This window comes from Lotus japonicus, chromosome 1 (assembly GCF_012489685.1).
Source record: "Lotus japonicus ecotype B-129 chromosome 1, LjGifu_v1.2".
Taxonomy (NCBI): Eukaryota; Viridiplantae; Streptophyta; class Magnoliopsida; order Fabales; family Fabaceae; genus Lotus; species Lotus japonicus.
In genome coordinates, this window is record NC_080041.1 from 105,465,602 (window position 1) to 105,567,775 (window position 102,174).

At 35.7% G+C, this 102,174-nt stretch overlaps 13 protein-coding genes and 1 pseudogene across 20 annotated transcripts; 11 read left to right on the plus strand and 3 right to left on the minus strand.

The window, feature by feature from the left end:
• Window positions 1-2,219: 2,219 nt before the first annotated feature.
• LOC130728754 (argininosuccinate synthase, chloroplastic-like) lies at window positions 2,220-6,704 on the minus strand. Its single transcript, XM_057580319.1, has 10 exons — window positions 6,351-6,704; window positions 6,073-6,125; window positions 5,931-5,973; window positions 5,481-5,613; window positions 5,173-5,221; window positions 4,826-5,008; window positions 4,293-4,367; window positions 4,028-4,213; window positions 3,438-3,526; window positions 2,220-3,009 (listed from the first exon to the last, which is right to left on the minus strand). The coding sequence occupies exons 1-10, from the start codon at window positions 6,415-6,417 to the stop codon at window positions 2,457-2,459; spliced, it is 1,431 nt and encodes a 476-aa protein (XP_057436302.1). The 5' UTR covers window positions 6,418-6,704; the 3' UTR covers window positions 2,220-2,456.
• Window positions 6,705-7,717: 1,013 nt separating this feature from the next.
• Window positions 7,718-10,216, plus strand: LOC130728753 (heat shock cognate 70 kDa protein-like; annotated as a pseudogene).
• A 1,344-nt stretch (window positions 10,217-11,560) lies between these two features.
• On the plus strand, window positions 11,561-14,067 carry LOC130728752 (heat shock cognate 70 kDa protein-like). Its single transcript, XM_057580318.1, has 3 exons — window positions 11,561-11,667; window positions 11,999-12,231; window positions 12,327-14,067. Exons 1-3 carry the CDS (start codon window positions 11,594-11,596, stop codon window positions 13,982-13,984), a joined length of 1,965 nt encoding a protein of 654 aa, XP_057436301.1. The 5' UTR covers window positions 11,561-11,593; the 3' UTR covers window positions 13,985-14,067.
• Window positions 14,068-21,130: 7,063 nt separating this feature from the next.
• On the plus strand, window positions 21,131-23,889 carry LOC130728758 (heat shock cognate 70 kDa protein-like). Its single transcript, XM_057580322.1, has 2 exons — window positions 21,131-21,638; window positions 21,733-23,889. Exons 1-2 carry the CDS (start codon window positions 21,419-21,421, stop codon window positions 23,388-23,390), a joined length of 1,878 nt encoding a protein of 625 aa, XP_057436305.1. The 5' UTR covers window positions 21,131-21,418; the 3' UTR covers window positions 23,391-23,889.
• LOC130728755 (protein MEI2-like 4) lies at window positions 21,480-46,071 on the minus strand. Of its 6 annotated transcripts, XR_009015771.1 has the most exons (17): window positions 45,845-46,071; window positions 44,988-45,101; window positions 44,797-44,842; window positions 44,065-44,205; window positions 43,480-43,900; window positions 43,086-43,183; window positions 42,621-43,007; window positions 41,903-42,518; window positions 40,868-40,952; window positions 40,403-40,471; window positions 40,111-40,290; window positions 39,351-39,613; window positions 38,108-38,163; window positions 31,862-31,900; window positions 31,623-31,750; window positions 24,002-24,180; window positions 21,480-21,620 (listed from the first exon to the last, which is right to left on the minus strand). XR_009015771.1 is itself a non-coding variant. In XM_057580320.1 (12 exons), the coding sequence occupies exons 2-12, from the start codon at window positions 45,063-45,065 to the stop codon at window positions 39,515-39,517; spliced, it is 2,220 nt and encodes a 739-aa protein (XP_057436303.1). In that variant the 5' UTR covers window positions 45,066-45,101; window positions 45,845-46,071; the 3' UTR covers window positions 38,803-39,514. The 6 variants fall into 6 exon arrangements, 1 of the variants encoding a protein (XP_057436303.1); XR_009015772.1 differs by lacking the exons at window positions 21,480-21,620; window positions 24,002-24,180 and adding an exon at window positions 24,930-25,069; XR_009015769.1 differs by lacking the exons at window positions 21,480-21,620; window positions 24,002-24,180 and having other exon boundaries at window positions 31,215-31,750.
• On the plus strand, window positions 24,179-27,117 carry LOC130728760 (heat shock cognate 70 kDa protein-like). The gene is made up of 2 exons (XM_057580324.1): window positions 24,179-25,087; window positions 25,177-27,117. The coding sequence occupies exons 1-2, from the start codon at window positions 24,868-24,870 to the stop codon at window positions 26,832-26,834; spliced, it is 1,878 nt and encodes a 625-aa protein (XP_057436307.1). The 5' UTR covers window positions 24,179-24,867; the 3' UTR covers window positions 26,835-27,117.
• Window positions 28,533-31,064, plus strand: LOC130728756 (heat shock cognate 70 kDa protein-like). The gene is made up of 2 exons (XM_057580321.1): window positions 28,533-29,123; window positions 29,218-31,064. Exons 1-2 carry the CDS (start codon window positions 28,904-28,906, stop codon window positions 30,873-30,875), a joined length of 1,878 nt encoding a protein of 625 aa, XP_057436304.1. The 5' UTR covers window positions 28,533-28,903; the 3' UTR covers window positions 30,876-31,064.
• Window positions 33,375-35,728, plus strand: LOC130728759 (heat shock cognate 70 kDa protein-like). The gene is made up of 2 exons (XM_057580323.1): window positions 33,375-33,698; window positions 33,795-35,728. The coding sequence occupies exon 2, from the start codon at window positions 33,848-33,850 to the stop codon at window positions 35,450-35,452; it is 1,605 nt and encodes a 534-aa protein (XP_057436306.1). The 5' UTR covers window positions 33,375-33,698; window positions 33,795-33,847; the 3' UTR covers window positions 35,453-35,728.
• Window positions 46,072-48,625: 2,554 nt separating the features above from the next.
• LOC130728761 (trihelix transcription factor ASR3) lies at window positions 48,626-53,287 on the plus strand. Its single transcript, XM_057580326.1, has 3 exons — window positions 48,626-49,463; window positions 50,949-51,002; window positions 52,679-53,287. The coding sequence occupies exons 1-3, from the start codon at window positions 48,812-48,814 to the stop codon at window positions 52,963-52,965; spliced, it is 993 nt and encodes a 330-aa protein (XP_057436309.1). The 5' UTR covers window positions 48,626-48,811; the 3' UTR covers window positions 52,966-53,287.
• Window positions 53,288-66,215: 12,928 nt separating this feature from the next.
• On the plus strand, window positions 66,216-75,598 carry LOC130728762 (ADP-ribosylation factor GTPase-activating protein AGD3). Its single transcript, XM_057580327.1, has 19 exons — window positions 66,216-66,544; window positions 67,622-67,698; window positions 68,891-68,991; window positions 69,192-69,262; window positions 69,496-69,558; window positions 70,289-70,333; window positions 70,562-70,627; window positions 70,714-70,761; window positions 70,853-70,948; window positions 71,027-71,068; window positions 71,218-71,433; window positions 71,535-71,666; window positions 71,775-72,011; window positions 72,106-72,192; window positions 72,273-72,608; window positions 73,358-73,503; window positions 73,601-73,694; window positions 74,363-74,847; window positions 74,975-75,598. The coding sequence occupies exons 1-19, from the start codon at window positions 66,500-66,502 to the stop codon at window positions 75,078-75,080; spliced, it is 2,493 nt and encodes an 830-aa protein (XP_057436310.1). The 5' UTR covers window positions 66,216-66,499; the 3' UTR covers window positions 75,081-75,598.
• A 3,276-nt stretch (window positions 75,599-78,874) lies between these two features.
• LOC130728764 (inactive leucine-rich repeat receptor-like protein kinase CORYNE) lies at window positions 78,875-82,635 on the plus strand. Of its 2 annotated transcripts, none has more exons than XM_057580329.1 (2): window positions 78,875-80,656; window positions 82,031-82,635. In XM_057580329.1, exons 1-2 carry the CDS (start codon window positions 79,716-79,718, stop codon window positions 82,341-82,343), a joined length of 1,254 nt encoding a protein of 417 aa, XP_057436312.1. In that variant the 5' UTR covers window positions 78,875-79,715; the 3' UTR covers window positions 82,344-82,635. The 2 variants fall into 2 exon arrangements, with proteins under 2 accessions (XP_057436312.1, XP_057436313.1); XM_057580330.1 differs by having other exon boundaries at window positions 82,034-82,635.
• Window positions 82,636-84,938: 2,303 nt separating this feature from the next.
• Window positions 84,939-88,589, minus strand: LOC130728763 (serine carboxypeptidase-like 45). The gene is made up of 10 exons (XM_057580328.1): window positions 88,267-88,589; window positions 87,936-88,037; window positions 87,719-87,814; window positions 87,255-87,347; window positions 87,098-87,177; window positions 86,614-86,895; window positions 86,257-86,381; window positions 85,910-86,002; window positions 85,323-85,440; window positions 84,939-85,238 (listed from the first exon to the last, which is right to left on the minus strand). Exons 1-10 carry the CDS (start codon window positions 88,520-88,522, stop codon window positions 85,089-85,091), a joined length of 1,395 nt encoding a protein of 464 aa, XP_057436311.1. The 5' UTR covers window positions 88,523-88,589; the 3' UTR covers window positions 84,939-85,088.
• A 3,507-nt stretch (window positions 88,590-92,096) lies between these two features.
• On the plus strand, window positions 92,097-93,034 carry LOC130717167 (ribosomal protein S3, mitochondrial-like). Its single transcript, XM_057567305.1, is given in 3 exon segments — window positions 92,097-92,131; window positions 92,243-92,295; window positions 92,298-93,034. Coding segments are annotated over 3 exon segments (825 nt in total).
• A 1,337-nt stretch (window positions 93,035-94,371) lies between these two features.
• Window positions 94,372-98,560, plus strand: LOC130728765 (leucine--tRNA ligase, cytoplasmic-like). 2 transcript variants are annotated; one of them, XM_057580331.1, is made up of 3 exons: window positions 94,372-94,531; window positions 94,601-96,162; window positions 96,501-98,560. In XM_057580331.1, exons 1-3 carry the CDS (start codon window positions 94,506-94,508, stop codon window positions 98,240-98,242), a joined length of 3,330 nt encoding a protein of 1,109 aa, XP_057436314.1. In that variant the 5' UTR covers window positions 94,372-94,505; the 3' UTR covers window positions 98,243-98,560. The 2 variants fall into 2 exon arrangements, with proteins under 2 accessions (XP_057436314.1, XP_057436315.1); XM_057580332.1 differs by having other exon boundaries at window positions 94,406-94,531; window positions 94,578-96,162.
• Window positions 98,561-102,174: the final 3,614 nt, after the last annotated feature.

Sequence of the window (102,174 nt, forward strand, 5' to 3'; positions counted from 1 at the left end):
ACAAAGGCAAAGCTCCAGAGGAAGCTGAGCCAGAGGAAGACTCTCTCGAGGAAGTCGGTCCCTCTGATTCACAGCCTTAGAGGAAGAGCAAAATTGTTGCCTCTCACCCTAAGGAGTTGATTCTGGGAAACAAAGATGAACCAGTCAGAACCAGATCAGCCGGTTGTGCAAGCTACTTGCAGTCAGGAATCTCTAGTTATTATGATTTCCATAACAAACAAGTGTATTTCTCCAGAGTCCTGTAACCGACCATCCATTGAGGACGTCCTTTGGAACTTGCAGTATGCTTCCCAAGTCCAGGCAACAGCTGATGGGGATCAGAAATAGTCACACTGACTTCTGAGTTATGCTTCAAGCTATTTCAAAAGATAACTATTTCAAGGTTGCATCGTCTTGAAATTTCTAAGGTTGTATTTGTATTTCTATGAGCGCACTTGACCAATTTGAATGTAAATACAAACACACCGTAAAAGGGTAGAAAAGTACTCGCAAGCTAGCTGGCTACATACCCCAATTGGGTCAACTTTATCTAGCAAGCATTTTGATTTATATAGTGTACATTTATATTTATTGTTAATATATTATATTTGAATCACTGGTTTTGAGTTGGATTCTCTCCATCCATTTTATGAGTCGTTGATCTTATATGTAATTAGATGTTAGACTCGCGCGTTGTGAAGAAAGTGACACTTTTTTACAACCATCTATTAATCCTCCACTTAGTGTGATACTTACAAAAAGGACTTTTAAAAAGGAATAGACCGTTTGCTTCAATCTTCTTGAAATACTTGGGTGGAACAACACCATCAAAACCTTCCGTCAAGATCACCTTGTTGTCAGAAATGTAAAGCCTCATACCTTCTGAAATAGGATAAAAATAATAGAATTAAGAAGCACTAATGACAAAAATGTTCAAAATCTCAAGATGAAATTGTTCACATTGAGAGCATGTTTGGAAGAGTATCATACCCTCTAATGGTTTTCTAACATCCAGAAAGATCAGAACATTGACATCTCGCTGCATACTTATAGGGAGAAAACAAAAATAAGAAATTAGGTACACATAGGAAGCGAAACTCTGCCACAAATTATTATATCTAAGTTCAGCATTTCTACTATCATTTCCTTAGGTATATATATACACATAGGACAAGGATAGAAGGCAATAAAATTGAAAATTTGTCATTTGGATTCACAATTTGGTACAAAGCTAGATTATCAATAACAATAAAAATAAGCATCATGTCTTTTGTTATTCCTTCTGTATTTTGAACCTAACAACCACCTTAAGATTTAATAAGAGTTTTCTTTTCTCCCTTTTTGGTCTCCCCTCTTCGTCTAACAATTTTAGCCTTATCTTTGATAGATGGTGGTTTTGTAATATATATTGTGGCACTTCTACAATTGATCTTAGAGGTGTGTTGAGGTCAAACGAAATGATTATTACGTATGCTTGGAGAGTGGAAAGTGGAAACAACTCAAGAAACATGAGCAAAACTATCATACCCATGAAAGTTGATCGCCAATGATAGAGGGTTGGAGCTATTTCCAACCTCAGCCAAGTTTGGAGGAGGAACTATGGGCCACCCGAAGGTTGTGAAAAGGAAGAGATGTCAATGGCGCTGCCAATCAGCGGCTGTTGCGGGTGAGGCGATGATCTCCATGGGAGTAGAGGAAAGGCGGCGACCTTTTTCCCCTTCTTTACTTCCTAAAGGTGAGGCCCACCCAGATCGAGCTCGGAAGTCTTTCCCTGGCGTGGCCTTCGTGATTTATGCTGAAGAAGAATCTTGGTCACCAAGCTACACAAGACTGGGAGGTCTTTCCCTAGCGAGGCCTACTTGACCCCTGTTAGGCAAGTGATATGGGAATGGTGGGTCTAGGCTTGCAGCTTGACCACTCTAGGAGGATAACTTGGCCGTAGGCCATTAGTTAGGATAATCATGTAGGCCATAGGGCATTTGGGTCGTTTCTATGTAAGGCCCCATACCCCAGGTGAATTAGCTCTAGGGTTAGCCCCATTTCCATTATAAAGCAAGGGATCTCTTGTAGATAAGGCATGTTTACATATATTGAAATACGGCGGCTTCACTTTAGAAACTATGACTTCCGATTAGGGTTTTGGCTATGGCTAGGTCTGCGTCATTGTTTAACAAAAGTTGTGATCTTTGCTATGAAGAAATGAGAAGTTTTTAAAATCAAAACTGAAAACTGTACAAATATACTTCAAACATAAATATTGAGTCTGAACTTATTGAGTTGAAATGTTTGAATTTTGTGCTCACATAAGTTACACAATAAATGAAAACAGTTTTGTTCAGATTTCTGAATTGCATCCCAACAATATTCCACTTATCTTCACATTTATTCACTGAAAAAGCAAAGGTTCCCACCAACATAAATCAAAGTGCATGGAAAGCATAGTCTAAAATAAAGCACATAATGAAACCAAGCACCATCTAGAGGCCTTGTTGCATCATTGCTCTAATCCTCATTGGAAGACCATAAAGCTTGATAAAGCCAACAGCATCAGCATGATTGTATAAATCCCCAGTATCAAATGAAGAAATGTCTTCTCTGTAAAGACTGTAAGGGCTCTTCCTACCAGTCACAGCAGCAGAACCTTTGTACAGCTTCAAAGTCACTGAGCCTGTTGTGGTTTCGGTGATCTTCTGCATGAAGGCGTCCAAGGACTCGCGGAGCGGATCGAACCACCTCCCAGCATACACTAACTCTGCATATTTGAGGGCCAATGTGTCTTTCAGCTGAAGTGTTTCTCTGTCAAGTGTTAAGCACTCCAAGTCCCTCACTGCATCGAAGAGGATGGTGCCACCAGGGGTTTCATAAACTCCACGGCTCTTCATGCCTACAATTCTGTCTTCAACAAGGTCGACTCGGCCGATTCCGTGCCTTCCAGCGATCTCATTCAGCTTGGCAACCAAGTTTCCTGGTGAAAGCTTCTTCCCGTTCACCGATACAGGAACACCATTCTCTATCCCGATTTCCACGTATCTGCAACACGTTCAAAATAGCTAAAGTGTGTGAGCAATTTGGAAAACTATGTGCATGTTTGTAAATTCTTCTACAATTGATTTTATTAGAAAATTCGATCATGGGGAAAAGCTTATGTAAGTAGCTTTTGGGCATCAAAATTGATTCTGAGTAAACATAAGATCATCCAAACATGCTATACACCTAATGATGTAAATTTTGAACATGTAGGTTGGTCCATTTTATGGAACCCAAAGAAGCACGGACCTAGCGAGTGACAACTAATTATTCTGATAGAATAGTTACTACATGGCTAGAATATGTCCTGAAACAGCCTATTTTAAACTTAACATAACAGTAAAATAACTTTATCTGTTTCATTATTATTTAATGTATCTTAAAATTTTTATTATTTGTATATAGGCACTATGCCAGTGGAAAATGCTTACTCTGGTTCATTGGGAGCATCCTCTGGGTCTACAGTTATCATGTACATATCCTTTTTAGGTTCATTTGCTGGGTCTTCTAAAACACCGCCCTTCAGTAGCACAAATTGGAAATATAAGAGAAACAGTTAATATGTCATATATCCAATCAATAGTTTTGGAGCTATAGTACATAAGTAAACATAAATCAAACTGAAGATTTTCACTTTTAGCAACTTATCATATTACAGCATCAGAATGAGGTTTCACATTACAGTTTGATACTTCATGTGTCTAGATTCGGTACTCAATTACAAGTTTTTCCAGCTTTTAGAAGAAATAACTAAATGAACACTGAAAAGGCATACATGAATCATTAATAAGAGTAATATCCAATCCTGGAATGAAGATGCCTATGAGAACATTTGCAATAATAAGAAAAAAATTGTTCTTCTCTATTGATACCCCTATGACTTGAGATGATCCAATTAAAAACTTTGAGCAGATCATGAAAATTTCCCCAAAAGTTTACAAAGTGCTCTTAGAAAGCCATGAGACAAATCATAAAAATATAGTTAACTTCAACTAGAATGAGCATAACAAGAAAAACTTACCTCATGGGTTATGTGCCAAAGGTTCCTGTCCCTGCTGTATATGGATTTCTTGGTTACAGGAACAGGTACATTATGCTTCTTAGCATACTCTATAGCATCTTCTCTCCCTGTAATATCCCACTCCCTCCATGGAGCCACAACATTTAACTTGGGATTCAGAGCAAAGAAAGAGAGCTCAAACCGAACCTGAATAACCATGAGTAAATATATCAGAAAAAAATAATTGACATGATGAAATGTTATCAGTTGATAATGAAGTACATGCCTGATCATTTCCTTTCCCTGTACAACCATGGGAAACAGCATCAGCTCCAACTTCTTTGGCAATATCCACCATGGACTATCAATTCAGTAGGTATCAATATATGTTCAAAAAAAAAAAATATATATATATATATATATATATGCCTGATCATTATGATTCTTCTAAAATATAAGAAGTGTATTTGGGTAAACAGTTTAATTAAGTGCTTATGGCAATAAGAGCTTATCACATCAGCGCTTATTGATAAGCTAATTTGAAAACTTATTGAAATAAGTGCAAAATAGCTTATATGTAGGTATAAGTGTTTATTCATAAGCTAACTTGAGAAGCTTATGAAAATAAGCTCAAAACAGCTTATGGTCAAATCATAAGGATTTTTATACCCGACACTGGCGTAAGTGTTTATGCTATAAGATGAGCTATAACAAGCTCTTCAAAACGCAACCAAAAAAATAGGAAGATTTCTAAGGGGTAACAAAGCTGCTACTAACTTAGATGGAAGACAAGAACATCAAACTTAAGCACAAGTGTACCTTTGCAATCACAGGGCGGGCTATTGCCGTTCCAAGCAAGTATTTCCTCTCATAAAGTGCACCAGCACGCAGGCAAGGGAATACATAGTCTCTAACAAATTCCTCCTTCAAATCCTTCACAACTAAGTGGGAGGCTCCACTAGCTTTGGCCTTCTCTTCTAAACCTTCCAATTCTTGTGCACCCTATGGAATTAAGTATTTGTTACCATACATGCAGCATATAAAAATGGTGTAAAGCAAGTTTCCCCAGTCAAAATTTTACAATCTTTAAACATCTATTCCAATAACACAATTTACCAAACAATAATCTTGATTACAGAAAGTGAAGTTTACAAGATATAACATACTTGGCCAAGATCAGCAGTGAAGCAAACAACATCACAACCGTAGTTCTCTCTGCAAGGCCAAAATCATCAAATAAGCGATATGACAAGGAAGCGATTCTAGTAGGGACAAGCCAGCATGTAATAAACCTTTTTTTTTTTGGCAAAATGTAATAAACCTTGTAATAAGTAGAAATCACAATGTCGTGAAAGATAATTGCATGTAAATTCTCAATAACAAAACAGTACAAAGGTTTATCTACAGATTGTTATACAAAAGGAAAAAAGTCCAACTACGTGAACTGAGAAAAGGACCAGAACAAGTTATATACCTCAGCCAGGGGACAACCACTGATGTGTCTAAGCCACCACTGTAAGCCAGCACAACCTTATTCAATTTCCCGCGTAAGCTGGTAACATTCTTGGTTTCAGGAATTTGTATATCTTGCAGAACTGCTTTTATAACTGCATGTCAAGAAAACTTTATCACCATTACAATTTTACAAACATCAAACTTAAATTTTAAACTCAAACACCATTGTTTCAAGCTCATATTTTTCAATGAAGATGAACAATTGAACTAGAAAAGCTGCTTTATGTTGAGGTCATACATCATCAACCAAGTGGTTTATCGCATTAATTTTTCTTTTCACAAAATCATTTCTGACACCCAAGAGCTACGCACAAAACAAATGTTTCTCCCCCAAAATTGATCTTGGCTTCGAAATCAATTATAGAAGGATTTACAAACATGCACTAGTTATAGTCAAAGAGTATCTCACCTTGAGTTTTCCTGGCACCAACAACACTTGTTCTTGGCCCCAACTACATCACAGAATTCCAAAAGGATCATCAGAATTCAGAACACCATCAAAACTCAAATAATATAAATTTTAATTAAGGAGTTACTGTATATAAGACCACCTCATTGGATGACAAAGAATTCGTTTTGCAGAACTGGTGCTGAAATCGTTGCTCTGCACACAAAAAAAGCACAAAAAATAGTTAACAGAGATCAAACAGAACATGCATGACCAGAAAGCTTCATTCCCAGTTCTCAAAATGTCAACTTTTTTATTAAAAAAAAATGACATGGGGTTTTCCAAAATCCACTCTACTCTATGAATGATCATCAACTACATTTCAAGATGAATTTTTTTAGCTTCTATCTACTGCGGAATAGAAGGAAACGGTGAGTGCACCTCTTGCATGTCGAGCAGGAGCAAGAGCTGGGCATGAATATGTGAGAGCTGCATTCAGAGGAGCCATGGATGTTACAGGTTCAGAGAACAGATAGAAGCTACCTCACTCACTCACTCACTCACTCACTCACTCACTCCCCCTTTTAACGTTGTTTTGTGGGACACTATAACTCTTGTTTTTGTCAGATTGCAATTATGGCTGTCATCGGATGGAGTTTACTAAATGGCTTTAAATAAGCTAGTAAATAAAAAAATTCCTTTAAACATATTTTCTATCATTTTCCTTAAACTAACAGATTTGAGTACCTGTAGAGTCAGCCGAATCATATTCTCATGTGACAGCTTATCAAAAATATATATATATATATATATATATATATATATTCTCATGTGACACATATAAAGCTTAACTGAAGTTTTGTTTTTCATCATTCTATAAAGGTTCTAAATATCGGAACGATATCGTCCGATATGTTGCGGTAACGGCGAGGAACGTTACCGATACGGAACGATTTCTCGGTGCTATACAGAATCACGTGTAACGGCCGCAACAGAGGCGTTACAGAGCCTTGTAACACCGTTACTGCCGTGACTTGTTCTTTTCAGAATCAATTTTAGAGAGAATCAGAGGAGAATCAAAGGAGAATTGGAGAATCTTGTACCAAATTTCAGCTTTGCTTTTTCTTAGATTCAACTCAGAAACCTCTATCTTCCCTTCTTCCTCTTGCTCTCTGACTCTGAGACTTTGACCGTGAGAAGTGAGAACTGAGATAAGTAGCCTCCGACCGACCGGCGCAGCCGCGCTGCCACCCAAAACCATCGTACACTGTCCGCGACGCTCTCGTCTTCACTCTTCTCTTCTGTCTCTTCTTCACCCAATCTCTTCAGATCTGTTGTTGTCTTCTCTCTGGCTTTTGGGTTTTTGACTTGTTGATCGTGTTTTGGAATGGGAGGAGAGTGGAAAGATTTTGATTTTTTTCTCTTAAAAAAAGTAGGGTCAGTTTTGTTATTTATTTTATCATATTTTGAATTTCTGATTTCCCTAAAATTATGGCCATCATTTAGTTTTTCCCTTCCCTTGAATTGATTCTGAATTAATTTGTTTAATTGTTTAAAAGGGTGTTGGTTTGGGCTCATAACAGATTCGTTGAATGGGTTATATGGATTTTAAAAAAAATAAACTGAAATGGGTTATATTATATGTAGTTTTTTTTTTATTTGATTATCTAGCTTTTTATTTGATTATCTAGCTTTATATCTAGTTTAATAGACATATGATTCTTTTGAATGATTCTTATTGTTTGATTTATGTTAATGTATGAATTTTATTAAATATATTAGTAGCTACTAATGTATTCATATCAATCATTTTCTAATTATTTTCTTTACTTTTTGACATCTTATGAAGATTTAAAATATATGTCATGAGTTTTTGTATAATGTAGATGTTACTATTATGATCAATAATATATGTTATATAATAATATTTCTTTTTTCACATGATTTATGCATTTTAAACATAATTTGTGAAAATCAGAGAGTCATTCACACCGCAATAGGCGCAACACATACCGCAGCAACGATAATATCCGTTATCGCGAAATCCGCAACGCGACCGCGACCGCGACCGATATTTCTATTCTTCCCAAGCCACATTCCAGTTCTTTAGACCACTTTGTTTTGTTAGATTGAAAGAATGGGCAAAACTGATGAGGGATGTGCTATAGGAATCGACCTTGGCACCACTTATTCTTGTGTTGCAGTTTGGCAGGAGGAACATAGCAGAGTAGAGATCATTCACAATGACCAAGGAAACAGAACTACTCCCTCCTTTGTTGCTTTCACAGATGAACAAAGATTGACTGGTGAAGCTGCAAAGAATCAGGCTGCTACAAACCCTGAGAACACTGTCTTTGGTAAAATTTTATACTTTTATTACCTCCCTACTCTAAATGATATATATTGAGAATTATTACTATATTTGCAGATGCTAAGAGGTTAATTGGTAGGAAGTATAGTGATCCCATTATTAAGAATGATATCATGTTATGGCCATTCAAGGTTGTTGCGGGTGTTAATGACAAACCCATGATTGTTGTTAAGTACAAGGGTCAGGAAAAACATCTTTGTGCCGAAAGTTTCATCCATGGTCCTGACAAAGATGCGGGAGATAGCAGAGGCATATCTGGGGTCACCTGTTAAGAGTGCAGTCATAACTGTGCCTGCTTATTTCAATGACTCTCAGCGCAAAGCCACTATAGATGCTGGGGCCATTGCTGGTCTTGATGTTAAGCGGATAATCAGTGAACCCACAGCTGCAGCTATTGCCTATGGCCTTGACAAGAAAACTAATTGTCAAGAAGAGCAAAATATATTCATCTTTGACCTTGGTGGTGGTACTTTTGATGTGTCTCTTCTTACAATTAATGGTAAGGTATTTGAAGTGAAGGCCACTGCTGGAAATACTCACCTAGGAGGAGAGGACATTGATAACAGAATGGTGAACTACTTTGTAGAGGAGTTTAAAAGGAAGAGCAATTTGGATATTAGTGGAAATGCAAAATCACTAAGGAGGCTGAGAAGTGCTTGTGAGAGGGCTAAAAGGGTACTGTCATCAATGGTTGTTACCACCATTGAGGTAGATTCTTTGTTTCAAGGCATTGATTTCTGTTCAACAATCACTCGTGCAAAATTTGAGGAAATCAACATTGAAATTTTTGAAGAGTGCATGAAGAATGTGGATAGTTGTCTTGTTGATGCTAAGATGGACAAGAGCTGTGTAGCCTGTGTGCATGATGTTGTTCTTGTTGGTGGATCTTCTAGGATTCCAAAAGTGCAGCAGCTATTGCAAGAGTTTTTCAATGGAAAGGATTTGTGCAGGAGCATCAACCGTGATGAAGCAGTTGCTTATGGTGCAGCTGTCCAGGCTGCATTGTTGAGTGAAGGCATTAAGAATGTTCCAAACTTGGTGCTGTTAGATGTTACACCACTATCTCTCGGTAAGCATGTACAAGGTGATATCATGAGTGTGGTGATTCCTAGGAATACTACTATTCCGGTAAAGAAGACAAAAGATTTTGTTACAATTCATGATAATCAAACCGAAGTCTTGATTCAGGTTTACGAGGGTGAGAGAGCTAGAGCTAGTGATAACAATGTTGGGTTCTTTTTGTCTATCTTGCTTTCCTCCTGCTCCTCGTGGCCACCCATTGATGTATCGTTTGCCGTATATGAAAATGGTATTCTAACTGTTTCAGCTAAGGAAAGAACCACTGGCAAGATGAATGAGATCACCATAACCAATGACAAAGAAAGACTGTCAACAGAAGAAGTGAAGAGACTTATTCAAGAAGCTGAGAGTTTTGAGGCGGAGGATAAGAAATTCCTTATGAAGGCAAATGCAATGAATGCTTTGGATGACTACATTTATAAGATGAGGAAAGCTTTGAAGAATGATAGTATTAATCCAAAGCTTTGCTCAGAAGATAAGGAGAAAATCAATTCTGCAATTACAAAGGCCACCGATATGCTTGATGGTGGTAACAATCAGCCAGATGAAATACAGGTGCTTGAGGATTATGTAAAGGAGCTTGAGAGCATCTTTCAAGACATCATAAGGAAGACTGGCTAGTTATTTTCATTCTAGAGTTTATTTTGTACTGACTTGTCATTTTGTTTGTGATGAAGAGAACCTGTATGATCAATCATGTTTAAATTGTTACTGTGTGGTTGACTTGGTGCATGTTTGGGAACGCGTTGTATAATCTGGTTAAAAGTGAAAATCAATTTTGAGAAACAACGTGTGACTCAACATGCTGCCTAAATTGTTCCCCTGTCCCTGACTCATACGTACTCTACCTTCTGCTAAAAGCCTAAAATAGTGCTTGTTCTTCATGGTATGTGTGTTGTATGTCATCTCTTCCATTGTCATTTCTCTTTTTGTTTTTTGTTTTAGAAATAGCAAGTTGTCATTCAAAGCAACTAGTTGCATGACAGAATGTCTGGAATGTGGGACTTGTACCAAGTGTTGGACCTGAAATTCTTAGCTTGTGTGTGGAGCTTTGTTTGGAAAAATGTCACATCCATATAGGAGGCTATTTATTGGACTTGTCAAAACAAAACAAAACTTACAAAGGAAAACTGGTACAGACTCAGAGCTCCCCTCAAACCACTATAGAAGACTCTATTGTTACACACTTCAAAAACTCCTTTACAGTAATCTATTGACATACAACATGAGAAATTTATGAACATTTTACAAATTGATTTCTCATACATTAAATTTTAAATTATCATTAATTGTTTTAAGATGTTATACCAAGGCTCTTAATCTTCTGATGTTGGCTGTGTGCTCCAACGAGGTTCAGGAAGCAGAAGCATTCCTATCACTGCCACTGATGAAATCTTATCAGTCAACAACAACCTTTTAGTTCTCAGTTTTCTACTTTTCTATCAATCTGTGTTCTTTTCATCTCCCTCATCCTTGCAAAGGAAGTATCAGGTGGAGTGGATTTTACTAAATGGTTTTAAATTAAGCTAAATAAAGAAATTCCTTTGCTATATCATTTTCATTAAACTAACAGATTTGAGTACTTAGAAAAGGTTTGAAAATTTCTATAAAATAGAAATAATAAATATTGTCAACACCAATAATACAAAGTATTATGAGCATCTGAGTTTGGCTGGCAGAGCATTGAGATAGAAAAAGGGATAACGAATTGTAACTTAATTCAATACTATCAGTCATCAAGTCCAATGAACACAACAATTAACTAACTAAATTTCTAAATATCAGTATATTTCAATTTTAAATCTAATCTTTTATAATTCAAACGACAATGTTTCGTGGACATAAGGTACTTATTGACCACCAATCGACACACGCATAAACCGGCACAATCTAAACTATGTAAAAAAAGTTTTTCGGGGTCAGACCCCACGTTTTAAAACCCCCGCAAAACGCTTATGGTTTTTTAGGTATGTCCGAAGTATGTTGCATAACACTGGGGTTTACGTACCAGTAGTCTAATTCAAATATGTAACTAACTATTTACACAGAGTCTTTGATCCTAGAAGGTAGGACTCCTGATTATATGCACACACCAGAAACTGTTATTCATTGACACTAGGCTTAACTGCTTAAGAGTATACTACTTTTTGCTAACTTTACAAATGAAATAAAACAAACAAATAAAATTAAAAGATTGTGACAGAAAAATAATAAATAATCTATTAACGTTTCTATGTCACAAAAGCTCCTTTGCAAGTTGCAACCTTTGTTTTCTCCTGAAACAGTAGATGGAAATCACGGAAGAAGGTGATCTTTTAATTTTTCTATTTTCTATGTTTTGTATGACCATGAATCAAAAACACAAAGAATTATAAAATTTGTTGCAGATTGAAGTTTGTATATTAGGAGAGCTTGTTGTTCTTAGTGCCTCTCAGTTTATTACGAACACTAGGAGAGAAGTGGGATTTGTTGGGTACTCACTACTAAGTCAGAGATAATAAAATGTTATCTAAATATAACAACATTCTGGCCTGGTTCTAATGTCTGTGACACATAAAACTGAACTTAGATTTGTTTTTCACCATTCTATTCTTGCCAAGGCTTAACTTAGTTCTTTTCACAAAACTTCTTTTGTCAGATTGAAAGAAAGAATGGGCAAAAATGGTAAGGGATGTGCCATAGGAATTGACCTTGGCACCACCTACTCGTGTGTTGCAGTTTGGCTGGAGCAACATGGCAGAGTAGAGATCATTCACAATGACCAAGGAAACAAAATTACTCCCTCCTTTGTTGCTTTCACAGATGATCAAAGATTGATTGGTGATGCTGCTAAGAATCAGGCTGCAACAAACCCTGAGAACACTGTCTTTGGTAAATTCTCTTCTCTTTTTTAGTTACAATCCTCCTATAAATGTTTATACTCAAGCATGACAAAAGATAGTTGAGAATTATTAATATTTATGCAGATGCTAAGAGGTTAATTGGAAGGAAGTATAGTGAGCCCATTATCAAAAATGATATGATGTTATGGCCATTCAAGGTTATTGCGGGTGACAATGACAAACCCATGATTGTAGTCAAGTATCATGGTAAGGAGAAGCATCTTTTTGTTGAGGAAATATCATCCATGGTTCTCACAAAGATGCGAGAGATTGCAGAGGCATATCTGGAGTCACCTGTTAAGAATGCAGTAATCACTGTGCCGGCCTATTTCAATGACTCTCAGCGTAAAGCCACTATAGATGCTGGTGTTATTGCTGGCCTCAATGTTATGAGGATAATCAATGAACCCACAGCTGCAGCTATTGCATATGGACTTGACAAGAGAACTAATTGTAAGAAAAAGCGAAATATTTTCATCTTTGACCTTGGAGGTGGTACTTTTGATGTGTCTCTCCTTACAATTAAAGGGAAGGAATTCAAAGTCCAAGCCACAGCAGGAAATACTCACTTAGGAGGAGAGGACTTTGATAGCAGAATGGTGGAATACTTTGTAGAAGAGTTTAGAAGGAAGAGCAAATTGGATATCAGTGAAAATCCTAAAGCCCTAAGAAGGTTGAGAAGTGCTTGCGAGAGGGCGAAAAGGACACTCTCATGGACTACATGTACCACAGTTGAGGTAGATTGTTTGTTTCAGGGCATTGATTTTTGTTCATCAATAACTCGTTCAAGGTTTGAGGAACTTAACATGGACCTCTTTGAAGAGTGTATGGAGACAGTGGATAGGTGCCTCAATGATGCTAAGATTGACAAGTGCAAAGTGCATGATGTTGTCCTTGTTGGTGGATCTTCTAGGATTCCGAAAGTGAAGGAGTTATTGGATGATTTTTTCAAGGGGAAGAGTCTGTGCAAGAGTATCAATCCTGACGAGGCCGTTGCTTACGGTGCAGCTGTCCAGGCTGCTTTGTTGAGCAAAGGTATTAAGAATGTTCCTGACTTGGTGCTCTATGATGTTACACCGCTGTCTCTTGGTATTTGTATAAAAGGAGATATCATGAGTGTGGTGATTCCAAGGAATACTACTATTCCTGTAAAGAAGACATACTGTTACACGACAAGTGCAGATAACCAATCCAGTGTTCTGATTGAGGTTTATGAGGGCGAGAGAGCTAGAGCAAGTGATAACAATTTGCTCGGTTCCTTTGATCTTTTTGGCCTCCCTCCTGCTCCTCGTGGCCATCCTTTTGATGTATGCTTTGCTATAGATGAAAATGGTATTCTATGTGTTTCCGCTAAGGAAAAAACCACTGGCAGTAAGAATGAAATCACCATAACCAATGATAAAGGTAGGCTATCGGCCCATGAAATTAAAAAGTTTATTCAAGAAGCTGAGAGTTTCCGGGCTGAAGACAAGAAATTCCTTAGAAAGGCCAATGCAATGAATTCTTTGAATGATTACATCTACAAGATGAAGAAAGCTTTGAAGAATGATTATATTAATTCAAAGCTTAGCTCAGAAGAAAAGGAGAAGATCAGTTCCGCAATCACAAAGGCTACAAGTTTGCTAGATGGTGGTAATAATAAGCCAGGTGAAATAGAGGTGCTTGAGGATTATGCAAAGGAGCTTAAGATCATGTTTGAACCCATTGTAGGCAAAATTGACTTGTTCTTTTCATTTTACTAGAGTTTTCCTTGTACTGCCTAGTCATTGTCTTTTTTTTTCCTTCTCCGGAAAGAAATTTTGTCTTTGATGGCGCCAAAAAGTCAAAAACCTTTATTTCTAATTTTATTAGGAAATAGTTTAAGTTTATTTAAATTTGCAGTGGACATGTTTAAATTGTTACTTTTGTTGACTGAATTCATTTTTGGGAATGCGTTTCTATAATCGTGTTTGAAGTGAAAATCAATTATGAAAGAATCTCTTGTGAGTAGCTTCTTTGTGGTGCTAGAATTGATTCTAAGATTGGGAGGGGGGGTCGAGTTGAATCAAACTTACTATTAGAGCATCTCCAATGTTAGTTCTTATTTCTTAGTTCTTAGCACTATTCATGTGGACCCGTATTGCCGCGTGTGTTTAAGCAACTCTCAAACAATTTTACTTCAACCATGAGTTCTTAGTTCTTAGTTCTTACCACTATTCATTTGGTCTTATCAACCACATTATTTATACTTTTTATTTTCATAAAGTGATAAAACAAAACTCATAAAGCTATAAAGTAATTTGAATGAGAGAGAAATAATTAATATTTTAAGCTAAGAACTCAAAAAGCAAAACTCCTTATATAAGAACTGAGTTCTTATTTTTAAGAACTAGGGAGTCTATGTCAGCACCTTCAATGATAAAGTTCTTAGTTCTTAACTCCAAAATAAGAATTAAGAACCTTGCATTGGATATGCTCTTAGACACTCAACATTCCTGAATTGATCCCCTAACTCATACTCTTGCTATAATGTGGCTTGTTCTCCAGGGTATGTGTGTTGTATTGTTGTATGCTTAGGGCATCTCTTCCATTGTAATTTTCTCTTTTTATTTATTTATTTGGAAGTAGAAAGTTCTTATTCAAATCAACCAGTTACATAGCAGGACGACTAGAAAGCTGGGCTTGCCTTGAACCAAGTTGTGGATATAAGTTTCCAATTATAGGCAAGAGTGGCTAGTTCTTTTCATTTAGAGTTTATTTTGTACCTGCCCTTTTGTTTGTGATAAGGATAACCTTTATGATCAGTCATATTATTAGGAAATAGTATAGTTTAAGTTTATATAAGGCTTAATAGCATTTTTGGTCCCTCACTTATCATGATTTGACAGGTCTGGTCCCTCAAGGAACTTATTAGCCTACAGTGTCCCTCACGTTTACTAACTGTTGTAGTTTTGGTTTTTCGTCAACTTTCATCCAACATTTAACGGTTTTTAATTAAAAAATCAATTAAAAATACGGATTGAAGAATAATTTTGTGTTTTCTGATTAACAATTTTATCGTTTCTGATTATTTTGAACTGATATTTTAATTAAAAAAAACTGGTTTTAGAATATAAATTATTTTAGCCTAATATTGACTCCACTTAATAATAACTAATTATAAATAATCATAAATCCATAACCAATTCCACTAGTTCATCTATTCGTCCAAACATTTCATCAATCATTATCAATTCGAGGCAACACCAAGTCACAAACATCACACTAAGCGTACTAAGCGTATGGTGAAAGAATAGAACATAACGTAACAGCATGAAATAAGCTTAAATACTTTTTTGGTCCTTGAAATTGTAAAGGGAATCAAATTTGATCCCTGTAAAATTTTCGCATCAAATTGGGTCCCTGAAATTGTTTTTTTAATCTAATTAAGTCATTTTGCTCAATTTTGACTAGTCAACGGTCCAGTGGAAAGCCTAGTCAGCTAAGGATGGCCACATGCACTTTTTTCACATCAATTTTAGTCCCTTAAAAAATATTTTAATCAATTTTAGTCCTTGTTCTTCCACCTTCCTCTTCCACCTTCTTCCTCTTCCTCCATAACTCAAATCCTTAAACCTAGAAATTCAAAACCCTAAAAAAAACTATATGTTTATCACATTCACCTTGTTCTTCCTTTTGAATTTATGTGATTTGAGTTATGGAGGAAGATGAAGAAGGTGAAAGTGGAAGAACATGAAGGTGGAAGAACAGAAACTAAAATTGATTAAAATACTTTTTAAGGGACTAAAATTGATGTGAAAAAAATCCACGTAGCCGTCCTTAGCTGACTAGGCTTGCCACTGGACTGTTGACCGGTCAAAATTGAGCAAAAGGAGTTAATTAGATTAAAAAAACAATTTTAGGGACCCAATTTGATGCGAAAATTTTACAAGGACCAGATTTGATTCCCTTTACAATTTCAAGGACCAAAAGGTTATTTAAGCCCATGAAATAAGATAATAATTATAATTACATATATAATTCTGATAAGTTAATTAAGACTATGGTTGTTTCAAATAAAAAAAAAGGTGATTTTATCAAAATCTGAAATAAACATAAAAGAAAATGTGATTATCTGTTTTAAAATAAGCTAAAACGAACGAACTATAAAGTAGTTTTTCCAAATAATAAGCTTTCAGCTTTTTTTAAATAATGATTTTTTGAAAAGCTGAAACAAACATAAAATTATTTTTAATTGAAAAATGTGATTTTTCTAAATATAAGCTGAAATAAACGCACTATAAAGTAGCTCTTCAAATAATCTGCTTTCAGCTTTTTGTAAGATAATGATTTTTTTAAAAGATAAAAAAACATAAAAATGAAATGAAAAAAAAATTCTAAAAAAGCTGAAACAAACGCACTCTAAAGTAGCTTTTTCAAATAATCTACTTTTAGCTTTTTTTTAAATAATAATTCTTTGAAAAGCTAAAACAAGCATAAAAATTATTTTTAATTGAAAAAGTGATTTTTTTAAATATAAGCTGAAACGAACTTACTCTAAAGTAGCTCTTTCAAATAATCTGCTTTCAACTTTTTGAAAAACAATAATTTTTTCAAAATCTGAAACAAACATAAAAATGAAAAAAGTGATTTTTTCTAAAAAATACTGATTGTTTCATGAGCTTTTTGTCATGTTTCGTTCCATTTTAAAAACACGACAAACATAGAACAAAACTCATCTGTCATGTTCCGTTCCCTTACCACCTGTCTACCAAACGCTACCTAAAAACATTTAAAAGTTTGAACCAAATTAAGATGGAATGTAGTCAGTTTTTTTTTTTGGTAGAAACTGTGAGATTGCCCGCCACACTACAGGTTGACCATTTGGGATGGAAGTAGACTAGACCACCGACTGGGGCCTTTGGCCTAGCCTGCATTAGGCTCAAGCCATACCAAATTAATAAATAGACAAGGCCAGGGTTTTTCTAAAAGCCAATTTAGTTAAAAGGATCAGACTTAAGCCACTTAAAAAACCTTATAAGCCTAACAGGCCGACCTACTAAAATAAATATAAAATTGTCTTGTTATTTCTATTATTTTTACATTAAATTTTTATAATAATAACTTAAATTATATTTTTATTGACATATATATATATATATATATATATATGTGTGTGTGTGTGTGTGTTTAAACATGTTAGACTATATAAGAATTTAACAATATTAGCATTTTCAGAAATGGACTGATGATCTATTTACTTTGACTTAGACATATAATGATTTTAATATTTTTTAGTTTGTTAGTCTATAAGTAGTTTGTTGATATATTTATAAATAAATTTGTCAGTCTACTCAAATGTCTTACTACAAAACAGACTTGTAAATATGCTATTTAGGCCAGGCCAGACTTTTAATAGGCTCATGCTCAGGACTACAAGAAATTCTATAACAGATAATAAGTCAAGCTTGGACCTTGAATTTTTTAAATTTTGTTCTCCTTATGACTATCCTACTCACTTGAGAGAGTTTTGTTCTCAAGACTCTTTTTTCTAATATATTTTCATTTTCTAAAAAAAAAGTAGGTTAGACCTATTTAAGCAAAGTCTAGCCTAGACCAGCCTATTTCCACCCTTATTGACCGTCGAGCATGCAGGCTGTTGTGGGTTGCAAATTCATATTTGGTGTCTCAGTCCGCCTCTTTTTTGCGGGTTTATGAGTTTGGTCTGCAGGTTGAGCCCGTTTTGAACCCCTTGAAAACAAATAGATGTAAGTAGTCTATTTTAGGTTTCAAAAAAAATAGTCTATTTTAATGAAAAGTGGAGATGGTACCCAAGTTAACATTTGCTCTTATAATTGGGTGCCGGGATGAGGGCCTTTGATTTATAGCCAGGATTTGTTTGATGAGCTAAGCCTCTCAAAGGTGTCTATGTTCATTGACCATGATGGTCATTGTTGGAGGAGAGATTTGATTGAACTTGTATTCAATCCAAGCACAACAGCGAGCATTCTCTCTATTCCCTTGAGTATGCATAGAGGCAGTAACGTGTTCCACTGGCCGGGTACTAGCGATGGTCAATACACATCCAAGGAGGGCTACAGTTTTTTGAGGAAGTTGCTGGCCCGAGATGAAGCTTCTTCATCCACCACAATTACTCTAGCTCCAAAGTTTTAGAAAAAATTCTAGGCTTCCCGTGCTTTACCTCGCTGCAAGGAGACTTGTTGGAGAGCTATATCGGGTTATTTTCCGTTGAAGGAGCGGTTATTCAGACGCTGCGTTGATGTGGATCCTAGCTGCAGCTTTTGTGCAACAGAGTTGGAAGATGAGGACCATTTGTTTATGCATTGTCCAGCAGCGAAGCAGGTCTGGTTCGCGTCCCAGCTAGCTGTTCGGGTGGACCTTTTCTCGTCCTTCAAGGAGTTCTGGCTAGCAGCGGTGGAGCTTGATGATGATGATGCGATAAACACGATTCAGTCCACGGTTTATGCACTATGGGAGGCACGAAACAACATCTGTTTCAAGCAGCATGAGTTCGTGGTGGCAGGGGTTCTTTGACGTGTGAGCAGCTCGATGAAAGAGGCTATTGTGTGTGACCGTGATTGAGGGCCTATGGCAGCCTTGCCCGCGAGGTGGCAGAAACCAGCACCAGGTACCATTAAATGCAACTTTGATGCTTCTTTTCATGATCGGGGTCCTTCTGGTTTGGGGATGGTGGCTCGGAACAGTGATGGGGAGGTAATGGCGGCGGCTTGCTCTTTTCCTATCACTACCCTATCCCCCCTCTTGGTTGAGGCGATGAGCATGAGATGGACTATGCAATTGGCAATTGATTTATGATTCCGCCGGGTTTGCTACGAAACGGACTGTCTACAACTCTTTAACCATTGGCGAGCAAGTCAGGAAGGGCGTTCATATCTGAGTTCGATTATCCATGATTGTCGTTTATTACTTTCTGCTTTTGATTCTGTTAGTGTTTCTTTTGTTAGACGCACGGGCAACACCGTTGCGGATTTTCTGGCTAGGAACGCTGAAACCTATGCTAATTTAGTATGGGTGGAGGAGGTTCCTGTAGCCGCTTTTCATTTGGTTTTTTCTGATGTAATGACTCAATTGCCGGTTGGCGCTTAATAGTATTTCAGTTTAATTTCAAAAAAAAAAAGAATAATTAACTATCCTTCAAGTAGATGTAAGTAACGGACATTGAGGGCAAGGACTAAGGGACTAAAACCACCATGTTATTTTTCCTTCAAGGGCTTTTGCCAAAAAAAAATTATAGAGGCTTAAATGAAACACCCTCCATATTACTGGGACCTCAAACATATTTAAGCCTTATTAGGGATAAAATAGCGAAATAATATTAATTCAATAGTACCAGGTGATAAAAAAATTTTATATATTTCTGTTGATGTTTCTGTCACAAATGCTTCTTTACAGCATTTTTTTTCGAAAGAAAGAAGGTAGTTTTTTTTAATGAGGAGGGCCTCATTTACTCCAGGAGTAACTTAAAAAACTTACTCCAAATCTTAGCGATTGATTTTATTAAAAATCAAAGGTTGGGATTAATACTTATGATACATCACGTGAGACTCTCCCTGTTTCTTCTTCTTTCTTTTCGTGAAATAGTAGCAGCAAATATCAAACCCTAATAGGCCGTAAACACCTCACAATTCCTACTTTTTCACCCTCACCCAACCTAACAAACACAGATTGCATCCGATGCCTCACCAAGTCACATATCTCACGACCCACAAGCCATTGAATTCTTGATATAGTATTGCAACACACTTAATTATATTTGGCCAGCTAGAGTGAAACTTGAATCGTGACAATTGGTTATTGTGGTCCAATGCAATTGCTATGTTAAAACTTAGCAATTATTAAGTCATGGTGCAGAAAAATTTCAATACAGCTACATAGCAATGGCGGTGGCAAACAACTTTTTTCTATTTCAATTCCTTCATTCAATTTAGTGAGAGATCTTATTAATCATATATTGTATTACATAGTGGCGTCGTTATCTTATTGCTGCTCCTTGAGGTGTGGTTGCTGGTCACTTGCTGCTGCCTGCCCGGCCAGCAGCCATGGAGGCAAAGAAAGAAGAATAGATGGAGGAGGGGAAAGAGTACTATGTGATGGAGGAAGAAATGGGGGAAGGTATCAGGTGATGTATTATGAGCCGGGAAGCACGGACACTTCAAAACAGAGTCGTGTCCGCGTGTCCGACACGCGGACGACACGGACACATGACCGACACGCCTCCGACACGTGTCGGACACATCTGAGACGTGTCTGAATTAAAAATTATTATTTCTCGGCTCGGACACGGCTGCGACACGGCTTGTAGAATGAGCCGACACACCTTTATGGCTGGACACATATATTGGACACTTATGTTATTTTTTTATTATTTTTTAACTAAAAAAAGATAAATTTTATCTTTGTTATACAAATATTTTTTTTTTTTTGCTAATGTCTTCCAAACTTTATAATGTTTCCAGTTTTTGTTGATTTTGTTATCCTCTGTTCTCGGGTTTTCTGTTATTTTGAGGATGCTGTTGCATCAGATAGTGTAGGACCTTGTGTAGTTATTTCCCTAGTTTTTAGCTTCTTTTGTTTTGCCCCTTTTTCTTTCTTCTTTGTATGGATTGAAACACTCCTAGTGTTTCTATTAATTAAATTTGCTTACCCAAAAAAATCATGTTGCTTTAGTTTTTAATATATATATATATATATATATATAAGCCGTGTCCCCGTATCCGTGTTTTTGGAGTTTAGCCGTGTTGGCGTTCCCGCCCGTGTCCGTGTCCGTGTCCGAGTCCGTGCTTCATAGATTATGAGTGTTAATACTAGCCTTTAAATTCCAATGGCTATGACTTGGAGTAAGTTTTTTAAGTTACTCCTGGAGAGTAAATTGAGCCATTCTCTTTTATAATTTAGAAAAATGTAAAATATAGTTCTGTTGTTATCACTTCTCAGATCCAGTAAACAAAAATCGGAATCATGCCTCTCAGTTGTCACAAACACATGAGGGAAAAGTGGAATTTATTGGGATCTCACTCATGACAAAGTCAAATTAAAGATGACAAAATGATAGCCAAGTTCGAAGATAAAAACAGTTTTTTTTAAATAGATAGATTAAAAACAAACAAGATTCTGCCCTGGTTTTTCTATTCTTGCCAAACCTCAACAACGTTTCTTGTGTTAGATTGAAAGAAAGCATGGCCAAAAATGGTGAGGGATGTGCCATAGGAATTGACCTAGGCACCACTTACTCGTGTGTTGCAGTTTGGTTGGAGCAACATGGCAGAGTAGAGATCATTCACAATGACCAAGGAAACAAAATTACTCCCTCCTTTGTTGCTTTCACAGATGATCAAAGATTGATTGGTGATGCTGCTAAGAATCAGGCTGCAACAAACCCTGAAAACACTGTCTTTGGTAAATTCTCTTCTCATTTTAGTTACAATCCTCCTATAAATGTTTATACTCAAGCATGACAAAAGATAGTTGAGAATTATTAATATTTATGCAGATGCTAAGAGGTTAATTGGTAGGAAGTATAGTGATCCCATTATCAAAAATGATATGATGTTATGGCCATTCAAGGTTATTGCGGGTGACAATGACAAACCCATGATTGTTGTTAAGTATCATGGTAAGGAGAAGCATCTTTTTGTTGAGGAAATATCATCCATGGTTCTCACAAAGATGCGAGAGATTGCAGAGGCATATCTGGAGTCACCGGTTAAGAATGCAGTAATCACTGTGCCGGCCTATTTCAATGACTCTCAGCGTAAAGCGACTATAGATGCGGGTGTTATTGCTGGCCTCAATGTTATGCGGATAATCAATGAACCCACAGCTGCAGCTATTGCATATGGACTTGACAAGAGAACTAATTGTAAGAAAAAGCGAAATATTTTCATCTTTGACCTTGGAGGTGGTACTTTTGATGTGTCTCTCCTTACAATTAAAGGGAAGGAATTCAAAGTCAAAGCCACTGCAGGAAATACTCACTTAGGAGGAGAGGACTTTGATAACAGAATGGTGGAATACTTTGTAGAAGAGTTTAGAAGGAAGAGCAAATTGGATATCAGTGGAAATCCTAAAGCCCTAAGAAGGTTGAGAAGTGCTTGCGAGAGGGCGAAAAGGACACTCTCATGGACTACATGTACCACAGTTGAGGTAGATTGTTTGTTTCAGGGCATTGATTTTTGTTCATCAATCACTCGTTCAAGGTTTGAGGAACTTAACATGGACCTCTTTGAAGAGTGTATGGAGACAGTGGATAGGTGCCTCAATGATGCTAAGATTGACAAGTGCAAAGTGCATGATATTGTCCTTGTTGGTGGATCTTCTAGGATTCCGAAAGTGAAGGAGTTATTGGATGATTTTTTCAAGGGGAAGAGTCTGTGCAAGAGTATCAATCCTGACGAGGCCGTTGCTTACGGTGCAGCTGTCCAGGCTGCTTTGTTGAGCAAAGGCATTAAGAATGTTCCTGACTTGGTGCTCTATGATGTTACACCGCTGTCTCTTGGTATTTGGGCAACAAGAGGTATCATGAGTGTGGTGATTCCAAGGAATACTACTATTCCTGTAAAGAAGACAAAATGTTACTTGACAAATCTAGATAACCAATTCAGTGTCCGGATTCGGGTTTATGAGGGCGAGAGAGCTAGAGCAAGTGATAACAATTTGCTCGGTTCCTTTGATCTTTCTGGCCTCCCTCCTGCTCCTCGTGGCCATCCTTTTCATGTATGCTTTGCTATAGATGAAAATGGCATTCTATGTGTTTCCGCTAAGGAAAAAACCACTGGCAGTAAGAATGAAATCACCATAACCAATGGCAGAGGGAGGCTATCGGCCCATGAAATTAAAAAGTTTATTCAAGAAGCTGAGAGTTTCCAGGCTGAAGACAAGAAATTCCTTAGAAAGGCCAATGCAATGAATTCTTTGGATGATTACATCTACAAGATGAGGAAAGCTTTGAAGAATGATTATATTAATTCAAAGCTTAGCTCAGATGAAAAGGAGAAGATCAGTTCTGCAATCACAAAGGCTACAAGTTTGCTTGATGGTGGTAACAATAAGCCAGGTGAAATAGAGGTGCTTGAGGATTATGCAAAGGAGATTAAGAGCATGTTTGAACCCATTGTAGGCAAAATTGACTTGTTCTTTTCATTTTACTAGACTTTTGCTTGCACTGCCTTGTCATTGTCTTTTTATTTTCTTCTTCGGAAAGACATTTTGTCTTTGATAGCAAAAACCTTTATTCTAATATTTGTAGGAAATAGTTTAAGCTTATTTAAATTTTCTGTGGACATGTTTAAATTGTTACTGTTGTTGACTGAATTCATCTTCGGGAATGCGTGTTTATAATCGCGTTAAAAGTGAATCTCATGTGAGTAGCTTCTTTGGGTGCTAGAATTTATTCGGGGGGGAAGTTGAATAAAACTTACTATTAGTCACTCAACATACTTCCTAAATTAATCCCTTAACTCACACTCTTGCTATAATGTGGCTTGTTCTCCAGGGTATGTGTGTTGTATTGTTGTATGCTTAGGTCATCCCTTCCATTGTCATTTTCTCTTTCTTTTTTATTTGGAAAGATATCTTGATTTTAGTAAAAGTAACTTCTTAATATCTCATTTATCTATCTTATTAATTTTGACACATTAATTTCTCTAACACTATTAAGAATTATTTCAAGCCTTTCAAAATTCATACTATTTACTACAACAGGTAAACAACATCACATTGGCTAAAAGCAAGCAATTGACTAATTTATTAGAGGCACTTACAGGCACTGAATCCAGGTTCAGTCAAAACAATATTAGAGGCACCTCTTGCAGCACCAGCAACAACAATTCCAATACCAGCATTCTTCAAAGCAGGAGCACCGTTGGCACCATCTCCAGTCATTTCACAAATGTGCTTCCTCTCTTGCAAGTTGCAACCTCTTTACAATTTCACATTTGTGCTATGTATGTGTAATTTGTAAATAAGAGATAACAAGGACAGTATTAGAAAGTATAAATCACAATCTCATGCCCCTCAAATCCATTTATCAAAGCTAGGTTTATCTTAGGCAGGAACACTATGAAATTATCAGAAATGCAAGACAATCTCATGCACATTGAACTCATGAACTTAATATATTATTAAAATTAGCATTTTTACATTTATAAATTAGTATATTTCAAGTTATAAAAAGATATAGTTAAATCATTTTAATTTGGGATGATGGTAAAATGTGAATAAAAATTTGTCATCTTATCTTGTCTAACACAGTCTCCTCTTTCCTATCAGTATAAATTTTAGGGGAGAAAGAATCATGCCTCTAAGTAGTTACAATACAAACGCATATGAGGGAAATGTGGGACTAGGGTCTAGGGTTCTCACTGACTAAGTAAAATTAAACATGGAGAAAATGGTTACAAAGAAATAAGATAAAAACAGATTTTCAAATAAATAAATAGATAAACTAAAAATATAATATTCAGGTGTTCTCACGTGACCCATAAAACTGAGCTTAATATTCAGGCCTGGTTTAATGTCAGTGACACATAAAACAGAACTTAAGTTTTGTTTTTCACCATTCTATTAATCTTGCCAAACCTTAATTTAGTTCTTTTCACAAAGCTTCTTTGTTAGATTGAAAGAAAGAATGGGCAAGTATGGTGAGGGATGTGCCATAGGAATTGACCTTGGCACCACGTACTCATGTGTTGCAGTTTGGCTGGAGCAACATGGCAGAGTAGACATCATTCACAATGAACAAGGCAACAAAGTAACTCCCTCCATTGTTGCTTTCACAGATGATCAAAGGTTGATTGGTGCTGCTGCCAAGAATCAGGCTGCTACGAACCCTGAGAACACTGTCTTTGGTAAAATTCTCTATTTATTACTATCCTCTTCTAAATGTTTACACTCAAGCAGGAAAAATGATAGTTGAGTAATATTATTATTTATGCAGATGCTAAGAGGTTAATTGGTAGGAAGTATAGTGATCCCATTATCAAAAATGATATGATGTTATGGCCATTCAAGGTTATTGCGGGTGTTGATGACAAATCCATGATTGTTGTTAAGTATCACGGTAAGGAGAAGCATCTTTTTGCTGAGGAAATATCATCCATGGTTCTCACGAAGATGCAAGAAATTGCTGAGGCATATTTGGAGTCACCTGTTAAGAATGCAGTTATAACTGTACCTGCTTACTTTAACGACTCTCAGCGCAAGGCCACAATAGATGCTGGTGCCATTGCTGGCCTCAATGTTATGCGTATAATCAATGAGCCCACAGCTGCCGCTATTGCATATGGCCTTGACAAGAGAGCTAATTGTAAGAAACAGAGAAATATATTCATCTTTGACCTTGGTGGTGGTACTTTTGATGTGTCTCTCCTTACAATTAAAGGAAATGAATTCAAAGTTAAAGCCACTGCTGGAAACACACACCTAGGAGGAGAGGACTTTAATAACAGAATGGTGGAATACTTTGTAGAAGAGTTCAGAAGGAAGAGCGAATTGGATATTAGTGGAAATCCTAAAGCCCTGAGGAGGTTGAGAAGTGTTTGCGAGAGAGCCAAAAGGACACTCTCATGGACTACATGTACCACAATTGAGGTGGATTCTTTATTTCAGGGCATTGATTTCTGTTCCTCAATCACTCGTGCAAAGTTTGAGGAACTTAACATGAACATGTTTAGAGAATGTATAGAGACAGTGGATAGGTGCCTCAGTGATGCCAAGATGGACAAGAGTAGTGTACATGATGTTGTCCTTGTTGGTGGATCTTCTAGGATTCCAAAACTGCAGGAGTTATTGCAGGACTTTTTCAAGGGGAGGGATCTGTGCAAGAGCATCAACCCTGATGAGGCTGTTGCATATGGTGCTGCTGTCCAGGCTGCTTTACTGAGTGAAGGCATTAAGAATGTTCCAAACTTTGTGCTGTTTGATGTTACACCATTGTCTCTTGGTATATCAGTAAAAGGAGATATTATGAATGTGGTGATTCCTAGGAATACTACCATTCCTGTAAAGAAGACGATGGGTTACCATACACGTGTAGATAACCAATCCAGAACCTGGCGGAGTCAGGTTTCTGAGGGCTACAGAGCTAAAACCCGGATTCAGGTTTATGAGGGTGAGAGAGCAAGAGCAAGTGATAACAATTTGTTGGGTTCTTTTCATCTTTCTGGCTTAGCTCCTGCTACTCGCGGCCATATATTGGATGTAACGTTCGCTATAGATGAAAATGGTAGACTAACTGTTTCTGCTAAAGAAAGAACAACAGACAATGAGAATGAGATCACCATAACCAATGACAGAGAAAGGTTGAGGACTGAAGAAATTAAAAGACTGATTGAAGAAGCTGAGAGTTTTCAGGCCGAAGATAAAAAATTCCTTAAGAAGGCCAATGCAATGAATGCTTTGGATAACTACATTTACAAGATGAGGAACGCTTTGAAGAGTTGCTCAGAAGAAAATGAGAAGATTAGTTCTGCAATTACAAAGGCCACAAATTTGCTTGATGGTGGTAATAATCAGCTACATGAAACAGAGGTGCTTGAGGATTATCTAAAGGAGCTTGAGAGCATGTTTCAACATATTATAGGTAAGATTTGTTAGTTCTTTTCATTTTAGAGTTTTATTTTTTCTTTTCATTTTAAACTTGCCATTTTGTTTGGGATAAGCCGGTGGTACCGTGGTTAACTTAGTCCATGTTTGGAACAAGTTGTGTAGTTACGTTTTAAGGCCAAAATCAATTTGAGACAATGTCCTGTTGCTGCTATTTGCTTCTATGCAGTACTAGAGTTTATTCAAACAGAGGGAAATCAAACATGCTGTTAGAATTTGTGCTTGTTAGTTGTTATGTGTGTTGTATTCTTTAGTCACTTCTTGCTTTATTATTTTTTTCTCTATGTTTTTGGAAATAGAAAGTTATTATTCAGAGCAACCAGATACATACCAGGATGGCTGGATGGAAAGCTAGCTGAACTTGGACCAAGTTGTTGTGGTCATGAAAATCTAGCTTGTGTGTGGAGCTGTGCTCCACAGAAGTCTATTTATTGGACGAGTCAAATATGTTAAGAAGAATTAACAATAGAGTATACTAAGAATCAAATCAAGCACTCCAAAGAGAAAACGGAAGCGATGATTTTTAATTCATCTCTCAAGAACTTATATACATATATACAACTATTATAACTCTTAGTAAGGAGTAAAATTAAATCAAATTCTTATATTAATGACCCTTGTCTCTTGCCACAGTTTAAGGGTTGTGCTTCCTTAATAGTTGCTTGCTGTCAGTTGTTCTCCCAAATCATATATGTTGCAGGCTTTCTTTTCCACATATCAAGATTTTCCTCAAGCTGGCGAGTAGAGCTGAATAAACGCCTAGCTTGCTACCAAAGGTGAGAAATGAATCCTAGGCGTTTAGTGAAGACATCTGTAAGTTGGTTTAATGTAGGGATGTAAAAAGTAACAAGAGCTCCCGTGACTACTTCCTCATGAACAAAGTGGTAGTCTAGCTCAATATGTTTGGTGCGAGCATGAAACATAGATTGACCGTCATATGAAGTGCACTAATGCAAAAAATCTATAACAACTACAAAGGTAAGCCGAAGAAGCAGGTTAGTCGTAGCACAAGAATTAGCCCGCAGCGAACAACCAAGTGTGTGGAGTTATACATGAGCAACTGTTTTGCGAACCACAGATTCCACTGGCAGCTCACTACCAGACGCCTCCCCCACAATTTAGGCAGGCACAGTTAGCCATTGTGGCCAATAAGCCGCCTAACGCTCAAGGGTTTAGACAGCAGGTGAATCAACCATTGTCGACAAAGTTTAAAAATCAAACGACTATTTTAGTCTCACAAAATAATTAATTTTTTTAATTTTAACTGGTATAAATAGCAGAATAATATTAATTCAGTAGTGACACGAGTGATAAGGAAAGATTCATCTACTTTTATATGAAAAAATAAAATCAACTTTTTTAGCTTTTTATAAGTTAGTCTATTTTAAAATTAAAATTATATGGATTTCAAAAAAATAATTATATGACTAGCTAAATAAAATTAACTGAGAAACAGCAACTAAAAAGTGATAAATTAATATGTATTAAAATTAGTAATTTTACATTCATAAATTAGAATATTTCAAATTATAAAAATATAAATAGTTAATTAAATAATTTAAATTTGGAGTGAGGCTGAAACCTGTATGAAAATTTGTTTCCATATATTTTTCACCCTACAAACAACAGAATATGAATTTCAAAAAAAAAAACAGAATATGATATAATTACGCATGTTTTTTCTTCCACCAACCAAATGGACTCTAAAGTCTAAAGTAAATTTGAGGGAGTAATAAATACATCAGTTGAGCAAAGAGAACATGTTGGTCTCACTTCTCAGATCCAGTGAACAAAAATCGGAATCATGCCTCTCAGTTGTTACAAACACATGAGGGAAAAGTGGGATTTGTTGGGATCTCACTGATGACTAAGTCAAATTAAAGATGATAAAATGATAGCCAAGTTTTAAGATAAAAATAGTTTTTTTAAATAGATAGATTAAAAACAAACAAGATTCTGCCCTGGTTCTCATTAAAATAAACTGAACTTAAGTTTTGTTTTTCACCATTCTATTCTTGCCAAACCTCAACAACGTTTCTTGTGTTAGATTGAAAGAAAGCATGGCCAAAAATGGTGAGGGATGTGCCATAGGAATTGACCTAGGCACCACTTACTCGTGTGTTGCTGTTTGGAAGGAGACCGAAGACAGAATAGAGATTATTCAGAATGAACAAGGCAACAAAATTACTCCCTCCTTTGTTGCTTTCACTGATGATCAAAGGTTGATTGGTGATGCAGCTAAGAATCAGGCTGCTACAAACCCTGAGAACACTGTCTTTGGTGAAATTTTCAACTTTTATTACTACCCTCATTTAAATGTTTACATTAAGCAGGTCAAATGATAAATAGTTGATAATTGTTATTATTTGTGCAGATGCTAAGAGGTTGATAGGTAGGAAGCATAGTGATCCCATTATAAAAAATGATATGATGTTATGGCCATTCAAGGTTATTGCGGGTGTTGATGACAAGCCCATGATTGTCGTCAAGTATCATGGTAAGGAGAAGCATCTTTTTGTTGAGGAAATATCATCCATGGTTCTCACAAAGATGCGAGAGATTGCAGAGGCATATCTGGAGTCACCTGTTAAGAATGCAGTTATCACCGTGCCGGCTTATTTTAATGACTCTCAGCGCAAAGCCACCATAGATGCTGGCACCATTGCAGGTCTAAATGTTATGCGGATAATCAATGAACCCACAGCTGCAGCTATTGCATATGGCCTGGAAAAGAGAACTAATTGTGAGGAAGAGCGAAGTATATTCATCTTTGACCTTGGTGGTGGTACTTTTGATGTGTCTCTCCTTACAATTAAAGGTAAGGACTTCAAAGTTCAAGCTACTGCTGGAAATACTCACCTAGGAGGAGAGGACTTTGATAACAGAATGGTGGAATACTTTGTAGAGGAGTTCAAAAGGAAGAGCAAATTGGATATTGCTGGAAATTCTAAAGCCCTGAGGAGGTTGAGAAGTGCTTGCGAGAGGGCAAAAAGGACACTCTCATGGACTACATGTACCACAGTGGAGGTAGATTCTTTATTTCAAGGCATTGATTTCTGTTTCTCAATCACTCGTGCAAGGTTTGAGGAACTTAACATGAACATGTTTAGAGAATGTATAGAAACAGTGGATAAGTGCCTCAACGATGCTAAGATGGACAAGAGTAGTGTACATGATGTTGTCCTTGTTGGTGGATCTTCTAGAATTCCAAAAGTGCAGGAGTTATTGCAGGATTTTTTCAAGGGGAAGGATCTGTGCAAGAGCATCAACCCTGATGAGGCTGTTGCTTATGGTGCTGCTGTTCAGGCTGCTTTGCTGAGTGGAGGCATAAAGAACGTTCCAAACTTGGTGTTGTCGGATGTTACACCGCTGTCTCTTGGTATATTAGTCCAAGTAGATATCATGAGTGTAGTGATTCCTAGGAATACTACTACTCCTGTAAAGAAGACAGAGGGTTACACAACAGATAGAGATAACCTATCCCGTGTCTTGATTGAGGTTTATGAGGGTGAGAGAGCAAGAGCCAGTGATAACAGTTTGCTGGGTTCCTTTGTTCTTTCGGGCATTCCTCCTACTCCTCGTGGCCATCCTCTTGATGTATGCTTTGCTATTGATGAAAATGGCATTTTATCTGTTTCCGCTAAGGAAAAAACCAATGGCAGTAAGAATGAGATCACCATAACCAATGACAAAGGGAGGCTCTCGACTGAAGAAATTAAAAGATTGATACAAGAAGCTCAGAGATTCCAGGCTGAAGACAAGAAATTCCTTAGGAAGGCCAATGCAATGAATTCTTTGGATGATTACATTTACAAGATGAAGAAATCTTTGAAGAATGATTATATTAATTCAAAGCTTAGCTCAGAAGAAAAGGAGAAGATCAGTTCCGCAATCACAAAGGCCACAAATTTGCTTGATGCTGGTAATAATAAGCCAGTTGAAATAGAGGTGCTTGAGGATTATGTGAAGGAGCTTGAGAGCATGTTCAAACCCATTGTAGGCAAGATTGACTTGCTCTTTGCATTTTATTAGAGTTTTGCTTGTACTGACTAGTCATTTTGTCTTTGATAGCAAAAACGTTTACTCTAATATTATTAGGAAATAGTTTAAGTTTATTTAAATTTTCAGTGGTTTGTTTAAATTGTTACCATTTTTTACTTAATGCGTCTTCAGGAATGCGTTTTCTAATCCCGTTTAAATTGAAAATCAATTATGAGAGAATCTGATGTGGGTAGTTTCTGTGTTGCTAGAAGTCAATTAAAGGGAAAAGTTGAGTCAGACTTACTAAGTCACTCAACATGTTTTCTCAATTGATCTCCTAACTCTTACTCTTACTATAAATGTCACTTGTTCTCCAGGGTATTTGTGTTATATTGTTGTATGCTTAGGTTATCTCTGACATTGTCATTTCCTCTTTTTTGTTTTTTAATTGGAAATAGAAAGTTGTTATTCAAAGCAACCACTTACATAGCAGGAGGGCTCTAAAGCTTGGCTTGAACCAAGTTGTGGACATGAAAATCTAGTTCGGGTGTGGAGTAAAAAATACAGATATTTTAAGTTAAGAGTATGACTGGTAAAACATAATTAACGCCCACTTGAAATTTTGAAAGTGATAGATAAATAGGAATAAAAAAATCTCTCAAAACTGTGACAGATGAATAGGAACAGATGTAGTATAATGTATACTATTTACCTACAATAGGTCAACAGCATCATCATATTGGCTAAAAGCAAGCAATAGCTAAAAACTCAGTTGACTAATTTATTAGAGCCACTTACAGGCACTGAATCCAGGTTCAGTCAAAACAATATTAGAGGCACCATTTGCTGCATTAGCAACAACAATTCCAATAGCACAAATGTGCTTCCTCTCTTGAAACCTCTTCACAATTTCATATTTGTGCTGTCTGTAGGTGTAAATAAAGAGATAACAAGAACAGTATTAGAAAGTATACATCGCAATCTCATGCCAATCAAATCCATTTATCAAAGCTAAGCAGGAAACGCAATGAAATTACCAGAAATGCTAGACAACTTCATGCACATTTCGCGAAGCTCTGCATTGAAAATCAAAACGCACAGTGAACAAATTGTGGTGCTCTGCATTGTAGGGAAGAAGAAACCAATACAACAGCCACTCTCTGTCCCTTTGTAGTAGTGAAAATTTTATGGGTTAAATATGTTTTTAGCCCGTGACATATACATCCTAATTTAAAATGGTCCTTGTAAAAAAACTTATATCTTTTCATCCCTAAAAATTCTTTTTTGAAAATGTTGTTCTAATGTCATAATGCTCTATTATCTATATTAATAGGATAGTAGTAGTAAGTGATAAGGAAAAAAAAATTCTATTTTTATATAAGTGAAACCAACATTTTTAGTCTATCATAAAATAAGTATATGACTATAGATACCTAATTCTAACTGAGCAGACTCAACTAACAAGTGATAAATCATTTCAAGAAAAAAAAAACAAGTGATAAATAATTACCTTAATATATTTTTTGACTTAGTATTTTTAAATTTACAAATTGGATTAAAATTTTGTGCACTGCCGGTGCAAATTCACACCCAATTGATTTTTACCAAATAAAAAAATATATATTTATTTTAATTAAAATAAAAAATAAAGTAAGTATATTTTTTAATAATTTTAGGAGTAAATATATTCAAAAATATGACATATATGCATACATTAGTATTTTAAATTTTCATTTTTTATATTTTAAATTTTCATTTTTTGCTTAGGAGGCCTTTGCGGGTGAATTTACAGCATACTCTCAGGGAGGGTAATGCTCCAACGGACTTTATGGCGAAGGTTGGCACGGACTTGTCTTCGGTGCAGGTCATTTACTACCAAGCTCCCCCTGCTGGGTTGGATTCTTTGTTGTCGGCTGATAGGTTGGGTGTTCATCACTTAAGGTCTTAGTTTTGTTTTCTTTTAGCGTCATCTACCCAAAAAAAAAAAAAATGTGTGTTTAAGCAATTTAATTTTCAAACTAATATGTTTTAATATAAATATGTCATTCATGTTAGCCGTATATCCGATGCACCGCACGAGTTTCAGACTAGTTAAAATTAAAAAGGAATATAATTATTCTTCCTACATGGCATCACAATTAAACCGTTATATATTAGTATAATTCATATTACAAAAAGATATATAGTTAATTTGGAGTGAGAGTGAAATGTGAATAAAAAGTTATCTTATCTTGTCTAACAGAATCTAGGATAAGTTTTAGGGTTTAGGGTTTTAGGGTTTAGGATAAGTAAGTTCAAAAAAAAATCTAGGATAAGTTTTAGGGAAGAAAGGAAGCTTTTGTTATCATATCCATTACGAGCAGCAAACAATAGATTATGATATAATTATCTTATTAGTTGCAGACTTGGAGTAGGTACATATTAGAAGAAGCACAACCTCTTGTTCTCAGTGTCAGTAAACATAAAGATAAAATGGCAACAAAAAGATATAAGATAAAAACAGTTTTTTAAATAAGTAAATAGATAAATTAAAAAAATAACAATCTCATGTGACCCATAAAACTGAACTTAAGTTTAGCTTTTCACCATTCTATTCTTGCCAAACCTCAACTCAGTTCTTTTCACAACGTTTCTTTTGCTAGATTGAAGGAAAGAATGGGCAAAAGGATGAGGGATGTGCCATAGGAATCGACCTCGGCACCACGTACTCGTGCGTTGCAGTTTGGAAGGAGCAACATGGCAGAGTAGAGATCATTCACAATGAACAAGGCAACACAATTACTCCCTCCTTTGTCGCTTTCACTGATGATCAAAGGTTGATTGGTCATGCTGCTAAGAATCAGGCTGCTACAAACCCTGAGAACACTGTCTTTGGTAAAATATTTTCTACTTTCATGACTATCCTCCTTTAGATGTTTACGTTAAGCAGGACAAATGATACATAGTTGATAATTGTTATTATTTATGCAGATGCTAAGAGGTTGATTGGTAGGAAGCATAGTGATCCCATTATCAAAAATGATATGATGTTATGGCCATTCAAGGTTATTGCCGGTGTTGATGACAAACCCATGATCCTTGTTAAGTATAAGGGTAAGGAGAAGCACCTTTTTGCAGAGGAAATATCATCCATGGTACTCACAAAGATGTGTGAGATTGCTGAGGCATATCTGCAGTCACCTGTCAAGAATGCAGTTATTACTGAGCCGGCTTATTTCGATGACTCTCAGCGCAAAGCCACTATAGATGCAGGTGTGATTGCTGGTCTCAATGTTAAGCGGATAATCAATGAACCCACAGCTGCAGCTATTGCATATGGCTTGGACAAGACAACTAATTGTGATGAAGAGCGAAACATATTCATCTTTGATCTTGGAGGTGGTACTTTTGATGTGTCTCTCCTTTCAATTAAAGGTAAGGACTTCAAAGTTAAATCCACTGCAGGAAATACTCACTTAGGAGGAGAGGATTTCGATAATAGAATGGTGAACTACTTTGTAGAGGAGTTCAAAAGGAAGAGCAAATTGGATATTAGTGGAAATCCTAAAGCCCTGAGGAGGTTGAGAAGTGCTTGCGAGAGGGCCAAAAGGACACTCTCATCGACTACATGTACCACAGTTGAGGTAGATTGTTTGTATCAGGGCATTGATTTCTGTTCCTCTATCACTCGTGCAAGGTTTGAGGAACTTAACATGGACATGTTTAGAGAATGTATAGAAACAGTGGATAGGTGCCTCAATGATGCTAAGATGGACAAGAGTAGTGTAGATGATGTTGTCCTTGTTGGTGGCTCGTCTAGGATTCCCAAAGTGCAGGAGTTATTGCAGGAATTTTTCAAGGGGAAGGATCTCTGCAAGAGCATCAACCCTGATGAGGCTGTTGCTTATGGTGCTGCTGTCCAGGCTGCTTTGCTGAGTGGAAGCATTAAGAATGTCCCAAACCTGGTGCTTTCTGATGTTACACCGCTGTCTCTTGGTACATCACTAAAAGGAGATATCATGAGTGTGGTGATTCCAAGGAATACTACCATTCCTGTCAAGAAGACAAAGGGTTACATGACAGTGAAAGATAACCAAACCAGTGTCTTGATTGCGGTTTATGAGGGTGAGAGAGCAATAGCCAGTGATAACAATTTGTTGGGTTCCTTTGTTCTTTCCGGCATTCCTCGTGCTCCTCGCGGAAATTGTCATGATATATGCTTTGCTATCGATGAAAATGGGGTTCTAACTGTTTCTGCTAAGAATATAACCACTGGTAGTAAGAACGGGATCACCATAACCAATGACAAAGGGAGGCTATCAACCCAACAAATTAAAAGATTGATTCAAGAAGCTGAGAGATTCCAGGCTGAAGATAAGAAATTCCTTAGAAAGGCCAATGCAATGAATTCTTTGGATGAATACATTTACAAGATGAGGAAAGCTTTGAAGAATGATTATATTAACTCAAAGCTTAGCTCAAAAGAAAAGGAGAAGATCAGTTCTGCAATTACAAAGGCCACAAATTTGCTTGATGGTGGAAATAGTCAAAAAGATAAAATAGAGGTCCTTGAGGATTATGTAAAGAAGCTACAGCGCATGTTTAAACGCATTATAGGCAAGATTGACTTGTTCTTTTCCTTTTATTAGAGTTTTGCTTGTACGGACTAGTCATTTTATCTTTGATAACAAAAACCTTTATTATAAGATTATTAGGAAATAGTTTAAGTTCATTTATATTTGAAGTTGATATCTTTAAATATGTTTAAATTGTTACGTTGTTGACTTAATGCATCTTTGGAAATGTGTTTTATAATCACGTTTATAGCGAAAATCAATTGAGAGAATCTCATCTGATTAGCTTCTGTGTGGTGCTGGAGCTTAGACTTTGATTCAAAGAGGGGGAAAAGTTGAATCAAACTTACTATTAGACACTCAACATGCTTCCTCCTGAATTGATCCTCTTACTCATATGGCTTGTTCTCAGGAGTATGTGTGTTTTATGTTAGGTCATCTCTTCCATTGTCATTCTGTTTTTGTTGTTTTCTCTTTTGGAAACAGAAAGTTGTTATTCTTGTTTTTTGGTCAATAGAAAGTTTTGATTCAAAGCAACCAGTTACATAGGAAAGCTAGTTTTGAATCAAGTTGTGCACATTAAATTCTAGCTTGTGTGTGGAGCTGTGTTTGGAAAAATGTTTACATGAGGCTGTTTTATTAGTTGGTAGGGTCAAATATATTTTGAAGAATCAATAATGGAGTACATTAATAATCAAAGCAAGCACTCCCAAACCAGAAATGATGATTCAGATCAAAACTAATTTAGAAAGTAAGCAAGCATCCTCAAATTGAAATGAAGAATAACAGAGCACTAGTGTTACATCCTGTGATGCGTATGATCTAATACATTAAAATAATATGTTCTATTCTAAAGTATTCATTTACTCTGATGAAAATACAACACTTAAGTATAAATATATTTACTAATTACTTATTATTATTATTATTTTCAATAGTTTTAGCGTATTTTGTTGTTTTCTTCAGCAATCAATGAAACCACTTTTCATTCAGAGTACTTTATCAATCTATATCCTCTGTTTCTAAATATGGTATCATGAGCTTATTTTGAGCTCATCCATGGCTTCCCCTACCTCTCCTACTCCAACTTCACCAGAAAAATCTTCTCCATCACCAATGAGAACCACTGCACCGGTGAATTCTTCAGCCTTTTCTCATTCAATCTCTATCAAACTTGATGAGAAAAACTTCCTAAAATGGAGGCAACAAGTTGAAGGAATTCTTCACAGCCACCACTTTGCTGTTAATCTTTCTGGCAAATAGACCTCTATACCCGCTAAAGCAATAGTAGCCGAGCAATTGATAGTTCCTTAGGCTGATCTTGCCATTACTCTATGCCTTTCTCTAAGAAAAGAAGGTAGGCGTGGCCTATTCCTATCATTCCTCTGCGTTATCTCACTGAACCTAGTCAGAACAGTGATAATGTCAATCCGAGCTACACTGATTAGGAGGAACGCAATTCACTACTATATGCATGGCTCCTTTCCACCAGTGCTGAATCTTTCTTACCTAGAGTGCTTTCATGTCGTCACTCATGGCAAGTTTGGGACAAGATTCATGAATTCTTCCAATATCATCTCGTCAAGTACGACCTGGACTGGAATCTCTTGCCAAAGGTGACCGTTCTATATCTGAACTTTTTGTGTTCAAGAAATTTCAGATTCCCTAGCTTCTATTGGTGATCTAATACCACGACACGATTTATTTGAGATTCTACTTGAATCTCTTCCTATCGAGTTCAATACAGTTATCGCTGCTATAAATCATGGACCTGACCATACATCTATGAGCGAACATAAAGCTCGGTTTCTTGCTTATCAGTTTTCAGTTTCAAGTTTTAGCTACGTTTTGCCAAAGAAACTCTTTATGTGATGCATGTATAAATTTGTTGAAACAAACTCTATACTAAAACTCATGTTGCACTGTCTAAATTGAAGTGGTTGTCATCTTTGGAAAGAGTAGGTTTAAGATTGTAGTTATACACTAAAGAAAACTCATTAACGACCAAAAACCATTGGTACAGTCAGGTTTCCGGCGGAGTACCGGCGGCTCGGAATCCGTCAGCAACTGTTACTGACAGGTTTCACTCAAAAGTTACCGACGGCTTCGTTACCTTACCAACATCTTTTGCCGTCAGAAATTCACCAACTGTTTAGACCATTGGTAATGTTAGCTTGAACGAGAATAACTCCTTTTATTTGGGATGAAATTATCTTGGTGGAAAGAACTTCAACTTTTAATCTATTATACCATTTCTGACAATGTTGTGATCCATCTTCATCTAAGTTTTATCTATCTATGTTCTCAAAGCACCACCAAACAATTATCGTTCATCAATAAGATATTAATTAAATGATGAAAATTACTTAACAGCTAACAAATTAAATTTTGAAAGAGCTTCAAACTTGACATTTGTATCACCTTACAGTCCTTTGTCGACGTTTGAAGGTCTCTAGACTACTAGGTTTTGTGTGAAAGCAATACCTCCCTCATCTTGTTTCTATGCAATTTGGGATGTATCAGGATATTCAACATTATATATACTCACATATTTTTAACCTAATTTATAATTATACATTTCACATATCTACACCAGTCTTAACTTTCTTAATTCCATACAATTGTAATGACACATGCTCACATATACTAATTTCAAACATTTCTGATTATACATGCTCAGTATTCTTAATTATACTATAAAAATTTACAAAACAAAAATTGATTACTAACCTCGATGACGTGAAAAACATTATAAATATGACCTCGTAGGAACCACGCCAGTTAAACTACAAAATAAATGTTAGAATAAAAACGAAATGAAAAAAACTCAAACAAGAGAAATATATGAGAAGAAATGTGAAAGAGAAGGTGTGATGATAAAGACATTGCGGGTATTTATAGCTTACCAAAGGCTTGTCTCGGTAATCTATAAATATTTCAAAATACCGACAATCAAGGCTGTCGATTATATGAACGGAGTCATTAATGTGGTCGTTGACAGGTTTACAGATGGCTTATTCTGTCGGAATGTGGACGGTGTTGAACAGTGTGGTACTTCAGTCATGTTACAGGTGACCATAGCAGTCGGTAATTTTTCCCGCTCAGTGTTCCCGCCAAAAGGTGCAAGTTACCGATGATTGTGGCCATCAGTAAAGAAATTTTTCTTTTTTAAAACTTTTCTACCGACGCCAAAGCCGTTGGTAAAGCCGAACAATACCGACGGCCAACGCCGGTAATCCAACGTTTTCTTGTAGTGTTATAATTTGACTCCTCCAAAAGTGAATGAAGCACTTTCGAGCATTATTGTTTTTTTAATTATCATGAACCAACGATCCAAAAAGCTTATCTGTTTTATCTACTGGGTGAATACCAGAGACACATGAATAGTTTATTTTTATATTTCTCACAAGGATTATACTCCACACTTTACTCTCTAAAATTCCTTACTCACTTTAGATAACAAATTCTGAAAATTCAAATACGGCTTATTACTAGTAATAAAGAAGGCAATAATGTCAATATAAGAAAAAGAGGAGTGAAAGAGTATGCATGCACATCAAATATTAAAATTATGAACAATCAAAATATGTATAGAAGAAAGCTTGTGCCCAATTCATAACTAGTTCATCAAAATTTCCACATAGGAGTTTGGGATGACAGATGAACCCCAAATCTGACAAAGCAAAATCTACAACTTACATAAAGAAAATGAAGAAAACACAGAACAGAGAGGGGGAAGAGGGGAAACAAAGGAAAACTGGTACAGACTCAGTATTCCCCTCAAACCAGTATAAAAGACTCTCCAATGTTCACACTTCAGAAACTCCTTTACATGTAATCTTTTGACATTCACATTTAATAGTTGTAAGTTGTGACCGCTCCTCATGATGCTCATATTTCCGACATGTCTGGGATTTAATTACAAAAGCCCGAAAAAACTGAAAACTTCTTGGCTTAAGGTAAGTATAGGTACCTGCATACTCCTCATATGAGCAGCTTCATTAATGTGACCAAGTTACTTGGATTCATAAAGTTTAGTGCCCACTAAAGTTGATGAGATGGCAGAAGAAACAAAATGTGACTTCCTTAGTCTGCTTCCTTTGAAATACTGTCTCCACCAGATGGGGGCTGGCAGTTTCAAAAACTAGAAGAGCTCCCTTGTAAGTTATCCTCATGAGTGTTGTTTCTCGCTCTTCCAAATTTGTTGCGAACATTAACTCCCATTGGGAAAGGAACCTGTGTCACTAGCAAAGTTAGTAGCTGTAGCTTACTCTCTAAGTATTAGAATTTGGGTTAGGCTTAGCTTTACCCCAAAAGTTAGTTTAGGGGTGAAGATTGCTCTACCATTTATCAGGAATATTTTGCTCATATCTCTAGTGAACGTGAGACCTTAACACACCCCTTACACCCAGGGCTAGACATATGGAGCGCGGAATTTGCAGGAATAAACATTTGCTGGAGGCCCATACATGGGTGGTCTCCAATAAACTAATTTAGGATAGACTCTGATATTATATTAGAATTTGGGTTAGGCATTACTCTACCCCAAAAGCTAGCTTAGGGGTGAGTATATTTTGGTCATATCTCTGTTCAATGTGGGACCTTAACACTTAGAGAAAAAGAAGAGAGAACTGCAAATTTTAAATGGCTTGCTTAGATTATATGTTATGCTTGAAGCAGGGAAGGGATGCATGTAATGTAGCAGATAAACGGATTTTAAAGGAAATTTGTACCTGATCACCAGCATTAGGGCCATCAGCATTGAACAGGATGGGCCTGCAGCGCTTATCCTCATTCATCAAGCTTGAATTTTGGAAGTGAGCAATAAGTGCTGCTCTCCCTTGTATGCGAGCATATGCTAGTGATGCCACTTTCTCGCTGTTAAATTTCTCCCATTTCTTTCCATTGAACACCTGCCAGAATTGCACAATAAGGTTTAATCTATGAGTAAAGGGCTTGAGTATGTGTGGCCAGACATGTTGAGAGTGGGTGATTATAATTTTAACCACATTTTTTGTAGCTAACCTGATAGAATGGTATAATCAAGCTGGGATTAGTCATGTTGATGAATGCATATCCAACATTGCATTTGTTCTGCAATTAATGCTGATTCCGTATGAATAATGATGAAAAAAAAGGAATACTGAAATAAATTATATATTACGAGTCCATTTGTCCTTACGGAAAAGAACTTGATAGTGGATTTGTTCCATAAAAGACAGTTTCATGTCTCCTGAAAAACATTTTCACAAAAAATTGATGCATTTCCTGAACTTCCTTCTTGTTTGATTTGCTTAGGAAAATGACTTTCCATGTGGAAAGTGTAATTCATTCTCTCTTCCTTAAATAGGATGCAAAAAAACCAAGAAAGTATTTTCCTTTGACTATAACACAAAACAGAGAAAGTACAGCAAATATTTTCTAGAAAATATTCTTTCCAAAACAAATGGACCCTGAATTCCAATCGATTAAAAAGAAAAAAGCACTTGCTTTGAAATCAATTGGTAGATACACAAAATCATAAGTTCCTTTATGGCATTCATCGATTGCAGCCAGCAGCATCTTGGAAGTATACCTGCAAGTGTGCAAGTCATAGTCCATGAAAAATTGAAGTTTAAAAAAATGATATAAATGAAAAGTCTAAAACTGGGGACAAGTTCCTCATTTGCAGCAAAACCAATTTAAGACACACAACAAAGTCTCCTATAGGCTAAGAATTATGGTTTATATGGCCATGGACTGTTAGTGTTTAGAGCATGGTTTCGAAACGAGCTTAAAACAAATGAAAGGAATTAAATGCCTAAACCCCAAATCACCCACTCCATTTCTGACAAATAAAATGAATTGGCAACTGGCAAAACTCAAGCCATATGAATGTTTGTTTGGGTGACGTTGCACATGAAAAAACGTTCAATTATACAAAACAAAGCAAATTTTTTGTCATGTGGCATCAGCAAATAATCTACTATTGTGAATAAACAGTAAGGAAGAGGGGATTGTCTACTTCCAAATCAAAAAGAGAAAATCAAATGGGTTGACATAAATAGATTTAATCAATAGATTTAATCAACATTATACAAAGTAAAACCAAAAGAAATCCTTGATGACATAGCGAAATTCATATTCCTAAAAATGATTCTTTCAAAAGAAACTTTTACAAAAAAGCTAATCTCATAAAAGAAGACATTTAAAACAATGCCAAATGCAAGCTAAGATTAAATTTGCTTAAGCTTCTAGCTCATACAAGAGTTCTGGTTGTTCGGGAGACATTTACCTATTTCATCAATGAATGAGGATACCTAGATTTGTGTTTCAAGCCCAAGCATCAATTTAATAAAAAAAACTGTGTCAATCCTTAAGCTATCATCAATCAAAAGGTTGGATGATGACTTAAAATTTCTAGTAAATTGAAAGCACAAGCCAAAAGCATACCAAATGAATATACAAATGTTTGCGTTAGAGAATGCGAAAAATTAAACACAAAAATCAAAAGCTATTCAATGTCATACATAAGATGCAACTTACTTGTTAGGAATGTTCTTTATCATAAGTGTTGTGCGGGTATCCTCCCCCCTTCTTATGTGGTCAATGTCAAGATCATATTGTTTCATGTCAGCCAAGCTTGAAACACTGTTTCTACGGCTTCTCGCACGCTGTTTGTAAGTATCAAATGAATTATTCATGTGGTTTCTTCCAGGAAAAATCAGGTCCCCTTGGTCATGGAAATGGAGTCCATGATTCTTAGGGAGGATTTGAAGGTCAACAATGCTTCCCCCAAAATGGGGAAAGATGGGATGAGGAACAAAGTCAACACAATATGCTGCTGTATTACTGGAAAATCGCATATCCCCAAGAGATCCTGGATGGAAGGCAGAAGCTTCAGGAGATTCCACTGCATAGGCATGTCTTTTGTCCCAAAGAGAAGCTGATCGCAGATGCTGGTTATTTATGGGTAAAACAGTGTTCATCATATGTGATGGTGACCTAGGGAGTGCATGCAATCTTTGCACAGCAGGGGCCACACAAATCCCATCCAAATACGATGGTGAATTTGGCCACATCATTCCATGAGGCTGACAGTTGCTCCATTTGTAATGATGAGCAGGAAGAGGGCAGCTTCCATTACCAGAGGATCTTAAAACTGAAAAAAGTGGAGAACAATATGGTCAATGATTCATAGATTCACCAACCATATAGGATGAAGAAAAAAATATATACAAACCAATAGAAACTTTTGACCTACCACATTCATTGAGTTCCATGAAGCCTCCACTTGAGTTTCCTGGAGAGAACTGCATGTTATCTTTTCTTTCATGTGTATTGAGATTGATGTTTTCTACCCCACGAGGATTACGGTGAACACCATTAGCTAAACCACCATGACATTCTGGATGTGAATGAGGATGAAAAGCTGATGCAGCTTGAATACCAAAATTCAACTGGCCAGGAGAACCAGATTCAGTGATTTCACATTGGTTTCGAACTGATTTAAGTCTCACAAGGGATGGTGAGGTATTAGGAACGCTTGAAGAGACCTCATGTCTAAAAGCAGTATTTGTGGATGGTGTGCATATTGTAGGATCAACACCTAGAATTGTTCCACCATCCATGCTACCAGATCCATGCAAGCCTGGTCCAGTGTACAAACATCAGTGAGGGAAAATATATTTTTGCTGCAAAATTGATAATTGATGACCATATACTCTACCTGGGAAGTTAGTTGGCGATTTCGAAGGAGGGAAGTTCTGATTCAGAAAAAGGTTACAGTTTTTTTGTTCTAATTCTGAAGGGATCTGTTGAATCATACTGCAGCCAAATAAAAGAAAAGAAGAATTAGTACAGACAGCTAAAAGTTAAGTAACAAATTAAATGCCTGGTGACCCTATAATTGGCAGCTTGAAGCAATTAGCAGCAAGGAATTATACACTAATCCCATGATCGATTTCTTGAAACAAGTACATACAAAAATGCGGCAGAAACTAGTTTTCAGGCAAGATTTGAATGATATTGCAATGTGACAGGAGCAAAAAAAAAATAAGATAACATATGCAGAGGAAAAGCAGAGTTGGAAGCAAAGGTATCGCAATGTGACAGAAGAATACCGCGTTTTTGAGTTTCCAGATTGGCTTGTCTGGAAACTATTAATATTTCTCGCAAATAATGTTCTAGTCGGGTGTTCACCAGCAATTGAAGAATTGCACAGCCCTAGTTTACTGTTAAAAGCTCCACCAAAGATTTCAGAATTCTTTTGTCTAGAAGATGAGTTATCATCTTCTCCCAATTCCATCCCTCCAACACTACTGAAAAGGTCTACTTCATCCATGTCATCACCAGTGCTGCCTTGGGTGATGAGACCATGATCATCACACATTCCCGAAAGCAAATCATCATCATTGGGGAGTAGATTTCCAATAATTTGAGCCTCAAGTTCTTCAATAGAGTCAGAAAGCCTCTCATCCTCATAGTGGGATGTAACATTATCAACTGAATGTCCATATAAAGCATTATTTGCAGATAATCTCACTGCACCAATAGAAGTTAAAACGCATAGTATATTAGCTGTTTTCTTAACAAACCTCAGAATACCTCCCAACCCATCTTAGAGTTCAGTTTAGTACAATGAAACCCTATTCACTATTCCACTAAATGAGACAAACGCCACATTAACAGGAAAAGATAAAACTTACATTTCTTGGTAAACAACTCTGACAGGGAACTTGAGAAGAGGTTACGTTCATACTGAGTGGCAATTATATCAACCTCATGGCTATCTGAAGAATCGGATGCTTCTTGTACATTCAAGCTAGGTTTTATTCTCTGATCAGAATCTAAATGACATGGTAAAGTCAAAGAGTAATTAGATTTTCCATTTGTACCGACAAAGTAGTGCATCAATGCATGTCTATGAGTTGCTTTTTGTTCTTACAGTTGACATGACTTCTAAGTATTCTTCCGGTTGATGACATTCATAAGTTGTTAATTGACGAAAGGTATTGAGAAACAGATTAACCTAACAGCCTGTTAGATGCATGGATAGGAATGGTTTCAAGATACCTTTTCAAGCAAAAATCCTTTTTTAAAATTGAAGGAGGCAAAGTACAAGCCCACTCAAACATGAAAAGTCAAGCTCTTTTAGTGATGTGTTGATCAGATGAAAGTGTTAAAAGTATGCAACCAAGACAATATGGATTTTAAATGTCGCATCTTGCATGGAAATAGCATGAAAATGATTCCTAAATCCTTAATAATTTATATAACAAAGAAAAATGCCTAGCAACTCGCTCTTCTGACAACTAGGCTTATTGCATTAGAGGTAAAAAATAGGCATTCGGTACCAGATTATTGCGCGAAACCTCTTCAGTAGCACACTCATGACAAGAAGAATAAATAAGAGAATCAAATAGATTAATAATACTAACCATAGCATTTGGGCAGGTTATCTGATTTCCAGAATCCAGCCTGCCTCTGCCAAGAACAAAAAGAGAAAATAGGAATAAATAAGGTCTGGAAATGCTAGAATTGTTAGATCACTATAATTTTATTAAAGCTCAAAAAATAACACCATGTTCAATTCAAGATGGAATCTATTTAAGATGAAACAAGAAGGTACCTCGGTAGATGAAAAAATATCTCGGGAGGAATACAACGATGGAGACAAACCATTGAAGTCCATTGTCTCAGAAGGCATGATGAATCCCAGAAAAAAGCTAGAATCCTTTTATATCTGTTGAGCACAGCAAAGCAAGGCAGTGAATTTAATATTTTGCCTCTCCAGCAAGAAAACTAAACAAGGAACAACACACCATATAAATCTTCCACGTTCTTTCAACACAGATTAAAAGCATAGCTCTAAGAAAGGTCTTAAAAAGTCTTAATTGTGAGAGATCATGAAAAATTTAAGACACATCAAACTAAGATAAATATATATCCACTAACACGCGACAATGACACATTTTACATATAGTATTAATTAATTGCAAATCCAACAATATTCTGAAAGATCAAGAGGATCCTAAACAACTTGAACATATCAAATTCACCCCAACAAAAGTAAAAACTCAATTGAACATAATTAACACATTAGAAGCACAAAATCATGTGCCCGAGGGTTAGCTCAATGGTAAGAGCTAGGGGACATAAGGGTTGGGTGGGATGAAGGGCAAAGGGTCCGGTGTTCGAACCCTGAAGAATGACTAATTTACTAACATTAATAACAACTAATATTTGCCTATAAAAAAAACACAAAATCATAAACCAAAGCTCAAAGAAGTAAACAAACACAAAACTCATGAAAATCCAGAAACCCGTATGAATTGGAAAGCCAAAAGCAAAAATAAAGTGACCTTTGTAGAAATGGGGGATTGGAGCCAACACACAAGTGATGGGATGGCTAAGAATTCAGCTACATATATGAAACAGGAAGAGGAGGGAGAGGAAGATGTGAGAGAGAGAAAACGAATGAATTACCGCATAAGGCAAGGTGGGAATTTTCCAAAAGGAAGGAGGATCTTTGGAGGCATGTGTGGCGTGCAAGATCCTCCATCCAAAGCTTCTGATGATACCCTTTTGCCATTCCCTGCAATGCACGTCAACCCTTCAACTCAAGTTCTCTCCTTTCTCACCTTCACTTCTTCTCCGCCGTGAAACTTCAACTGGGTTTGTCGGGGTTTCGCCGGAACTGTGAGTTTTCCGGTGAGAAGGGACACGGTGAAGGGCGTCAATGCAATTTCAAATCTTTGTGAAACTCATTTGACCATTGTGAAATGACTTTTGTGCCCTTGTATTATATGTTGCTTCATGCTAATCTTTATGGATGAAATTGGAATTGAAATGGTGATGAATGTACGATTCACATATTGAAGCTCCCAACATAGTATATCACACTCATAAAATAACTTAATCAATGATAGTAATATTTGTTCTCCTGTGAGTTCATTAACCCTAAATCTTAGTGTGTACATTACTGTTCCGATAAGGATTTCCAAAGAGATTGGAAGCATAAAAGACTAAAAAAAATGTATAGAGTGTTATTTCGGTGTATAGAATATGAGTTTCATAGAGGGGCGGAGGTAATGAATTCAGAGTATAAATTAGCAAAAAGCATCCCGAAGTTACCCTATGTTAACACATTTGGTCCCTTTAGTATTTTTCATCCAAAATCTAACGGTTTGAGGGACCAAAGGTGCAATTAAGCCTAAAATTTATTGAGAGTTTAAGTGTTATTAAGAATTAATACTGCAAAGAGAATCAATTCTCTGGTTTTGATAAGAATAATTGTATAAGAAATCATAACTAAGTGAGATAAAAGAAGTTATTTCCTCATATGAATACTATTATGACATAGATTGAATGTAATCCAAATCCACCATTTACCTTACCTAATTATATACTTTCTCATGAAAATAATAAGATAGAAAACATCAACTATTCCTGAATTTAGTTCCAATATACATAAAGGGATTACTACTTTGAAAAAAATGGAAAAAGATCTCATGCATAATAGACACATTCAGTTATGATAATCTCCAAAGTCCAAACCATAATCTATATAAGTCCAAACCATAATCTATATTCGTATGCTCTAGTTCATAGTTTTTCTTTGTACAAATGGAAGATAGCTCTAGTTCGTAGTTAATCATTATTATAGATTCCAAACTAGGATAATTCCTCTAATCCTCTCTATCTTTTTTTTTTTTGTCAATAGTTCCTCTTCTTCTTCTTTTTTTTTTTGTCAATAATTCATCTCTTGTGTTGTGCAAAGCAGTGTGGGGGTTAGTTTTTTTTTTTGGTTAAAATAGTATTGGGGTTTGTGTGTGTATTGTTTTTGGGCTTTGTGTGTGAATGTGTATAGTGGGCTGGATTCAGCCCAGCATATTTTTGGAAAGTGTTTATTATCCCAAAAACACATTTACTATTATTCTGTTTGACTGGTCAATAATAATAATTAACTGATTTAATTTTTTTAAATAATAAATACAGATGAATCACACCTCACAGATTAGGGGTGTGATAATAAAATTCGTATATGCATTTACTCAAAGCGTGATGCTAGTGCCTACGGATGCACCTACCTTAATCAAGGTTTCGTCAAAGGTGAATACAAAATAAAGTGGCTTTAATGGAGGGGGGGGGGGGGGCATCCATAAGCACAAACATTAACCATTAAGTATGGATTAGAGGGAAATTATTCGATGAGATAAGAGAAGGTGGAGAAAGAAAATAAAGGTTTACTCAGTGGTAGGGTAGCATGCCCTTATCAACTAATGGTCCACCACACATTATTTTTGGACATAGAGTACTAATACTTTTGTATCAACAACATATACGTGAAAGAACTATTTAATGTTTGTTGGATACTAATTTAGTATAATGTTCATAAATTAATTTTCATTTCAATTTATAAAAACAAATTAATTCACTTTTAATATTAAAGTATCTATTTACGTAAGTATTAATAGACATCTTTGTAGCCCTATAAGCACGAGTAGAAGAGAAGGACATGTTGCTCCCATGACCTCAAGCTTTTCAATTTTGTTTTCTTACATGTGATATCTAACTGAAATAATTATTTTAGGTATATATATATATATTATATCATATTGTTTGATTTTTTATTTTTTTTGAAAATCATATTCTTTGATTTTGATCTCCCCTAATCTTCTTTAAAAAAAAGATTTCCCCTAATCTTACTCATAATCTCTAATTTCTGCCTCGTGCCTATGGTATTCAGTTTTATTCCTTTTGATTGATAGAAGATTTCAAAATCTTTAAAAAATCTCTCTCAAGAATCAAAGATTATATTTTTTCTAATAAAATAGAAAAGGGGCATGAGATGTGGTGAAAACAAAAAATTACAAAATACTGATCAAGTAGCATCAAGCAAGAGGTTATACTTGTAGGTGGTATTTTATACGTTACATAGAACCCCCAAATAGGAAAGGAAAGCTAACCCATTCATGTCTCCAACCCTCAGAAAATGACCTAAAACAAGAGATTAGAAAAAAAATAAAAATTGCAAGTGCTGTTTTGAGGAATTTGATGTCAAACCACACCACCAAGTTACCTTTTGCAAACAAAGAAAACACCCCATTAATTGAGAATTAAAGATAAGGATATGACCCCCAATTAATAGTAATTAATATTAATCCATATTTAAAATTAACAAAAACCCTTATTCATAGATTAAGGGTCAACAACCTATTCAGTAAAAAAAATTAAAACCCCATTTTCACCAGCAAAAGCCACATACATTAGAAAACCCTCTCTCTCTCTCTCTCACTCTCTCTCTTTGATTTTTGATATATCTTGATTCTTCTTAATTCCAAGTGCTAAACCCTTCTCTCTTATTTTTCTAAAACGCCGTAACGGGACATTCCAATTCCCAAAGGCACCGTCCCGTGCGAGTCACGTGCCATTCAAAAACCCTATTCTTTTATGTCTTCCGAGCAACCTTCCAAACCCAACATAACCACCGTCGACGGCGAAATTGACGGTGCCGTTAACGGTTCGCCGCCGTTCGCGGCGGCTTCCGATGAGAGGCCCACGGCGAGGCTTCCACGCTGGACAAGGCAGGAGATCCTGGTTCTCATACAGGGTAAAGCTGATGCTGAAAGCCGGTTCAAACCGGGCCGTGCTGCCGGTTCGGCTTTCGGTTCGAGCGAACCGAAGTGGGCGCTGGTCTCGTCGTACTGCAAGAAGCACGGCGTGAACCGGGAACCGGTTCAGTGCCGGAAGCGGTGGAGCAACCTCGCCGGCGACTATAAGAAGATCAAGGAGTGGGAGTCGTCGGTGAAGGATGAAACGGAGTCGTTTTGGCTGATGAGGAATGATTTGAGGAGGGAGAGGAAGTTGCCGGGGTATTTTGACCGGGAGGTGTATGATGTTCTCGACGCGCCGGCGTTGCCGGTTTCTGCTACGGTGGTTCCGGCGATTGAGATGGCGCCGGAGGTGGTGGCTCGTGAGGAGGAGGTTCACATTTATGATAGTAATCGGAGGGTGGCTGGTGAAGATGGGTTGTTTTCGGATTGTGAGAAGGATGAGGTTTTGGCTTCTGTTAAGAGTGTGGCTGCTCCTGTTCCTATCTCAGGTTCGTTTTTTCAATGGATTTTTGGATACCCTTTGTGATTTTATCAACTCCTATAAGCTATAATCATGTTGTTGTTGGTGTTTTGGTTTTGTGTAGTGTCTATTGGTATCTAGCAATGCTGTTTGTGTTGTCTTCTCTGTTATGAGGTTGAAAAGTTTCTAGGTTTGTTTATAGGTTTCATGGTTTTTAGGACATTTTTTTTGTGATTTGCATGAACTACTACTGTCATGTCATGTCATGTGATTTTGGTCCTCTTAAACTCTCTTGATTCTTCTAGTAATGATGTTGTTGTTACTTGTAAAGTTGGAAGATTTGGAGGCTAGGGTTAATGGGATTATAATGGGGGCGATTTCATTCTCCTTTGATTTTATTTTTCCCTTCTGATTTACAGAGAAACAATTCCTCTAGTTGTTTGTTCTTTCATGGATTTTGGGACACCCTTTGTGATTTTATGAACTCCTCAAATTATGCTTTTGTTTTTATTCACTTTTGGTTTTATCTCTCTTTATTTTTTGGCTTGTCTCGTGTATTTAGGTATAGAGCCATGCATTTAGTGGTGTCTCTTATGAAGTTTGAAAATTTGTTGGTTGGTGTTCATGGTTATGTGGACACTATCTTTGTGTGATTTTACAAAATACTGCTGCCTTTAGCATGGTTGTTAAACTCCAGTTTTAACACTTAAAAAATACGACTGAGTTTCAGATCCTATGTGCAAAACGGCATTTCATAACGTTATCTTTGCATTATTACTTTTATTCTTTACGAATCCCTCTCTCTTGTGTCCTTTTTCTTCTAATAACTCTTTGCCCGTTGCGCACAGGAGTGAGCTGCTGTAGCATTACTAGATTTTCTACATATCCTGTGATTTTTGAATTTTTAGGTTATGTAAATTCTTCTTCGTTTCAAATTATGAATTGATAATTAGAAGCGTAAAAAATAGTTGATTTTGCCTCTTGTATGAAGATCATAACTTCTTTGCTCGTTTGAAGTTTTTAGTTTCTTACCTTCTGAACTTGTTAATTTTTTGTTCTGAACTCAAATTTAGTCATTTTCTGTTTGATTTTAACTTCTTCATATAACTTTCTCATTGTGTAAATTTGCTATTTAAGTATGGTTTTAATTTCTTTATCGTATTTTTCATCATTATTATGGTTTTCTAAATATTTTTAGATGACGTTTTGCTATTTAAGTATGGTTTTAATTTCACTATTGTATTTTTCATCATTATTAAGGTTTTCTAAATATTTTTACATGACGTGAACTCGTAACATTAACTCTTACGAGTTTACGAGCACTCCACGGGTGTATGTAAACTGTCAACCTTGCTGTCTAGTGTTTTTGTCTTTGTCCATTAAATTCTTTTGATTCTACCAATGGTGTTTGTTGTTGTAAAGATGGAAGATTTGGAGGCATGAATTGCTTGGATTATTATGTGGCACTCTTTTAACTCTTTGGTTTTCTTTGAACTTTTTCTTATGATTCCAGAGAAGCAATATCTACCACTCCTCCGTGGCTGCCAAGTGGAAAGCAATGGCCAAGGTAATAGAGTTCTTGATGGATTTGATAATAAATTGAAATGCTTTGTTTAGTTTCCGTACGGAAGTGGTATGGTTAGCATTAGCGGTTAGCACTGGTATATGTTCAGGTGATACCTTATATTTGTTTGGTTATGGATTCTTGTTCTATTTTAGAGTTAGCTTTGGTATTTATTGGTAAAAGCTTAAGCCCATACTTATCTGACCATTGACCAAGATGATGAATAGCCCTTATATATGTTTCGTTATGGCTTCTTGTTCTATTTTATAGATAATATTGGTATTTATTGGTAAATGCTTACGCCTATGCTTATCTGACCATTGACCAAGATGATGTAATAGCCCTTAAGCTTAATGCTTATTTTAGTTGAAGTTCATTCAATGTCAATGTGAACAACATAAAAACAGGGTAGCTACTCTATGTTCTTTCTTTGTTTTTAAATTATGGGGAATTGTGCTTTCAGACCTCTTAACTCTCAAGTAAGCTAAAAATCCATTTGTGTCGAATTAAACCGCTTAGGCGAAACCAAGTGTTCCAAAATGGTCTGAAGGGAAAAAAAAGTCCTTAACAGAACATTATGGAAATGTTGTATTTGCCGGTCCTAAAACTTTTATTCTAGATATTTCCATTAGTCATTGTTAATTTTATTTGAGGCGTTAAATTTCGCCCCCTTACCTAATTTTTTGGTTCCGTCCCTGCACATAGGGGCGCAATTTAATCCAGCGATTTCCACGTCGTATTTATGTTTATATTTTCCTTACCTAATAGGTTTAACATTTTTGTGATTGACTTAGTGTGTGCTTGGATACCGGCTAATTGGAACGTGAATGGTTCATCCCAATCCATAGGAGGATTTCCGTTCACTTTTTTGTTTCAAAGTGTGTGCTAACATCTGTTTCCCCCTGGTGCTAACGAATATCTGAACATAGCCTTACTATGTTTACCGTTCCTGTCCTAGCTGCATTCTGATTAAAGGCCTGAGCAGGGTCAATTGCTTAATCATTTCTACTTTGGTTTTCTGCTATTAATTACATTTGAAATTTAAGGATAAGTGTGTCATAAACCATCTTTTTATATGGGATGTAGATTCAGGAACTGGTAGTGTAGTCATCCAATGCGTGATTGTTTACTTAAACGCTCCGATATAAATCATGTGTTTCTAAAATGAATTTGCTTGATGTTCCATAGAATACAGATTTGAATGAATGATTTTAAATGTTATATTTGCCTGAGAAATGCTGCTTAGAGCTTCGTGCTTAATGCTAATGCCTGCACTCTTCTGGGAAAGTCATTGTATTGCACTTACGCACTTAGTCTCATTGTGTCTATTTCTGTAATGGTTCACATTCTACACATCCACAAATACTATGAGGTACTATCTATGTCTCCAAAGAATATTATTCACTAATCATTAATGGCAAGCTGTTTTAGAGCCACACTCTTTGACTATGGCATAGCTTAAACTTTTGTGATTTAGCGAGGATGTGACTTCGTACATGTTTGAAACTCTTCTACAATTAACTCTGAAGCTAGAATTGATTGTGCGCAGAAGCTTATGTGAGCAGCTTCTTGGTTTTATAATTTATTTTGATGAACGAGAAACTGATGTTTTTCATGTAATTCCTATTATTGCATAGGGTCAAAGATTTTGGTCTAACTATCACACTGTAATTTTATAGGTACCCCCAATGAGAAACAACCAGCCTCAAACCCAGAAGTGGGTTCCACATCTCAAGGGGAACGGAAGAGGAAGCGGTTAGCGACCGATGCAGCAGAGGAGGAAACTTTGCAAACTCAATTAATTGATGTCTTGGAGAAAAATGGGAAGATGCTACGCGATCAGCTTGAGGCTCAGAACATGAATTTCCAGTTGGATCGCCAGCACCAGAAAGACACTGCAAGTAGCATAATTGCTGTGCTTGATAAGCTTGCAGATGCTCTAGGGAGAATTGCTGATAAGTTGTAGTGCAAAGAAGGATCAGAATAGTGTACATAACAGTTGGGCTCAACAATAGTGGTTGGTTCCCTTCATTTTTATCTCAGGATAGCTTCTAGGAAGACCCTTTATTTAGTGCTTGTTTGGAAACCTGTTTATAACTGATTCTGAAGTCAGAATTGATTATTGGGAGAAGCTTCTCTGAGTAGCTTCTGGGTTCCAGAATTGATTATGATGAAAGAGAAGCTGATCCAAACATGCTATTATTCTGTTTGCATACACAGATTTTTTTGTGGTTTATTACTGCCATAATAGGATTATTATTATATACTCAAATTTGGAGGTTAATGCATTTATTCTCTTCTTTCATTAAGGTACTAGTACTTTTACCCGTGCGATGCACGGGATCTTCTTTCTAGTTTATTGCGTCTTTAAAAAAATATGTATTGTATTTATTATGTTTGTTAAAGGAAAATTTAAGGATTTAAAAAATTAATTATATATATAAGAAAAGATTTTTTTTTGTTGATAAATGTGTTTGTTTATATTTTGTAAAAACGTAATCATTTTATTTATGTGGTTTTTACCCCTATTTTACAAAATGCTACATTATTTAATTTTCTCCTATAGAAAAATTTAAAAATTTTTGAAGTCATTTTTAACTTAAATTTTTATCAATTTGTATTATTGTTTATTATATTTATATTTTTTCAATTAATTTGTACTTATTTGAATTATGTCTTTTTTTCTTACAAAGAAAATGTAGTACCATGAAAATAATAGGCTTAATTGCACTTTTGCTCCCTGATCTTTCACCTTTGTGCGATTTACCTCCCTCATCTTTAAAATGAGCGAATTCCCTCCCTCTTCTATTAATATGTGCGATTTAGACCTTTCCGTTAGTTAGCCGTCCAATTACTAACGGCGGTTGCTATTTTCACCCTCCCTTTTACTAACCACACCCTCATATCAGAAATAAAAATAAAAATAAAATAAAAAAAATGGAGGTAAATCGCACAAAGGTGAAAGATCAGGGAGCAAAAGTGCAATTAAGCAAAAAAATAAAAAATAAATTAAATACAATTAATAGAAAATAAAAAAAAACTGAAAAAAATATTTTTATAAAAATCAAAGAAAAAATAATAAAATAAATGAAATAAGTTAAATACAAATAATAGAAAATGAAAAAACATTTTTATAAAATCAATAAAAAAACTGAAAAAAATATTTTTATAAAAATCAAAGAAAAAAATGTTTTTATAAAATCAAAGAAAATAAAATATTTTTTTAATTGAAGATAGAAATTTAAAAATAAAATAAAAGAATAATTATTTTTAATTTAGTGTAGGTGGTGCAAATAGAACCAAATTCTTCTTTTATTTTATTTTTAAATTTCTATCTTCAATTAAAAAAAATATGTTATTTTCTTTGATTTTATAAAAACATTTTTTTCTTTGATTTTTATAAAAAAAAATTCAGTTTTTTCTTTGATTTTATAAAAATATTTTTTCATTTTCTATTAATTGTATTTAACTTATTTCATTTATTTTATTATTTTTTCTTTGATTTTTATAAAAATATTTTTTCAGTTTTTTTTAATTTATAATTTTTTTTTATTTTCTATTAATTTTATTTAATTTATTTCATTTATTTTTTATTTTTTTATTTTTATTTCTGATAAGGGGGTGTGGTTAGTAAAAGGGGGGTGAAAATAGCAACCACCGTTAGCAATTGGACGGCTAACTAACGGAAGGACATAAATCACACATATTAATAGAAGAGGGAGGGAATTCGCTCATTTTAAAGATGAGGGAGGTAAATCGCACAAAGGTGAAAGATCAGGGAGCAAAAGTGCAATTAAGCCAAAATAATACAAATTTTAGCTATATGAAGTACCATGTAAATATATCCTTGTGGGTTTAAAAAAATATTAAAATGCTTTCATTTTTTTCTCTTTAAACATTGTATGATACAGAAATTGAATTCTACAGAAATTGTAAGACTTCAACAGTGACCAAAGCTTCTTTCAACCGTGCAACCAATCCACCTGATTCGGGAATAGAAAATTTTTCATTCCCCACAGACGGTGCCAAATGTTCTTGCCATGAACATTGAGAAATGGTATAGCCCCTAGAGTAGAGAGATTGCACTTAGAGTGATAAAGTTAGAGAAAAAATAACTGAATTTCTTGTGTGTATTGAGCAAATGAGCCAAAAGTTCTCTACAAACGGTAACCGCTCCCTATTTATAGGTTGAGAGCTGGGCCTGATAAATGTAACTGCCTCTGTTGGGCCAGTTGGGCCTCGCTGGAGGAGGCCCAATTCCCAGGCTAGACGACAGCCGCTTAGCGGGCAACCCCTGGACATAAGTCCAATATTCACAATTCAAAATTAATTATATGTTATTATCTAAATAAGAGTACCTTTTTGTTTAGTATTTAAATCTTGGTGGTGAATATGTGATCAATATTAGTTAGGAATTCAAAAAGACATGATTAATTATCTAAATAAGAGTACCTTGTGTTAAAAATTTTAAACTTGCAGGTACATATACCTATAACTGTTATTATCTAAATAAGAGTACCGTTTTGTTTAATATTAACAATGCTTCAGGTTTTTAGAAAGCTTATGAAATAAATTTGTTTCCTACTGCTGTCTTTTGAATAATACCTTTTGGGATAACTTTTCTTTCTAAATGTTGCTTTCTATGGCAATGCACGGCCTATATGTTAATGATTCTAAAAAGCATTACTTTTAGTGTTCTGTTTGTGAAGAAACTTGTGAATCAAACTAAATATAACCTTGTTTGATGAAGTGTTTCATATTCACATGGTTTTAATTTCCATTGAGTGTGCTAGCTCAGAATTTAAACTATTTGTTTATTTATTTTGTTCCCACATAATTAAAGAGGCAAATGGAAAGCAAACTGCATAATAACAATAAAAAGCATCAGGTTTATATCAGACCTTCAAAGGCTTGCACATGTCAAGTGCATATAACAGTCTTGTTTGACACATCTATGCTTCTAGTCATAATTAGACAACAAAACTATTACATAAATTTTAGTATGTAGCCTTAAAATTAGTCACTTTGAGCAATGTGCTCCATGCATAAAGTGCTACATAAAGAAGGAAGAAAAGCCAAATCACCTCAGCATGGTCTAGAGTCTCAAGACAAATTTGAGAAGCACCGCTATTGACCACTATAATGTTGCCAAATCCAAAGTCGAACTCTAAATTATGCTCTTGATCCTGAACATAATAGGAACATCAATACAGGTTTCAATTTCAGTAATTAATATGCACGTTGTTTCCAAGCTGCTTCAAAATCACAGTGAAGAGTATCTCAGCCTCTTCAAATTGTCCTTCAGAAAACTTCCTTATCCCAATATTTTATGTTCTCATGTTCCCGCAGCAGCCACTTTAAGTATTCCACTAATCACAGTGATTCAAGTAACATGTTGCAGGAGTAGGTTCCTTTACACAGCCTGATTTTGATTTGAAACTAATCTGAAACAGAGAAAAATAGAAAAAGTATGATGTGAAGCATTCTATGTAACAGTTGCCAAACAGAAGTGTGTAAGCGTGTTTGGTAATTGGTAAGATGAAATTTGAAAAATGAATTATGTGAAACAAATCCATGAACAAAATAAAGAATCATGCTAGCAAAGATTCATACAAATTAAGTCTTAATTTAACTTGAAGTTGCTCATTGTAGAAAAGTCTGAATGTCTGCATAATGCAAAAGCATATAGCTTTTGTAGATAACCATCCCAAAATTGAACTCATGTAGAGAACACCATCTAATTAAGATATCTATTTTTCAACCATTTCAATTACATGAAGAATTATATTACATGCTCTTTACCTTAACTTTCTTGTTGTGCTGCTACCAACTTAATAAAGCAGGTGGGGCAAAGCTCAGCGCAGGTGTAGATGTCACGTCCCCATTAAAATTGGAGCTAGAATCTGCGATGGTCGTGCAGAAGATGACTCAGATGATAACTGCAAAATGAAAACCAAATAAGAATTAACACTAAGCAATCACCGAAAAACGATTGCAAAGTAAAAATGTCTGAACCGCAAAATATGTCATAAATCCTTTTGTGATGAAATAAGAAACTAATGTAGAACAAAACATATATGGTTTTTTTACAGGAAAACCACATATATATCATTGATTAGGAATGAAAAGGGAAGATTGGTCCTCTAACAATATTGATCCTAAACCAACTGGACCTTCCTCAACCCATACATTATCAGGAAAAACAAAGGCATACTTTGCCATTAGATCAGCAACCATATTAGACTGGTGTTTTACATGAACAAAAGAGTATGGGCCTACATTAGAAATAATCATCTTACAGTCTTCCAGAATGGAATGCAGATATGATAAAGAAATACCCGGGGAATGCCATATTTTAGTAAGCATACTGCAATCTGTTTCAAAAGCCCACCTAAAACAGCTTGCTTCTGCCAAGGTGGGATTGAATTTTCTTAGAGGTTTGTAGCACGCAGCAAATAATAAACCCCCCTGGACATCCCTAATAATCAAACCAAAGCCAGTTCTATGAGTATCTGAACATGCCGCATCAAAGTTCGCTTTCACAAATCCATATGAAGGTCGGTGCCACCGAAGCTGCTGCATAGGGCTCGCGTGAATGCTCCTCTCCACCGAGGGTTGGTCTGCTGCAGAATTCATGGACGACGCTAATTGAAGTGTTTGAGGAATAGCAAGCAGATAGCTATTGAGACTATGAAGCAGAGAATCCAAAACCTTGCAACTGTCAAGTTAGAATTTATATTTGAGACTTGATCCTGGAACTGCGAAAATAAAAATAAACAAAACATATTCAATTAAAACCAAGAAACTACTATCATGTACTTTTTATAGTGTATGCTCATGAACTTTATAGTGTATGCTTCCATTTACTTTATAGTAAAATTTAGGCTTAAAAGCAGTTTCTACCCCTGAAGTTTGATGATATTGCGATTGATACCCCCATCAATTTTTTCTGCGAAGTGTACCCTGAATGTATCAGAAAGTTGCAAAAGTGCCCTTCCGTTTAAAACTTGACGGAAGTGTTGACGTGGCATTTGTTTTTTATTTTTTTATTAAATTTAAAAACTAAATTTAATTAAAAAATTCATGGACCAAAAAAAAATTCAGGGACCAAACCCAGTTCCACAACTACCACCCATCACTCTTCCACAACCCCACGAAACCCAGTTCCACGAAAGCCATCATCTTTTTCCTCAAATATTCCTTGTCTGATTCTCCATCAATCCCCAACCCAAAACCAGAAAACAACTTTAAAAACTCAGCAAACAACTAGATATTGCCACCCCCAACCCACCAAAACACACAACGCAACCCATTGTGCCACTCCCACATCATCAACATCTATCTCTGAAGAAACAGTAAATAGAAGAAGGAAAGGAGAGATCTATTTGGAAGAAGAAGGAAAAGGAACGCAGAAGAAGCAGAACGAAAAGGAACCCATTAAATTGGGGTTTGCTTTGTGTATCTTGTTCGTAACCCCGATTGGCTCACACATCTTCTTCCTCGTTTGATTTCACTCCCCAATTTCATTTGATTGCAGTTGTTTCTTGTTTGAATTTCACGTGAGAACGAATGACAAGGGAATTGAAATTAAAGAATTCCAATTTGGGGATAACACCATTTAGCGTAAGAACTGAGTTTAAGTTTCATCAAAAAATTATTTTAAAACTGAAACTTGACCTTTTTTATTTTTCTATTCTTGTTAATGGTGTTTTTACATTGAAGTATATATAGAGTATTGACCCAGTTTGGTGGTTCTGGCTTGACCAGCGAGGAGATGGAAGAAGGGTTGATGCTTGGTGATGGTGGTGATTATGGTGGTGGTGGTGGTGGTGGTGGTGGTGTTGGGTGAGAGGGGGATTTGGTGGTGGTGGCGTTGAAGAGAGGAGAGGAAGAGAGAAGAAGAGGAGGTGGTGGTGAATAGGGAGATGGTCCCTGAATTTTTTAAATTAAATTTAGTTTTTAAATTTTATAAAAAAAATGCCACATCAGCACTTCCGTCAAGTTTTAAACGGAAGGCTGACAGAAGGGCACTCTTGCAACTTTCTGATACAATTAGGGTATACTTCGCAGAAAAAATTAAGGAGGGGTATCAATCGCAATATCATCAAACTTCAGGGGTAGAAACTGCTTTTAAGCATTTAGTGTAACCTTTTGCATGTTGTTTTTTCAAAATCCTCTTCAAGTGTCATTCTTACTGGATCTATTAGCAGCCTCAGTCCTTAAGAAATTCCATCAAGATTTTTCATAAGAACAATCAAAGAGTTGAAGAGTTGAAGATTTTGTGCGGCCAAACCCTAGTGGAAACGAAAGCAGCGCCGCAAGAGTTGCAGAGACGATAACTGGAAGCAATTTACCCAGAAGTTTTTGTGAGAAATTAAAGAGATAATTACGTTTCAGAAGGGGAGTCGAGACCTATTGATACGTTTCAGAAAGCGTAACTGCAGAAAAGGGAGAAGTTGGAAAGAGATGTTTTGAATGTAATGGAAGAGAGAAAGTCAGGATGTCAACGGCCACGATTAATTTTCTATTCAATCAATAACACAATTACTGAAATAACCATTCAGAAAAATTCAATCATGTGGAATGTCAAATTGAATGACTGTTTTATCAAATATAAACTCTAACCCCTCTTTTTTTACCTCCTAATTTCCACTCACTCAAGCTGATCTCACCTAAAAGATAAGCTGATCAATACCTCAATTGATTTTCATTTGGAAGTATAATTTACTCTGAAATGAGTAATGCTATCTAATTAAATGTATCTTTTTATGGCTATTATACTGCGAAATAATTATTGTAGCTATACAACTGGACAAACACGTTCTTAATGCAGCAGCCATATATATGAGTAATAGATTTAATAGGTATGGAGGTGAACTTACAGCTTCCATTAGCTTTCAACACGATCTCTGGCTGATTCTGAAGCATATGGTAGTACTGCCCCATAAAGTAAGTCCCAATCTGAATCAACACATATTATAGAGAAAGCAGGTGGATTTGACGATTTCACAAAAGGAAGAGAGATAATAGAGTACAGGGAAGGATAAATTTCAAAATGTAAATCACTGCATACTTTTTTGAAACTATTACTACTAAAATGTGGAACAATTGAAGGTGAAGTACAAATCATCCCCAATCCAACCTACAATTTGGCCACTCATTATGCATCAAATTTCTACTGTCGTTCCTATTTTCATTAGCAGAGACCCACGACCTACATATACTTGCCAAACTATGACAGTCAAACTAACCCATTCTAAAGCAAGCAATCCTATTGTGTGAAAATTAAATCAAATTGCATGATCATAAATCTTGTGCGGTACTCTCCCTTCCCATTCATTCACCATTGGTTAATAAATAGGCATATCCAATAGAATATAATGCCTCCAATGTTTATTTTAAAACAGTCAATACTCAATTCAGATTCACAATTATATGTTGCTACATAGCCAGACAATGAAACAGCAAGCTAAAAGCTCCTTCTCAACCATGATCACAGCAACAACCAACAGAGGGAAAATGCAATTTCAGGCCACCATTTATTAGCGAAGGGAATTTCAAGTTTGAAGGGAATGAAAAACATCATTTCTTCGCTGATCACAGCTCAGTTTGGAACCCTAAGATCCATAACAACCAAAAGAAGTTTTCCAAAACAGGCTCAGCGCAATGAAAACTATAGAAAATCAAGTGCAAAGGAAAAACGGAGACTCCAAAAACCTGAAATTGAAAAAAGAAACCATATACTTCTCAATAGGTGAAATCAGGAATAACAATGTTAGTCTGCTGTCGGAAGAGCCGCAGTTCAAAAAATCAATTTTAGATTATTCATAATGTATTAGCTCTCTTCCTCTAACACTACTGAAAACCTTATTCGACACTTTCCAACTCTATACTGACTTAAACAGCTTCTCAAACAAATCAAAAACATGAAACATAAAAAATCAAATTAACAGAATAAAAACATATAGAGAAATGAAAGAGTTGAAGCGCCAGACCTGGACGATGATGACGGAAATGACATGCTCTGGTCCAGATTAATCTGAAACAATAACGATGGATAATCGAATATGAGTTAAAACGTTGAAAGATCAGGGATTCAGATGATAGAAAACAAAACATGCAATGGTAGTTGGTGAAAGCTAAAATTAGCAAAACGAAAACAATAAACATGGAAAGAGAAGTGAGAACCTTGGAAGGAAGGCTGTCCAGATCAAATCCTGATGATCGAAAGAGCGGCAGAAACCCTAAACCCCAGATCATTCCACCAATTTATGAAATAAGCAAAGAACCCCCTACAAAAACAACAATCAGAAAGTGATAACGTGCGACGCGATTGAAATCCCAGAAAGACGAAAGAAAAGAAAAGAACCAAAGCCCAGAAGATTGAAATCCGCCTTCAATCTCATCTGCTTCACCGTCGTTGTTCACTGCTTCTCCGTTGGCAGCTCGACGAACATGGGGAAGGGCTGAAGCGTGATTCAGCGAGAACTTTATTTTAGAGACTTTGAGAGTAACGGCAAGGAAGAATAAAAGCTAGAGACGAAGCGGCTCCAAAATAGAAACGCACGGTTAGGGATTTTAGAGAGTCGATGATTCTTTTTAAAGAAGGAGATTGCTGGAGGATTTGGATGGCCAAGATTTGATCAGTAAATAATAACTTAATGTGAATCAATGGCTGAGATTCAATCTAAGTGAAATAAAATGGACTTTTACCAAAATATCCATGGTCAAGCTTCATTGCCTTTAAATTTATTTGTTGATTGACAAATTTACCCCTAAGGCTGCTAAAACTCTTCCTTTATAGAGTTTATAGATAGATAGATTTATAGATAGATAGATAGATATATAGATAGATAGATAGATTATGAATCATTGAACCTTTCCCAGCCTATCAAAAAAAAAAATTGAACCTTTCCCAAGTCAATAATGGTTGTTGTACAGACGATATTACTATTTAAGATGCATTTTTATTACTAGTTGTCTTGCTACAAATTTGTGGAATCTTTTATTGAGTTTTGTGAAAACTGAAAAGAACCATGGTTCATTGAATCAGCCTGTTTTACTTTACTTGGTTTTAAGGTGTTTTGTCACCCCTCACAAGGTGTTATCTCAAGCAAATTCTCACTGAAGAGGTCTTTTATTAACTAGGTAAGAGGATAATTTAGGATAGAAAAAAGTTTTAGCACTAGAAAGTGATAAAGAACCGATTAACCTTGGGTTAAATTGTTTGGGCATTAGTTTTGGTATCACCTAAATTGATTTTCATGTCATCATTTTTTTCCGCACTTTATTAAAATACTCTTAAAACCAATCTTCATCTCTTACTTTCCTCATCCAATCTTTCACCAACCTCATCACCATAAGCGTCTTTTTATCCTCCACCATCCTCTTCAATCTCCACCATTGTCACCACCATCCATCCTCTTTATTTTCTTCATTAATCATAGGCTTAATTTCACTTTTGGTCCCCCAACTATTGCCTTCCTGCGAAAATCATCCCCAAACTTTAAAATTAGCAAAAAAAGGTCCTCCAACTATACATGTTGTTGCACTTTTGGTCTGCCGTTTGCCTTCCGTGAGAAAACTAACATGAGAAGCTGATGTGGCTCCCTCACACGTATCTCACGTGACTTTCTTCAGAGAGTTTGATGACTGGACAAGTCACATGCTTCTCACGTGACTCTAAAAGTGCAATTAAGCCTTAATCATAACATTCTCTCACCACCATCCTCTTCCCACATTAAACCTACCTCACCCACAATCATCTTCTTCATCACACCCACCTACATCACTCACAATCATCTTCTTCATCTTACCCATCATCTTCGGCTCTTCCAATCTTCACCATCGAGATTGGGCTTGCAATTACTCATGTTTTTTTAGTGTTTTCCAACTTTTTTTTGCGAGGTACATTGTTCTTTTTTCTGCACTCATAGTAGATGTGAAACACACATTTTTTTCCTGTCTGAATTTTTTTTCTCACTTATAAGTGAGAAAATCATAATAATTTCTCATTTAAAAGTGTGAAAGTCAATTTAAATCGCATGATTTCTCACTTGTAAATGTAAATTTTTATATGAAATCTCAATCTCCAAATTGTTTTGTTCTTTCTATATATATATATATATTTATTTAAATCTTTTGGGTGATATACTTGATGGGTACTCTTAACATATATATGATACATGACATAAAATTGTAACATGTCAGATCATATTTTGGTTTAGTATAAGAAGATCAATACGACCGATACCTTATTTAAAAGAGTTGACATAAGTTGAGAAAATTTGTGCTCTCGTTCTTGAATATAAATAATGGAAAAAATATAAAAGATTTGTCTTTTGTAGTACCTGTCACCTATTATGGCCCGTTTGGATAAACAGCTTAATTAAGCGCTTATGGTCATAAGCGCTTATGACATAAGCGCTTATTCATAAGCTATTTTTAAAAATTTATTGAAATAAATTAAAAATAAGCTGTGTATAAGCATAAGCTGTTTTTCATAAGCTATCCTGAGTAGCTTATGAAAATAAGCTGAAAATAGCTTATGGCAGACCATAAGCTGTTTGCATAAGCTCTCCCAAACACTGGCATAAGAGCTTATGCTGTCAGATAAGCTCAAATAAGCTCTTCCAAACTGGGCCTATGTACATTATAAATTATTTCCTTAATAATAAATAAGAGCTTATTTGATTTACAGTTAAAAAGTACAAAAATATAAAAGTAACATATTTTAATGCACTTTTTATTGAGGGAGCAAGTATTGTTGTATGAGTTATTTTCTTATTTTCATTCATACCAATTGTAAAATCGAGCTCTTAAATTTAATTAGATATCAGTTAAATATAATATGCAGAGACTCTTTTTTTTTTTTTATTCATTCAGAGACTTTTATCTTAATTCATAATTCAATCCATTTTTATTTTGAAGCACATATTAACATCAATTTATATAGATACCAACAGATATGCAGGTATAGTTATTGGACTAAGTTTATACTCCAGGTCTCTATCTTTGTTTTATTTTGTTTACACCTGTACTTTTCTATGTTATCTTTACGTTTTGGACAAAAATTCTTTAGAGGGGATACAACTTTGTTAACATTTTTTTATTTTTCATTTGAACACTAATATGAGTATTTTTTATTATAAGAAACACTAATTTTATTCGGTTAAACAAAGTTGGGAGACTTTCGCTCCGGCCACCTTCATGGGTTATAATATGTCTTTAGAATCACATGCTATTTATAGAAGTACTTATAGATCATCCATCAACACAGTTGTTACATCAGAAAGGTGAATTAAACACAACTTTATGTGGGGAAGTGATTCGTTTTTACCGACTGAATAAATATTCTAAAAAAACATTGATATAACTATACTTTTTTAGAAAATTTTCATAATTTTTTTTTTATAAATCGTTTGAAAGATATGATAGAAGATTTCAACAGTTGGCCTAATAATAGCATACTAAAAAAAGAGTAATAGGCATTAAGCAATAAAACACAATTTGATGAAAAAGGAATGAAAGGGAAAAGATTGGTATTGCTCATGAGCATGCGAGGCTGTATTGGGGCAAGAGAGTGGGGCCCCAAACACGGTCGGGGAAATGGAGGGAAACTGAGTTTTGGCCCACCAACACCTCACATCACAGCATTGCACAGCCCATCTCTTCTTCACACAAACAAACACAACTATTTACTACACTCTCACCTGTAGCGCGTGGGGTAACACAGCCCATCAAACAAGGACTAATCTTATTTTTTTAGAACATAAACAATGACTTAACACTGTCTGCTTGTTGGTTTGTTCCATACTCCACATATATTAGGAGCATGGTTCAAGGTGAAATGTTCTTGAATATTTGTTTTACAAGTAAGCATTTTAGTTGATGAGATGAGGGTAACCACTCCATTGTTGACGGTGGATTAGTGGTGATTGATTTTTTTGTTACGAGTACTCACATATACGATAAATAATTGATCATGAAACGAGTGGCATTTTCATGAATGAAGATTTAACTCTCAACCTTATAGTTAAAGGATAAAGTGAATAAGCATTATACCAATCTCATGATTCGCTTTTTAATAATTATTTAGACAAGTATTTGGATGAGTTTATAGAAATAGTTTGAAAAAATATAAGTTTTTTCAAACTTATTTTCACAAATGGCTTAAATTAGTTTTTTTTGTTGTTGAAAGAAGCTTAAATTAGCTTATGAAAAACACTTACGTACGTATACCTGCTCATAAACTATTTTAAATTTAGTTAAATAAGCTTATCAGATTTATTATTCTAAACATTAATGCTACAAGGGCTTAATCATGCTATTCACGCAAGTATTAAAAAACTAGTGTTAATTAAATAAGTCTCTTAAGATTTGAGATGCCATCACCATATTGGATTTTTCAGAGACTTTCACTATATTAGTGTATAAAAAATATAAAATTCTCACTTAATCCGTTCCTTCATGCCATCCTTTTATTCTTATATTTTTTTTAATGAATATTCTTATATATAAATGAATCTGGTAGTAGTTACATATAGTTTCAAAATAAATTTTTTACAAGATTATAATTCTAATATTATTAAATCATTATTGATTGATTTAGGGACAATTTTTTTAATGAATTACTGTGATAACACCATTATCATTAAATAACCAGAGAAGAATATCACTCATTCCAAAGAGAATAAATTGATCAAGTTGATGATTTGATAGAAAATGTAAACATATTACAACCTATTTGTGATGCTAATTATTACTAGCATATTAAAATATGAAAAATGTAAAGGGAAAGATAAAAAAAGAAAAAGAAGGGGGCAAGAAAGGGAAAGGTGCATGAAAAAGAAACTCAATGGGTGTAACTTTAATCCAAATGAGTATCTGTTACACACATGGGATTCCAGAAACAAAACATTACATTACATTTACTTCAAGAATTAGTACTACTAATCTCATCTCAGTTCTTAAGAGGGGTGACTTAGTTAACAACACAATCTTAGTGTGTTGGAATAATTTTCAGGTTCGATCCCCATTATACACATTGGGGAGTTATGAGAAGTTTTAAATGTGACTGAATCTTGAATCTGGTGGCATACAAAAGATAGTCGGATAACGAATGCTATATAAAAAAAATACTGTAATAACAGTAAATTTTTATTTCATTTTATTTTTGTTAAACTAAAAACAATTCCCAATAGAAAAACACTTTCACTCACTTTTCCTTCTTCACTCACACACACTACCAACAACAACAGCACACACATCAAGAAATCAAATCATACGGAGCCTCGAACTCCAACGTTGTCTCTCTGTTTCTTCTTCTCGTGCTCAGCTAGGGTTTTGAGTTCGAAGCTGAATCGGAGGCGGTGGTGCTGAAGTGAAGCTGATGCAGATGAATTTGAAGATCGAGCATTGTGTTGACGGTGCTGTGGTAAGGAGCTGAAGCTGCTTTTAGAGACTGAAATTGACATAGGAAGCTTTGGTTCTTTGTCAAAATGCAATTCGCCAAGCTCGATGACTCTCCTATGTTCCGCAAGCAGGTTCACTTCTTCTTTCATTCTCTTTTTCAAATGAAACTTCTGTTTTGAAAAAATTGAATAGTTAATTTTGATGTTGTGTGTAATGTGTTCAAAGCGAATTTATAGGTAGGTTGTGTGATTGATGTGTTGGTAAAAGTGTGTTTTGGTTCATGTTTGACCTTGATTGAGTGGTTTTAGTGTTTGTTCAAAAGCAAGCTGGAAAATGAAGGGTTGAGTTCATTTGATTCATGTTGTACTTGGAAAATGAAATGTGTGAATATTCTGAAATCTGAATGTTCAAACTCAGAAGCTTTGTCTTGTCCTTGAAGTTCCCTAGGATTCTTTTCTGATTCTGGGAAATCAAGAGAGAGAGAGAGAGAGAGAGAGAGAGAGAGAGAGAGAGAGGGAGGGAGGGAGAGGAAGAAAGTTGGTTTCTTTCATAGATTTCTCTCTTTTCTAGAAATGGGTTGTAGCCTGTGGTTTCCCTTCCATAGACTTGTCGTGTGTTACTGCTGTGGCTGGAGTCACTGTTTGATGGTTTTTTGGCTGAAGAGAGAATCAGGTGGTTGAGATTTAGGTAGAGATTTGGTGAGCAGAGAGAAAGAGAAAAAGCATGAAGGGTCGAGCAAGAGTTATATCAAGAGAGTCTATATGTTTTTCCCCTTGTTACTTCAAAACTATCTAGGGAAAGAAGATTTAACCCCAAAGTGAGGAGAATTGATACTCCCAGAACATCACCTTGTTACCTGAAAACCATACTTATCCTTATGTTAAACTTTTCTAAATTGTCTCCCTGTAAATTTGGATACTTAGTGGTTCTTTGCTTTGAGAATTGAGATTATTTGTTATCGGTGGTTCGAGACTTGGAGCTATATTGACAATTTTGCATAATTTGTGTGATAATTCGTCATTGTGCTGTTTCGCATTCATCAAAGATGCTAGTCATTTACTTCTTTCCCCCCTTCGATTTTACAATGAAGTCATTTTCAGTTATCGTATTGATGAGTTCTTTCTTGTCTGACTTGCTGGATACATGCTAACTGTTGAAGTTATATTCTAACACAAATGTTGTTTCTCTTTTAATTCTTTGTGGAACAGATACAATGCATGGAGGAAAGTGCTGAATCTTTGAGAGAGAGAAGTTTAAAATTTTACAAAGGATGTAGAAAATACACGTATGTAGTTATTTGATTCAAATTACTATCGGCCCCTACTGATAAATAGCCATGAACATTTGAGAACATGTTCAATTGCTCACACATTATCTCCTGTCCTTGTTTTTGTGGAAGCATATGTGCTTTTATTCTTTAAGTTATATGTCTATCTTCTTTTCAATTGTTGTTTGTTATTTCTGATTAGCTTATCGTATAGTCTTTGTTGTCTAGGCCACTTTATGCTGTATGTTTCCTTCATGCCCTTATTCTATAAGCTACACAATCAGCTTCAAGCATATTGTTTTTGAAATAGAAAATTAGTTTTATTATCAAGAGTGCAGAAGAGGTAAAAGAAGAGGGTGAGATGTCCTTCTTGACAGTTGCACTGCCACTGCATAAGTTGCAGCAAAATTAATCAAGATTATTTGTTTAATAAATCATCCTAAATAGAGCTCGATTAGATGATTCAGATGCAGAATACTTAGGTGCAGCATAATTAAACACCGCAATATATTTTTTTGCATATATGAGCTTCCTTTTTGTTCTCTTGAAAATCTGGGAGTTCTCAGATCTAGGGTTAGTGTAGCCCTTTCTAGACAAAAGATAGAACCTATCTTAGTGTCTTATTAAGTCTTGGGTCTCGCCACACTTCCTCCAGGAACCCTGGCATAGGGCGCGGCGCCCTATACCAGTCCAATGCCCACAAGATGCCGAATCCGAGGCACGGGGATGAAGTGCGTCTTTATTTGCCTTCGCCTGTCTTTTGTGTCCTTGGCATAGGGCATGGCACCCTACTCCAGTCCACTTTTCAACCAAAAACAAGCATAAACTGCGCAGCAATATCCCAACAGATCATTGGTGTTATTTTGTTAGCTATTCTTTTGAGCCTTTCTTTTTAAAGAATCCTCTGATTTTAATCATTGAGAAATATTATTCTTGAGCAAATATGGTACAGAATTTTAATGAAAAATCTAATAGGTTTTACGAGGGGAAAAAATTCTTATACTGCTTAATAGTTGTGTTAGATTACTATATCCTCCATGTGAGATGCCTCTTGATGATTCTGTAGAGCCATCCCAACATCCATCATCCAAAGGAAAAACTTTAGTGGGTTCACTTTCTGTTCTTATAGTTTCATTGTTAGAAGTTTCTCATAGCTCATCATGTTGAATATTATTTTTGAAGAATACTTTCACACGTCTATACTTTCCAGTGAAGGACTTGGGGAGGCATATGATGGAGATATTGCATTTGCAAGTTCCCTAGAAACTTTTGGTGGTGGGCATAATGATCCAATCAGTGTGGCCTTCGGAGGTATGCCATTTTTTTTCTAATCTTCATTCTTATAATGGTCGATGAGATGTTTGTTCTCAATTGCTTCTGGTAGTTGATAAACTGTCCATCATAAAAATTATGACTTCTAAATTCTAATACTTGACAATGTTATTATCTTTGACTCTAAAGTGTCAACAATAATGAAATAATTTCTGATTTTGTTTCTGTCTTCACTTCAGGCCCTGTTATGACCAAATTTACCATAGCCTTAAGAGAAATTGGGACATACAAGGAAGTCCTTCGGTCACAGGTAAAACATTGTGTTGCTGGTTCTTTTTAAGTATAGCAATCAATTGTTGGGTCTAGTCAACATAGGTCAAACTGTCAAAGCATAAAACTTGAAAGCTGACTCCCATTACGACCTTTAGCAGTTGGCTATTTGGAAGTATCATCCTGGTTTTTTGGTTTTTTTTGCCTTTGCCCATCAGTTCTTTGTGATAGTTTCTGCTATACTGTTAATATAGATTGCTTTCGTCATTTCAGGTTGAGCACATGTTAAATGACAGATTGCTTCAGTTTGTCAATATTGATTTGCAAGAGGTCAAGGTACTTTCTGTTAAAAGAAGAAAAAAATTGTCATGATATTTTCTTTTTACCCTGTCACTTAGATGTGCACCAAACGGAAGGGAGCTGATCAAACCTTTTTTTAATATGACTGCATTTCTCTAGAGTGGTAGGCTCTTTTAAGTGACTTCTCTCTTGGTTGACTTCTGTTTCTTTGTTTAGGTTTAAGGTTTAGGATACAAGCACAAATTATCTGAAACATATAGTGCGCATGTGAAAAGAGTAGTACTATAGTATATATTTTTATTAGATTCTATAAAAAAATCATGGACAGATGTCTCTCCTATATAGCTTGTCAAAGTTCTTATGTCCACATTAAAGTAGCTTATGATTTGTCTTCGTCTTGTTGAGAAGCAAATGAGAGCACAAGATAAGGCATTTGCACATCTCTATATTTTGATCTGACTTTTTATTTTTTAATGTTAGGTTTTTCATTATTTTCCTTTGTACATGCATGTGTAGCCCCTCCTTTGTTTCCATAATATATATGAGCTATATTTCTCTCTCATTTCTCCAAAGTAGGTTGCATATTCCTTGTTAAGATTTTGAGTGTGATTATTGGAATCTTTTTAAACTTTATAGCTTTAATATGGTTTTGGTTATGTGGACTTTGAACCTCACCTAATAATGAGGAGAATTGATGTTTAATTTAGAATATTAAGATTTCAGTATGCTCGTAGTTTCTGTTCTAAGGGGTCCTCTCTTAGTGTAGGAAGCACGGAAGCGCTTTGACAAAGCTAGCCTTATTTATGACCAGGTGCATTCCCAATCACTTACTTTTCTAATTTTCTGATGTATGGTGTATTCTTTCTGCTTTAGAAATTTGGATGCAAAGCATTCTGCCTACAATAATGTGAGGAAGGAGATCAATGGATTTAACAAATTAAATATTATTCTGAATTTCAGATGAACCAATTTAAACCAAAAGTACTAGAAACTACAAAATAAGTTTATCTAATGGTTAGCAATTTGCTAATTTTTGCAGACTCGTGAAAAGTTTCTATCACTGAGAAAAGGCACAAAAACTGATGTAGCTACTGCTCTTGAAGAGGTTGGCTTTTGCATGTCTTATATGTTGGGTCACCTTACTGTTTTATTCCATTCTTGAAAGCTTTAAATTATTGGGAAATATTTCAGGAGCTTCATAGTTCAAGATCTACATTTGAGCAAGCTCGGTTTAATCTGGTTTGTAAATTCATTTGATCAAAACTATAGAAATAGTTAGTGTTAGATGGCATTTGTTTTTCACAAATAAACATGAAGAGTCTCTGTCTAGGTTACTGCCTTGTCAAATGTTGAAGCAAAGAAGAGATTTGAATTTTTGGAAGCAGTGAGTGGGACCATGGATGCACATCTTCGTTACTTCAAACAGGTAGAAATATTGTCAAGTTATTCTTTCCCACATTTTTGTTACAACATGCTTATTATCTTCAATTATTTTCACTTGTAGGGTTATGAATTGTTGCACCAAATGGAGCCATATATTAACCAGGTCTGGAGTCAGCTTTATCTTTAAACCCCTCTTTTTATATATATGGAAGTTTGTCATTGATAAAAGTTTTATCAAGTGGTACATCAAGGGTGGTTAATTGGCAAACAGTTGAGCCGGAATGAATTTAAGCCAGGCTAGTTATTTTGCAGGTCTTGACTTATGCTCAGCAATCAAGAGAAAGGTCAAATTATGAACAAGCAGCTCTCAATGAAAGAATGCAGGATTACAAACGGCAGATTGATCGAGAGAGTAGATGGGCTTCAAATGGTTCTAATGGGTCTCCTAATGGAGATGGTATACAAGCTATTGGTAGAAGTTCACATAAAATGATAGAGGCAGTCATGCAATCTGCTGCAAAGGGAAAGGTTGAAAAGTTGCCTGGGGATTGTTGATTAAAGTTACTAGTTATTACTTTCTCCCAATGGTTTTGTTTTATAATTTTTTTTTTTCATTTTTGTCATTTTAGGTTCAAACTATTCGACAAGGTTATCTCTCAAAGCGTTCCTCAAACTTAAGGGGAGACTGGAAAAGGAGGTTTTTCGTTCTTGATAGCCGGGGAATGCTGTATTACTACCGTAAACAAGTCGGCAAATCATCTGTAAGAAGTCTAATGTGAAAAATAAGTTGGTTTATGAAGGAATCAACCTAGTGTGCTTCTTCATAACGAATTTCACCATATAGTAATGTGATTATTTATAATGTGTAGGGGTCTAGTACTCAGCACTCTGGTCAGAGGAATAGTTCTGAGCTTGGTTCTGGTATTTTAAGTCGATGGCTATCTTCTTCTCATCACCATCATCATCATGGTGGCGTACATGATGAGAAATCTGTTGCTCATCACACTGTGAACCTGCTTACATCAACAATCAAAGTTGATGCCGACCAATCAGATTTGCGTTTTTGCTTCAGGATCATTTCACCAACAAAGAACTATACTTTGCAGGTTATTTGATATGATCATTGTATCTTTTGTATTCATAAAGAGATGGTGATTAAGGCTTTATAGGTTCATTCCTTAATTATGCTTGTCAGTGCAGGCAGAAAGTGCACTGGACCAAATGGATTGGATTGAAAAGATCACAGGGGTTATTGCCTCGTTGTTGAGTTCTCAGATTCCTGAAAGGGTAACTTGCTAGAACTTTTCCTTTCCATGCAGTGACAGTTTCAGTTGATTTGATTAATGTTACCCCTTCCTTTTTACCAGATGTTACCTGCAAGTCCAATGGGAAGCGGTCATAATCGGTCTACCAGTGAGAGTAGTTCTTTTGAAAGTTCAGATTTCGACCACACAACTGTTGAAGAATATGCTGATAGAAGTTTTGCTTCTGCGCATATGGAGCGCCCCTCAAGAAGTATGCACCAGCAGCGGTCCTGTACTAAAAGTGAGAAGCCCATTGATGTGTTGCGAAAAGTTATTGGAAATGACAAATGTGCTGATTGTGGTGCTCCTGAACCTGATTGGGCATCTCTAAATCTTGGTGTTCTTGTTTGTATTGAGTGTTCTGGTGTTCATCGAAACCTAGGTGTTCACATATCAAAGGTAGATTGCCTTGATCCTTGTTCATGTTATATCTGCAAATCATTTGTTTTCTTTTAAACATTATTTGTAATGATGCTTGACAATGAACATAGACCAATAACATAAAAGGAAAAAAGAATTGATATAAATTGTTTAGCTCGAAACTATTGGTTATCCTTATGAAATATCTCTCACTAAAGAACAATTCGTTGCTTAGTTTTCTCTCTATTTTTTTCTTGTATCTTGTTCTGTTAGGAGGGTTTCAATTCTCCAGTTTTTCATTTCTCTTCTCTTCTGATAAATTGAACTTTGTAATAAACTACACTGCGCAATATTAAGTGCAACCAACTGCATAAGTGCCTTTTTCATACAGTGACTTATATGTTAAGATTGTGATGAAGATTACAGTTGAAGCTCTTAGAAGTTTGTGTGCTATTTGTAATATAGGAAATAATTATTTTGCTGTACTGCAGTGTTGGTGACACTGTATTTATTGTTGAGAAATATTTTCACATTCAAATTGGTTAATTATAGGAAATTTCTGATTGAAAATGTATGAATATTTTCATGAATAATCACGTTTTACTGTACATTAGTAATTTCAGAAAAAAATATCTAGTTCGGCACTGTGTAAACTACTGCCTGTGGGGCTGTGCCTGGTTGCGTTCCTTTCCCCTCACTTTATATTTAGGTTTCCACTGTTGCTTCTATTTGGTGATGAGGCTTCCATAGATTGATCATCTAGCTCGTTTCTCTAACTTCTGTTGCAGGTCAGATCTCTCACATTGGATGTGAAAGTGTGGGAACCTTCTGTAATAAGTTTGTTTCAGTCTCTTGGGAATACTTTTGCTAACTCTGTCTGGGAGGAACTATTGCAATCAAGAAGTGCCTTTCAGGTTGATCTTGTCTCTACAGGGTAAATAATCCCCAATATTATATCTTTGCATTAGACTTATTGTTATATTTATTATTTGACCTAGTGTTGCTAATATTCACTTCTACTGATTATGAAGCTTTAGCAAGTCTGATAAACAAATGATGCTTTTCATCACCAAACCTAGTCAATCTGATTCTCTCTCTGTCAAGGAAAAGTTCATCCATGCAAAGGTATGTGCTATAATATGCTTGTACTCAAATCTTACTAGTATAAAAAACCTGTGAAAGTTACTTAGGTATTTGTTAATGGGCCAGCTAATGATGAGACCCAAATAGACTGAAGTGTCTGGTAGTACAGTTAGATGTTGGTTACGACCTTGTTAGTATGGTTAGTTTGGAAGTTGTTTGAAGCTGTTAGAAGTTTTGATTTTGAACTAATTTAAAGTACTGTTGCCAAGAACAGAGTAATAGCATTTTATGCTAACGTCGTATGGGTTGCTCCGATTTGTCTGCTGGTTGACATTTGGAACTAAATTCTGTAACTGGATAGTGTTGTTGGAGGACGTATTTGTGTGAATACTTCATTTTTCATAAATACTTTATTAAACAAGATTAGCAGGGGTTGGCATGTTCTTTTTATCACCTTTTAAGATTCCCTGAAGTGGTATGAGTGGGGTGGTGACCACGTGAATGAGTCTATGGATAATGATTACTTTGTATGCTCCATAGCATATCTGTTCGCGTGTTGGACCATAAGCTCAAACACCAGGAGATGTATTTATAATGTTATTATGTTAACTGTACTTATATGTTTACTTGTTTTTAATACTATGGAGCCTTTTGTGCTACCTTCTAAGTGCTGCAATTCAGACTCCCTGGTTCATTTCTTTTAATGGCAGTATGCTGAGAAGATTTTTGTTCGCAAGCCCAAGGACAATCAATACCGTCTCCTGGTGGCGCAGCAGATCTGGGAGGCTGTTCGTGCTAACGACAAAAAAGCTGTATACCGCTACATTGTTCACTCTGACATTGATGTTAATGCTGTTTATGAGCAAACTGGCTCCAACTCTTTAACCCTTGCCAAAGTAATGCTATTACAAGAGCAGACAAGCCTTGATCGCAGCTCTAGTTTAGCGGGAAACGCATTGGACTGGTCCTCTAATAACCATTTGAGTTCGGTGGGTGCGAAAGAAGGGCAGGCCATGGATAATCTAGATGGGTGCACACTACTTCACCTTGCTTGTGAAACCGGAGACATTGGCATGTTGGAGCTCCTCCTACAATATGGTGCAAATGTTAATGCAACTGATTCGAGAGGTCAAACACCACTACATCGCTGTATTCTCAAAGGAAAATCTATACTTGCTAGATTACTGTTATCAAGGTGAGCCTAATGTACTTCTTCTTATGGTTTATCTGATTCTTCCAACAATTTATTTGGTTCTTTGTTTTTTATCATTTGGTTTTTAGCCATGGCTCACTGAATACTACTGAAATCTGTAAAAATGCAGGGGGGCCGATCCTCGAGCTGTGGATGACCAGGGAAGAACCCCTATTGAGCTTGCTGCAGAATCAAATGCTGATGACCATGCTCCATTGGCTGATTCTAATGGATGACAAAATAGAAAGACGCTGGAGCTCCAAGTATATTTACATATACAAGATATGGAAAGATTGGATTATGTAAATTTGTATTTCACAAATCGAAAAGCTGGTTTTTTCCTTTTTCTGTTGAAGGAAATGCTACTAGAGTGAAGGATTAAAGGAGAGTGGTAGGTTGTAATGTCTGCCCCTTTGGTCGTGTGCAAAACAGTGACAAGATTTGTAATGTAAAATGACCACATTGGTCTGAATCAAGAGCAATGTTATATACTGGTAGTAGCTCCCAGCCATCAAGCCAAACCAGCCAGCAATTTGTAAAATTCTGCTTGTGTATTTTTTTTTTTCATTTGCTTCCTTTGTGGTGAAGCTTTAAATGCATCAGGATAGGGATTTCTGTATGTCGTGTACATTGGTTTCTTTTTGTGAAAGTGTAGTGGCTGTAATTCGCTTTTGCATTAGGATAGGGGTTTCTGTATGTTGTGTACATTATCAACACTCTTGTTTATTTTATTTTATTTTGTCTGATTCTCCAATGCCCTCCTGTTTTTTATAAAAAGATATTCCAACTGTAAAAAAGGTAAAAAAAAGGCTTAAATAAGTTTTTGGTCCCTAACTTTTACCAAATGCTTGATTTTCGTCCCTCGCCAGAGCAAAGGTGGGTTTTAGTCCCTAACCTTTACCACAAGATTTGGTTTTGGTCCCTCCGGAGCTCTGGGTCAACGCCGGAGCTCCGATGGCCCATGTGGCATGGCCACGTGGGATTAATAAGCTGACATGGAATATTTTTTTATTTTTAATTAAAAAACCTTATTTATTTAAAAAAAGAAATTATTTAAAATTCTAAAAAGAAATTATACTAAAAAAAAAACTTAAGTTATTTACTAATTTTTTTTTTTACCTCAAATCCTTCTTCATCATCTTCAACCATCATCTTCACCATGTGTTTAAAAAAAAATCTTTTTTATGTTGGAAAAGCTTGCAAATTTAGTAGAACTATTCAACCCAGAAATCAGCAAATCAGCAAACCCAGAAATCCCTTCACCAAAAAAACCCAGAACACACCGTTGCTCAAGTACCAGTAGAAGCATCCTCACAATTAGCATGAAAGGCTCCGTTACTACAGAGGGAGGGAGGGATTCGGTTCCTGGGTTTGTTGCTGGCTTGGGTTTTCCAGATCTGGTTCCGAAGCAGTGCATGACAGAGGTTTCTAGATCTGGGTTTGAGCTCCTCAGATTTGGAATAATGTTTTGGTTGATTGTAAATTGTAATTTTGGTTGATTCTGGAATGATGAAGATGATTATGAATAATTTCTTTGCTTTCTCTCTCCACTGTTCTTTTCCTTCCAACAAAATTAGGGTTTCCTTTTCAATTCAATGTGAGAGAAGAAGAAGAAGAAAAAATCATTCATCACATTAACATTCATAGAAAAATTGGGAAAAAACTGTGTGAGAAACCATGGTTCTCCTATGCGTATCCCTAAAGGTAATAATCCTTGAAGATCTATCTATCTATCTCTCAATGGATTTGATGGTTTTGATTCAGTGCTTTCCCCCTGATTTTGGAGGGTTTGTTGGAATAATAGTAGGGTTTAATTTAATTCAATTTGATTCGGCGCTTCCCCCTGATGTTGTGTGGATTAACATAGATGAAGAATGATTTTTTTTTTAATTTTAATTAAATGAAGGATTTAATTATGGTTTTTTTTATAGATTAAGAATAGTTTCATTATTAATTATTTTATTAATTTCATTTTTTTATAATTTAAATGAAAAATACATTTAAATTCCACGTCAGCTCATTAAACTGACGTGGCCATGCCACATGGGGTCACCGGAGCTTCGGCGTTGACCTAGAGCTCCGGAGGGACCAAAACCAAATCTTGTGGCAAAGGTTAGGGACTAAAACCCACCTTTGCTCCGGCGAGGGATGAAAACCAAGCATTTAGTAAAGGTTAGGGACCAAAAACTTATTTAAGCCTAAAAAAAATTATCAAGAAACTTTGAAACCCCTACAAATAAGTAAAAGTTAGAACATGTTATTTGTGATGTTAAAATATTTAAATGTGGGTGGGGCACAAACAAAATTGGTCAAGTGAATGAAAAAGTGAAGTAGCCTATTTCACCAGCAATTTGAATGGTACAAGACTACAAGTATTAGCCAGAAGTGACCCATTGAAAATTTGTATCTGATGGTTAAGGAGGACCACAGTTGCAAAATTACAACAATTATGCAAAACAATTAGTCAATTATGTAGTTAGAGAAAGGAAACCACAAAGTCAAGATATTCTTTAAGCTTATAATGGGAAATTTCAGTGTATTACATATAACAAAACAAAATCATGAGGGCTAATCTATTGGTTTACAGTGGACAACACTTTGTGTAAAGTCAGCTATCAACTAAAACTCGAAATTCAAAAAAAAAAAAAAAAAACTAAAACTAACATTTGTCAAGGGAAACCTCAAGACAATTATTGGTATTAGTAAACACAACTTGAATTGGGGTTTGACACGATTGCATTATAGAGGAAAGGTGCGTTTTAATCTTTCTTTTTTTGTACATCGAAAATATGGTATTTACTATTTAGTTTTTAAATGGTAATTTTGCTTGAGGTTACTCAATTATAGGAAAAAAAGCAATTTAATGTTTGATAAACACATTAATGTTAATTTTGTTTTAGTAACCAAATTAATAGCTCATATATTTTTATGAAAGTGAATAAGTATTTATTCATGCAACAAGACCTAAGACTTGTAAAATTTACATGAAGTAGTCTTAGACTTGTGAAACAAAATAAGTTTGGGTTCAAATTCTAATTAGTACACAATATTATCGTATAGTTAAAAAATGATAATGACTATTATCTTAAAAATAATAATACGTAGACCTACAAACAATATAAATATTTAATAAACACTTTATTTTTTTTTAGTATTTCTCTCTTTTATCATATATGACATCAATTACTTCTCACTCTTATCTTCCTTTTTTATTCTTATTATGAATGTCATATAGTTTTTTACACTATACATATATTATATGTATACAAATCATTTTCATAACTTAAATTTCAAAATATATAAATAAATAAGAACAATTTTTCTTTTCCGATCAAAGATATGATGATACAAAGTTCATATTCAATTCCACTACCCTATTCCTATGATATGACACCTACACCATATTAGACTATAATGTATAAGAATCTAAACATATAGCTAAATATTCCTCTATTACTAGCAACTTGAAAGATGAAATTTGATTAAAGTCATTCCTAATCTTAGCAGCTACCACCCACCGTTCACTTTAAAATAAAGAAGATAAAAAAGAAAAGATGAAAAGAAAGAAAGAAAAGGAAAAGCAAGCAAAATATTTAATAATTAAAAGCAATTATTAAAAAAACTTTACTATTTTGGATAACATTAACTAATTTCTTCATTTGTTAAGGGTACTTACGCTAAACAGTAAACAATTGACTATAAAATACGCTTCATTTTTTGTAGGCGAAAATTGAACTCTCAACATCATAATTAATGAAAGAAGGGATCTAATCACTATGTTAGTATTTATTTAAAAATAAAACTTTACTAATTACACACAACACAAGGCTGTAATCACAGCACAAATTTCCATGCAGCTTGATTGAACGGCTGAGATTGAGTTTCATCGGATCTGACGGTGGACATTCTCAGTCACGGATTACGATGTTTAGCTTTTAGGACCAAACATGGAGCCCACGTAGTACAGTGTACTGAGTGCTGCTGGCTACTCACAAAGGCGGGAACCCAGTTTTGTCGCAGAGGTATGGCCCTTTCTTGTCATCTGTATCAGATAGATAGAGAGAGAAAGAGAGAGAATCACTGAGTCATTCACTACACATGCTGTGTTGTGTTTCTTTGTGTGACCCTGTTATCTGTTTGTGAACAACATTGGGTTGGTTGTGTTTGCGTTTCGGTTGAGATAATCTCGAAAGCACTTTTAACTCAACGGAGCCTAAGAATTATTTTCACGTTCGCACATTAGAATTTGTATTTTTCATTGAAACTACTTTGGAATGCGTGTGACCTGAAAACCAAACACACACATTGCAGTTTTTGAGGAAGGGTTTGTTTTGTGTTTCTTGTAGTTTGTAGTTGTTGCTGTTGTTGTTGGGGTTGGTGTTTCTTCAGCATGTTCATACCCCCCTTCATTTTCTGTTCAACTTTTTGACTTTCTGTTTTGTTTCCCAGAAAAAAGATAGGAACTTTGTTTCTGGGTTTGGTTCCTTTTTCCTGGTTTTGCTAGTTTTGATAGTAGCACCAGGGAATAGTTTGTCATTTGTTTTTCTTTTGCAGGTTAAAATTCTTGTTCTGATTCTTGTAAAGGTGGGAAGTTTATGGGTGTGGGGAGAGACAGAAAGATGGGGTTAATGATTCCATGACAACAAGTTGCTTTTTATGAAGGCTTCTTTGTGAAGATTTTGGTTTGAAAATGAAAAGGGTGTGGAAGATGCTTATGCTTATGCTTGCACTCTTTTTCAACCCATTTTAGCATCAAGTGTGAAAAGTTTGGTCTTGGGGGCTTGTATGAGTTTGTTTCCAAGTGTTGTGTTGTTGTGATGATTCATCTTGCAAAAGGGGTTTTCAGCATCTTGTGAAATTCATTCCTTCTCATGCTGGAGCCTCTGAGATTGTTTTTTGGTTGTGAATTTGCTTGTTGTGCTTTGATGTTTAGGAAAAGACACAACCCTTTTTCTCTTGCAAGGGAGTTCTTGGTATTTCAACCTCTTCTTCTTGTTCTGGTATTGTTCACCTTGCAACATAACACTGTGCATTGCCATGGAAGATTTAGCAAACACATCTCTTCAGAACCATCGCCACCACCATCAGAATACAAGGATAACTCTAGGAAGATCATTTTCAGCATAGTTTTAGGAGCAGTCACTGGACTAGTTTGTTCTGTTCTCTTTGCATTTGTGGTTCGTTATGTGGTTCAGTATCTGAACAGAACACCAATCCTCAAAGGCCCTGTCATATTCTCCCCAAAAATTGCCCCCAAAACACTCCAATCAGCTTTGGCAAAAGAAAACCACTTGCTAGGTTCAAGTCCAAATGGGAAATACTACAAAACTGTGCTTGACAATGGGCTGACAATTGCAGTCAAAAAGCTAACACAGGAACAAAATTCTCCAGAGGCAAAGAAAAAATCAGTGAAGAGGCAGATACAAGCAGAGCTAGAGATTCTTGCAAGGTTAAGACATAGGAACTTGATGAGTCTGAGGGCTTATGTTCGTGAACCTGATGGATTTTCATTGATGTATGATTATGTGTCCACTGGGAGTCTTTGTGATGTGATGAGTAGAGTGAGGGAGAATGAGTTGGTGCTTGGTTGGGAAGTTAGGCTGAGGGTTGCTGTTGGTGTGGTGAAGGGTCTTCAGTATCTTCACTTCACTTGTGTGCCTCAGATTCTGCACTACAACTTGAAGCCAACTAATGTGATGTTGGATGCAGAGTTTGAACCCAGATTGGGAGATTATGGATTGGCTAAGCTTCTACCAAACTTGGATAGAGGGACATCTGTCTACAGCCCTCCTGAATGTTTCCATAATTGCAGGTAAGACAAAATGGATTTGATGAATCAAACTCGTTTATACTTTTATAGTATGTTAGGATCAACTTCTTTTTCCTCCGAATCAATTTTGTTAGTCAGAAGCTACTCAGATAAGTTTCTTTCTAGAATCGATTATGCCTTTAGAATTGATTTTGGAATGATTGCCAAACTTGCACTCATTGGTGCTATGAATTTGCTCTCTTTCTTTTTCTTACACCAAAAGTGTAAATCAGTGGTTGATAATGGGCATTTGTTCGGTTTGTTACCTCATTCAAAAGTTCAATACTTCATTGGAGGGCTTTTCTCTTTGGAATACCTAATCAAAGATTGTTGTTGTGAAATGTAATCAGTATTTTGAATTTTCATGGTGCCATTTACAATTTACAATTGGTATATTATTTAATGAGAGCTTTGCAAAACCAACAATTTTTTATTTGGAAATATCACTTCATGTAGTCAAGGTTTTTAACTTTAGGCTCTTGGTAGGTCCTCACATGCTGTAAAGTGTAAACTACTAATAGCCTGTTTAGATCAGCTTCTATTTCCTCATAATCAATTATGGCATCAGTAATTACTCATAGAAGCTTCTCCACAAAATTGATTGTCTTAAATTATAGTGCTTGTTTGGAAATCATTCTACAATTGATTCTAGAGTCTGAATCAATTCTAAGGATAAACTTTTGTGTGTTCTACTATTCGAGAAGCTAAGGGAAGTAGCTTCTCTCCTTCATGAATTTGGCTTCAGCTTGGTTTCTTAATGAATTTCCAAATGTACTGTTTGTGAGTAACTTTTGGATTTCAAAATTCAAAATTGATTTTGAGGAAAAAATAATCCTAACATGCAAATAGGAAGGATTTCCAAACATGCACTAAGATTGGTAAGTCAGAACATAACATAAAAAATAGCACTCATTGTTTATTCTCTCACAAACGATGAGTGCTATTAGGAATGCCATTAATTTTGTTAATTTTCAAAAAAATAAAATATGTTTTTCTTATTTTACTCTTTTGAACTTTATTCATTACTATCTCTCATCGTTTATTCTCTCACATCATTTATGTTTTCCTTTATCTCATCATTTATTGCAAGAGGGTATTATTGGGAAAAATTGTTTAATGTTATCTTGAAATTGTAAGTGGACAGTTAAATAGGAACAATTTTTTCTCAAAGTGGACAATTAAATAGGAACGGAAGGAGTAATTAAGTAATTAACAAAGGTTTGTTCATAATTTAAGTTGTTGTATCTCTTGTTGTTTCATTGGTGGATGTCCATTTAAGCATGAATACAAAGGTTGCAATAAGATGTTTGTTCATTCCATTCTTTCATGTTAACTTCTTGTTATTCTGATTGAATTGTGTATTTTTGCAAATTTCAGCAGGTACACGGACAAGAGTGACATATTCAGTTTTGGCATGATCCTTGGTGTTTTGTTAACTGGCAAGGACCCTACAGATCCATTCTTTGGAGAAGCAGCAAGTGGGGGGAGCTTGGGGTGTTGGCTGAGGCACTTGCAACAAGCAGGTGAAGCAAAAGAAGCTTTAGATAAGAGCATTTTGGGGGAAGAAGGGGAAGAAGATGAGATGCTCATGGCTTTCAGGATTGCTGCTGCATGCCTCTCTGATGTGCCTGCAGATAGGCCTTGTAGTGATGAGCTTGTTCACATGCTAACACAACTGCACAGTTTTTGAAGCCAAAATACCTTGATGATTCTTCTGTTTCTGGAGTTTCTTGTTTTTGTTTTTGTTTTACCACTCCTTATCTATAAGTGCTCGTTTGGTTTGGTGTTAAACTCAACGTTAATCCGTGTTTGAGTCAACCAGGAAAAATTTGGCTTCTCCGATGATGCATTAAGATGTGTGTTTTTCCATTTGCGTTGATGCAAACACCAATACAAACGGATATAAGATGTTAAGGGGGCTTTTTTGGTTGGCCATGGTTCTGGTGTAGTTGATTATTTTGTTGCATCATCTTGGTTTTCAATTTTCATTGTGTGGTTGCTGCTATTTTCTTTCACTCTCTATTTTTGGCTGATTTTGCAGATTATATATGTGATTGTTATTTAGGTTACACTAGAGTAGTAGGTTTGTAAATGACTAGTGATGTTAACAGGTAATTAAGTGTTTTCTTAATACTATTGCATTAGTTGAAATATATTCCTGAATATTTCTTGTACTGTGAATACATTTGGATACATGAACATCTTTTGGTTTTGTCCCCATATCTCCATGCCTGAACTGAGCACCATTTCATTGGCTAGTTAAGCTCAACAAAGATAAGTTGAAGTTATAGATAAAAAGTAAGGCGGTATTAGGCATTTTTTTCTAAAAAGGAAAAACTGGATGAAAAACATTTTACAAAAGCATTTTTAGATCAGCTTCTCTTCTCGGTATAATTCTATCCTTTCAGGAGCTACTAAATGAAGCTCTTTTTTTTCTATAATTGGTTTTGGTTTCAGAATCAATTTTAGAAGAATTTGTAAACCTGCACTTGTTTTTACCAGTGGAGAGTATAAAAAGTCCAGAGGATCTTTTTTTTTTGGTCAAAGAAGTCCAGAGGATCTTAAATACCTCTTTCTTATCAATATTTCATTTCCAGAACCCAAGCACCACTTAAACCTCCGTTGAACCCTTCTGTTACAGCACCTTCATTGCCATAACCTAAGCTAGCTGGGCCCACCATGAACTCATCTCAATGCAACTGAAAAATGCTTTGGTGGAAAAAGAGGAAATTAGCTGGTCAAACTAACCGTTATGTAAAATTACCGACAACTAGTTATTGTCTATGGTGGACCTTATATATACTCTTAACATCTACAACATTGGTCTGAGACCTCTTCATTGTGATATATCTTCTTTGAGTTCTCACCAAATTGTGTGAAATAAATTGCTCTCAATTTTTTTTCTTTCAAATGGATCCTTGTGATTCAGATGAGCTCGAGTGGAAAATTATAGAAGATGAGATGAAGGATCTTAAAGCGCAAGAAGAACGCATTCAGTTAATGATTGGGAGGCATATGCGGCAACAAGGCAGCAACTCTGGTAACTGTAGACGTCGAAGAACTCGTGTTGAAAGGACTCATGAAAGAGGCCAACACATTGTTGAAGGTCATGGCAGCAATGATGAGGGTGTGCAAGAGTTGTACAAAGAAAAATTGGTAGAGGCGAAAGAATGGAGACGTCTTTACAAGCTTGAAGCTGAAATAAGAGAAAGAAACGTAACCTTGAAAGAGTTTGAAATTCTGATGAAGGACACATCTGGAATGAATGACTGAGACACAATTATATTATCATAATGCATTTTGCAAAAAAATTAAAGAAACTCATGGATTGGACTAAGCTTTCGATGTATGAGCTTGTTAAAGTCTGTATTCTTTGAAGTTTAGGCTTGATGTAGTGAGATGAAGATAATATAAGCTATGCGACTCATAAACTCAATGTCTTAATGTTTTGAGTAAGAATGTAGTATCCGATTATCTTTGTGGTCTTGTATTGGCTCAATGGTGCTTTGGGACCCCTACTCCCCAACACCTAGTGCATCCTCCATTGTGTTATTTGCCAGATAGATCTTGATTATGGTTAGCCATTAGTATCCAAACATTTAAGCAGGTATCACATCGTTTTAGGTCCAGTCAGATAGACAATCATTTCATGCATTTGTTTCTTTTCATCTCATTGCAGTGTGGAAACTGATTAATATTTGCATCTACGTATTAGAATTAAAATTGTACAATTACACTAGATATGGAGCTCATATAGTGTATAAGGTTCCAAAACAGTACAATTTTGCAAACAACGACACAGAGCATTTTTAGATTAGGTTCTCTTTCTCTCTAGAATCAATAGCCACTCACATAAACTTACAAGTTATCTTTTTTTTTGGAAGTATCAAAATGAGGGACATGGGCATTTTCCCATTTTCATATACAACTTGTACTTGTTCACTACAATCATGCATACAAATTTGTGATAATCCACAAAAAGATGAATTAGACAGACTCTTTTCCACCTGAAACTCGACAATCCATGACTAGAATGAAAGTCTGATTAAAACGTTGAGCCATTGAACCCAAAGAATGAGCGCTGAAGGCTCAACGTTTTAATCAGACTTTCTTTCTAGTCATGGATTGTGGAGTTTCAGGTGGAAAAGAGTCTGTCTAATTCATAACAGAAGTTTAATCTGCTTTATTACCAATTAACATTATTAAGAGCAACTAGTTACTGCACAATTACATAATGCACTTTAAAAACAAAAAAAGTAAAAAAAAAATGTACCAACAAGGAAAATGAGGAAAAGAAAACCATATTTTTCATCCTTTCCTGCTTGAGCACTTTACAAATTTTTCTACCCTCACAGATTTGATTAACAATCAAACAAGTCCAATTCAGTCTCAAAGGGTTTAACTACAAAGTAAACAATTTCACAGAGAGCATATATCAAAATTCTTCTGGAAGAGCATGGCCTTGTAAGAAGGACCTGAACAGCACAAGTGATCTCTCAGGCTGTGAAAATGGAGCTTCATGTGATGCTCCCCTGATGGTGGCAAATGAAAGGATGTTACCATAAACCTGAGTCCACCCACCCACCTGAAATAAGATTGGAATATTTCTTAAGCACAAATTCAATTAAATAGTGTTTGTAAAAATTCAGCCAAACTCAGCACAATTCACCTGTTTCCCTTCAAACCAGACCCTGTATGGCACTGTGGTCTTCAATCCTAGTTCTTTTGCCAATTGATGCACCAAAGTTCTACTTCCAGTCAATGGGATAACTGAATCCTGATCACCACTGCAAAACAATAATTTTTTAAATTTGTTCTGAAGACTAGAGGTCGAGCCTCGTCAACGGAAAAGTTGTTGCCATGCGACTTTATGGTCACCGGTTTAGGCCATGGAATCAGTCTCTCATAAAAAATGCAATGTAAGACTGCCTACATTAGATCCACAAAGTGGATCCCACTCCTCCATGGGCCTCACGCATAGTGAAATTTTTATACCACCGAGTTTGCCCTATTTTTTGTTCTGAAGACTAGACATACCAAGTCATATTTCCATTTGGACTTAGAAACCAAGCCAAGACTATGAATTCTTCTACAATTGAAATATATATTTGATTCTAAAGTCAAAATCAGTTCATATCAATTTGGGCCGATGCTCCTGTAAGTAGCCTCGGCTTCTGGCTGCCAGAATTCATTACGAGGAAATAGAAGCTGACCCAAACATATTAGTAATAAGGAAGATATGATGCATGCATGTACCTGTATACCAATACAGGTAATCCTGCCTTGACTAGCTTGCTTACAGCTGTGATTGTTGGTATCTCCAAGTCACGGAACTCATAATTCAAGACACTGATGCACATAAAGCATGATATTCATATTAACAAAAAAGACAAAGTAAAGTATTAGGGGAAAGAAGAATATGAGATCAAGACAACAAAATCTTAGGTGTTTATGTGCAACACTCTAAATAGCAAAAACATGTTTTGAAAAGCGATGAAAGGCACAACAATGAAGTGTTGACTTGTGTAGTGTCCAAACATGTTTACACAGTACTCATAAACACAATACATCACATATGAGTGAAGGGCACAGAAGAGAATTACTTGCTGCAAACAGACCATCTTTGCACCCCAACAAGATGTGCATGTAAAGCAGATTGAACATCTTTCCTATTCAGATAATTGGCTGCTTCATCTTCCACACATACATCTATGGTTTCAGTACCTTGCTGTTTGACAACAAAAACAAGACCAGCATTTCATGATCTTAGTACTAGGTCAGACAGAAAATAAAGCCAAGGCAAGTTAATGGTGAAAATTGGAATTAAAGAAAAACTTTAATATCATTCATTATATCTATCATTTCTTTCTCTTGAAATCCTATCTCTCTCTAGATGGGGAGGTGGATGAGTGTGAATAAATATTTTGCCTCAAAGAAATGCTTGAGGAGGAAAAACTCACCTGGGGACTGAGGACTTTGGTTTGTGAAAACACTGAAGAAATACAAACATCAAGGGTCACATCATACTTGTCAACAAATCTACTAGTTTCTGTAGTAACTTGGCTCATCACACGTGAACAGATAGGAGAAACAGAACCACCATAGTATTCCCTCACATATCTTGAGTAGTTACAAACAGAAGTGAACATTCCATATGTTGTGTCTGAGATTAATCCATGAGACCAGAAGAACTCAGCTCTTGAATTGAAGTCTGTTGAAAATTCTAGAAGTGGGTTACCAAGCTGCATAAAAGGAAACTAGTTTCAGGTGCCTAAATTCCTTAATCAAATTGCAAATTTGAGGAATCTTCAAATAAAACTATATTTTTTCTCTCTTTGTTTTAATCAAAATCTTTACAGGCAGCAGAAGCAAAAAAGCTGGCATCAACAAAAGGAAAAAGATGACACAAAACAAGAATAATTGGAAGTTGGTGCTTTAACTCACAGCAATTCCTTTTAAGTTGAACGGCTTCTCCTTTTTGTTGAGTTGGAGCATAAGCTCAGCCAGTTGAGGAACATAATGACCTAAGGATAAATTGCAAAATACATCAATAGCTGCATATTTTTGTTATTAGCTTAACTTCCATGAATGAAAGTTTTACCTGCATAGCTTTCTCCTACAATGAACAAACTCCTGTTCCTGTATTCTGGAAACTTCACTAACCAGTTTTGCAAGAACATCAGGTTATCCTTGGCTATAAAGAGAAAGACAACCAGTTTCAGAAAACCAAGGCAACTTTTGAAGGAACTTGTCTGTCATGTTAGTAAAGAAAAACAGCACTATTCACAGTAAAGTAAAAACAGCAGATAGTGAAATGACATTATGTTAAGGAAAACTTTGGGCACTAGGGACATGGCAGAATCTTACAAAAGGTAAAGATAACAAGAAAAGCAAAAGGGAGATAGTGAGGTATGTACCAAAAATGAGAAAGAAAGAAAGAAAGAAAATGGTTGCATCTAGTGGTGCTTGGCCATTCTAAATTCTAATGAATAACAGTGAGAAATATTAAAGGTTCAAAAGATCCACTATTGAAATAAAATAGAAGGATGAATGTTAAAGACTTGCCAGTAATCTTGTCATTCACTCCCATATAAGATGAAGTATCAGCTGAGTAAGAGAACCCCACTCCAATTGGAGATTCCAAGTACAGCATATTTGCCTCTGCAACTCACATATACACAATGCTGATGAACACTTCAAAGTGATGCTAAAGGTGAAACAACTCCATTAATGGAAAAGAATACACATGTATAGACATAGGTTGGTGTTTGAAGGCACCTACCTCTGTTCCAGCTAAATTGGTTCCTAACCAAGCCCTCTCCTTTAGGCCTCAATGGTCCATTCTCTGCAAATGCACCAACCCCCAGAGAAGAACAACCAGGCCCTTCAAAAGAACATGGCAGAAAGTTTCAAACCATCATCAGTGCTTCATGTTTTGAAATCCTTTTACAATTGAATCTAAAGCCAGAATAAATTCTGAGTTTAATGTAATGTGAGTAGCTTCTGGGTTTTAAAATTGATTTGTGAGAAAAAATGAAGCTTATCCAAACATATCATTAGTTCTTAGTTTAAGTGTGAAATGAGTGAGAAAGAAACAAGAAACAAAGGACCACCTCCATTGAGCCATAGAACAAGGGGCTTGGAAGCTGCATCCTTCTCAGCTTCAGCAAAGTAGAAGAAAAGTGCTCTTTGGTTTTTCTCATCAACTGTCACATAACCTGAAAACTGATTGAACTCAACTTGGGGTTGACCTGGTAAGAGAGTGATCCTATCAGGGTGAGAGGAGGATGACGGGTGTGCAAATCCAAAGCAACATAGCTGAAGGACTGCTACACACATAGCAATGGAACTCCAAAGCAGAGAAGACATAGCTGAACTTTCAGTTGGGGAACACAAAAAGCTTAGCAGCTACTTGTTTGTTCACTGAAATGGGGTGCCTTGTATTATATAAATGTAGGAAAGTTAGCTTTTTTGTGAAATGTTATTGTTTTGGAGTTTTGTCTCTTCCCAAGTGAGTGTAGACTGTGAAGTGAGGACTGAGGAGTGAGCCATTGCAACTGTACAAGTGCACGTGTTTGATGTTTCAGTCATTTTTGTTTAGTATTTTCTTTTCACTCTTTGTTTTTTTTTTTACCATTTTTAAGTCACCATTCTTGTCCTTCATCAAAATGCTTATTCCAACAATACAATGAAAAGAGTATTTTAGTTACTTTCGATTTCCGTTTAACTCAACCTGTATAACACTTTGTTAGTAAGTGACATGTAGTGTGTGCTTAGATACACTTTCATTCCACAAATAAAAACACATTTTTTAAAATGAATACAAGAGTTTTTTTTTTTTTTTTTTGAAAGTAATGAATACAAGAGTTGAATTGGATAAAATGATTTTCACATTCAAATCAACTCAATCATCTCCCACATGGGGGAATTGGACAGGACACAATATACATTCACGCAGCATCAGATTTGAGAGGAGAGCACTAGGGAGGGTGAAGGAGGATAATGAATATTGCGTGCAAGATCAATGCAAAGTGAGGTCAGGTGATATCAGCTGTGTGCTGCAGCAGCTTGCGTGACGTTTGCTTTTGTTTGACCTGTCTCTCCAATAAACAGAACAACATTGGCTACCAAGTGACCAATTTTCTACATCAGATATGTTTGTTTGTTAGGCCAATTGAGGTCAGCCCCAATGGAGACATACATACAAAGAGAAGAAAAAATACGTGACAATCCAACACTTTCCGTCCAAAATCATGGCTTGGAAATTGGAAATATGATGTGGAACAACATTGATTATTCCCGCACTAATAATAGTGATTAAAGATATCATCACCGTTGATAGTCATGAGACTAATCTCTCAAAGTTCTGTTCCTCCCCATAGATACTACCTAAAAATCGAACCCTAAACTAAGGCTATGTTTGGCATGTTTAGCTGATAAGCTAGCTGAAAGGTGAAAAGCTAGCTGAAAGCTTATAAGCTAGCTGATAGCTAAAAGTTGATAAGCTAGATGAAAGCTGATAGCTGAAAGCTGAAAAGCTACGTGATTGAAACAAAAGTGTTTGGTAAAACTAGTTGTTAAACAAGCTGAAATTGTAAAAGGACATAAAAAGACATACTTGTATAATTATTTTTATATTTAACATTACTTTATTTTCACATTAATACCTATATGATATTAATATTAAAATTATTATCACTTTAAATATTTTTATTAGCTCACGTTATTTATCATCTTAAAAATATAATATTAATTTTTACTTATTTTTATTAATATAATATTTTTAATACTTATGGTGCGCAGCAGTGTGGCGGGAGCTGCATACGTAAGTGTGATGAGAAAATATGTTTAGTGTTTTTATAAATATATAAAGGGTAATGGTGGAATTTTAATAAAATAATAAGGATAAAAATGAGAATAAATTTAATAAGCTATAAGCTTTAAGCTATAAGCTACCTGAGATAGCTTATAGCTTAAAGCTTAAAACTACTGAAATAAGCTCATTCACCAAACACTTTTGAAGAGCTTTTAAGCTAGTCAAATAAGCTTTAAGCTAGTCAAATAAGCTATAAGCTAGCTGAAATGACATGCCAAACATAGCCTAAATGTTTAAAAAGCACACCTATCTACATTGTGTTACACTTTGTTGATAGACAACTGATTTTTATAAATTATTATGCAACTTGAAATCGTGAAACAAAACTGTCAAGCATCATACATCCACTGGTGTTTAGAGCACATATTTCCACGGGGCTACAGTTTTGCCCCAAACCCAACTCATGGAATCCAAGGAATAAAGGATGTATAAGGGACATTAGTTATGATAAGAAAAATGTCTCTAACACACTCATTTTAAAGGCACATTGGAATGCATATTTTTTTATTGACTTTCTTTTTAAAAAATAATCAAATATTTCTCTCAGTTCTTAAAAATTGAGTTAATTTTCAGAATATAAATCAATTACAATAAATTTGTTGTGGTGTGTCTATAAATAGTTTTTTTTTTTGAAAATGTGTCTATAAATAGTTGATCATCATTAATGAAAGAAATTTAATATAGATATTATTTTGACTGTACTTTTTTTTCGATGGTTTTCAAAATCGTTTGTAACTTACTCGTAGACTTTTCCGATGATAACTTATTGATGATTCGGTAATTTGATGGTAAATAATTTTTTTATAAAATTAGTTACTATAAAATTACCGATAGTTTTATCGACTGTCAAAACCGCTGGTTATTTCCAAAATTAAAATCGTCGCCAAACGATAAAAAAAAAAATTAGTTACTAACAACTTTTAAAAATTGAAATTTCCAACAATCGATAACTTGGCGGGCTGTTGAAAAGTATGTAGGCTATCGACTATGTTGACAGTCGGTAACCTATAAATATGTTGAAGTCATTAGTAGCTTATAAATAGGTTCCTCCTCGTGAAGTGCTTCTTTGTCGCGGATAACAATATCAGGTAAAACTTTCATGAATTTGATATTTTTATTTGCAACAAAAGAATTTTGTCTGCATACCAAATAAACTACTGACAACCTAGACCATCAGTAATTGGTAACAGAAATAACATTGGTAAGTTACTGACAAAATAAACAATCGGTAAATTATCATCGAAAAAGTCCATGAGTAAGTTACAAACGATTTTGTAAACCATCGGAAAAAAATACCGTCAAAATAATATCTACAATTTTTTTCCGTCATTTAACCGTCAGTAATTAAGCATTGTGAAGGTTTTTTCTAAAAAAATCATTGGTAATCAAAGTGGTTACAGGAGGAAGCAATAAGAAGAATTTTAATTTTCAAAAAAAAAAAGAAGAATTTTAAAAATGCTTATTATAGTTGGGAAATGTGACAAGAATAGAGTTGAAGGGGGCAGCAAGAATGTGACAAGAATTTTAAAAATGCTTATTGAAGGGGGCAGCAAGTCACAACTTCGAGTCTTAGATGTTGTCCCTTGGGTCCTATATATACTTATTTATTACTTTTATTTCCTTTGTATCTTTTCATTTTACTTTAACAAGCCATTACAAAGATTATACTTCCATCAACATAAATGATCTTGAGCTTAATGGATATGCACTAAGTGTAAAACAGTTTTACAGTGATAACCAATCAGTCAATCACAGTATGTCATGTATGTCGAATAATAACTTTCACCTTAAATTTTAATTTAAGTAAGAATATATTTACTTAAAATTGAATTTAAGTAAGAATATATTTACTGATGTGACAGAATTCAATTCATTAAAAATTTGAGTTCCACTTCCAATTTGATGAGACTCACATGAATTTCAAACAATAGAAAATGTTAAAAAGAGAATATTAAAATAAGTGTGACTAATTTTATTTTATTTTTGGTCAATAGTGTGACTAATTTAATAACACTCATTACATAGCAAGGCAACCCTTACATCACTCTGGAAAGTTCTTAATCCTTAATGCCTGGTTCTGGTTGGTCTTTTATTTTTCTGCTGTTGGCCTTGGCCCATCAATTTAGTACTTGAAAATCTTGTTCACAACAAGACCAAGATTTTAGAGCAAATTTAAATCAAACATTTGTACAATGATCCATTATCATCTTCAGAAAAACGAAGTTTTTTAAGTTCTTTTTCCCCAAGAAGTCCCGCTCCAATGGCCCACAAGTCATCTATTTAAAAGGACCCTCCCTGCAGTGCGCCCCTCCTTGAATTATTCGGTCATGCAATACTTATTGAATAGAAAGAACCAAATTCATTTCGACCCCGTCGTAGTTCTAAATCATTTCGTGGCACCGGGCGTGGCTGAACCATCTACGATGAGGGGAGTGAATGCGCAGGGAAGAAGCTTAGATAATAGAATACGTTCTCGCATCGCTTTTTTTGTAGAAAGCTCGACCAGCGAGAAAAAGTGTTTGGCCGAAGCCAAAAAGAGGTTGACCCACTTCATTCGCTTGGCGAATGATCTTCGCTTCGCGGGAACAACAAAAACCACCATCTCGCTCTTTCCTTTCTTCGGTGCTACCTTTTTCTTTCCAAGGGATAGAGTTGGGATTTATAATCACCTTTTTTTTGAGGATGCCCGGGAACCACTCCTAGGTCAATTAAGGATCAAATGTTGGAACCTCATGGGTAAGGATAAGGTAATGGAATTGATAGAGAAATTCATAGACCTAGGTAGGATAGGAGAATGGATAAAGGGAATAGAGATGATGATAGAGATCATACTAAGAAACAGAAGAATTCCGTACGGGTACAACTCTTATTTGAACGAAGTGAAAAAAATGCGATCTTTGTTGTATAAAGGAACAAACACTAATACCTTAATTGAGTCGGTCAAGATCAAATCTGTTTATCAAAGTGCTTCTCCGATTGCTCAAGACATCATTTCAGCGCATTAGTAATTATGGCTTCTGAAATGAGTATGATTATACCCTGGATCGATTAATAATCATGTCTTCGGAAGGAATATTCAGGTGACACTAAACACAAATTCATAAGCAACTGAATTGAACACAATTTGTGCATTCATTATGGTTGAAATAACATAACATTATTATAGCACAGGCTGTGTAGGGCCATATGAGCAATTGGGAAAAAATGTCATTGGATAATGCTGGGGAAGAATGAGGTCAAAATCACTTTTAGATGGGTTTTGGTGTCTTTATGTTTCTCTTTTTCTTCTTAATGCATGTTTATAAATCCTTATACAATTGATTATGAACACAAAATCAATTCCCAAGATAAAATAAGCTTTTATGAGTAGTTTGTAGTTTGTGGTGTTAGAAAAATGCTTTACTAATCAATTGATCTAGACATGCTTTAATCTTTCCCCATGCTCATCTTTCTATTCTATCAAACGAAAAGCAGGCTTTTCTGTTGTCCATTCATTCATATTAATATACTTTTTTTTTAATAAGCCATTCACATTAATATACTAATATTGATTGATTCATTCAAGATCGCATGCATGCTCCTTCATTGACACTCTCCTACATCTGTTTCCATCCTGGTTTTCCATCCTCCTTATATCTATTGTAATTCGTGCCCAATGAACTCGCATGAATCCTGCTAACACCAAAATATAACCCATGAAAAACGTAGTAGTATTTTTATGAGGAATGGGTATGGAAGCAAATCGCTAAATAAATGTCGTTTTAATTGTAAAAATTAGCTTTGGTCGGGCCAAACCTAATGCTAAGCCAATACAAAGCTTTAAAATTCATATTTGTATCAAACTTGATGGTAGCATCACTCATATCAACACTAATTCGCGTCAACACATATGCTACAAGGTCAACTTAGTACACGGTGAAATTACCGATCATGATAGTGTTTGCTTGACCAACATTAATTTTAAATGGATTCGTCCACACTACATGGTAATCATTAATGTTACTAAAAACTCGAAGATTTGTCACTATGAGTATCTTATGACGAATTTTGCGATCGTCACTAATCATCATATGTAGTTGAAATAAACTCACTTGTTAAGTGAGTTGTGTTAAAATAATTTGGACTAGTGTGAGTGTGAGTGTGAGTGTGAGTGTGACGGAGTTTTCCTACAATTCAATTCATGTAATCCAAAGTTAACTGGGTCGTCGGGTCGCTCACATTTCAAAACGGATCGATTCATTGATTCATTGGTTTTTAATTTTTAAAACCGTGAATCGAACCAATCTACATTGATTTTTATCGGGTTGGATCGGTTTTGAACCGAATAACAGTAAAAACCAATCCAATAACTTTGATTCGGTTCGTGGGTTTCATCGGATGAATAGAATGAGCACCCCTAGATTTGGGAGTCAGGGTTTGTAAGTTTCAATTTGCAAGAGCAGAGACAGCACCTGCAGCTATGGATTCCAGATTGGGATGGTAGCACTGCGACGAGTTTCAAGGTAGTATTTCAAACTTCACTGTCTCCATCATTCAACAATCACTTAGTTTCATCTTTTTTCCATGTACAGTTGCCGTCGATTACTCACAAGCATGGCAGCGACCGAGGGTGGCGGCGGTGGTGGTGGGAAGAGCTTCGCACGGAGGGACCGTCTGCGGGAAATTGACCTCAAGGTTCAGAAATGGTGGGAAGACGCCGACGTATTCCGGTCAGAACCCGGCGACGCGCCGCCTAAGCCGGGCGAGAAATTCTTCGGGAACTTCCCTTTCCCTTACATGAACGGTTTCCTCCATCTGGGTCATGCGTTTTCCGTCTCCAAGCTCGAGTTCGCCGCCGCTTTCCACAGACTCAGAGGCGCCAATGTGCTCCTCCCCTTCGCCTTCCACTGCACCGGCATGCCCATCAAGGCCTCCGCCGATAAGCTCGCCAGAGAGATCCAGCGCTTCGGGGACCCGCCGGTGTTCCCTAAGGAAGGAGAAGAAGAACAACCAGAACAACAAGAGGAGGAGGCTCCTGTGGATGCAAATGAAGGTGCCCCTGAGAAATTCAAAGGGAAGAAGTCCAAGGCTGCTGCTAAATCAGGAACACAGGTGTACCAATGGGAGATTATGAGAAGTGTTGGAATTTCTGATGATGAGATATCAAAGTTTCAGGACCCTTACAAGTGGCTTTCTTACTTCCCTCCTTTGGCTGTGGAGGATCTTAAGGCTTTTGGGTTGGGTTGTGATTGGAGAAGATCCTTTATTACCACAGACATCAACCCATTTTTTGATTCTTTTGTTAGGTGGCAGATGAGGAAGTTGAAGTCCATGGGAAAAATTGTGAAGGATTTGAGGTATACAATATATTCTCCTTTGGATGGACAACCCTGTGCTGATCATGATAGAGCAACTGGTGAAGGTGTTCAGCCACAAGAGTACACTGTTATCAAGATGGAGTTGGTTTCACCTTTTCCTCCAAAGTTTGAGGTGCTGGAGGGGAAGAGGGTGTTCCTTGCTGCTGCAACTTTGAGGCCTGAGACTATGTATGGCCAAACAAATGCTTGGGTGTTGCCTGATGGGAAATATGGGGCATTTGAAATCAATGAGACTGAGGTGTTTGTTATGGCACATAGAGCGGCGCTTAACCTTGCCTACCAGAACCACTCACGTGTCCCTGAGAAACCTACTTGCTTGCTTGAGCTCACTGGTCATGACTTGATTGGACTCCCTTTGAAATCGCCACTTTCGTTTAATGACACCATTTATGCACTTCCTATGTTGTCTATTTTGATGGATAAAGGTACTGGGGTTGTGACCAGTGTGCCTAGTGATGCCCCTGATGACTACATGGCCTTGAATGATTTGAAGTCAAAGCCAGCATTCAGGTCAAAGTTTGGGGTGAAGGATGAATGGGTGATGCCCTTTGAGATTGTGCCTATCATTGAAGTTCCGCAGTTTGGGAATAAGTGTGCGGAGACAGTGTGTTTGCAGATGAAAATCAAGAGTCAGAATGAGAAAGAGAAACTTGCAGAAGCCAAGAAGCAAACTTACTTGAAAGGTTTCACTGAAGGAACAATGATTGTTGGAGAATTCGCAGGGAAGAAAGTCCAGGAAGCTAAACCCTTGATTAGGAGCAAGCTTTTGGAAACAGGTCAGCATTCATCTTCAGTCCTCACATTATTGTTTTTAATGTATGCATAATCTTATTATTCTTATACATGTCAGAATTGATTGAGATCTGTTCCTACTTCCTGCTTTATTCAATTATGTTTGGTTAAATTCTTCAAAATCTTACAGCAACGTATGATTATTATTTATTAGAGGGCAATATGAGATAGCTTTGTGCTAATGATAAACCACTAAAATTTATTATATTTTTCCACAGGTAAATATAAATACTTGAAAACAGTTTTTACTTTTGTTATTTGCTTGTATCATTCTTGGTCATCTCACCCCTTGTGCTTGAATTTTTGGTTCCCACACTTTCAGGTCAGGCAATTGTGTACAGTGAGCCAGAGAAGCGGGTGATGTCAAGATCTGGTGATGAATGTGTTGTAGCTTTGACAGATCAGTGGTACATTACATATGGGGAATCAGAATGGAAGAAGTTAGCTGAGGAATGCTTGTCTAGCATGAGCTTGTTTTCTGATGAGACAAGACATGGATTTGAGCATACTTTAAGTTGGTTGAACCAGTGGGCTTGCTCACGATCATTTGGTCTCGGGACACGCATACCATGGGATGAACAGTTCTTAGTTGAGTCTTTATCGGATTCCACCATTTACATGGCTTATTACACTATTGCGCATTATTTGCAGAATGGTGACATGTACGGATCCAGCGAATTTGCTATCAAACCTCAACAGCTAACTGATGATGTCTGGGATTATATTTTCTGTGATGGGCCTTTCCCTAAATCCACTGATATTTCGTCGTCGCTTTTAGAAAAAATGAAGAAGGAATTTGAGTATTGGTATCCATTTGATCTTCGAGTTTCCGGTAAGGATCTCCTCCAGAATCATCTTACCTTCTGCATTTACACCCATACTGCAATTATGTCCAAGCATCACTGGCCTCGTGGGTTTAGATGCAATGGTCACATAATGCTCAATTCTGAGAAAATGTCCAAGTCCACTGGAAATTTCAGGACTATTCGACAGGCAATTGAGGAGTTCTCTGCTGATGCTACTCGATTCTCTTTGGCTGATGCTGGTGATGGCGTTGATGATGCAAATTTTGTCTTTGAGACGGCAAATGCTGCAATTCTCCGGCTTACCAAAGAGATTGCATGGTATGAAGAGATTCTGGCAGCAGAATCTTCTATGAGAACTGGCCCCCCGTCTACTTATGCTGATCGTGTGTTTGCCAATGAGCTTAACATTGCTGTCAAAACAACTGAGCAAAATTACTCCAACTACATGTTTCGAGAAGCCCTCAAGACTGGCTTTTTTGATCTTCAAACTGCTAGGGATGAGTATAGATTCTCATGTGGGGTTGGAGGTTACAATCGTGAGTTGGTGTGGCGTTTTATGGACGTGCAGACACGTCTTCTAGCACCTATATGTCCTCATTATGCAGAGTTTATTTGGAGAGAGCTTTTGAAGAAGGATGGTTTTGCAGTGAAGGCAGGATGGCCAACTGCTGATGCTCCTGATCTTACATTGAAGAGTGCCAATAAATATCTGCAGGATTCTATTGTTCTGATGAGGAAGTTGCTTCAGAAGCAACTTTCAGGCTCAAAGAAAGCAAATAAGAAAGGTGCTCCGGTTGCATCACTGACAGAAAACAAGGTAACGGGCTTGGTATATGTAACTGAACAATTTGATGGTTGGAAAGCGGAGTGCCTGAACATTCTCCAGAACAAATTTAACAGAGATACTCAAACTTTTGCTCCAGACTCTGAGATAATGGAAGCTTTACAACAAAGTTCTGTAGGTCAATCTTCTAATTTTAAACAAATTCAAAAGCAATGTATGCCTTTCTTGAGGTTTAAGAAGGAGGAAGCCATTAAAATTGGGGCTCAAGCACTGGATTTGAGATTGCCATTTGGGGAAATTGAGGTTCTTAGGGAAAACTTGGACTTGATCAAGAGACAGATTAATCTAGAACATGTGGAAATTTTATCTGCAGCAGCTGCTGATGCTGTGGCTAAAGCTGGATCTTTAGCTTCTCTGCTAAATCAAAATCCTCCTTCCCCAGGAAATCCAACTGCAATCTTTTTAACTCAGTAGCTACTACTGGGTCAGTCTCTGGAAATTCCCCTTGCATCCGAACATTATTTATCTTTTTTTTTTTTGATATTTATGTAAATGGATGGCTGAAGTTTGAGTGAAGTTTTTGTGAAGTTCAGCATTGAACCTTTAGTGTTCTACGTTTCTGTCTTTTTCTAATTTGAAATTTTAGCTTTTTTCTGTAATTTTTCCAGTTTTTCTTGTTCTGTAATTTACATCCTTTACTGCAGTACTCTGTAGTTGACAAAATTTGTCAGCAGTGTAAAGAGATGATGTTTTTGGTACCTCTTTTTGAATGAAAAACTGCTTCAGTGACAATCTGATGTATACAAGTCTCTTTATTGTTCTTACTGTTCCAGCACTCTGAAAGATTACATAGTTAGATATGTCTTGAAGGGGGCTACAGCAAACTGTGCTAGTTGTATGTGAATAGATGTGGAATATGTCAGCACAATCCGATATTGGATTCTGAAGAAGATAAAGCTGAGCTCTTAAAATAGATGAGGAATATGTCAACAATCTTTATTACTTTGTAAAGTAATAAAGATTGCTAGAAGTTGATCATTTAATCTTCACGGTGTGCTTTTAAATTCTGCAAGTGTCTGCAGCTAACACAATCACAGGAGACAGTTTTTGTCGTACAAGTAAAGGAACACCCAAGGTTCAAGAGGGAGTACGATGACCTTTTTATTGATCACAATCTGAGCTTAACTGAAGCTCTAAAGCTCAAGATGGAGTGTTTTTCGATAGAAGAGGAGAGTCCTCTATTGATCTAGATGATGATGAGTGACATTTGGTGGAACAGCGAAGATAGGTAGGATGTGAAGTCATGTGTGAGCACAGGAAACAGGGTAGAGAGGGGGGGGGGGGGGGGGGTTCAGTAACAAATGTTTGCACCTTAAATCAGTAAAATATTTCTTTATAAAGAATGTTATTATTATTTAGGCTAAAAAGCACTTTTGACCCTGATTTTTTAAGTTTGTGCAAATTCTGCCCCTACTCTATTTTTATCGATGTTTCTACCCTCATGTTTTCAAACAGTGCACTGTATACCCCTCCGTCAGTCAGACGTTAAAAAACTAACGGAATGAGCTGATTTGGCTTTTTTTAAAATATTGTTTGGACCTACCACGTGAAAATTACAAGTGAAATTGGAAAAAATGGGGTATGGGAGATTCAAATTCAAGACTTGTAAGTAGCAAAACATGCATTTAACCAGTTCAGTTACATACATAATTGATATATACATCAAGCAAATTTAATTTATATTATTTCCTTGATCATCATCAACTTCATATATTACTCATCTTCATCTCTCCAATCCGCTCAAGAACCTCTCCTGAGAAAGCCTGATTGGCGGAGGGGTAGACGGTGCACTGTTTGAAAACATCAGGGGTAGAAACGTCGGCAAAAATAGAGTAGAGACAGAATTTACATAAACTTGAAATATCAGGGGCCAAAAATGCTTTTTAACCTATTATTTCCATATATTTTATGTTTTAAGTTGGTTCTTACTAGCTATAACCATGATAATTACATAAACTGCATTTTCAAGGTGTAGTAGTGCCCAGACTACCTTGAGACAACTGACATTATACCAGAATCCTTGAGGGATGCAATGCCTCTGAACCCAGTTTGATAGTGATTTAACTCCTTAAGTTAAGCTTGATTACTTGGCTTATGCTGGAATTGATGTGTGCTCTTTGTATACTGGTGTGTTATATGTATGGGGGTTTAACTACTAAATATTAATCAGTTTAAACGTTAACATGCATAAAACGATTATATAATAATGACACACGTTGATGAGATTCGACAAAAAATCTTGAGCAGTTAACTCAACTCAAAAGCTAGTTTTAAAGTTGAGAGTTGCTTTATCCTTATTTAGGCTATCTATGTCATATTTTTAGCCAATGTGTGACTTTTAACACACCACCTCAGCCTAGAACTGGAAATCTGGAGCGTGAAAATTACAGGACTGGACATCTGCCGGGTAGCTCAAATATGGGAGGTCACCACAACAAACGAATCTAGAAGAGACTCTGACACTATATTCGAATTTGAGAGACATAACTCAACCTAAAAGCTAGCTCAAGTGTTGAGGGTTGATCTATCTTATCTATGTCATATCTCTAGTCAATGTGAGACTTTTAACACATTACTTTGTTGTTTTGTGAATGGCTTTGGCCGAAAAGCATTAGCAATCCAGTAGGCATGTTCTCGTCTCATCCTTTGCTTGGCAAGTTGTGCCATGCTCATGACTCATGAAAAGTAAGCGTCCACCAAACCATCTCTTAATTTGAAAGTTTAAAGAGTATGTTTTGTCCACACGATAATTCCATTCACATTTCACACCAAGACTCCAAGAGTAGATAAGAAGAAAATAGAGGGTAATGAGTGATATGATAGATGATTTGATAGGAAATGTAAGATAATAAGAAGAAAAAAAAAGTGAAAATGAGATGGAAGAAAAGCTTGGTGTGAATCAATAATAGCAGGGATAAATATTTTACACGTATATCCTTCCATTTTAAAATCAATATTTTTTTATAATTTTGAAATTAAATTTAGGAATAAATATATAAAACTATGACATATTTAATAGTGAAAATATGTCATACGGGATTAAAAAAAATTATATATATATATATATATATAATATTAGTTTTGTTTATATTCCAAAGTAAAAATCACTCACAGTGAACAACATTTAACGTGAAAATATCAAAATACTTTGATGTAAAAACTAATAAAAATACACTCATAGAATTAAGTATTATTAATAAATTTTTAATAATAAGGACTTTTAGAGTTGCATTTCAGTCCCTCCAGAACCTCGAAGGTTCCTCTTCCTGTTCTATTGGTAAGAAGCATCCAACAGCGCCACACTGGTGCGTGTGTGTGTATATAGTATATATAATTCGATAGGGAAAATATGTCATATGAAGATTAGAAAATATTGATAGATGTATAGTCTGTATTTATTTAGATAAAAAGCTTTCACATGGAGGAACATTTTACAAGAAAAAACTTTCATATAATCAATTTACTTTTTAAATAATTTTTAAATACTTTAAGGCGTAAATATCTATAAAAGTATGAAAAAAATTATCATGAAAATATGTCATACGAAAATTGAAAAATATGATTATTAATATACATATACTTTTATTTATGTACAAATTAAATCTCACACAAGAATGAATATTTTAGCTAAAACTACTTTCATATTTATACAAAATCAATAATTCTAGAAATAAATGATTTAATAGTTAACAGATACTGTACAAAGATTATAAAATATTAATATATATTATGTACTTTTTTCATAATTTAAAAATAATTTTAGGAGTAAATATATGAAAAAGCATGATAATTTGTATCGTATGAGGATTAGAAAATATCAATACATATACAGTCGATATTACATATTTAAATTTCAGGGCTAAAGGATGAACTTTTTACTTACTTTCGTGTGAAAATTAATTAAAACTACCAATGTTTGTAGCATATCACGTGCATTGCATAACCTTAATCTTTTATTTGGGTTCAAAATTCACTAAATGGGGTGTTGTATGATTTTTGGGGTTTCCGTCAGAGTGTTAGGGTTTGAAGGAATTCACACTTGAAGATCATGAGCTTAAGGATTCTTCTTGGTTTCTCTTCCTCTTTCTTATGATCACGTGTAAGTAAGTTTCCAGTGCTAGCAAGAGGAGTTGACTTATTACATTATGTTGTGAGTATTGAGTACAGTTCACTTAATATATGAGTTCTTCCTTTTATTCCATTGAATTTTCTTTCTATGCTTCATTCTTCCAAATGCCAAGTTAGTTGATATAGTTTTTTTTTCTGTTACTTGTTGTATTAGAAGTTCTATCTAATTTATGCTGATTAAGAAAATCAGTGGAAATTTGGGAGTGATGGTGGTGGAG

Coding starts and splice junctions, on each gene's coding strand:
- LOC130728752 (XM_057580318.1), top strand. CDS start 11,594: ATGTCACAAAAGCTCCTTTGCAAGTTGCAACCTTTGTTTTCTCCTGAA. Junction 11,668..11,998: donor GATGGAAATCACGGAAGAAG/GTGATCTTTTAA, acceptor TTCTTTTGTCAG/ATTGAAAGAAAGAATGGGCA. Junction 12,232..12,326: donor CCCTGAGAACACTGTCTTTG/GTAAATTCTCTT, acceptor ATATTTATGCAG/ATGCTAAGAGGTTAATTGGA.
- LOC130728754 (XM_057580319.1), bottom strand. CDS start 6,417: ATGGCTCCTCTGAATGCAGCTCTCACATATTCATGCCCAGCTCTTGCT. Junction 5,974..6,072: donor ATTCTTTGTCATCCAATGAG/GTGGTCTTATAT, acceptor TCTGTGATGTAG/TTGGGGCCAAGAACAAGTGT. Junction 4,368..4,825: donor CCCGCCCTGTGATTGCAAAG/GTACACTTGTGC, acceptor CTGAATTGATAG/TCCATGGTGGATATTGCCAA.
- LOC130728761 (XM_057580326.1), top strand. CDS start 48,812: ATGTCTTCCGAGCAACCTTCCAAACCCAACATAACCACCGTCGACGGC. Junction 49,464..50,948: donor TGCTCCTGTTCCTATCTCAG/GTTCGTTTTTTC, acceptor TTATGATTCCAG/AGAAGCAATATCTACCACTC. Junction 51,003..52,678: donor AGTGGAAAGCAATGGCCAAG/GTAATAGAGTTC, acceptor GTAATTTTATAG/GTACCCCCAATGAGAAACAA.
- LOC130728765 (XM_057580331.1), top strand. CDS start 94,506: ATGGTAGCACTGCGACGAGTTTCAAG. Junction 94,532..94,600: donor GCACTGCGACGAGTTTCAAG/GTAGTATTTCAA, acceptor TTCCATGTACAG/TTGCCGTCGATTACTCACAA. Junction 96,163..96,500: donor GAGCAAGCTTTTGGAAACAG/GTCAGCATTCAT, acceptor CCACACTTTCAG/GTCAGGCAATTGTGTACAGT.
- LOC130728758 (XM_057580322.1), top strand. CDS start 21,419: ATGGCCAAAAATGGTGAGGGATGTGCCATAGGAATTGACCTAGGCACC. Junction 21,639..21,732: donor CCCTGAAAACACTGTCTTTG/GTAAATTCTCTT, acceptor ATATTTATGCAG/ATGCTAAGAGGTTAATTGGT.
- LOC130728756 (XM_057580321.1), top strand. CDS start 28,904: ATGGCCAAAAATGGTGAGGGATGTGCCATAGGAATTGACCTAGGCACC. Junction 29,124..29,217: donor CCCTGAGAACACTGTCTTTG/GTGAAATTTTCA, acceptor TTATTTGTGCAG/ATGCTAAGAGGTTGATAGGT.
- LOC130728760 (XM_057580324.1), top strand. CDS start 24,868: ATGGGCAAGTATGGTGAGGGATGTGCCATAGGAATTGACCTTGGCACC. Junction 25,088..25,176: donor CCCTGAGAACACTGTCTTTG/GTAAAATTCTCT, acceptor TTATTTATGCAG/ATGCTAAGAGGTTAATTGGT.
- LOC130728763 (XM_057580328.1), bottom strand. CDS start 88,522: ATGTCTTCTCTGCTTTGGAGTTCCATTGCTATGTGTGTAGCAGTCCTT. Junction 87,178..87,254: donor TGTAGGAGAAAGCTATGCAG/GTAAAACTTTCA, acceptor ATTTATCCTTAG/GTCATTATGTTCCTCAACTG. Junction 86,382..86,613: donor CCAAAGTCCTCAGTCCCCAG/GTGAGTTTTTCC, acceptor GTTGTCAAACAG/CAAGGTACTGAAACCATAGA.
- LOC130728759 (XM_057580323.1), top strand. CDS start 33,848: ATGATGTTATGGCCATTCAAGGTTATTGCCGGTGTTGATGACAAACCC.
- LOC130728764 (XM_057580329.1), top strand. CDS start 79,716: ATGCTGGAGCCTCTGAGATTGTTTTTTGGTTGTGAATTTGCTTGTTGT. Junction 80,657..82,030: donor GAATGTTTCCATAATTGCAG/GTAAGACAAAAT, acceptor TGCAAATTTCAG/CAGGTACACGGACAAGAGTG.
- LOC130728755 (XM_057580320.1), bottom strand. CDS start 45,065: ATGCCTTCTGAGACAATGGACTTCAATGGTTTGTCTCCATCGTTGTAT. Junction 43,901..44,064: donor AGAGTTGTTTACCAAGAAAT/GTAAGTTTTATC, acceptor CTATTGGTGCAG/TGAGATTATCTGCAAATAAT. Junction 39,614..40,110: donor GCCCTAATGCTGGTGATCAG/GTACAAATTTCC, acceptor CTAGTGACACAG/GTTCCTTTCCCAATGGGAGT.
- LOC130728762 (XM_057580327.1), top strand. CDS start 66,500: ATGCAATTCGCCAAGCTCGATGACTCTCCTATGTTCCGCAAGCAG. Junction 68,992..69,191: donor AATCAGTGTGGCCTTCGGAG/GTATGCCATTTT, acceptor TCTTCACTTCAG/GCCCTGTTATGACCAAATTT. Junction 71,434..71,534: donor AATCTGCTGCAAAGGGAAAG/GTTGAAAAGTTG, acceptor TTGTCATTTTAG/GTTCAAACTATTCGACAAGG.